The sequence below is a fragment of the Rhinoraja longicauda genome, chromosome 16, assembly GCF_053455715.1.
Source record: "Rhinoraja longicauda isolate Sanriku21f chromosome 16, sRhiLon1.1, whole genome shotgun sequence".
NCBI classification, from domain to species: Eukaryota; Metazoa; Chordata; class Chondrichthyes; order Rajiformes; family Arhynchobatidae; genus Rhinoraja; species Rhinoraja longicauda.
In genome coordinates this window covers 3,705,093-3,846,248 of record NC_135968.1, presented here as the reverse complement: position 1 = coordinate 3,846,248, position 141,156 = coordinate 3,705,093, and the positions used below count along the sequence as shown (strand labels likewise).

The following is a 141,156-nucleotide window of genomic DNA, read 5'->3' as shown; positions in this document are numbered from 1 at the left end:
AGAGAGCTGGATAGAGCTCTTAAGGATAGGGAGAAGGCAGGAACGGGGTACTGATTGAGAGTGATCAGCCATGATCGCATTGAATGGCGGTGCTGGCTCGAAGGGCTGAATGGCCTACTCCTGCACCTATTGTCTATTGTCTATTGGGAGTCACTCCAATGCCATCCCGCCCTTTTGAATGCATACAGATATTTTATTGAAATGTCGCGTGCACAGTATTCTAAATATTGTTCAATAATTGTTAATTTATTTAGTGGATGGATTGAAGCCTTGCCTACTACGAATAACACAGCAGAAACAACTGTTACACTGCTGCTAAAAGAAATCATACCTCACTTTGGTTTGCCAACCACTATCAGCTCCAACAATGGTCCTCACTTTATAGCCACTGTTAATAAGGAAATATGCCAGCATATTAAAATCAAGCAACAATTTCACTGTGTTCACCATCCACAGGCTTCTGGTATGGTCAAAAGGGCAAATGGGATACTCAAGACCAAATTGACTAAGTTAATGGGGGGAAATGGGGCAGAGTTGGATTAAGGTGCTTCCCCTCGCTCTGTTTGAGATGAGTTACTTCACACAGTATTACTAAACTAACACCTGCCGAGATCATATATGGGCGACCATTACGTACTCCTTGGAGTGCGTTTACCAGTACAGAAGTCAATTTTGATCTACATGCTCTTAATGACGAGTTAATTACATATGCACAGCAATTGACCCGAATCTTGTCAGTCTTGCATTCATAGGTATTGGAGACGCAGAGACCACTGTCAGCTGACCATAACGGCGAATCCATACAACCAGGAGACTACGTACTAATAAGAAATTGGGATCGGAAGAAACTAGGAGAACAGTGGAACGGGCCCTGCCAAGTACTACTGACTACATCTTCAGCAGTGAAAGTCGAAGATCACCCATGCTGGATATACCTGGGTGACTGCAAGTGCATCGGGAAAGCCAAAAGATAACAACGGAGATTGTATGGTCTGTAAAGATGGGACTTATTTGGTGTGTGGTTCGTGGGCCTACGATTGGTTACCACGAATACCTGGTGACATGGGATTGTGGAAAAGGTCCAAGCCATGGTGTGGCTGTTGTTATCAGGCCTACGTAGTCCCCCACGTGCGCATGGTGCCACAGCTGACTGAGTTATCCTTTCCCTTACGGGCTAAGTGTGGCATATCTAAATCAGAGCAATTCTGGATGATTGCCTACCCGTCCTAGGGGACAGGTGCCTCCCGTGAATTGATATCTTTGGCCTCGGTAATGGGGAAATTGGCCAATGACACTGCAGAACCCTTAGACAATACACAGACGGCTCTCTTATCCATAACAGCTGAAATGGTTGCATTCCGTGCTGTGGCCCAGCAAAATCGTATGGCACTGGATTTTATTCTGGCCAAGTAAGGAGGGGCCTGTGCTATAATAAGACAGGAAAGTTGTACTTATGTTCCCAATGAGTCCTCTAATGTTACCAACTTAGCTGCCCACATATTTCAGGAGGTCAATAAAACCAAGAAGATTGGAAGACACATGCATAGCTATTATAGTGAGGGCAACTTGTGGCCATACAGCTCGTTAGGAGGTCTTTGGGGGTCCATAGTGCACTACGGTTTGATTTTTCTACTAATACTTGCTTTGATATTTGTAATACTGTGTGTCCGACTAACCTGTGTTTTGTGGAGACTTTAATTGTTATCATGTTATGATAAAGGGAGGGAATGAAAGTTTAAAAAGAAACAGGTCACTAAATGGCTGCCTGCTTCTTCTTGCACATTGTAAATTGCTTAGCTAAGCAGAAAGAGGTAAGCTGTATGTGTGTGTCTAACCTTGAGAAGTACAACATTTACTACAAAAAAACCAACTGACCTTTAGTTGGCTTTGCTAAAAAAAAAAAGAATAAGCTGAGATTGCTTTATTTCGAGAAAAAAAACCTGACCTACTCATGACTTCTTAATACCTTATATGGACATGGCCTTATTTCTTTCACTACCTTGTATGGGCATGATGTGAGTGGTGCCATCTCATTCACTGATAAGAAAAATATATAACTATACTGTTTTGTCCTTTGTTTCGGTGAGTGGGACACGAGGTGAGCTTGGGTATCTGAAGACATCCGGTGCTGATCTCCCCACTCCCGCCTGGCGTAATAAAAACTTTACTGTTTTACCACTAACTTTGTTGCATTGTTGTCTGTCTAGAGAAAACGAAGGAATTGGGAGTAGGGGATAGACTTTTTGCAGGAGACAGGGTGGGAGGAAGTGTAGACACACTATCTGGTTACTACAAACCCACTGACTCCCACAGCTATCTAGATACTACAAACCCACTGACTCCCACAGCTATCTGGACTACATTTCCTCCCACCCTGTCTCCTGCAAAAAGTCTATCCCCTACTCCCAATTCCTCCGTCTACACTGCATCTGCGCCCAGGACAGCTCCGCTCTTGCTCCCCCTCCCCCCATTCGTAACAAGGACAGAATCCCCCTTGTCCTCACCTTCCATCCAACAAATCATCCTCCAACATTTCCATCACCTCCAACGGGATCCCACTACTGGCCACATCTTCCCATCTCCTCCCCTTTGTGTATTCCGCAGAGACCGTTCCCTCCGTAACTCCCTGGTCCACTCAATCCTTCCTACGCAAACCAACCCCTCCCCAGGCACTTTCCCTTGCAACACCTGTCCCTCTACCTCCCCCCTCAACTCCATCCAAAGACCCAAACAGTCTTTCCAGGTGAGATAGAGGTTCACCTGCACCTCCTCCAACCTCATCTATTATATCTGCTGCTCTAGATGTCAACTTCTCTACATCGGCGAGACCAAACGCAGGCTCGACGATCATTTAGCTCAACACCTTCGCTCAGTCCGCCTTAACCAACCTGATCTCCCGGTGGCTGAGCACTTCAACTCCCCCTCCCACTCCCAGTCTGACCTTTCTGTCATGGGCCTCTTCCAGTGCCATAGTGAGGCCTACCGCAAATTGGAGGAACGGCACCTCATATTTCGCTTAGGCAGCTTACAGCCCAGCGGTATGAACATTGACATCTCTAACTTTATGTAGTTCCTCTGTCCCTCTCTTCCCCTCCCCTTCCCAGTTCTTCCACTGTCTTCCTGTCTCCACCTATATCCTTTCGTCGGTGCTGACTGACCCCGCGCCCGGCTCCCCGCTCCCACCTGCCGCCGATCCTCCGGAGTCTTTTGTCAACAGAAAGCATGCGCGCCGTGGCCGCACCACTTCCGGCGCTCTCTGCGCCTGGTGTCGCCTGCAACATAGGACGGGTTCTGGGGCGCGGTTTCTGGGTATCGAGGGCGCTATGGAAATGACCTCAAATCACCGGCTCAGCATTCCCAACTTTTATGTGGAGAGCCCGCAGTCAATTTAACACAGCAACCTCTCACAAACGGTGTGATCGATTACTTGTGAAAACCATTACACTCACAAGTGCCGCAGTAGATTAGAACTATCAGACTCGTGAGCCAATGGCTTTTTTCACCCTCCCTTCCCAGACTAAACAGAGGAAGAAGAATGACAAGAACACAGGATTTACAGAGAACTCATTTATTTGCCTCAAATCCAAGATATTAAATTCCAGCAGTTATAGGAATTACAAACAGCAGTGGAACAAACCCCAACTGTGCCGCATGACCAGTCTATTAGTGGATGTGACAAATTGGCAGTAACTTATGGACTTGCAACTGGATTCAGTAACTATAGTGGCAAAACACCGAACCAAAAACTTATCTCAACTTCCCCACCTCAGTGTGAACAAGCCAGCATGCCAATAGCTGACATAATTAAGTCATAGTCATAATGTCATAGTGAAGTGAATCCCATCTGAAAAAATACTGGTGAATGCCCTTTCCCCAGTATGAATTCTCTGGTTCGTTGCATATAACAGTGAAAGAGTTGGGTATCTACTCACAGTTTGGAGAGGCAAATGGTTTATCCAGTGTGAACCCGCTGGTGGGTCTTCAGGTGGGAAGACTGAGAGAATACCTTCCCACACTCAGAGCAGGCGAACGGCCTCTCCCCAGTGTGAATTCTCTGGTGTGTCAGCAATGCAGATGATTAAGTGAATCCCTTCCCACACTCACAACAGGTGAATGGCCTCTCCCCAGTGTGAACTCTCTGGTGTTCCACTAATGCATCTGAATGAAGGAATCCCTTGCTGCACACTGAGCAGGTGAATGGCCTCTCCCCAGTGTGAATACTCTGGTGTCTCAATAACGCAGATGAATGAATGAATCCTTTCCCACACTCAGAACAAGTGTATGGCCTCTCCCCAGTGTGAATTCTGTGGTGTCTCAGTAACGCAGATGATTGAATGAATCCCTTCCCACACTCAGAACAAGTGTACGGCCTCTCCCCAGTGTGAACTCGCTGATGTATTACCATGTTGGACAAACGAGCAAATTCCTTCCCACACTCAGAACATGTGTATGGCCTCTCCCCGGTGTGAACACGCTGGTGTGTTATCATGTTGGACAACCGAATGAATCCCTTCCCACACTCAGAGCAAGTGAATGGCCTCTGCCCGGTGTGAATTATCTGGTGCCTTTTCAGGTTGCATGCTTGAGTGAATACCTTCCCACAATCGGGACAGGCAAATGGTTTTTCCACAGCACGAACTTGCTGGTGGGTCACCAAGTGGGAAGATTGGATGAATCCCTGCTCACAGTCAGAGCTGGTGAATAATTTCTCCATGCTGTGAACTCTCTGTCGTCTTGTCGGTTCAGCTGACACAGTGAATCCCTCCCACACAGTTACTGGTGAAATGAAGTAGATTGAGATTCTGCTACACAAATCCTCTGCTTCCTCTACCCTGTAAAAAGAACTTACAATAAACATTAACAGGTAAAGATTAGCGTTTCAGGCAACAATTCAGGCAAGCAGGATGATATTAATTTCTCTATCTTTATAACCCTTGCATCCCCTCTCTCCATCCCTCCCCCACCCTAGTCATTGGACTAGTTTCATTGTCATCCCGTTGAGTACCACTGTCTGTATAACTCACTATTACCTATCCAACAGCCAAGAATGGACCATTGTGGGCTCCACATCCCCCCCCCCCTATGCTTTGTGCATATTTCCCATTCATTTGTTCCAAATGTGTCCCTTTCCTATGACTCTCAGTAGAAACATCATCCATTTCGTTTCTACAGAGTGAGAGATACTGCCTGTCCCGCTGAGTTACTCCGGGTTTTTGTGGCATCTGCAGTCCCACCGCTAAACACCAGCACCTTCAGTCACACCCCGGCCCGGGGTGCGGAAGGAGAGAGGGGGACCGGCACCGTCCGCAGGTAGCGGGCCACCGTGTCCCCGCAGCCGGGGGCCGCTCCTCAGGCCGGGCCTCGGTGCTGACTGATCCCGCGCCCGGCTCCCCGCTCCTACCTGCCGCCGATCTTCCGGAGTCTTTTGTCCGCGGACCGCATACGCGCCTTGGCAGCACCACTTCCGGGGCTCTCCGCGCATGCGCGCTTGGTATCGCCCGCAACATAGGGCGAATTCTGGGGCGCGGATGATCATCTAAAATCAGTACCCCGTTCCTGCTTTTTCCCCATATCCCTTGATTCATTTAGCCCCAAGAGCTAAATCTAACTCTCTCTTGAAAACATTCAGTGAATTTGGCCTCCACTGTCTTCTGTGGCGGAGAATTCCACAGATTCACAACTCTCCAGGTGAAAAAGTTTTTCCTTATCTCAGTCCTAAAGAGCCTACCCCTATTCTTAAAGGGTCACCCTTGGTGTCTCTCTCCCCCCCCCCTCCCCCCTCCGCACCCGCGCCCCGGGGATGAAGGTGCTGGTGTTTTGTGGTGGGACTGCAATATTCCATGGATTCACCACCCCCTGACTAAAGTGTAAGAAAATAACTGCAGATGCTGGTACAAATCGACGGTATTTATTCACAAAATGCTGGAGTAGCTCAGCAGGTCAGGCAGCATCTCAGGAGAGTAGGACGTTTCGGGTCGAGACCCTTCTTGATGCTGCCTGACCTGCTGAGCTACCCCCGACTAAAAATATTTCTCCTCATCTCCTTCCAAAAAGAACGTCCTTTAATTCTGAGGCTATGACCTAGACTCTCCCACTAGTGGAAACATCCTTTCCACAACCAAGCCTTTCACTATTTGTATGTTTCAATTAGTTCCCCCCCTCATTCTTCTAAACTCCTTTGTACAGGCCCAGTGCCTATAAACCTCCTCCAACCTCATCTACTGAATCCGCTGTTCTCCGTGTGGGCTCATATTTATTGGCGAGACCAAGCATTGACCAGGCAATCATTTCGCTGAACAATTACGCTCAGTCCACCTTGGCCTATGCGATCTACCGGTTGCCAAACATTTTAACTCCCCTTCCAATTTCCATAGTGACCTTTCTGTCCTGGGCCTCCTGAGTGAAAATTGCAGGAACAGCACCTCATATTTTGCTTGGGCAGATTACAACCCAGCCAGCCGTATGAACATTGATTCCTTTAATTTCAAGTAGCCCTTGCATTCTCTCTTCCCCCTGTCCCACACTAGATGTCCTACTAGTTCCACTGTTCGCATTCTCGGATCCCTTCATTATCACCTTTTGCCCAGCCAACAATGGGTCATTTTAGGTTCCAGCCTTCCTTGGTCATCTACTGCCGGCCCTGGTTTATCTGGCCCATTCCTACCTCTAGCTCTCCCCAATCTACATTTAGTCTGAAGAAGGATAACACAGCAAGTCTGGCAGCAATTCTGGAGAACATGGATTGGTGATGCCTCGACCGGGGAACCCTTTCTCTCACTGGATGCATTACTCCAGCACTTTGTGGGTTTTTTTGTAAACTAGCTCCCGCAGTTTCTCCTAGCTGCTTATCAGACTCCCTGGTGGACAAGGAATCCGTGTTTGCGATTCCAAACACGCTGTTTGTGGCAGCGAAGGGCCGGTGTGATACCCATGGCCGCCGCTTTACCCAGAACTCCCCGCGAGCCTGAAAGCAGTCAACCCGTCACTGCAATCATGCGCATGCGCTGCCTGGGACAGTTACAGCCACCAGCTTCTCAAGTCATTTATTTCACAAAATGCTGGAGTAACTCAGCAGGTCAGGCAGCATCTCAGGAGAGAAGGAATGGGTGATGTTTCGGGTCGAGACCCTTCCTGAGATGCTGCCTGACCTGTTGAGTTATTCCAGCATTTTGTGAAATAAATACCTTCGATTTGTACCAGCATCTGCAGTTATTTTCTTACAGCTTCTCAAGTCAAGTCAATTTTATTTGTATAGCACATTTAAACACAACCCACGTTGACCAAATGCAGGTACTAAAAAAGAACACACAATAACACACAAACCTAACAACACATACATAAACAGTTTACAGCTCAGTTCAGAGGGCCTCAAACGCTAAGAAATAAATAGAAGTAGGGTTTGAGCCTGGACTTAAAGGGAGTCGATGGAGGGGGCAGTTCCGATGGAGAGTGGGATGCTGTTCTGGTGGCGAACTCGACGATTTACAATTATACCGAGCCAATAAACCTACAAACTTGAGTGTAGGAAGGAACTGCAGGTGCTGGTTTAAACTGAAGACCGACACAAAAAAACTGGAGTAATTCAGCGGGGTCAGACAACATCTCTGGAGAAAAGGAACAGGTGACGTTTCTGGTCGAGACCTTTCTTCAGACCCGAAACGTCACCTATTCCTTTTCTGTAGAGATGCTGCCTGACCCGCTGAGTTATTCCAGCTCTTTGGCAAAAGACAATAGGTGCAGGAGTAGGCCATTCGGCCCTTCGAGCCAGCACCGCCATTCAGTGTGATCATGGCTGATCATTCTCAATCAGTACCCCGTTCCTGCTTTCTCCCCATACCCCCTGACTCCGCTATCCTTAAGAGCTCTATCTAGCTCTCTCTTGAATGTATTCAGAGAATTGGCCTCCACTGCCCTCTGAGGCAGAGAATTCCACAGATTCACAACTCTCTGACTGAAAAAGTTTTTCCTTAAGTTTTCCTCAAAGTTTGAGTCTAACTTCGAAGCTACAAGGTTTTGGAGAGTGGGTGGAAACAAGAGCTCCCGAAGAAACCCCGCACAGCTCACGGGGAGAATGTACAAATGCCGGACAGCACCCACGGTCAGGATCGAATCCGGGACCCTGGAGCTGTGAAGCAGCGACTCTCCCGGCTGGGCCACCGTGCGACCCGGAGGGGGAAGGACCGGCAATGCCCACGGTATCACTACAACATAGGGCGGGTTCTGGGGCGCGGAGGTTTCTGGGTAAAGAGGGCGCCATGGAAATGATGCGAGATCACCGGCTCAGCATTCCCAGATGGCGATCGGCGTTGAGAGTCTGCAATCAATGGAACACAGCAACCTGCCGCAAACGATGTGGTCGATTACTTGTGAAATTCCTTACGCTTACCAGTGCCAGAAATTTGAACTAACAGACTCATTAACCAAAGACAGTTTTCACCCACCCTTCCCGGACTAAACAAAGGAAGAAAAAACGCAAGAATAATCATTAGTGGGGAAAGACCGAATGGCCTCTCTATATACATTGCCATGCAGAAAGACACAGGGTTAACAACAGAACTCATTTATTTGTCACAGATCCAAGACATTAAATTCCACCAGCGAAAGGAATTACAAACAATTGAAGAACAAATCCCAACTGTGCCCCATGACCAGGGTCTAGAATCCAACACCAACAGTCACTTTGGCCTTGGAAAACTGTAATGGCTAAACTCCAAATCAAACTCTTATTTAAACTCCACTCCCCCCCCTCCACCGCCAATCGTGAACGAACTGGTGTGTGAACAGCTCAGATAATCAAGTGAATCTGTCCCCACACAGTAAACAGGTGAATGCCCTCTCCTTCGTGTAAATTCTCTGGTGGGAATTCTCTTACCACCGGTGCTTCTGTAGTATAGACAATTTAAATTTATCAGTGCAGCCCTACCCACAGTTGGGAGAGGTAAATGTCTTCTCCACAGCGTGAACTTGCTTGTGAATCTTCAGGGTGTGTGATCGTCTGAATCCTTTCCCACAATCAGAGCAGGTGTACGGCCTCTCCCCGGTGTGAGTTCTCTGGTGTCTCAATAACGCAGATGAATGAATGAAGCCCTTCCCACACTCAGAGCAGGTGAATGGCCTCTCTCCGGTGTGAATTCGCTGATGTATTATCATGCTGGTCAATTGAGTGAACCCCTTGCCACAATCAGAGCAGGTGAACGGCCTCTCCCCAGTGTGAGTTCTCTGGTGTCTCAATAACGCAGATGAATGAGTGAACCCCTTCTCGCACTCAGAGCAGGTGAACGGCTTCTCCCCGGTGTGAATTCGCTCGTGCCTCTTCAGGTTGCCTGCTTGAGTGAATCCCTTACCACACTCTGTGCAGGTGAACGGCCTCTCCCCCGTGTGAATCTTCAGGTGCCCCAGTAAAGTCGATGACTGAGTGAATCCCTTCCCACACTCAGAGCAGGTGAACGGTCTCTCCCCTGTATGAATTCTCTGGTGCATCTGCAAAGCAGGTGAGTCAATGAATCCCTTCCCACACTGAGAACAGGTGAATGGCTTCTCCCCAGTGTGGAGTCGCCGGTGCTTCTGTAGTATAGATAATTGAGTAAATCCCTTGCCACACTCAGAACAGGTGAATGGCCTCTCCCCGGTGTGAATCCGCTGGTGTTTCTGCAACCCAGATAATTGAGTAAAACCCTTCCCACATACAGAACAGGTGAAAGATTTCTCCCCAAAGTGAATTTGATGGTGCGTCCTGAGGTTGGACAACTGAAAAAAGCCCTTCCCGCACACAGAACAGACGAACGGCCTCTCCCCAGTATGAGTCCGGTAGTGTGAAGTGAGACTCGACAATTGAATGAACCCCTTCCCACACTCAGGACAGGTGAATGGCTTCTCCCCAGTGTGAAGTCGCTGGTGTAACTGCAGCGAACATAATCGTGTAAACCCCTTGCCACACTCAGAGCAAACAAACGGCCTCTCCCCAGTATGTATTTGATAGTGTGACCTGAGGTTTGACGATTGAATAAATCCCTTGCCGCACACAGAACAGATGAACGGCCTCTCCCCGGTGTGAATTTGGTAGTGTGACCGGAGAGTCGACAATTGAATAAATCCCTTGCCACACTCGGAACAAGTGTATGGTCTCTCCCCGGTGTGGATCCGCTGGTGGATCAGCAACCTGGACGAATGAGTGAATCCCTTCCCACACTCAGAGCAGGTGAACGCCCTCTCTCCAGTGTGAATCCGCTGGTGTGTCTGCAGCCCAGACAACTGAACAAATCCCTTCCCACAGTCAGAGCAGGTGAATGGCTTCTCCCCAGGGTGAACTTGTTGGTGGATCTCCAGGGAGTGCAAACGAATGAACCCCTTCCCACAGGTGGGACACACAAACGGTTTCTCCCCGGTGTGAATCCGCTGGTGGGCCACCAGGCTGGGAGAATTGGTGAATCCCTTCCCACACTCAGTGCAGGTGAATGGCCGCTCCCCGGTGTGAATTCGTCGGTGCATCTTCAGGTTGTACACTTGACTAAATCCTTTCCCACAATCGGGACAGGTAAATGGTTTCCCCACAGCCTGACCTCCCTCGCAGTTCACCACGTGGGAGGACTGGGTGAGTCCCTGCCCACACTCAGAGCTGGTGAATAATTTCTCCATGCTGTAATCCTCTGGCGACTCGTCGGCTCAACTGACCCCACAGTGAATCCGTCCCACCGGGTGCTGGTGAACTGAACAAGTTTAGATTCCTGCACACAAATCCTCTGTTTGTTCTACCCTGTAAAAAGAGGTCACAATTACAATTATAACACAAAGTTCAGTTAGGCCCACAATACCTTGGGAAGGCTCAACAGTTATCCTGGCATCCTAGGACCACCCATCTCAATACTTGTTGTCACCACCTCTGCCACCATTACCTACTAAATAAAGGAAACTAGATGATTAAATCACTCAAACAAATGCTAAACAATCTCACCCAGTCTTCCACTTAACCTAACCTATCATTATACTAGAGCGGCACGGTGGCGCAGCGGTAGAGTTGCTGCCTTACAGCGAATGCAGCACCAGAGATCCGGGTTCGATCCCGACTACGGGTGCTGTCTGTACGGAGTTTGTACGTTCTCCCCGTGACCTGCGTGGGTTTTCTCCGAGATCTTCGGTTTCCTCCCACACTCCAAAGACGTACAGGTATGTACGTTAATTGGCTTGGTAAATGTAAATATTGTCCCTTGTATAGGATATGGTGTTAATGTGTGGGGATCGCTGGTCGGCGTGGAAACGGTGAGCCAAAAGGGCATGTTTCCGTGCTGTCTCTAAACTAAATTCTTAACGCCACAAATATCAACCGCAAATAAAACTGGGATGCAGTTACAAAGAAATACACATCCCGCATGTTATACATTTCCTTTCTGTCCCCAACCGACACAATTTTTTCTCCACCAAATCCACCTACTGCCTTGCTCTGCTGCCTCTAACATCTCCTTTATGGCCTGATACAAACTCTGTCTGCGAGTTCCTTGCTCTCCAAATAGCGAGGTGGTCAATCTAGCTGTGAAACCTCTACAACCCACCTCTACTGGATGTACTCCTGCTCTCCATCCCCGCTGCTCAACTTTTGCTGCCAAATCCATACATCTAAGCTTTTTCCTTTCACAGTGAAGAAGGCACAGCAGAGACTCCACTTCCTGAGGATCCTCAGGAAAACCAACCTGCAGGAGAAGCTCATGATGTCCTTCTATCGCTGCTCCATCGAGAGTGTGCTGGCATACTGTATAACCACATGGTATGCCAGCTGCTCAGAAAAGGATAGGAAGGCCCTTCAGAGGGTCATCACGACGGCCCAGAAGATCATCGGCTGCTCACTGCCCTCCCTGGAGCACCTGTTCAGCCTACGCTGCCTCAGTAGAGCAGGCAAAATAATAAAAGATCCATCCCACCCCGGCCACCGTCTGTTTGTTCATCTGCCCTCTGGTCGACGTTTCAGGTCGATCAAATCCCGAACAAACAGACTTAAGAACAGTTTTTACCCCAGGGCCATACGAGAACTGAACACTACCTTCTGCACTAGGCAACACTGTTAAAAAATCTTTTGTACTTAATATAATTGTATTTATTTGTTTTTGCATTTATTGCATATATGTTTTTACGCACCGTCAGGATTGGCTATTTTTTAATTTCGTTGTACTCGTTGCAATGACAATAAATGAATATTATTATTATTATTATTATAAACCTAATCCCCTACGTTCTATAAAATACACTATCTGCTGACTAACTGACCATAACACTATATCAGGCCTCAAACTAATGCTAGTTATTTCTTCCAAAATCTACCTGCATCACCCAATAATTTGCTCCCCTTAACTGGCCTAACTAATACCTGTCTGGAAACTTTCCTCTTCTACCTTTCTCTCCCTCAGACAAAATGAATCGTTACTCTCAGTGCTGCCTACTGAATTCAGGTGCTCTTCTCCTCTCAATTGCTGCAGTGAAACACTTCAAGACCTGGAGTAACTCAGCAGGTCAGGCAGCATCTCAGGAGAGAAGGAATGGGTCTCGACCCGAAACGTCACCCATTCCTTCTCTCCTGAGATGCTGCCTGACTTGCTGAGTTACTCCAGCATTTTGTGAAATAAATACCTTCGATTTGTACCAGCATCTGCAGTTATTTTCTTACACTTCAAGACCTGGTTATGCCGACCATGAGAAAGACCCGTCTTACATCTTGACAAATATGCTTCAACATCGCCACCTCTCAACACAAGGGACATGCCGGGTCCATTTTTTGAGGTTCTGCGATAATGGCAGCACATCATAACTAGCCCCTATAAGGAAACTTACATGACCCGCCTCCATACACCACAGGTTCCTCCAGCTAAACCTCCTCTTTCTACACTTTCCCAATTCTTCCATTATCCCTGCTTAACCTGAGCTACAGTCCTTCTACACCGATCATCCAAAACATTATGACCACTCACAAGTGAAGTGAATAACATTGGTTATCTTGTTACAATGGCACCTGTCAAGGGGTGGGAAATATCAGGCAGCAAGTGAACAGTCAGTTCTTGAAGTTGATGTGTTGGATGCAGGAGAAATGTGCAGGAGTAAAGACATAAGCAACTTTGACAAGGGTCAAATTGTTATGGCTAAACAACTGGGTCAGAGCATCTCTGAAACGGCAAGGCTTGTGGGGTGCTCCTGGTCAGCAGTGGTGAGTACCTACCGACAGTGGTCCGAGGAGGGACAAACCAGCAACAGGGTCTTGGGCGCCCAAGGCTCATCGATGCGCGAGGGCAATGAAGACTATTCCATCTGGTCCGAACCGACAGAAGGTCTACTGTGACACAATACACAGTGCATCACACCCTGCTGCATATGGGGCTGCACATGGAGGACCAACAGCATATTAGGCAGGTGGTCATAATGTTTTGGCTCATCAGGTCATAATGTTTTGGTGGATCGGTATACATCTCACTGCTTCCTCCTGAATATGTACCTGAACTACAATTTCCTCCTTTCTGTTGGACCTGCATTATTCTACACTGGTTTCCCTGTGCTGAGCCCTTGTTGCACCCGACCAACAATGTCTGTATGCCTCAGAGCTGCCTGTGCTTCTAGTACTGCCTGCTTTGATTTCCACTTCCTCCGTCTAATTACACTTGGCACTAGATTACTAACCATTAATAGGTAAAGATCAGTGTTTCAGGCAAGGCAATTTTTGTATCTCTGGTGAAATATGACATCACACTGTAACAGCCAGGCTGAAAGTAAGCTGGGGGAACAAGCCATCTTCTGTCAGGGCTCAACATCAAATCCATTGACTGAGGCGGGTCCAGTAGACAGTCCCTGGTGACTCCCAGGTGTTAGATGTTGCTATACCCGACCATAGTAAGGCCATTCGACGCTATGGGTAGATGATCCGGCTTCTCTAATAAAAGACACAAACTGCTGGTCTATCACAGCGGGTCAGGCAGCATCTCTGGAGAACATTGTGATACTTTCGGTAGGTGCCCTTCTTCTGACCAGCTACGTTACTCTGATATTTTAGTCCTTTTTAGTCATAGAGTGAAAACAGGCCCTTTGGCCCAACTTGCCCACACCAGCCAACATGTCCCAGCTACACTACTCCCACCTGCCAGCATTTGGTCCACATCCCTCCAAATCTGTCCAATCTATGTATCTGTTTAACTGCTTCTAAAATTTTGGGTTAGTCTCAGCATCAACTACATCCTCTGGCAGCTTGTTCCATTAACCCACTGCCCTTTGTATGAAAAAGTTACCCCCTCAGATTCCTATTAAATCTTTTCCCCTTCACCTTGAACCTATGTCCTCTGGTCCTCGATTCCCAATATCTGGGCAAGAGATTCTGTGCATCTACACGATTTATTCCTCTCATGATTTTACACACCTCTATAAGATCAACCCTCATCCTCCTGCGCTCCAAGGAATAGAGACCCAGCCTACTCAACCTCGCCCTTTAGCTCCGACCCTCTAGTCCTGGCAACATCCTGGTAAATGTTCACTGAACCCCTTCAAGCTTGACAATATCTTTCCTATAACATGGTGCCCTGAACTGAACATTGTACTCTAAATGCGGTCTCACCAACGCTTGTACAACTGCAACATGACCTCCCTACTTCTATACTCAGCTTTTAGTAAACCAGTATCAGCACTTCCTCGCGTGCACTGATCACGCTCTGGTGGAAAAGGAATCCATGTTTACGTTTCCAAAAGCCCTCTCTGGATACGCAGTGATGCGCCGATATGCTATCCATGGCCGCTATTTTACCCAGCGTCCCCAGCGAGCCAGAAACCTGTCTATCCGGCACGGTGCCGTCGAAGCACTAGGGGCCCGGATGCGGAGGGAGAGGACCGGCACCATCCTCAGGTGGCGGGACACCCTGTCCCCGAGGGCCGCACTGAATCTCCCCTGGCAGACGGGGGCCGCTCCTCAGGGCGGTCCTCGTTGCTGACTGATCCCGTGCCCGGCTCCCCACTCCCCCCGGCCGCCGATGTTCCTTGCAAGCAACAAGGAACTGCAGATGTTGGGTTTATAACCAGAGAAAGTCACAGAAAGTGCCTGAGTAAGGCAGCGGCTCAGGCAGCATCTCTGGATGGAGAACACGGATCAGTGATTTCGGGCAGGTGTCCTTCTTCTGGCCGGCTGCGTTACTCCAGCACTTTGTGTGTGTGTGTGTGTGTTTTTTTTTTTTGTTGAAGCTCAGCATCTGCAGTTCCTTGCGTCTGCTGATCAGACTCTCCAGAGGGCAGCGAAGCGCCGGCGTGTTACCCGTGGCCGCCGGGCCTCGGTGCTGACTGACACGGCTCCCCGCTCCTACCTGCCGCCGATCCTCCGGAGTCTTTGTCCGCGGACCGCATGCGCGCCTTGGCCGCACCACTTCCGGGGCTCTGCGCGCCTGCGCGCTTGCAACATAGGGCGAGTTCTGGGACGCGGAGGTTTCTGGGTAAAGAGGGCGCCATGGACATGATCTGAAATCACCGGCTCAGCGTTCCTCAATGGGCAGCAGCCACTTGGTCCTTGCACGTGGAGAACAGTGATCTCTGGTTTCTGGATAAGAAGGACGCCATGGAAATGGTCTGAAATCGCTGGCTACAATTCCCCAAATGGCTAACAGCCAGTCAGTGTTTTCATGAAGATAGTCAAAATAAGCTGGAGTAACTCAGCGGGACAGGCAGCATCGTTGGAGAGAAGGAAAAGGTGAGACACTTCTTCATGAAAAAGCTCAGGAGACAATTTAACACAGGAATCTCCAACGAGATATATATTTAATTATATATGAACATCAATACACTTAAAGGGATTGGAAATTTGAAATTAAATATTGTAGTCCCTAAGGCAACCCTTCTGTCAATGGATCACCAACTTCCTGACAGACAGGAGGCTGGGAAAGTACATCTCGGACCCGCTGACTCTCAGCATAGGGGCACCGCACGTCTGTGTACTCTCCCCTCTCCTTTACTCTCTCTATACCAATGACTGCACCTCCACAGGCTCAAGTTTCTCAAGTTTGCAGATGACAGAATCCTGATTTGACTGATCCAGGATGGAGAGGAATCCGCCTCCAGACAGGAAGTGACACAGCTGGCATCCTTGCAACAACCTGGAGCTCAATGCTCTTAAGACTGTGGAATTCATTGTACACTTAGGAGAGCCCCCCCTCCCCTCCCCCCAATTCATCAACAACACTACAGTCACAACTGTGGAGTCATTTAAGTTCCTCAGAACCATCATCTCCAGGGAGGCCACCATCGACTCTACAGTCAAAAAGGCACAACAGAGGATGTACTTCCTGCGGCAGCTGAGAAAACACAACCTGCCACAGGGAAAGATGCAACACTTGTCCCTTTACCCCACCCACCCTCGACTCCATCCAAGTATCCAAACACCTTCCAGATGAGGCAGTGGTTCAATTGCACCTCCTCCAACGTCATCTACTGCATCCATTGTTCCAAGTGTCAACTTCTCCACATCGGAGAGACCAAGCACAGGCTCAGCGATCGTTTCATTAAGTCTGTCAACCTACTTGATCTCCCAGTGCCTCAGCACTTCAACTCCCCCTCCCATTCCCAATCTGACCTTTCTGTCCCGGGCCTCCTCCATTATCAGTGAGGCCCAGAGGAAATTGGAGGAACAGCACCTCATATTTCGCTTTGGTAGTTTACACCCTAGTGGTATGAATATTGACTTCTCTAACTTCAGAGAGCCCTTGGTTTCCCTTGCTAGCCCCTCCCCTTCCCAGTTCTCCCACTAGTCTTACTGTCTCCGACTACATTCTATCTTTCTCCCGTCCCCTCTCCTGACATCAGTCTGAAGAAGGGTTTCCACCCAAAACGTCGCCCATTCCTTCTTGACCCGCCGAGTTATTCAAGCATTTTGTGTTTACCTGCCACAGGCAATGATGGTCCAGTTTTACACTACCATCATGGATTCTGTCCTCACCTTCTCCATCATGGTCTGGTTTGGCTCAGCCACCAAGCCTGTCATCCGGAGGCTGCAGCGCCTCGTTCGATCAGTCGAGAGTTGTTGGCTTCAACCTTCCCACCATTGACAAACTTTACACTGCAAGGGCCAGGAAGTGAGCGGGTAAGACTCTGACCCCTCTCACCCTGGCCACAGACTGTTTGAAGTACTTCCCTCTGGGAGGCGTCTCCGGACTCTCAAAGTTGACACAGACAGACATAAAACAGTTTTTTTCCACGAGCAGTAGCTCTACTCAACATCCAAAAGTCTGTGGTCTCTTTTTCTCTGGTACTTTATCTGGTACATGTTTAATTATAATGTTTTATTTTTAATTGTCTGTACTGTATATCGTGTTTTTATCCTTTTGAGAGCAAAGCACCAAGGCAAATTCTTTGTATGTAAACTTTCAACGTTGTTTTGCCCACAGGCCATAAAATCACAATCAATATCACAATCATACTTTATTAGCCAAGTATGTTTTGCAACATACGAGGAATGTCATTTGCCATATAGTCATAACAATAATAAGCAACAGGACATTCAGAATACATTTTAACATAAACATCCACCAGCGACTCCTCCACATTCCTCACTGTGATGGAAGGCGAAAAAAAGTTCAATCTCTCCCTTCTTTGTCCTCCAGCGGTCGGAGGCCTCTAACCTTCCGTTGACGGTACAATCTTGACTCCCGTAGCCGGCAGCGAGCCTTCCTCATCGGGGTGATTAAGCTCCTGCATAGGGGGGAGATCTCAGCTTCCTCGCGCCGGGCGATTGAATCCCGGGTCGGGGCTAGTCGAACCTTGTGCAGCTTTTGGAGCTCCCGACCAGTCTCAACCCAAGACTGCGAGCTCCTCGATGTTAAAGTCCACCATGTTAAAATAAAGATCTTTTTAACTAGTAATGCTTTGAACAAACCCCAAATGTGCCCAGTGATCTTGTGCTGATGTGTCGATTGCTCAGATAATTCAGTGAATTTCCACATACTAACCAGGTGAATGCCCTCTCCCCTGTGTGGATTCTCTCATTGGTCATCAGGTTAAATTTATCAGTGAGCCCTATCCTCCTACCCACAGTTGGCTGAGGCCCCTGGTTACTTCACAGCATGGACATGCTGGTGGGTCACCAGGTGGGAAAATTGTGTGAATCCCTTCCCACACTCAGAACAGATGAACAGTCTCTCCCCGGTGTGAATTCTCTGGTGCATTATCATGTTGGACAAACGAGTGAATTCTTTCCCACACTCAGAACAGGGGAATGGCCTGTCCCCAGTGTGAACCTGCTGGTGTCTCAGTAGCTCAGATGATTGAATGAATCCCTTCCCACAATCAGAACAGATGAACGGCCTCTCTCCGGTATGGATTTGCTGGTGCCTCTTCAGCTGGCATGCACGGGAGAATCCCTTCCCACAATCAGGACAGGCAAATGGCTTCTCCAGAGTGTGAATTCGTTGATGTGTCACCAAGTGGGGAGATTGACTGAATCCTTGCCCACACACAGAGCAGGTGAACGGTCTCTCCCCAGTGTGAATTCGCTGGTGTGTTATCATGTTGGCTAACTGAGTGAATCCTTGCCCACACTCAGAACAAGTGAACGGTTTCTCCCCGGTATGAACTCTCTTATGTGTTATCATATTGGACATACGAGTGAATCCCTTCCCACACTCAGAACAGATGAAAGGCCTCTCCCCAGTGTGAATTTGCTGGTGCCTCTTCAGGTTGCTTGCTTGAGTAAATCCTTTCCCACAATCAGGACAGACAAATGGTTTCTCCGCAGTGAGAACTTGCTGATGGGCCATCAGGTGAGAAGGTTGAGTGAATCGCATTCAGGTATTGATGAACTGAACCAGTTTGAGAATCCCTTTCACAAATCCACAGCTTGTTCCTGTATAAAGAGTTTACAATAAACATTGTGTATTACCCATGGCCGCCGCTTTACCCACAACCCCTCGTGAGACAGAAACCGGTCTATCCATCACCGTGCAATCGATGCACATGCGCTGCCTGGTCCGGCAGCCGCCACCAGCGTCACTGACGGGCGGGAACTCTGCGGGGCCCATGTGTGGAGGGAGCAGGTGCAAAGGACCGGCACCGCCCTCAGGTGGCAGGCCACCGCGTCTCCGAGGGCCGCACCGATTGTTCCGGGAGCCGCTTCTCAGGCCGGGCCTCGGTGCTGACTGATCCCGCGCCCGGCTACCCGCACCTACCTGCCGCCGATCCTCCGGAGTCTTTTGTTCGCGGACCGCATGCGCGCCTTGGCAACACCGCTTCCGGGGGCTCTCCGCGCCTGCGCGCTTGGTAACGCCTGCAACATCGGGCGAGTTCTGGGGCGTGGGCGTTTCTGGGTAAAGAGGGCGCCATCGACATGACCTGAAATCACCGGTCACTCGATTCTCTTTTGTGGAGTCTCAGCATATAATTTTACACAGAATGCTCCCTCAAGCGATATGTTAAATAATTGGTGAAAATTAAACATTTTCATGACGTGGGAAATTTCAATAAAAACTGCTGTGGTTCTACAACAGTTGTAATCCTAAGAAAACGGGAGAAATCCTAAGAAAGACCTGGATAACATTATTGTGTCGAAGGAAAGGTAGTTAAGGGACCATTCAATCATGGCTGATCTATCTCTCCCATCTGACCCCATTATGCTGCCTTCTCCCCATAACCCATGTGCAATACCAATCCTTCCCAGAGCTTTTTTAAAGTCGATGTAATAGCTACAAGTTTATTTTTGTTACAACAAGCTAAAAATATTAAAGGTTACATATTACCTTAGCTATCCTTGTAAAAGTGTCAAAAGGAACCATTCTTATAATTTCAATGGTCTCCCACAGAAATACTGACAGTACACACACAGACATTTTGCTGCTACAACTCAGAACTTCATTGTTACTTTTCTGGAAACATGACTTACTTTAGTTTAGTTTAGTTTAGAGATACACACAAACACTATCCTACACACACCAGGGACAATTTACAATCTTTACCGAAACCAATTAACCTACAATCCTGCACATCTTAGGAGTGTGGGAGGAAACCGGAGCATCCAGAGAAAACCCACGCAGGTCACAGGGAGAACGTACAAACTCCACACAGGCAGGACCCATGGTCAGGATCGAACCCGGGTCTCCGGCGCTGTGAGGCAAGAACTCTACTGCGGCGCCACTGTGCTGCCACCTGAGGGGACATGAGGTGAGGCTGGTGTGGAGCAAAAAGTGGCAGGGAGCAGCTGCACTGAACAGCCTCTCCATGTGTTTTGCAGAGACACATGGTCCACAACATAACTCATTTATTTGTCACAGACCCAGAATATTTAACTCCAGCTTAGCTACAGCAATTACTAACATCAGCAAAACAGCCCCTAACTGTGCCCTGGATGTGATGAGCAGCAGCAGAAACCAGAGAGTCCAACACCAACAGACAATTGTGGTGTTGCAATTGGATTTAGCAACTGTGATGGTTAAACAGTGAGTGAACAGACAGCTTATTTCTCCACTTTCTCCACAGTGTGAACCCGTTGATGTTTTACTAAGGAGTGTAACTGAGTGAATCCCTTTTCACAGGTAGGACAGATGAACGGTTTCTCCCCAGTGTGAACCCGCTGGTGGGCCACCAAATTGGTAGAGTTAGTGAAACCCTTCCCACACACAGAACAAGTGAACGGCCTCTCCCCAGTGTGAATTCGCTGGTGTGCTTGCAGCCCATGTAATTGAGTAAATCTCTTCCAACACACAGAGCAAGTAAATGGCCTCTCCCCAGTGCGAGTTCACTGGTGTGATTGTAGCCGAGATACATCTATAAATCCCTTCCCACACGCAGAACAAGTGAACGGCCTCTCCCCGGTGTGAACTCGCTCATGTCTTTTAAGGTAGGACAACCCAGTGAATCCCTTCCCACACACAGAACAAGTGAACGGCCTCTCCCCAGTATGAATTCGCTGGTGTGACTGTAGTTGAGATAAACGTATAAATCCCTTCCCACACGCAGAACAAGTGAACGGCCTCTCCCCAGTGTGAATTCTCTGGTGTAACTGTAGCTGAGATAATTGTACAAATCCCATTCCACACACACAACAAATGAATGGCCTCTGCCCAGTGTGAAGTCGCTGGTGGATCAGCAGGCTGGAAGATTGAGTGAATCCCTTCCCACATTCGCAGAAGGTGAATGGTCTCACCCCAGTGTGAATTACCTGGTGTCTCTGTAAATCAGATAATCCAGCAAATCCCTTCCCACACTCAAAACAGGTAAACGGCCTCTCCCCGGTGTGCGTTCTCTGGTGTCTCACTAACATAGACGATTGAGTGAACCCCTTCCTGCATTCAGAGCAGGTGAATGGCCTCTCCCCTTTGTGAATTTTCTGGTGTCTCATTATCGCAGCGGCACGAATGAAACCCTTTCCACACTCAGAGCAGGTGAATGGCCTCTCGCCGCTGTGACTTTGCTGATGTGTTATCATGTTGGACAAGTGAGTAAAACCCTTCCCACACTCAGAGCAGGTGTACGGCCTCTCCCCGGTATGAATTTGCCGATGTGATATCAAGTTCGACAACTGAGTGAATTCTTTCCCACACTCAGAGCAGTGAACTCGCTGGTGTATCAGTAACTCAGATGATACAATGAATCCCTTCCCACACACAGAACAGGTGAACGGCCTCTCCCCGGTGTGAATTAGCTGATGCCTCTTGAGGTTGCTTGCTTGAGTGAATGCCTTCCCACAATCAGGACAGGCAAATGGTTTCTCTCCGGTGTGAATCCGTTGGTGGGCCACCAGACTGGAAGAATTAGTGAATCTCTTCCCACACTCAGAGCAGGTGAACGGCTTCTCCCCAGTGTGAATATGCTGGTGTCTCTTCAGATGGCTTCTTTGAGTGAATCCCTTCCCACAATCGGGACAGGCCATGGGTTTCACCAGTTTGATCTTGCTGGTGGGCTACCTGGTGAAAAGATTGAATGAAACCCTGCCCACACTGGGAGCTGGTGAATAATTTCTCCATGCTGTGAATTGTCTGGCATTTGGTCGGCTCAGTTGAGTTTGAGATTCCCGTAAACAAATGCTCTGCCTGTCCTATCCTGTAAAAAGAGGTTACAATAAAATTAATAGGTAAAGATCAGTTTTTCAGACAAGGTGATTTTTGTCTCTAAGGTGAAATATGTCACCACGCCCCCATGACAGTGAGGCTGAAAGTAAGCTGGGTGAACAAGCCCTCATCTTCTGCCTGGGCTCAACAACAATTTTGCTGACTTTCTGTCTTCATTGCAGTGAGCCATTTCTACAAATCATCTATCTGTGATTTAGACCAGGTGTTTCTCCTCACCTGTTGGGTAAGTAGAGTTTAGCTTGTTGTCATGTGTATCGAGGTACAGTGAAAAAGGTTTATCGCCACTATGAGCAACATGGCATTTCCGGGGCTGGTCCAGCGGACATTCTGGCCATTACTGACTCCCAGGTGGGCGGCGCAGTGGTAGAGTTGCTGCCTTACAGTGAGCAGCGCTGGAGACCCGGGCTCGATCCCGACTACGGATGCTGTCTGTATGGAGTTTGTACTTTCTCCCTGTGACCTGCGTGGGTTTTCTCCGAGATCTTCGGTTTCCTCCCACACTCCGAAGACATACACGTTTGTAGGTTAATTGGCTTGGTAAATGTAAAAATTGTCCCCAGTGGTTGTAGGAGTGTTAATATGCAGGGATCGCTGGTCGGCATGGACCCAGTGGGCCGAAAGGGCCTGTTTCCGCGCTGTATCTCCATACTAAACTAAAGGCAATAAACTCAACCATGGTAAAGCCAATCGACGGTACGGATGGATGATCCAGTGAATTGGCCTCCACTGCCTTCTGTGGCAAAGAATTCCACAAATTCACAACTCTCTGGGTGAAAGTTTTTTTCTCATTACTGTTTTAAATGGCCTCCCCTTTATTCTTAGACTGTGGCCCCTGGTTCTGGACTCCCACAACATTGGGAACATTTTCCCTCCATCTAGCTTGTCCAGTCCTTTTATTATTATTATAATTTTTTGTCTTTTTCCCTTAAACCGCATTCGCAGTTCCTTGTATCGACTGGTCAGACCCTTTGGGGCCAGTGAATCTATGTTTGCGCTGCCGAACACCCTCTGTGGATTGATTTATTCACAAAATGCTGGAGTAACTCAGCAGGTCAGGCAGCATCTCGGGAGAGAAGGAATGGGTGACGTTTCGGGTCGAGACCCTTCTTCAGACTGATGTCGGGGGTGGGTCAAAGGAAGGATATAGGTGGAGACAGGAAGATAGAGGGAAATCTGGGAAGGAGGAGGGGAAGGGAGGGACAGAGGAGCTATCTGAAGTTGGAGAAGTCGACGTTCATACCACCGGGCCGCAAACTGCCCAGGCGAAATATGAGGTGCTGCTCCTCCAATTTCCGGCGGGCCTCACTATGGCACTGGAGGAGGCCCATGACAGAGAGGTCAGACTGGGAATGGGAGGGGGAGTTAAAGTGCTGGGCCACCGGGAGATCAGTCTGAAGAAGGGTCTCGACCCGAAACGTCACCCATTCCTTCTCTCCCGAGATGCTGCCTGACCTGCTGAGTTACTCCAGCATTTTGTGAATAAATCAATTTGGACCAGCATCTGCAGTTATTTTCTTATACCCTCTGTGGATTGGCAGTGAAGTGCCGGTGTTATCCATGGTCGTGCTTTTTCCCAGAACACCCCGCGAGCCAGAAACAGGTCTATCCATCGCCGTACAAACGTTGCGCATGCGCCCACCCGCCGCCAGCATCGTCACTGAGGGGCGGTAAACTCCCCGGGATCCGGAGAGGTGAATGGCCAGCACCGTCCCCAGGTGGCGGGCCACCGTGTCCCTGAGGGCCGCACCGAGAGCCGCTCCTCAGGCCGGGTCTCGGTGCTGACTGATCCCGCGCCCGGCTCCCCGCTCCTACCTGCCGCCGATCCTCCGGAGTCTTTTGTCCGCGGACCGCATGCGCGCCTTGGCCGCACCACTTCCGGGCTCTCCGCACCTGCGCGCTTGGTATCGCCCGCAACATAGGGCGAGTTCTGAGGCGCGGAGGTTTCTGGGTAAAGAGGGTGCCATGGAAATAACCTGAAATCACCGGTTCAGCGTTTCCCAAACAGTCACTTGTTCTTATTGTGAGGAGTCTCAGCAGACAATTTTACACGGTAAGCTCTCTCAAGCGATATCCGTCACCGTGCAATCGTTGCGCATGCGCTGCCTGGGATTGCTACCCCCTGCCCCTGGTTAATGGTGGCTGGATGATGGCAATGCCATTTAACGCTCAGGACAGATGATCATACTCTCTTTTAAAAAACGGGTGCAGAAGGACTAGCATTAGAAACATAGAAAATAGGTGCAGGAGGAGGCCATTCGGCCCTTTGAGCCAGCATCGCCATTCATTGTGATCATGACTGATCGTCCCCAATCAATATCCCATGCCTGCCTTCTCCCCATATCCCTCAATTCCACTAGCCCCTAGAGCTCTATCTAACTCTCTCTTAAATTCATCCAGTGATTTGACTTCCACTGCCCTCTGTGGCAGAGAATTCCACAAATTCACAACTCTCTGGGTGAAAACGTTTTTTCTCACCTCAGTTTTAAATGGCCTCCCCTTTATTCTAAGACTGTGGCTCCTGGTTCTGGTCTCGCCCAACATTGGGAACATTTTTCCTGCATCTAGCTGGTCCAGTCCTTTTATAATTTTTTATGTTTCTATAAGATCCCCTCTCATCCTTCTGAACTCCAGTGAATACAAGCCTAACTCCAGTGAATACCAGCCATTGTCCAACATTGGACGAGTTCTGAGATCTGGAGTCTCCTTGTTAAGGAGGGGCCCCATGAAAATGATTTCAAAACATCGGCTGTGTTCCCTAATAACTAACGGCCACTTTGTCCTTTTGCGCGGAGAGCAATAGACAATTCGTGCAGGAGTAGGCCATTCGAGCCAGCACCGCCATTCAATGTGATCATGGCTAATCATCCACAATCAGTACCCCCTGCCTTCTCCCCATACCCCATGAAGAGCTCTATCTATCATGCAGACAATGTAACACAGCAACTTCTCAAAAACGATGTGGTCAATAACTTGTGAAAATCATTACATTTTTCAAACTCGTGAACCAATGACAGTTTTCACCCTCCCTTCCCGGAGGACGAAGAAATATAAGGACATTTTAAACACAAGACGGGTCATCGGAGTAGAAAGACCAGCAGTGACCAGATGAAACAAATGGCCTCTCTGTGTACATTGCATGCAGAGAAATACAGATTTCACAACATAACTAATTTATTTGTCACAGATCCAAGATATTAAATTACAGCAGTTAAAGGAATTATTAACAACAGTAGAACATACCCCAAATGTGCCCAATGACCAGGATTTAGTCCTGGATGTGATGAGTATCAGCAGTAACCTCAGTCCAACACCAGCAATCATTTGTGTACTTACAGTTGGATTCAGCAACTGCGAAGGTTAAACCCAAACCAAAAACTTATTTAAACTGCCCTTCCATGTATAAAATCATGAGAGGAATAGATCGGGTAGATGCAGAGTCTCTTGCCCAGTTTAGGTGAATCGAGGACCAGAGGACATAGGTATACGGTGAAGGGGAAAATGTTTAACAGGAATCTGAGGGATAACCTTTTCACACAGAGGGTGGTGGGTGTATGGAACAAGCTGCCAGGGGAGGTAGTTGAGGCTGGAACTATCCCAACATTGTTAGAAACAGTTAGACAGATACATGGATAGGAGAGGTTTAGTTTAGTTTAGAGATACTGCGTGGAAACAGGCCCTTCCGGCCCACCGGGTCCGCGCCAACCAGCGACCCCCGCACATTAACACCATCCTATGCCCACGAGGGACAATTTCTTTTTACATTTACCAAGCCAATTAACCTCCAAACCTGTACGTCTTTGGAGTGCGGGACGAAACAGATCTCGGAGAAAACACACGCAGGTCACGGGGAGAACGTACAAACTCTGTACAGAGCACCCGTACTCAGGGTCGAACCCGGGTCTCCGGCGCTGCATTCGCTGTGAGGCAGCAACTCTACCGCTGCGCCACCGTGCCGCCCAGGTTGGGAGAACTATCGACCAAACGCAGGCAGGTGGGACTAGAGCAGCTGGGACATGTTCTCTGGTGAGGGCAAGTCAGGCTAAAGAGCCTGTTTCCACACTGTATCACTCTATGACTCCCCCCCCCCCCCCCACCGTGTGCAAACGAGTTGGTGTGTCAATATCTCAAATATTCAAGTGGAACCCTTTGCACACACGAAACAGGTGAATGCCCTCGCCCCATTGTTGAATATCTGGTGCATCACCAGTTTACATTCATCAGTGAAAAGCTATACACAGTTGGGAGAGGCAAATGGTTTCTCCACATTGTGAACTCGCTGATGGGTCTTCAGGGTGTAAGATCGTCCGAATCCTTTCCCACACTCAGAGCAGGTGAACGGCTTCTCTCCGGTGTGAATTCGCTGATGTGTTATCATGCTGGTCGATTGAGTGAATCTCTTGCCACAATAAGAGCAGGTGAATGGCCTCTCCCCGGTGTGAGTTCGCTGGTGGTTCACTAATGCAACTGAATGAAAGAATCCCTTGCTACACACAGAGCAGGTGTACGGCCTCTCCCCGGTGTGAACCATCTGGTGTCTCAGCAACGCAGATGAGTGAGTGAATCCCTTCCCACACTGAGAACAGGTGAATGGCCTTTCCCCGGTATGAATTAGCAGGTGCCTCTTCAGGTTACTTGCTTGAATGAATCCTTTCCCACACACAGAACAGGTGAATGGCCTCTCGCCAGTGTGAATCTTCCGGTGTGCCATTAATGCAGTTGATTGAGTGAATCCCTTCCCACAGTCGGAACAGGTGAACGGCCTCTCCCCAGTGTGAATTCGCTGGTGGTTCACTAATGCCACTGAATGAAGGAATCCCTTGCTACACACAGAGCAGGTGTACGGCCTATCCCCTGTGTGAATCATCTGGTGTCTCAACAATGCAGATGAATTAGTGAATCCCTTCCCGCACTCGGAACAGGTGAATGGTCTCTCTCCGGTGTGAAGCTGCTGGTGTCTCTTCAGGTGCCAAGCTTGTGTGAATGCCTTCCCGCAATCGGGACAGGTAAATGGTTTCTCCACAGTGTGATCTTGCTGGAGAGTCACCAGGTGGGGAGATTGGATGAATCCCTGCCCTGCCTCAGAGGTGGTGAATAATTTCTCCATGCTGGTGTCTCGTTGGCTCAGCTGACACAGTGAATCCCTCCAATGCATTCAGGTGCTGTTGAGCTGAACAAGTTTGTGATTTTGGTACACCAATACTCTGCTTGTCCTATCCTGTACAATAAAATTAATCGTTAAAGATCAGTTTTTCAGACATGGTGATCATTGTCTCTGTGGTGAAATATGACGCCACACTGACAGCGAGGCTGAAAGTAAACTGGGGGACCAAGCCCTCGTCTTCTTTCTGGGCTCAACATCAAATTCGCCGACTTTCTCCCTATCTGTATTAGAGTGGGCCGTCTCTACCTGTGATCTCCTAAACCTGTTCGGCAAGAACCACATCCCCACCATGAGCCAGTGCTGAGGTGTTGTCTAAGGTAGCTATTTTACCCAGCGAGCCAGAAACCGGCCAATCCAGCATGGTGCCATCGATGCACCGGCACCTTTGCTGAGGGGCGGTAAACTACTCTGGGACCGGGTGCGGAGGGAGAGGAGGAGGGTGAGATACTGTCCCATGTTCACCGTGGGCGGCACGGTGGCGCAGCGCTGGGGTTGCAGCCTTACAGCCAATGCAGCGCCGGAGACCCGGGTTCAATGTCTGTACGGGCGCTGTCTGTACGGAGTATGTCCGTTCTCCCCGTGACCTGCGTGAGTTTTCTCCGAGATCTTCGGTTTCCTCCCACACTCCAAAGACGTACAGGTATGTAAGTTAATTGGCTTGGTAAATGTAAGAATTGTCCCTAGTGGGTATAGAATAGTGTTAATGTGCTAGTCGGCGCGGACCCTCTGGGCCGAAAGGCCCTGTTTCCACGCTGTGTCTCTAAACTAAACTAAACGAAACGAGGGCAGCACTCATTCTCCCCGCAGCGGCGCATGGGGGGTGGGGGTAGGTTCTGACTGGTAACGCGCTCATACGTACCGCCGATCCCCCGGAGTCTTTTGTGAACTGCAGATGCTTGTTGACCAAACAAAGTCACAAAGGGCATGATTAACGCAACGGGTCAGGCAGCATTCTCTGGAGAACATGAACATGTTTTGGGTCGGACCCTTTTTGTAAATCAGCAACTGCAGTTTGTTACGTCTACTGATCAGAGTCTCCAGTGGGCAGGGAGATCCAAGTTTGCGCTCCCAAAAACGCTTTGCGGATCGGCAGGAAGCGCCGGCGTGGTACCCATGGACGCCTCTTTGCCCACAAGCCCCCGGGAGCGAGAAACCGGTCTATCCGTCACCGTGGTTTCGATGCGCTCACGCTGCCAGGGGCCGCACCGATTGTCCCGGCAGCCGGGGGCCGCTCCTCAGGCCGGGCCTCGGTGCTGACTGATCCCGCGCCCGGCTCCCCGCTCCTACCTGCCGCCGATCCTCCGGAGTCTTTTGTCCACGGACCGCATGCGCGCCTTGGTCGTACCACTTCCTGCTCTCCGCGACTGCGCGCTTGGTATCGCCTGCAACATAGTGCGAATTCTGGGGCGTAGAGGTTTCTGGGTAAAGAGGGTGCCATGGACATGACCTGAAATCCACGGCTCAGCGTTCCCCAATGGACAGTAGCCAATTGGTCCTTTTACATCGGAACGAAAGAATCATAAACCAAGGCATGGATACAAGTTGTCACAGTGGTACAGCTGCATCACAGAGCCAAGTTTTAATACTCTCTCTGTGACCTTGCGGGTTTCATAAGATCAGAAGTCATAGGAGCAGAATTTGGCCTATCAAGGCAACTCCGTCATTCAATCATGTCTGATCGATCTCTCCCTCCTAACCCCATTCTCCTGCCTTCTCCCCACAACCTCTGACACCAGAACTAATCAAGAATCTATCCATTGACAGAATTCTCCCCATAACTCCCGGTCATAGGTTCTTGGAGCGGAAATCGGCCCATCGAGTCCGCTCCATTAATCAATTACAGCTGATCTACCTTTCCCTCTCAACCCCATTCTCCTGCCTTCTGCCCACAACCTGTGACACCCATACTAATCAACAATTTAGGTTCTCGACCGAAACGTCACCCATTCCTTCTCTCCAGAGATGCTGCCTGACCCGCTGAGGTACTCCAGCATTTTGTGATACCTTCGATTTGTACTGGCATCTGCAGTTATTTTCCTAAACAATTTATCTAAGACAGACACAAAAAGCTGGAGTAACTCAGCGGGACAGGCAGCATCTCTGGATAGAAGGAATGGGTGACATTTCGGTTCGAGACCCTTCAATCTATCAATCTCTACCTTAAATATATCCACTGACTTGGCCTCAATTGCCTTTGGTGGCAAAGAATTCCACAGATTCACCACCTCCTCACCTATTTCCTAAAATAATTTCCTTTAATTCTGAGGCAATGACCTCCAGGCCAGGCCTGGACTCTCCCACTTGTGGAAACATCCTCTCCACATCCACTTCTTTCACTTTCCAAGCCTTTCACTATTCTGTACGTTTCAATGAGATCCCCCTCATTCCTCTAAACTTCAGCGCGTACACGCCCAGGGCCGTCAAATACTCCTCTGGGTGCGCCGGTTCCCTTCCACATCCCAAAGAAGTTAGGGTTTAAAGATTAATTGGTCTCTGTAAATTCCCTTTGTATGTAGGGAGTGGAAGCAAAAGAGAGATAATATGGAACTAGTGTTTATGCGTGATCTATAGTTGGCATGAATCGGTGGGCCAAAGAGCTTCTTTCCAAGTTTTGTCTTTCAGTCAAGTTGAGATGAGTAACAGACAGTTAATGGGAAGGTAAGTAAACAGAGGAAAAGGAAATACAAGAATATTCCAACAGAGTGGTGGAAGATAAAATACTGGCAAGGCCGAACAATCTCTCCATGCACATTGCAGGCAAAACGACACAGGGTTTACAATAGAACACATTTATTTGTCACAGACCCAAGATATTGACCCAGTCCAGTTAATCGAGTTACTAACATCAGCAGTGCAAACCCTAACTTTGCCCAGTGACTAGGGTTCAATCCTATGTGTTACGAACATCAGCACTAATATCACAATCATAATCACAATAATACTTTATTAGCCAAGTATGTCTTGCAACATATGAGGAACTTCATTTGCCATACAGTCATAACAATAAAAAGCAATAGGACACACAAAATATATTTTAACATGAACATCCACCACAGTGACTCCTCCACATTCTTCACTGTGATGGAAGGCGAACAAAAAGTTCAATCTCTCCCTTCTTTGTCCTCCAGCAGTCGGGGGCCTCTAACCTTCCGTTGACGGGATGATCTTGACTCCCATAGCCGGCAGTGGGCCTTCCTTGTCAAGGCGATCCAGCTCCTGCATCGAGGGGGGGGGGGGATTTCAGCTTCCCTGTGCCAGGCGTTCGGACCCCAGGTCGGGACTATCGAGCCTCTTGCGGCTTTTGGAGCTCCAGACCGGTACCAACCCGAGACTGCGATCTCCGCGATGTTAAAGTCCGCAGGCCGCGGTTGGAGCGTCGATCCCAGGCAAGGGATCGCACGCTCAGATGGTAAATCCGTGCCCCGCGGGGGCTTAAAGTCAGTCCCAGGCAAGGCCTCTAGCTCCACGATGTTAGACCGCAGAGCGACCGGAGATATGATCTGGAAAACGATCGCATCTCCGGCAAGGTAAGAGATGGAAAAAATGTTTCCCCCTCCCCCACATAAAACAAACCAGAGAACTTTTACACAAACTTTTAAAACTTACCAAAAATAAGAAAAAGAGCTTGAAAATGACAGACTGTAGGCAAGGCTGCCATCGTGCAGCGCCCCCAAGTGGTATATCAAAACAAAAAAATGTATTTAAACCTTCCACTCAGTGTGAATGAGCTGGTGTGCCAATAGCCCAGATATTCGAATGAATCCCTTCCCATGCACTAAACAGGTGAATGGCTCCTCCCCAGCATGAAATCTCTGGTGGGTCACCAGGTTAGATTTACGAATGAAATCTTACCCACAATTGGAAGAGGCAAATGGTTTATCCACGGCGTGAAGCCGCTGGTGGGTCATCAGGTGGGAAGATCGAGTGAATCCCTTCCCACACTCAGAGCAGGTGAACGGCCTCTGCCCGGTGTGAGTTAGCTGGTGCCTCCTCAGGTTGCCTGCCACACTGAATTCCTTCCCACACTCATGACAGGTGAATGATGGCTTGTCCTCGGTGTGAATTCTGTAGTGCTTCTGTAACGCAGATGAATGAATGAATTTCTTCCCACACTCAGAGCAGGTGAACGGCCTCTCCCCAGTATGAATCCGCTGGTGTTTCTGCAGCCCAGATGATTCAGTAAATCCCTTCCCACACTCCGAACAGGTGAACGGCCTCTCCCCAGTATGAGTCCGCTGGTGTTTCTGCAGCCCAGATAAATCAGCAAATCCCTTCCCGCAGTCAGAACAGGTGAATGGCTTCTCCCCGGTGTGAGTTAGCAGGTGCCTCTTCAGGTTGCTTGTTTGAGTGAATCCTTTCCCACACTCTGAGCAGGTAAATGGCTTCTCCCCAGTGTGAATTTGATAGTGTGCCCTGAGGTTCGATGATTGAGTAAACGCCTTCCCACACTCATAACAGGTGAATGGCCTCTCCCCAGTGTGAACCTGCTGGTGTAACTGAAGCCGAATAAATCGTGTAAATCCCTTGCCACACTCAGAACAAATAAATGGCCTCTCCCCAGTGTGAATCCGCTGATGTGTCCGTAGACTAGATGATTGAGTGAAACCCTTGCCACAGTCAGAACAGGCGAACGGCCTCTCCCCAGTGTGAATCCGCTGGTGTGTCCGTAGACCAGACAAGTAGTGGAATCCCTTCCCACAGTCGGAGCAGGTAAATGGCTTATCCCCAGGGGGACCTCGTTGGTGGACCACCAGGGAGCGTAACCAAGTGAATCCCCTTCCACAGGTCGGACAGATGTACGGTTTCTCCCCAGTGTGAACCCGCTGGTGGGACATAAGATGGGAAGAAGTAGTGAATCCCTTCCCACACTCAGAGCAGGTGAATGACCTTTCCCGGGTATGAATTTGCTGGTGTCTCTTCATGTTCCGTGCTTGAGTGAATTCCTTTCCACAATCAGGACACGGAAACGGTCTCTCCATAGCCTGATCTTGCTGGAGAGTTGCCAGTTGGGGAGATTGAGTGAATCCCTGCCCACACTGGGAGCTGGTGGATGATGTCTCCATGCTGTGAACTCCCTGGCGTCTCGTCGGCTCAGCTGACACAGCGAATCCGTCCCACGTGTTCAGATGCTGGTGAGCTGAACACGTTTGAGATTCCGGTACACAAATGCTCTATCCTGTAAAAAGAGGTTACAATAAAATTAATAGTCAGACATTGTTGTTTCAGACAAGGTAAGAAAAACCTCTCTATCCCTGCTTTCGATGCGCTCACGCCGCCAGCGTCCTCTCCGATTGTCCCCGCAGCCGGGGGCCGCTCCTCACGCCGGGCCTCGGGGCTGACTGATCCCGTGCCCGGCTCCCCGCTCCTACCTGCCGCCGATCCTCAGCCGCCTTGGCCGCGCCGCTTCCGTGGCTCTCCGCGCCTGCGCGCTTTCTATCGCCTGCAACATAGGGCGAGTTCTGGGGCGCGGAGGTGTCTGGGTAAAGAGGGCGCCATGGGCATTATCTGAAATCACCGTCTCAGCCTTCCCCAATGGACAACAGGCAGAACGATTCGACTGCCGGATCTACTGATTCCTAACCACTTGAACTCCCCTCCTGGGACTCCCCACAGCCAACGCAAATTGGGAGGTACAACACATCATAGTTTCCATTGGACAGCTTACAACCAGTGGTAGACACAAAATGCTAGAGTAACTCAGCGAGTCAGGCAGCATCTCTGGAGAGGAGGAATGGATGATGTTTCGGGTCGAGACCCTTCTTCAGACTGATGTCAGGGGAGGGGGGCACAAAGAGTTTTCCCACCCCCTCCCCTGACATCAGTCTGAAGAGGAGTCTCGACCCGAAACGTCACCCATTCCTTCTCTCCAGTGATGCTGCCTGTCCCGCTGAGTTGCTCCAGCTTTTTGTGTCTATCTTTGGCAGATGAGAATAGTGGAAGGCGGAGTTGGGAACCCAGTGGAAGGAGTGTGGGGGTGAAACGTAGGTGGAACTGGATGGGGAGCAGAAAGAATAGGGGCCAAAGGACATATTTGCATGCTGAGATGAATAACAGGCATGCTTACAATGGAAAGCTCAGTGAACAAGGGAAAAATAAATACAAATATATAAACAGTGATGGGAGGATAGAAACATAGAAAATAGGTGCAGGAGTATGCCGTTCGTCCCTTTTGGATTAACACCGCCAATCAATATGACCATGGCTGATCATCCAAAATAAATATCCCTTCCTGCTTTCTCCTCATATCCCTTGATTCCATTAGCCCTATGAGCTATATCTAACTCTCCCTTGAAAACACCCAGTAAATTGGCCCCCACTGCCTTCTGTGGTAGATAATTCCACAGATTCACAACTCTCTGTGTGAAAATGTTTTTCCTGATCTCAGTCCTAAATGGCTTACCCCTTATTTCTTTGACTCTTGGTTCTAAGGTAGACACAAAATGCTGGAGTAACTCAGCAGGACAGGCAGCATCTCTGGAGAGAAGGAATGGGTGACTTTTTGGGTCGAGACCCATCTTCAGCCTGTCCAATCCCTTAAGAATTTCCTGTTTCTATAAGATCCCCTCTCATCCTTCTTAATTCCAGTGAATGTAAGCCTGGTTGGCCATAGATATTGGCTGGGACAGCGACTTCAGAAGGGAGCAAGCCAAAAGACAGGATGCTGCCTCTTCCGTCGCCCTCCACCAGCTCAGCCCGTGAACCAACGTCCATCTCCCCACCTAACTGCCTTTGCATCCTGCGGATACCCACCGCAGCCGACCTTGAAGGCACTGGATGCAATACCCGGGAGAACTCGACTGACAAATCTGTTGGAATTTTTTGAGGAGGTAACAAGCAGAATAGAGAAAGAAGAGACATTGGATGTTGTTTATTTGGATTTTTGGAAAGCCAATAGGGGCCTCATTGAAACACTTAAAGGTGTGGGAAATTTGGACTGAAAAACTGTGTTTCTGCCACAGTTGCGATTGTTAGATACCTTGTGCTAAAAAATATTGTGTTGATAAGAAAAGGGGTTAAGGGGCGGGAGAGTTTACCACCGGCAATAACAAGCTTCCCTGGGACATTTTGAAAGATAAAGTCTTTGTAATAGCTACAAGTTTATTTTTGTTACAAGCTGAAAATATTAAAGGCTGCACATTACCTTGGCTGTCCTTGCAAAATTGTCAACAGAAAATATTCTCATAATATTAATGGCCTCCCACCGTGATACTGACAGTATTCTCAGAGACATTGTGCGAATGCTGCAGCACAAGGGCGGTCACAGTGGCGCAGCGGTAGAGTTGCTGCCTGACAGCGAATGCAGCGCCGGAGACTCGACTTCGATCCCGATCCCGACCAGTGCTATTTTTTTAGGTGTCGGAGCTGTCACTGGTGCCGGAGCGGCCGCTGTTAAATTCTCCGCTGTTTATTTGCGTTTTTGTTTACAGAGGTACCGGAGCTCCGGCAGCAATGCACCCCTGACACGAGTGCGGGAATCGCTGGTCAGCGCGGACCCGGTGGGCCGAAAGGGCCTGTTCTCGCTCTGTATCTCTAAACTAAACTAAAATGAGGTGAGGAAGGTGAGGAGCAGAAACAGTGGCAGGGAGCCCGCCAGAAGTTGTGTAGTACCCTCTTCCATTATCACAGTACAAATTGAAAGAGTTGTAAATCTGTGGAATTATCTGCCTCAGAAGGCAGTGGAGGCCAATTCTCTGAATGCTTTCAAGAGAGAGCTCAGGGTGTATGGGGAGAAGGCAGGAACGGGGTACTGATTGAGAATGGTCAGCCATGATCACATTGAATGGTGGTGCTGGCTCGAAGGGCCGAATGGCCTACTCCTGCACCTATTTTCCTATGATTTCAGACCATTTCAGATCCTTTTTACCCAGAAACTTTGGCGCCCAGAACTCGCCCTATGTTGCAGGCGATACCAAGTGCGCAGGCGCGGGGAGCCCCGGAAGTGATGCGGCCAAGACGCGGATGCGGTCCGTGGACAAAAGACTCCGGAGGATCGGCGGCAGGTAGGAGCGGGGAGCCGGGCGCGGGGTCAGTCAGCACCGAGGCCCGGCCTGAGGACCGGCCCCCGGCTGCGGGGAGAATCGGTGCGGCCCTCGGGGATACGATGGCCCGCCACCTGGGGACGGTGCCGGTCCTTCGCCCACACCCGAGCCCCGGGGAATTTCCGCCCGCCTGGACGGTGATGGCGGCGACCGGACCAGGCGGCGCATGCGCATCGATTGCACGGTGACGGATAGACCCGTTTCTGGATCGCGGGGGGATTGTGGGTAAAGATGTAGCCATGGGCAACTCACCGGCGATTTCCTGTCCAGCAGAAAGTAGATACAGGGAACCGCAGGTGCTGCTGAACAAAAAAGGACACAAAATACTGGGGTAATGCAGCCGGTCAGCAGAAGGGTCCCGACCCAAAACATCACCCATCCATGTTCCCCAGAAATGCTGCCTGACCTTCAATAATCCAATACTTTGCGTCTTGTTGAAAGGACTCATCGTCTACCCGCAAGGTCACCTGGATGTGGATCACCAGTGACTAATATTGTCCCATCTTTTAACAGGGTAGAACAAGTAGAAGATTTGAACACAGGATCCTCAAACTCAACCTCAGATCTGCAGTGTCGCCAGTTCACCAGGACCTGGGAGGGCTTCACTGTGTCAGTCCATGAGATGCCAGAGATTTCACAGCATGGCGAAATTATCCACCAGTGTGGGCAGGGTTTCACTTGATCATCCCACCTAGCGGGCCACCAGCAAGTTGACGCAATGGAGAAACCATTTGCATGTCCTGATTGTGGGAAGGGATTCACTCAAGCATGCAGCCTGAAGAGACACCAGAAAATTCACACGGGGGAGAGGCCATTCACCTGTTCTGAGTGTGGGAAGGCATTTGCTCGTTTGTCCAACATGGTAACGCATCAACGAGTTCACACTGGGGAGAGGCCGTTCACCTGTGCTGTATGTGGGCAAGGATTCACTCAATCTTCCCACCTTGTTACACATCAACGGGTTCACACTCTGGAGAAACCATTTGCCTGTTTAGATTGTGGGAAGGGATTCTCTCGAGCCTGCCAGCTGAAGAGGCACCAGCTAATTCACACTGGGAAGAGGCCGTTCACCTGCTCTGAGTGTGGGAAAGGATTCATTCAACCATATGAGCTACTGAGGCACCAGCGAGTTCACACTGGGGACAGGCCGTTCACCTGTTCTGAGTGTGGGAAAGAATTCACTCGGTTGTCGAACATGATAACACATCAACAAATTCACTCTGGGGAGAGGCCGTTCTCCTGCTCTGAGTGTGGGAAGGAATTCACTCAGTTGTCCAACATGATAACTCATCAGCAAATTCACACCGGAGAGAAGCCTTTCACGTGCTCTGAGTGTGGGAAGGAATTTACTCAGTTGTCTAACATGATAAGACATCAACGTGTTCACACTGGGGAGAGGCCGTTCATGTGTTCTGAGTGTGGGAAGGAATTCACTCAGTTAGCCAACATGATAACACATCAGCGAGTTCACACTGGGGAGAGGCCATTCATCTGTTCTGTGTGTGGCCAAGGATTCACTCAATCTTCTCACCTGGTGACACACCAACGGGTTCACACTCTGGAAACACCATTTGCTTGTCCTGATTGTGGAAAGGGATTCACTCGAGCATGTAACCTCAAGAGGCACCAGCAGATTCACAGCGGAGAGAGGCCGTTCACGTGTTATGAGTGTGGGAAGGGATTCATTCAATCATCTGAGCTACTGACACACCAGCGAGTTCACACCGGGGAGAGGCCGTTCACCTGCTCTGAGTGTGGGCAGAGATTTACGAAGTTGTCCAGCATGACAACACATCAGAGAATTCACACCGGCCTGAGGCCGATCATTTGCTCTGAGTGTGGGAAGGGATTCACACAATTTTCCCAACTGATGACCCACCAGCAGGTTCACGCTGTGGAGTAACCATTTGCCTCTCCCAAATCTGGGTAGGGTTTCACTGATAAATCTAATCAGATGGCCCACCAGCGTGTTCAATCTGGGGAAAGGCCAATCTCCTCTTTAGTGCGTGGGAAGGGATTCACTTGATTATCTGAGCTACTGGCACCCCCACCAGTGCATCCACACTGTGGGGGAAAGTTTAAATAGGTTTCTGGTTTGGTGTTTAACTGCTGCAGTCACTGAATCCAGTTGCAAGTCCCACACGTGACTGCTGCTGTTGGATTCTGCAGTTACTGCTGATGTTCATCACATCCGGGAGTGAACACTGGGCACAGTTGGGGTCTGTATGCTGATGTTAATAAGTTTTATAACTGGGTTGGAGTTTAATAATGTGAGAATAAATGTGTTCTGTTGTAAATACTGTGTCTCTGAGTGAAATGTACATAGAAATACCATTCGGCCCATCTGGTCGCTGTATTTATCCTCCGATCACTCCGTTGGAATATTCTTGTATTTTTTTCTTTTGTTTACTGAATATCCCATTAAATGCATGCCTGTTATTCATCTCAAGTTGATTGAAAAATACAGCATGGTCAGCCCATGGTGTCCACGCTAACCATCGATCGCCATTGTTCTGTGTTATCTCACTTTGGCATTCACTCCCTATGTACAAGGGGAATTTACTGAGACCAATTAATCTGCAACCCGCTTGTCTTTGGGATGTGGGAGAAATCGCAGTGCCCAGTGAGAACCCATGTGGTCACAGGATGAACGACCAAACTCCAAACATACAGCACCCGAGGTTAGGATCAAACTTGAGTCCCTGGCCCTATAAGGCAGCAGCTCTACCAGCTGCGCTACTGTGACACCTTATCTCCATCTCTGGACACATTTACAATGATTATTACTCCGTTTGTGAAGAGGATTTGCCTGGAGTCCAGCGGGCCTTCCTTCGGTTCGAAGAAGGGTTGGGAACCATGTTGAGTATGGATGTTGGGAGCAGTTTGAAAGACCACATTTAGAGCATTGTGTTCAGTTTTGGTCACCATGCTATAGAAAATATGTTGCCCAGCTGTGAAAGGAGCAGAGAAGATTCATGAGGATGTTGCCAGGGCTCGAGAGCCTGAGCTAGAGGGAGAGATTGAGCAGGCTAGGACTATTCCTAGGAGGGCAGGAGAATGAGGGATGATCTTGTCGAGGTGCACAAAATCATGAGAGGAATTGATTGGGTAAAGGGACAGAATCTTTTACCCAGAGTAGGGGAATCAGGAACCAGAGGACATGGATCCAAGATGAGGTGGGGAAAGATTTAATAGGAACCTGGGGGATATGAAGTAGCATAATTAACAATAACCAAATAAGATAGAGTTAGGAGGACGTGATAGTGCCGGTGGGGAGTGTGAAAAGGGTCGTTGGTTCCTCAGTCTGATCGACAGATATTGTGCAACTTGTAGGTGTAAAGATGTTCACAAATAATCGTCAATTTTGTTCGTGGGAGCTTGCATCGTTAAATTGTCTGCTGAATCTCTAAATGAGCCGGTGATTTCATATCATGTCCATGGCGCCCTATTCACCCAGAAACCTCCGCGCCCAAGAAATCGCCCTATGTTGCAGGCGATGCCAAGCGCGCAGGCGCGGACAGCCGGAAGTGGTGCGGCCAAGGCGCGCATGCGGTCGATGGACAAAAGACTCCGGAGGATCGGCGGCAGGTAGGAGCGAGGAGCTGGGCGCGGAGTCAGTCAGCATCGAGGCCCGGCCTGAGGAGCGTCCCCCCGGCTGCGGGGAGAATCGGTGCGGCCCTCGGGGACAGGGTGGCCCGCCACCTGGGGGCGGTGCCGGTCCTCCCTCCGCACCCGGGCCCCGGGGAGTTTCCCGCCCGTCAGTGACGGTGCTGACGGCGGGCGGACCTAGCTGCGCATGCGCAACTATAGCACGGTGACGAATAGATCGGTTTCTGGCTCGCGTGGGGTTGTGGGTATAGAGTCGGCCATGGGCAACACACCGGCGATTTACTGCCGAGACGCAGAGCATCTCTAGAAGCGCAAGCATAGATTCCGCGCCTACCAGAATTACCATTACCTCTTAATGTTTACACTGACCATTACCTCTTAATGTTTAGGAAAAAAATTACAGGTGGTGGTTTAAATCGAAGGTAGACACAAAATGCAGGAGTATCTCAGCGACAGCATCTCGGGTGGGAATGAATGGGTGACGTTTTGGGACTGAAGAAGGGTCTTAACCCGAAACGTCACCCATTCTCCCGAGATGCTGCCTGACCCGCTGAGTTACTCCAGCATTTTGTGTCTACCTCTTAATGTTTGTCGTAATCTCTTTTTTACAGGGTGGCGCAAGCGGGGGATTTGTGTCCATTCAGTTCACCAGCACCTGAATTGCATGAGAGGAATTCAAAGCATGGAGAAATTATTCCCCAGCTCTGTGGTGTGTGGGCAGGAATTCACTGAGCCTTCCCACCTAGTGCCCCACCAGCAGGTTCATCCTGTGGAAAAACCGTTTGCCTGCCCCGATTGCGGGAAGGGGTTCACTCAAACGTATAACCTGAAACGACACCGGCAAACTCACACCGGAGAGAGGCCGTTCACCTGTTCCGAGTGCGGGAAGCAGTTCGCTCAGTTGATCCACATGAAAAGGCATCAGCGAATTCACACCGGGGGAAGGCCGTTCACCTGCTCCGGGTGTGGGAAGGGATTCATCGGATCGTCTGAGCTACTGAGGCACCAGCGAGTTCACACTGGGGAGAGGCCGTTCACCTGCTCCGTGTGCGGGCAGGGGTTCACCGACACCTCCCAGCTGGTGACCCACCAACGGGTCCACACCAAGGAGAAACCCTTTGCCTGTCCCGATTGTGGGAAGGGATTCACTCAAGCGTGCCATCTGAAGAGGCACCAGCAGATTCACACCGGGGAGAGGCCGTTCACCTGCTCCGAGTGCGGGAAGGGGTTCATTCAATCTTCGGAGCTGCTGATACACCAGCGGGTTCACACGGGGGAGAGGCCGTACACCTGCTCTGTGTGTGGGAAGGGGTTCATTGGTTCATCTGACCTGCTGACACACCAGCGGGTCCACACCGGGGAGAGGCCGTTCACCTGCTCCGACTGCGGGAAGGGATTCACCAAGTTCTCCAGCATGAAAACCCACCAGCGGGTTCACACTGGGGAGAGGCCGTTCACCTGCTCCGAGTGTGGCAAGGGATTCACTCGGTCGACCATCTTGATAAAACACCAGCAGATTCACACTGGGGAACGGTCGTTCACCTGCTCCGAGTGTGGGAAGGGATTCATTCATTCGTCCACATTACTCAGGCACCAGAGGGTTCACACTGGGGAGAGGCCATTCATCTGCACCGGGTGTGGGAAGGGATTCACACGATTTTCCCACCTGATGACCCACCAACGAGTTCACACTGGGGAGAAAACATTTGCCTCTCCCAGTTCACATTCACAATTTTAATAAGTTTTTGGTTCTGTGTTTAACCATCACAGGCGTTGAATCCAGTTGCAAGCCCACAAGTTGGGGGCGGCACGGTGGCGCAACGGTAGAGTTCCTGCCTTACAGCGAATGCAGAGCCAGGGACCCGGGTTCGAACCCGACTACGGGTGCTGTCTGTACGGAGTTTGTACGTTCTCCCCGAGACCTGCGTAGGTTTTCTCCGAGATCTTCGGTTTCCTCCCACACTCCAAAGACGTACAGGTATGTAGTTTAATTGGCTTGGAAAATTGTCCCTAGTGGGTGTAGGGACAGTGTTAATGTGCGGGGATCGCTGGTCGGTGTGGACCCGGGCTGAAAGGACCTGTTTCCGCGCTGTATCTCTAAACTAAACTAAAGTGACTGCTGGTGTTGGACTCTGTGGTTACTGCTGATTTTCAGCACACCCAGGACTGAGTTTGTCCTGTCGTCGTTTCTACTTCTATTACCGTGCTGTTAATAACAAGGCTAGAGTTTAATATTCTAGGTTTATGACTAATAAATGTTTTCTGTTGTAAATGTGTCTGTGAAATGTACACAGGGAGCCATTTGGCCCCTTCCAGGATTTTTATCCTCCCATCAATATGTTGCAAGATTTTTGTATTTCCTTTTCCTCGGTTTGCACAGCTTCCCATGAAATGTGTGCCTGTGATTCGTCTCAACGGTTGAAAGATACTGCATGGAAACAGGCCTGTCCCCCCACCGATTCCACACCTAACATCAATCTTTTGTATAAGATGTTGGTGAGACCGCATTTCCAATATTGTATTCAATTCTGGGCATCATGTTATATGAAAGATATTGTCAAGCTTGAAAGGGTTCCGAAACGATTTACGAGCATGTTGCCAGGACTAGAGGATGTGAGCTATAGGGAGAGGTTGAGTCGGCTGGGTCTCTATTCCATGAAGCGCAGGAGGATGAGGGGAGATCTTATAGAGGTATACAAAATCATGAGAGGAATACATTGGGTAGATGCACAGAGTCTTTTACCCAGGGTAGGGGAATCGAGGACCGGCGGAGTTAGGTTCAAGGTGAAGGGTAAAAGATTTAATAGGAATCCGAGGGGTAACTTTTTCACACAGAGGGTGGTGGGTGTGTGGAACAAGCTGCCAGAGAAGGTAGTTGAGGCAGAGACTATCCCATCGTTTAAGAAACAGTTGGACAGGTACATGGATAGGACAGGTTTGGAGTGTTATGGACCAAGCACAGGCAAGTGGGACTAGGGTAGCTGGCCGGTGTGGGTGAGTTGGGCTGAAGGGCCTTTTTCCACACTGTATGACTCTGACCTATTTACACTACAAAATTATCTCAAAGAAGGACACAAAGTGCTGGAGTAAAACTCAGATGGAAAGGCCCACCTCAGGATAGTGTGACTGGGTGGCGTTTCGGATTGGGTCCATTCTGCACACCGATTGTGGGGGGAGGGGGGAGAGAGCTGGGAGGGAGGAGAGGCAGGGCAAAGCTTGGAAGGTAATCGCAGGTGAGGGGCAGATGATTCAAACACAGGTCAGAGATTTAACCAGAAGGTGCCAATTGTGAAGCCAGAGGAAGGAATGTGGGTGGAGGGGCAGGAGAGAAATTGGTGTGAATCTAGGTGGGCCATAGGTCAGAGAGGGTCATAAGGTCATGTGATAGGAGCAGAATTAGGCCATTCGGCCCATCAAGTCGACTCCGCCATTCGATCATGACAAACATTTTTCAATGTTTTACCTTGCTGGAGACGCGATTGTTTTGCAGGTTGCATCTCCGGTCGCTCTGCGGCCTAACATCATGGAGCTGGAGGCCTTGCCTGGGACTGACTTTGAGCCCCTGCGGGGTGTGGACTTACCATCTGAGCATGCAATCCCTTACCTGGGATCAACGCTCCAACTGCGGCCAGTGGACTTTACTATCGCAGAGCTCGCAGTCTCGGTTAAGACCGGTCGGGAGCTCCAAAAGCCGCATGGCGTTCGACTAGTCCCGACCCGAGGTAGATCGCCCGGCACGGGGGAGCTGAAATCGTCCCCCAATGCAGGAGCTGGATCGCCCCGACAAGGAAGGCCCGCTGCCAGCTAAGGGAGTCAAGATCGTTCCGTCAATGGAAGGTTCGAGGCCCCCGACCACTGGAGGACAAAGAAGGGAGAGATTGAACTTTTTTTTGCCTTCCATCACAGTGAGGAATGTGGAGGAGTCACTGTGTTGGATGTTCATGTTAAAATGTATTTTGTGTGTCCTGTTCCTTTTTATTGTTATGAATGTATGGCAAATGAAGTTCCTCGTATGTTGCAAATCATACTTGGCTAATAAAGTATTATTGTGATTGTGATCTATCTGTCCCTCTTAACTGCCTTCTCCCCATAACTCCTGACACCCGTATTAATCAAGAATCTATCTCTGCCGTAAAATTATCCACTGAGTTGGCCTCCATTGCTTTCTGTAGCAAGGAATTCCACAGATTCACCATCCTCTGACAAAATAAATTCTTAAAGGAACGTCCTTTAATTCTGAGGCTATGTTCTCTGGTCCTAGACTCCCACTAGTGGAAACAAGCTCTCCATGTCCACTCTATCCAAGCATTTCACTATTCTGTATGTTTCAATGAGGTCCCCCCTCAACCATCTAAACTCCAGCGAGTACAGGGTCAGTGTCGTCAAACGCTCGTCATGTTCTGTGCCATCAAACGCTTGTAAACCTCATCTGGACCCTCTCCAGAGCCAGCACATCCTTTCTCAGATATGTTGTCCAAAATTCCTCACCAAATGCAACCTGACCAGCGCCTTATAGCGCCTCCCTTATACCTCCCTGTTTTTGTATTCCCGCCCTCTTGAAACAAATGCTAGCATATGTCTGACTTCTTTTCTACCGATTCCCCATTTAGAAAATTAGCTACGCCTTTATTCCTATTACCAAAGTGCATGACTCCACACTTTCCTGCACTATATTCCATCTGCCACTTCTCAGCCCACTCCCCCAACCTGTCCAAGTCCTGCAGAGTCCCTGCTTCCTCTATGCTGCCTGCCCCTCCACCTATTTTCGTTATCATCTGCAAACTTGGCCACAAAGCCTTCAATCCCCTCGCCCAAATCATCAATATACAACGTGAAGAGCAGCGGCCTTAGCACCGACCCCTATAGAACTCTTCTAGTCACGCAGCCATCCAGAAAAAGTCCCCTTTATTGCCACTCTTTGCCTTCTGCCATCCAGCCAACCTGCTATCCATGCTGGTATCTGCCATTTGATACTGTGGGCTCTCATCTTCCTTAGCAGTCTCACCTGTAGCACTTTATCAAAGGCTTTCTGAAAATCTAGGTAAACATCCACTGGCTCTTCTTTGTCCTGCTATTTACTTCCTCATAGAATTCCAGTAGGTTCGTCAGGCAAGATCTCCCCCTCACAAAACCATGCTGACTTTGGCCTAAAACAGAAGGTGCCAATGGTGAAGCCAGAGAGCCAATTGGCCATGGGTCATGGCCATGGGAAAATGGGTTGTGACCTGACATTGGAGAATTCAATGTTCATACTGAAGATAGACACAAAATGCTGGAGTAACTCAGCGGGTGCAGCAGCATCTATGGAGAGAAGGAATGGTGATGTTTCGGGTCGGAACGCTTTTTCCTTACCTTGCTGCAGCTTTGAAATTTGCGACGGATGCACCTCGACTTACAATGCTTTGACTTACGGTGGTGCAAAAGCGATACACATTCAGTAGAAACCGTACTTTGAATTTTGATCTTTTCCCGGGCTATTGATATGCATTTTCGATACGATATTTACGATGGGATTATCAGAGCGTAACCCTCTTAGGAGCACCTGTATGGGGTATGCACTTAGCAACGTTTCTTCCCATTTGCTTCACAATTCGCAACTGTTTATTCTGTTGGGCTCACACCTGTTTTTCATCAAGCCCCCGTCCATCTGCCAATACATCCCCTTCCCTTGTCCCCTGTGTTCACCGATTACCGGCCATGCTTTGTCCTGTCCTCTTCTTGCTCCCTTGCCACCCCTGCAGTCAGTCTGAAGAAGGTTTCCGACCCGAAACGTCCACGATCTCCAGAGTTGCTGCCTGACTTACTGAGTTAGTCCAATAATAATAATAATATAATAATATTCATTTATTGTCATTGCAACGAGTACAACGAAATTAAAAAACAGCCAATCCTGACGGTGCGTACAAACATATATGCAATAAATGCAAAAACAAATAAATACATAAATACAATTAAATTAAGTACAAGATTTTTTAACGGTGTTGCCTAGTGCACAGGTAGTGTTCAGTTCTCGTATGGCCCTGGGGTAAAAACTGTTCTTAAGTCTGTTTGTTCGGGATTTGATTGACCTGAAACGTCGACCAGAGGGCAGATGAACAAACAGACGGTGGCCGGGGTGGGATGGATCTTTTATTATTTTGCCTGCTCTACTGAGGCAGCGCAGGCTGAACAGGTGCTCCAGGGAGGGCAGTGAGCAGCCGATGATTTTCTGGGCCGTCGTGATGACCCTCTGAAGGGCCTTCCTGTCCTTTTCTGAGCAGCTGGCATACCATGTGGTTATACAGTATGCCAGCACACTCTCGATGGAGCAGCGATAGAAGGACAACATGAGCTTCTCCTGCAGGTTGGTTTTCCTGAGGATCCTCAGGAAGTGGAGTCTCTGCTGTGCCTTCTTTACTGTGGTGATGGTGTTGGTAGACCAGGTGAGATCCTCTGCGATGTGCGTACCCAGGAACCTGAAAGCTGGTACCCTTTCCACGCAGACCCCATTGATGTAGAGTGGGTCGTAATCTCCACTGGTTTTTCTAAAGTCAATTATAAGTTCCTTTGTTTTGGAGGAGTTCAGGACCAGATTGTTCACTGAACACCATGCTGCCAGCCTTTGGATTTCATCCCTATAGGCTGTCTCATCTCCTTCTGAGATAAGTCCAACCACAGTCGTGTCATCCGCGAACTTGATGATGGTGTTGGTGGGATGGGTGGGGGCGCAGTCGTGAGTGTAGAGGGAGTAAAGGATGGGGCTCAACACACAGCCCTGTGGTGAGCCGGTGCTCAGTGTAATGGTGGAGGAGAGGTGAGGGCCTATTTTGACTGTCTGGGGGCGGTTGGTCAGGAAGTCCTTGATCCATTTGCAGATGGTTAGGGAAAATCCAAGGTCGGAAAGTTTGGTGACCAGTCTGCTCGGGATGACCGTGTTAAAGGCAGAGCTGAAGTCGAGAAAGAGCATCCTCACATAGCTCCCCTGGTGTTCAAGGTGGGTCAGTGCAGTGTGAAGAGCAGTGTCGATGGCATCCCCTGTAGACCTATTTGCTCTGTAGGCAAACTGGTATGGGTCGAAGGTGGGTGGGAGGCTGGCTTTGATGTGCTGCAGGACCAGTCTCTCGAAGCACTCGGATTTCTTTGGTGAAGCAGCATCAGCAGTCTGAAGAAGGGTCTCGACCCGAAATGCCGCTCATTCCTTCTCTCCAGAGATGCTGCCTGTCCCAGGGCCGTCTTAACGCATGGGCCTGATGGGCACTTGCCCGGGGGCCCACGAGCATAGGGGCACCATGTTGATCTGTGTATGTTAAGTGACTTGCAATAAATAAATACTACTTTAAAAATGTAGGTTCAATAAGTGCTTTTTTCGCAACATTTTCAGTCCCTAAGTGCTTCTCATAGCGATCTGCAAGTGCTTTTCGCAACAATGTAGCACCCTAAGTCCATCGCTAAGTGCTTTTTGGTAAGTGCTTTTCGCCGGCACGGTAGGGAAAGGGGGGTGGGGGAGAGTAACGGTAGGGGCCCCAGTACATTGCTTTGCCCGGGGGCCCATAATGCTGTAAAAACAGCTCTGGCCTGTCCCGCTGAGTTGCTGCAACTTTTTGTGTCTGTCTGCAGTTCCTTGTTACTTCACAAGACTGCGGATGATCGGCGGCGGATAAGAGCGGGGAGCCGGGCGCGGGATCAGTGAGCACCGAGGCCCGGCCTGAGGAGCGGCCCCCGGCCGCGGGGAGAATCGGTGCAGCCCTCGGACACACGGTGGCTCACCCCCTGGGGACGATGCCGGTCCTTCCCGCTCTCCCTCCGGGCCCCGGGGAATTTCCTGTCCGTCAGTGAAGACCCTTCTTCAGACTGATTTTAGTGGGGCCAGTGGAGAAGGCCAATGCCTGGCAATTCATATATGGCAGAAGCAAAGTGCCGGAATAACTCAACAGATCGGGCAGCGTCTCTGGAGAATGGGTGAAAGGGCGGGGGGAGGAGATGTGCTTAACAGCTGGTAAGGAACCCCACTCTCTTTCATTCCCTCTATCCTTTACACACTCCTTCCCATCCACCTTGGTTCTTTCCCTCACACTTTTGTTGCAAACACATTGCAAACCCTTGTTACACGTTTTTTTATTCCGCTTCCGCACCCCTGGTTCCATTTGCTTTTCACCATCATGCTCGCTCCGCTCCTCTCCTCCAACTGAGTCTCCGATCCCCTCCTTCCGCTATTCCCATCTGCCCACCAAATTGAAGATAGAGGAAAAATCATTCTCTACGATAATCCTCAACACTGGTGCTCCTCAAGGATGCGTTATCAGCCCCAATCTTCTCAGGTGCTCCTCGACTTACGATGGGGTTACGTTCCGATAAACCCAACGTAAATCGAAATAATCGGACATTGAAAATGCAGTTAATACACCTGATCACATTGCTGACTGAGAGTAGCGGCTCTCTGCCGTTGCCTAGCTTTTGCATAGTCCGTAAAGTCAAAATATCGTTAGTCGAAGCATCGTAAGTCGAAGAGCATTTGTATTCCTCAATTTACCAATTTATGAATGACACCACCATTGTGAGCAGTTGTGAGACGGAGTAGAGGAAGGTGATTGAAGTGTAATTGTCATTGTTAAGTGTAATTGTCAGTGTATACAGTGTAAAATTGTCCCTGGAGTGTGCAGGATTATGTTAGTGTGTGGGGATCGCTGGACTCAGTGGGCCGAAGGGCTTGTTTCTACACTGTATCGTTGCACTAAACTAAACCTCGTGACCTGGTGTCAAGATCCCAACCTGTCTCAATGTCAGCAAGACACGGTGAATAACTTCAGGAAGGGAAGTGGTACACATACCGCAGTCTGCATTGACTGTGCCAAAGTAGAGATGATTAAAAGCTTCAAGGTCCGAGGAGTAAATATTACCAGCACTTATTTGGAAGTCTTAGGAAGAAAGGTATGTCCCCCAATAATTCTCACCAACTTCTACAGAGAAGCATTTTATCAAGATGCATCACAGCATGGTTTGGGAACAGCTCTCTCCAGAACTGCAAGAAATTGCAGAGAATTGTGGATTCAACCCAGACCATCACATAAACCAACGTCCCTTCCTTTGGCTCAATTTACACTTCACGCTGCCTCAGCAACACCACCAACATAATCAAGGACGTGTCTCATGCCGGTCACTCCCTCTTCTCCCCAAGAGGTACAGAAGTATGAAAACGCACATCTATATATTTAGGGACAGTTTCTTCCTGCTGTTATTTGGCAACTGAACCATTTTATCAACAACGAGAGAATGGTCCTAAGCTACCATCCACTTCATTGAAGACCCTCGGACAATCTTTAATCCGTATTTACTAGACTTTATCTTGAACTAAACGTTATTCCCATTATCATATATCTGTATATTGTGGGTTGCTCGATTGTGATCATGTAGTCTTTCAGCCGACTGGTTAACAACAAAAAGCATGGATGGTGTGAACGTGAAGAAGATGTTTCCACGAGTGGAAAGCCTCAGGTTAAAAGGACCTACCTTTAGAAAGGAGATGAGGAGGTATTTATTTAGTCGGAGGGTGGTGAATCTGTGGAATTCATTATGTGGCTGTTAAATCAATTCACGGCAGTGAAATCAATTGATATTTTAAGGCGGAGATTGACAGATTGTTGATTAGTACAGATGTCAGGCATTATGGGGAGAAGGCAGGAGAATGTGGTTGAAAGGGAAAGATAGATCAGCCATGATTGAATGGTGGAGTAGACTTGACGGGCCGAATGGCTTAATACTGCACTAATAACTTATGAACATGGATTTATGGACTTCACTGTAACTCGGTACACGTAAACTAATCTAAACTAAACTAATCTAACAGTAAACTAATCTAAACGAAACCATTTTCCATAGGGTTCCAACAATCTTCCTCGTTAGATTCCATCCCTATTAGTCGTTTGTCTGCAGTATCACCGCCAAGCCGAGCATGTGGCTTCTGCGAGTTTGTCTGTTGCGCCTCGACATAACACGGACTGTTGTCCATTGGGGAACGTTGAGACGGTGATTTCATGTCATGTCCATGGCGCTCTCTTTGCCCAGAAACCTTCGCGCCCCAGAACTCGCCCTATGTTGCATGCGATACCAAGCGCGCAGGCGCGGGGAGTCCCGGAAGTGGTGCTGCCAAGGTGCGCATGCGGTCCGTGGACAAAAGACTCCGGAGGATCGGCGGCAGGTAGGAGCGGGGAGCCGGGCGCGGGGTCAGTCAGCACCGAGGCCCGGCCTGAGGAGCGGCCCCCGGCTGCGGGGAGAATCGGTACGGCCCTCGGGCACACGGTGGCCCGCCACCTGGGGACGGTGCCGGTCCTTCCCCCGCTCCCTCCGCATCCGGGCCCCGGGGAGTTTCCCGCCCGTCAGCGACCCAGCAGTGGCAGCGGTCGGAACATGCGGCACATGCGCACCGGTTGCACAGTGATACATAGGTCGGTTTCTGGATCGGAGGCGGTTGTGGGTAAAGAGACGGCCATGGGTAACAGCGGCGCTTCCTTGCCACAAACACAGCGTGTTTGGAAGTTCAAACATGGATTCCTTGGCCAAAGGGGAAGTCTGATCAGCAGACTTGCAGTTGCTTTTAACAAAAGAAAACGCACATGGTGCTGGTGTAACATCGCTGGTCAGAAGAAGGGTCAATTATCCTTGTTTCCAGAAATGCTGCCTGACTTGCTGAGTTTCTCCAGCACTTCGTGTCTTTTTTTAGAGAGTATGAATACGACCTGTGGCATCGAATGGCATTGACATTGTTGAATTCAACGCCATCGATCACCTGGAGTTCACCAGTGATCAGTATGTCCACTGTACCAATCACGGAAATACCATGTTGCTCAAGGTAAGGACGTGGGACTTGCCCAGCAGGTGAGGCTACCCCCAGTGATGGATTGAAAACCTGAGCCAAATCACCGGTAAGTCAGCAAATTTGCTGTTGAGCCCATACAGAAGATGACGGCTTGTTCCCCCAGCTTATTTTCAGCCAACCTGTCACAGTGCGATATCACAACTTGCCATGGACACTAAAATTATTGTGTTTGAAATATTGATCTTTACCTGTTAATATTTATTGTAAACTCTTTCTACAGGATAAAACACGCAGAGGATTTGTGTACAGTAATCTCAAACTAAGCCCATCATACCAACAGTGTCATTCAGTTCACCAGCACCTGAACACGTGGGAGGGATTCACTGTGTTAGCTGAGCCGACCAGACGCCAGAGAGTTCACAGCATGGAGAAATTATTCATCAGCTCTGAGTGTGGGCAGGGGTTCACAAAATCTTCCCACGTGTTGACCCACCATCAAGTTCTCACTGTGGAGAAACCATTTGTCTGTCCTGATTGTGGGAAGGGATTCACTCAAGCATGCAACCTGAAGAGGCACCAGCATATTCACACCGGAGAGAGGCCGTTCACCTGTTCTGAGTGTGGGCAAGGATTCACTCATTTGTCCAACTTGATAACACATCAGCGTGTTCACACTGGGGAGAGGCCGTTCACCTGCTCTGTGTGTGGGCAAGGATTCACTCAATCTTGCCACCTGGTAACACACCAAAGGGTTCACACATTGGAGAAGCCTTTTGCCTGTCCTGATTGTGGGAAGGGATTCTCTCAAGCCTGTCACCTCAAAAGGCACCAGCAGATTCACACTGGGGAGAGGCCGTTCACTTGTTCTGAGTGTGGGAAGGGTTTCATTCAATCTTCAGAGCTACTGACACACCAGCGGGTTCACACCGGGGAGAGACCGTTCACCTGTTCCGAGTGCGGGCAGAGATTTACGAAGTTCTCCAGCATGATAACGCATCAGCGTGTTCACACCGGCGAGAGGCCGTTCACCTGCTCCGTGTGTGGGAAGGGATTCACTCGGTTGTCCATCATGATAACGCATCAGCGGGTTCACACTCGGGAGAGGCCGTTCACCTGCTCTGAATGTGGGAAGGGATTCATTCAATCCTCTGCGTTACTGACACACCAAAGAATTCACACCGGGGAGAGGCCATTCATCTGCTCCGAGTGTGGGAAGGGATTCTCACAATTTTCTCACCTGATGGCCCACCAGCGAATTCACGCTGTGGAGAAACCATTTACCTCTTCTGACTGTGGGTAGCATTTCACTGGTAATTCAAACTAGCGAATACACTCTGTGGAAAGGACATCCTCCTGTTTACAATGTGGGAAGGGATTCACTCGATTCTCTGAGTGAGTTGTACACCAGTGTGTTCACACTGGGGGGAAAGTTTAAATAAGTGTTTGGTTTGATGTTCCTGCTGATGTTCATCACACCGAGGGCTAAACACTGGTCATTGGGCACAGTTGGGGTTTGTTCTGCGGATGTTAATAATTCCTATAAGTGGCCAAGTGTTTAATATTCTGGGCCTGTGACTAATAAATGAGTTTTGTAAAACCTGTGTCTCAGGTCCTTGTATCTGTCACTCAACACACTCAATCTTTGGATATTGGCAAACAAAAAGAAACATTTGCCAGTTGGCTGAGCAAAATAAGAAGATAGCGTGAGTCGTTAATGATACTGGCTACCCTTTTGAGGCAGTGCCGTGTGTAGATCCCTTCAATGGTGGGGATGCTAGGACCCGTGATGGACCATGCAGTGTTGCCCATTGAATGTCATTTCTCCATAGCAGCCATACTGAGGGTGGCAGGCATTGTTAGTAAGATTCTGATGGAAGGATCTGACAATAGACAATAGGTGCAGGAGGAGGCCATTCGGCCCTTCGAGCCAGCACCGCCATTCATAGAAACATAGAAAATAGGTGCAGGAGTAGGCCATTCGGCCCTTCGAGCCTGCACCGCCATTCAATATTATCATGGCTGATCATCCAGCTCAGTAGCCTGTACCTGCCTTCTCTCCATACCCCCTGATCCCTTTAGAAAAAAGGGCCACATCTAACTCCCTCTTAAATATAGCCAATGAACTGGCCTCAACTACCTTCTGTGGCAGAGAATTCCATAGACTCACCACTCTCTGTGTGAAGAAATGTTTTCTCATCTCGGTCCTAAAAGACTTCCCCCTTATCCTTAAGCTGTGACCCCTCGATTCAATGTGATCATGGCTGATCATTCTCAATCAGTACCCCGTTCCTGCATTCTCCCCATACCCCCTGACTCCGCTATGTTTAAGAGCTCTATCTAGCTCTCTCTTGAATGCATTCAGAGAATTGGCCTCCACTGCCTTCTGAGGTAGAGAATTCCACAGATTTACAACTCTCTGACTGAAAAGGTTTGCCCTCATCTCAGTTCTAAATGGCCTACCCCTTATTCTTAAACTGTTGCCGCTTGTTCTGGACTCCCCCAACATTGGGAACATGTTTCCTGCCTCTAACGTGTCCAACCCCTTAATAATCTTATACGTTTCGATAAGATCTCCTCTCATCCTTCTAAATTCCAGTGCATACAAGCCTAGTCAATCCAGTCTTTCAACATACGACAGTCCCGCCATTCCTGGAATTAACCTAGTAAATCTACGCTGCACGCCCTCAATAGCAAGAATATCCTTCCTCAAATTTGGAGACCAAAACTGCACACAGTACTCCAGGTGCGGTCACACTAGGGCCCTGTACAACTGCAGATGGACCTCTGCTCCTATACTCAACTCCTCTTGTTATGAAGGCCAACTGACTTGGAGGGCTCCTGTCACCGCCAGGTCTTGGTACTTGCTTGCTTGACTCCAGACTTGACTCAAGGCGGTGGCTCAGCGGTAGGGTTGCTGCCTTACAGCGCTTGCAGCGCCGGAGACCCGGGTTTGATCCCAACTACAGGTGTTGTTTGTATGTTCTCCCCATGGCCTGCATGGGTTTTCACCAAGATCTTCAGTTTCCTCCCACACTCCAAAGACATGCAGGTATGTAGGTTAATTGGTTTGGTAAATGTAAAAATTGTCCCTAGTGTGGGTAGGATAGTGTTAATATGCGGGAATTGCTGGTTGGTGTGGACCAGGTGGGGCGAAGGCCCTGTTGTATCCACTTCCTGTTTCCCTCATCAAAGCCCATTTTTGAGAGCACATCCTTCATGTACATGTGCGATATTCCGTTGAAGGCCCTCTCCTGGTCCTTTTTTTCAAAATTAAACTTTATTCAGCATAATAATATATATATACAAAACAAGATGTGTGCAAAAACCTCCGACATTCTCAGCGGCTGTACATACACTCACTAGTGTCATGTTTGGTAGTGTTCACAAAACATACTATATGCGGCACCCTTGCCATTCATGTGGCTCCCTGGGGCAATATCCCTTCCCTTGTTTGAGGGGTGTCTCCACAAGTCCCTGTCCTCCCCCATGTCCCACAGTGGATGTGCCCGAGACTGTGTTCCTCCCCGACAGAGCCTGGGTGTTGGCCTCAGCATGTACTCCTGCAGTCTGGAATGGGCCAGTCGGCATGTTTCCCAGTTCTGGTCTAAGCTTAGATGGAAACCAAGCATACCCCATTGATTTATTGTGGCGGGCAGCGATTCGTGCAAGACCCAGTATCTTGCAAAGCGAGAATTTGATATGCGCGATAATGAACCTATGAAAGAAGACATTGAAAAGGACCAGAGCCGCTTATATTTATAGTTTTGCAACAATACACAATTAAACAGCACAGTGGCGCAGTACTAGAGTTGCTGCCTCACAGCGAATGCAGCGCCGGAGACCCGGGTTTGATCCCGACTATGGGTGCTGTCTGTACGGAGTTTGTACGTTCTCCCGGTGACCTGCGTGGGTTTTCTCCGAGATCTTCGGTTTCCTCCCACACTCCAAAGACGTACAGGTATGTAGGTAAATTGACTTGGTAAATATACGAGTGTGTGTAGGATTCATGTGGGGGGATTGCTGGTCGGCGCAGACCCGGTGGGCCGAAAGGGCCTGTTTCCGCCTTATATCTCTAAACTAAACCATACACACTGATGAACCAAAACATTATGACCATTGACAGGTGAAGTGAATAATATTGATTATCTTGTTAATATGGCACCTGTCAAGGGTTGGGATATATTAGGCAGCAAGTGAACCTTCAGTTCTTGAAGTTGATATTTTGGATGCAGGAGAAACGGGCAGGAGTAAAGACCTGAGCGACTTTGACAAGGGCCAAATTGTTATGGCCATACGTCTGGGTCAGAGCATCTATGAAACGGCAAGGCTTGTGGGGTCCTCCCGGTCAGCAGTGGTGAGTACCTACCGAAAGTGGTCTGAGGAGGGACAAACCACCAACAGGCGACAGGATGTTGGGTGCCCAAGACTCATCGATACGCAAGGGCAACGAAGACTATCCTGTTTGGTCCAAACCAACAGGTCTACTGCAGCACAAGTCACAGAAAATTTTAATGGTGGTCACGGGAGGAATATGTCACAATACACAGTGCATCGCACACGGCTGCGTATGGGGCTACATAACTGCCATAATGACCCCTGTCCACTGTTGAAACCACCTACATTGGACATGTAAGCGTTGGAACTGGACCTTGGAGCAGTGGAAGCAGGTCGCCTAGTCCGATGAGTCCCGTTTTCTTTTATAAGAAAATAACTGCAGATGCTGGTACAAATCGAAAGTATTTATTCACAAAATGCTGGAGTAACTCAGCAGGTCAGGCAGCATCTCGGGAGAGAAGGAATGGGTGACGTTTCGGGTCGAGACCCTTCTTCAGACTGATGTCAGGGGGGCGGGACAAAGGAAGGATATAGGTGGAGACAGGAAGATAGAGGGAGATCTGGGAAGGAGGAGGGGAAGAGAGGGATAGAGGAACTATCTAAAGTTGGAGAGGTCAATGTTCATACCACTGGGCTGCAAGCTGCCCAGGCGAAATATGAGGTGCTGTTCCTCCAATTTCCGGTGGGCCTCACTATGGCACTGGAGGAGGCCCATGACAGAAAGGTCAGACTGGGAATGGGAGGGGGAGTTGAAGTGCTCGGCCACCGGGAGATCAGCTTTTAGATCACCTGGATGGCCATGTACGTGTGCGCCGTTTACCTGGGGAAGTGATGGCATCAGGATGCACTGTGGGAAGACGATAAGCTGGTGGAGGAAGTGTGATGCTCTGGGCAATGTTCTGCTGTGAAACCTTGGGTCCGGCTATTCACGTGAACGTCAATTTGACATGTGTCGCTTACCTAAACATCGTTGCAGACCAGGTATACCCCTTCATGGCAATGGTATTCCCTGATGGCCGTGGCCTCTTTCAGCAGGATAATGCGCCCTGCCACACTGCACACATTGTTCGTGAATGGTTTGAGGAACATGATGAAGTGTTCACGGTGTTGCCCTGACCTTAATTCTTCAGATCTCAATCTGAATGAGTATCCGTGGGATGTGCTGGATCGAGATGTCCAATCCACGGCGGCTCCACCTCACAACTTACAGGACTTGAAGGAACTGCTGCTAATGTTTTGGTGCCAGATACTACAGGACACCTTCAGGGGTCTTGTAGAGTCCATGCCTCAGTAGGTCAACACTGTTTTAGCGGCACACGGAGGGCCAACAGCATATTAGGCATGTGGTCATAATGTTTTGGCTCATCAGTGTACACGTAGCCTTTCGTATTTTTAGATTCCAGTCACTAAAGTAAAACTATTAGTTATAAAAAAGACTATTATTTTTTAATGTCTTGTGAGGAAAAAAATGAATGAAATTGCGATTTGTGAATTCTTTGGTCTCTGAAACCTCATGGCAATCTAACACGATTTTCCACAAGCACAACTTTTCTGAGCAACACAACTTGTTGCAGAACGGCAGTATTTTCTTTCAAAGTTTCAACCCCTTTAAAGTTTAGATTTTCACAAATAATCGAACATATTTCTTATGGGAGCTCGCCCTGTTAAATTGTCCGCTGTGTCTCCACGTGAAAACATGGTTTTGCTGTTGTCCATTGGGGAATGCTGAGTCGCTGATTTTAGATTATTTCCATGGCGCCCTTTTAACCCAGAAACCTCCGCGCCCCAGAACCCGCCCTATGTTGCAGGCGATACCAAGCGTGCAGGGCCGGAGTGCCCCGGAAGTGGTGAGGCCAAGGCGGTCAGTGGACAGCTGAAGGCATCCTAACACATTCACTCAGGAGAGATGCCGTTCATCTGTTTTGATTATGGGAAGGGATTCATTAAGTTATCTGAGTTACAGAGACACCAGCAAGTTCACACTGGAGAGGCCGTTCACCTGCTCTGAGTGTGGGAAGCGATTCACACAATTTTCACACCTGATGAGTGATGTGCCACCCGCGAATTCATGCTGTGCAGAAACCAATTGCCACTCCCAACCTTGGGTAGGGTTTCACTAGTATATCTAACCTGGTGACTCATCAGAGAATTTACATTGGGGAGAAGGCATTCACCTCTTCAGTGTGTGTAGCAAGGGATTCACTCCATTATTGACGCACCAACGCGATTAAACTGGGGGTAAAGTTTAAATTCGTTTTTGTTTCTGTGTTTAACCATCACAGTTAAATCCAGTTGCAAGTCCACAAGTGACCGCCGGTTTACTGCTAATGTTCATCACACCCAGGACTAAACCCTGGTTACTGGACACAGTTGGGGTTTGTTCTGATGTTAGCAGTTCTCTATTCTGGGTCTGTGACTAATAAATGAGTTCAGAGATAACTTCGCATTCTCGGGTCCTTGTCTCCATCCCTGCAACACTCTTAATGCACGCTGACAGAACTGGTTATAAATCAATTTCTGTTGCATTGAATTGAGTAAGTTTATTGGCCATGTATGTACACATACAAGGAATGTGCCTTGGTACTCCGCTCGCAAGTACCAACACGAACACAGTAAACAATTAAGAATAAAGCATAAAATATGAAAACATTAAGAATAAAACATTATAGTTTAAACATGTGAATGAAATAAACCAGAGCCAAAAGAGACTACAGACTTTTGGTTATTGAGTAGAGCTACTACTCGCGGAACAAAGCTGCACAATCCGGAGTAACCTTCCAGAGCGACGTGCTTCAAATAGTTTGTGGCCAGGGTGAGAATGGTCAGAGATGATCTTGCCCGTTCGCTACCTGGTCCACCCCAGATCTAGAAATTCCCAGTGTTTCGAAATCCCCAAAGTGCCTTTGGAAATTGGCAAGCGGAAAAAAACCTCCCGAAGGCAGGATAGAAATGAGTACTTGGCCAGGATGGTGTGGGTCATTAATGATGCTGGCTGCCCTTTAATTGCAGTACTTCTTCTAGATCCCATTCAATGGTGGGGAGGTGAGTTCCTGTGATGGACCAGGCAGTGTCCAGCACTTTCTGTAATCTTAGATCCTGTGTGTTTAGGTTGCTGAACCAGACTGTAATGTAACAAGTCAATTTGCTCTCCACCATACAGCAGTAGAGGATCAAGGAAGTTTTTCAGCAATCCTTCCATATCTTCTCAATCTTCCAAGCAAGTAGATGCCTTGATAGTTTTTTTTTTAAAATTGCATTAATGTCCTGGGCCCAGAACAGATATTTAAAGATATGCATGCCCTGGGATTCAAAGTTTTTGACTTTTTCCACCACTGACCTGTTGAAGAAGACAGATATGCAGTTCCTTCCCTCTTCTGAAGTCAACAATCAGCAAGGTTGGGGCTCTGGGACCAATGTTGGGGCTTCAATGTCGGGAGCCACGACCGCCCCGACGTGCAGCAACAGCGGCAGCAGCGTGTTCGCCCGCCCCGGATCGGACTTATCATCGGCGGAGCCGGCCGTCTTCGGACGCTGCGGGAGCGGCTGCGACGCGACGCGCCTTGGGCTCGGCCCGCTGTGGACCGTCCGGCGCGGCCTGCAACCACAACAACCTGACCGCGGGCGAGGACAGCAGGAGAAGGGAAAGACATTGTGGCCTTCCATCACAGTGAGGAGAGGACTGGAGGAGACTCACTGTGATGGATATTTCTTTGATGGATGTTTCTTTTTTGTGTGTTTTTGGGGTTGGGTAATTTGAATGCCTATTTAATGCTTTTATTGTTGGACTGTGTTTTTGGGGGTTTTGGGGTTGTGTAATTTGAATGCCTATTTAATGCTTTTATTGTTGGACTGTGTTTTGGGGGTTTTTGGGGTTGTGTAATTTGAATGCCTATTTAATGCTTTTATTGTTGGACTGTGTTTTGGGGGTTTTTTGGGGTTGTGTAATTTTAATGCTTATTTAATGCTTTTATTGTTGGACTGTGGGTGACTGAATTTCGTCCAATATTGGATGACAAATAAAGCTATCTCTCTTCTCAATCAGATTCTCAATCTTCCGCCCGTAGGCTTACTAACTAGCACACATAATTCATCCTACAACTATGGAACCATCACCAAATTTAAAGGTAGCGCTCTAACTGTTGACCGTGTTGAACGCAGAATTGATTATTTTTCCCCAAAATAAAACTTTAGTCAGAATTTTAAAAATATACACAGCAAAAACTCATCACATCTTCTCAGCATCTTAACATTTGTCAAACTCAGTATAATTCGCACCTATCTTTAAATAAAAGGTGCGGCACAGTAGAGCAGCGGTGGAGTTACTGTCTCACATGCCGGAGACCCAGGTTCAATCCGTTGTCCGTTGATTTCGGGTCATTTCCATGGCGCCCTCTTGACCCAGAAACCTTCGCGCTCCAGAACTCGCCCTATGTTGCGGGCGATACCAAGCGCGCAGGCGCGGAGAACCCCGGAAGTGGTGCGGCCAAGGCGCGCATGCGGTCCGTGGACAAAAGACTCCGGAGGATCAACGGCAGGTAGGAGCGGAGAGTCGGGCGCAGGATCAGTCAGCACCGAGGCCCGGCCTGAGGAGCGGCCCCCGGCTGCGGGGAGAATTGGTGTGGCCCTCGGGGACACAGTGGCCCGCCGCAACTCAGAAACTATCTATGGCGGGCTAGATAGGGCTCGTCGGGCCAGATAGGCTGGTGCCGATCCTTCCCCCTCTCCATCTGCACCTGGGCCCCGGGGAGTTTCCCACCCGTCAGTGACGGTGCTGGCAGCGGCCGTACCGGGCGGCGCATGCGCATCTATTGCACGGTGACGGATAGACCTGTTTCTGGCTCCCGAGCGGTTATGGGTAAAGAGGCGGCCATTGTTCACACACCGGCGCTTCGCTGCTAACCCACAGAGCGTGTTTGGAAGTGCAAACATGGATTCCCTGTCCAATAGACAGTGTGATCAGCAGATGAAGGAACTGCAGATGCTGATGTACCAAAAGATGACACAAGTGCTGGAGCAACATAGCTGGTTAGAAGGGTCACGACAAAAAACATCACATGTCCCATGTGTAAGAAGAAACTAGATGCTGGTTTAAATCGAAGATAGACACAAAAAGCTGAAGTAACTCAGCAGGACAGGCAGCATCTCGAGAGGTCGAGACCCTAGCTGTAGGATGGTCTCGACCTGAAACATCACCCATTCCTTGTCTACAGAGATGCTGCCTGTCCCGCTGAGTTACTCTAGCTTTTTGTGTTTGTCACGTGTTCCATGTTCTCCTGTGCTTTGCGTCTTTTCTTGGAATATGATTACCTACCTGTCGCGTTCAATGGCATTGTCATCGTTGAGTTCACCGACACCGATCACCAGGATGTCACCGGTGAGCAGAATGTACACTGGACCAGCCACGGAAATACCGCTTTGCTCATAGTGGGGATGTGGGACTTGCCCAAGAAGTGATGCCCTCCATGTTGGAGTGGAACCCTGGACCGAATCACTGATAGATGATTCGCAAAAAATAGCCCACTCCGATGTGGACAGAAATAAAGTCAGTATATTTGATGTTGAGCTCAGATAGAAGATGAAGGCTTGTCCCCCCCAGCTTGCTTTCAGCCAAGCCGTCACAGCACATGATGGAGACTAAACGTGCCACATGGTGGCGCCGGCGAACCGGGTTCGATCCCAACTACGGGTGCTGTCTGTACGGAGTTTGTACATTCTCCCCGTGACCTGTGTGGGTTTTCTCTGAGATCTTTGGTTTTCTCCCACACTCCAAAGACGTACAGGTTTATAGGTTAATTGGTTTGGTAAATGTAAAAATTGTCCCGAGTGGGTATAGGATATTGTTAATGTGCGGGGATCGCTGGTTGGCACGGATCTGGTGGACCAAATGGGCCTGTTCTGCACTGTATCTCTAAACTAAACTAAACTAAAATCTGACAGCATTCTTTATTGTTACTTATTAATGTTTATTGTAAACTCTTTCTGCAGGGTAGAAAGAGAAGAGGATTTGTGTACATGAATATCAAACTCAACCCATCAGATTTGCAGTGACGCTCAGTTCGCCAGCACCTGAATGCGTTGGAGGGATTCACTGTGTCAGCTAAGTCAACGTGACGCCAGAGAGTTTAAGGCATGGAGAAACTATCCACCTGCTCTGAGGGTGGGCAGGGATTCAGTCAATCTTCCCACCTGGTGACATGCCAGCAAGTTCACGCTGTGGAAAAAACATTTGCCTGTCCTGATTGTGGGAAGGGATTCGCTCACGCGTGCCGCCTGAAAAGACACCAGCTAATTCATACCGGGGAGAGGCCGTTTACCTGTCCCGAATGCGGGAAGGGATTTACTCAGCTGGCCAACATGATGACACATCAGCGGGTTCACACTGGGGAGAGGCCTTTCACCTGCTCTGAATGTGGGCAGCGATTCACTAAGTTGTCGAACATGATGACACATCAGAGAATTCACACCGGGGAGAGGCCATTCACCTGCTCTGAGTGTGGGCTGGGATTCACTCAGATGTCCAACATGATAACCCATCAGCGAATTCACACTGGGGAGAGGCCGTTCATTTGCTCTGTGTGTGGGCAGGAATTCACTCAGTCATCCAATCTGGTGTCCCATCAGCGAGTTCACGCTGTGGAGAAACCATTTGCATGTCCCGATTGTGGGAAGGGATTCACTTATCAGTGCCGCTTGAGGAGGCACCAACGAGTTCACACCGGGGAGAGGCCGTTCCCCTGCACCGAGTGTGGAAAAGGGTTCACTCAGTCATCTGCGTTACTAAGGCACCAGAGAATTCACACTGGAGAGAAGCCGTTCACCTGCTCTGAGTGTGGGAAGGGATTCACACAATCATCTTTCCTGATGACCCACCTGCGAGTTCACGCCGTGGAGAAACGATTTGCCTCTCCCAAATGTGCGGAGGGTATTACTGGTAAATCTAAACTTGTGATGCACCAGAGAATTTGCACTGGGGGGAATTCATTCTCCTGTCAATCTCGTAGGAAGGGTTTCACTTGATTATCTGAGCTATTGACACACCAGCACATTAACACTGGGGGGGGGGGCATCAGAGGAAAGTTTATTTAAGTTATTGATTTGCTGTTTAACCATCACAGTTGCTGAATCCAGTTGCAAGTCGACAAGTGACTGCTGTTGATGGGCTCCACACTTACGCTTACACCCAGGACTGAACCTTGGTCATCGGGCATAGTTGGGATTTGTTCTGCTGATGTTCGTAACTCGTGTGACTGGCCCTTTGTTTAATATCTTCGATTTGTGGCAAATAGCAGAGTTCTGTTGTAAACCATGTGTCTCCCTCTGCATGCAACGGAGATAGAGAGGCCATTCTGCCCATCTGGTCCCTACCATCCTCCCCTCATGGTTGTAATCTTCTTGTATTTATTTGTCCTCTGTTCATTCAGCTTCTCATTAAATATATGACAGTTATTTATCTCAACTTGGAAGAAGGAAAAAGCATGCAAATGGGCCCTTTCTTACCCATTCACACTAGTTCTATATTATGCCAAAGAAGGACCTAAACTACTGGATTAACTTACCGGGTCAGGCAATATCTCTGAAAAACATGGACAGTTGACATTTTGGGTTGGGACCCTTCTGATCGATTTTAGGGGGGTTGGTTGGGGGTGAAAGAAAGAGGAGAAGCAGGGGAAAAAGAGTGGCAGTTAATAGGTGAACAAGCTGGGTGGTTTTGATAGGCTGATGGTTGGAACAAAAGCCAGAGATTAAAACATGTCTGAGACAAAACGATTGAAGAGTTGTGAATTGTAAAGCCCGAGGGAAGAATGTGGGTCGAGGAGAGGAGACCCCAAAGATGTGCCACTTTGCAAGTTAATTTGCTTCTGTAAATTGTCCGTAATGTATAGGATAGCACTATTGTATGGGGTGATTGTGGTCAGCTGGACTCAGTGGGCAGAAGGGTCTGTTTCCATGCAGCATCTCTGAAAGGGAAGAGTAGTTGTAACGGTTTGCAACCGGGTGTTCCAATAGGCGTAAGTGTTCAGCAAAGTGGTCACCGGAGATGTCAGCCATGTCCATGGCGTCATATTTACCCAGATGCCTCTACGGCCCAGAACTCTCCCTATGTTGCAGGCGATACCAGGCGCGGAGAGCCCCCGGAAGTGGTGCGCCCAAGATGTGCATGCGGTCCGCGGACAAAAGACTCCGGAGGATCGGCGGCCGGTAGGAGCGGGGAGCCGGGTCAGATAACACCGAGGCACGGCCTAAGGAGCGGGCCCCCGGCTGCGGGGAGAATCGGTTCGGTCCTCGGACACACGGTGACCTGTCACCTGGGGACGGTGCGGGCATAGGTAATACACCTGAGAGTTACTTCCGATCCGCAGAGCGCGTTTGGAAGCGCAAACGTGGATTCCCTGCCCCCGAAAGAGTCTGGTCAGTAGACACAGGGAACTGCGGATGCGGCTTCACAAAAAAGGACACAAAGCGCTGGAGTAACGCAGCCGGTCAGAGAAAAAGGGTCCCGGCTCAAAAGATCGCCTATACATGTTCTCCAGAGATAGACACAAACATCTGGAGTAACTCAGAGAGTCTGAGTCATAGAGTGATACAGTGTGGAAACAGGTCCTTCGGCCCAACTTGCCCACTCCTGAGCATCTCTGGAGAAAAGAAATAGGCGACGTTTCGGGTCGAGTCAGGGGAAAGGGTGTTAAAGTTCAATCCGCGCTTTGAGACAACAAACTACATTAGACACCTTAAGAATGAGATGATGCCTTTTTAATAATAATATTAATAATATATTCCTTTACTTGTCCCACACCGGGGAAATTTACAATTTAAATTTAAATTAAATTTGTATTCACGCATGCGGGTGTGGAAGAGCAACCCAAGTATATGGCAACGGATGGTTCGCACAGCTGAGAAGGTTGTTTGCTGCAACTTTCCCCCCATTGACGAACTGTACAATGCAAGGGCCAGGAAGCGAGCGGGCAAGATCATCTCTGACCCCTCTCACCCTAGCCACAAACTCTTCTAAGCACTTCCCTCTGGAAGGCGACTCCGGACTGTCAAAGCAGCCACAGCCAGACATAAAAACAGCTTTTTTTTCCACGAGTGATAGTTCTACTCAATATCCAAAGTCTGTAGTCTCTTTTTTGCTCTGGTTTATTTTCACTCACAAGTTTAGACCGTAATGTTGTATCCTTATTGTTTTGATGTGGTTATGCTTTATTCTTAATTGTTAATGGTATGTGTGTATTGTCATTTGTGAGCGGAGCACCAAGGCACATTCCTTGTGTATGCATACTTGGCCAATAAACTTATTCATTCATTCATTCACATACTCACCCCACATGGTTCTTATGCTTTGCCCAAAGCTCAGAGGGTACTTGGCCCAGAGCCATTGGTAACCTTGACAGACCCTCAGTACTTTTCAAAAATAGTGTCCCACTCCTTTCTGACCCATGTGATCTTCCTTCTCTGTCATTAAGGAAGTCAAGGATTTCTCCTTCTGTCATTGGTAACTTTATAACATGAAATTACCATTTGTCCTTCAGCCTTTTTATCATTTCTCCTATTTCCTTCGCTGTTGCTGGAGGTCTAGTAGCTACGGTCATGTGTGACTCAGAAGTGTCTCCCATGTCAAATCGATCCCTTTGGTTTTGAGAGAGGTGGACGATTATTCCTAATCCTGGGACCCCAAAAAACAAGTAAGGGGTCACTGCTAATTGTTCGATTATATTCAACCAGGGGGAGACTCTTTTCTGGCCCCCGGGATTAGAGAGGTGCGTATATAATGCAGTACAATGTGCTCGCTTATGCTCTTGGCTGGTTTCGACAAGATACTGTAAATACTGGCCTTTTGAATCCTGCACTCTTTGCAGAGCACAATGGTTTTGATTAATTAATTAACTGAACAGATTTCTACTCAATTGCCAACAATCTAGGATGGGCATCTTTTGCCCTTGTTCTTCCTCCTTAATTAAATTTAGCAATTGATGTGTCTGCATTTGGGGGAGTTCCATAAATATGCCATCTGCAGTACAGTGTAAGACTAGCTCCCAGTTTGCACAGAGACCGTCTTCCCAGTAACGGGAGTGGGGCTGTTCTAGAGATTATAAAAGTATCAGTAAGTGGCTTGCCATTTACCTGAACACGAGTGGGTTCTGATAAAGGTTCTATCATGGGGACACCGGCAACCCCAATCGTATTAATATTTGACTGATTTACGGGGATGACACAGTGGCCAATTCATAAGCTTGAGCCTGTCGGGGCAGCAAACAATTTACTAATGTTTGAACAGCTGAAGGCCCATTTTCAGCGAGGGGCACTCCGGCATGTTCCTCCCACTTACTCTTAAATCGGGCTATAACCGGGGTTGTTTCATCTTTGTTTTGCAAATATCTCACCACCTCCCCTATATCATGTGTATTCTTGCTCCCCTCTTTATAGACAATAGGTGCAGGAGTAGGCCATTCAGCCCTTCGAGCCAGCACCGCCATTCAATGCGATCATGGCTGATCACTCTCAATCAGTACCCCGTTCCTGCCTTCTCCCCATACCCCCTCACTCCGCTATCCTCCTTTCCTCTCTGGGCCAACCAGTGAGTGAGGGACTCATTTCCCTGCTTTAGTATCATGGGCCCCTCTTTCTGCTTAACACCTTTCTCCTCCTCTAGGGGCTGGTGTCTTCTCCATCCCCGCCCATTTCCATCAATTTATGGACAGCACTCCAACTATCACTGATAACACTGCCATGGCAAATATTAATTGTGCTCCCATCTCACCAAACCATTTCTTTTTTAGAGATGAGTAGGACAGAGATAGCTTATAACTTTCCCCACCCTGCCATTCTCCATTTGATTGATCAGCTAGATTACCATAAAAAATTACAGGACATTGGTCTTCTCCGTTCTTTTTTTATTACCACATCTGCTGGCGATCCCGGTGGAAGAATGAAACCTCCGACCTTTTTCCGGTGTCTTTTGGTCTTTTTTTATCACCTTGGCAATGTTCTTTCTTATCTGCATTTTTCCCTCCTGGACCACCTGTTTCGCATTCTCAGATCTCTATCGGTCAGATCAGATTTCACCGATCGACTACTGTTTCCTCTCGTATTCTTTGCACAAGTCTAGGTTTCCGCAGACAATCTATATACATTACTAAAACTCTCATCTTGTTTGTTTGTATATTTGTTCATTCGTAAATATATGTATACACGAAATACAGCCAAAATAGTACACAATAGGGCAGAAATTTATTCACCATTGGCCTGCGGTTCAAATGGTTCTTATATTTTAAAAGCTATACACTTTTTAAACTTTAATAAATGCCTTTCCCACTTGCTCTGCCTGTCAGCTGCGCCTGTGCAATAATACCTCCGTGTTCAACGTCACAATGGTAACCCAACGAGTCCACGCTTACGCAGTTGGGGCCCCTTGATCTAATACAGATGTTCCCCGACTTACGATGCTTCGACTTACGATATTTTGACTTTGCGATGGTGCAAACGGTGGTGGTGGGGGGGGGGGGGGGGGGTGGAGGGGAAGAGGGGGGTTTGGAGTGGGTGTGTTGGGGAGGGGGGTGAGGGGAGGATAAAGGGGGTTGATGGGGGATGGAGTGTGGGGGGGAAGGGGAGGAGTGAGGGGAGGGTGCTTGACCATTGCAGGAGAGGTTTGGGCTCAACGGGACCACCCTTTTCTCGTGTCTTATAATATTCTATTCATAGTTTGCGCGCACTGGTTTTACTCCATCCGCAAACCTCACAGTCACCTTTCACTTTTTTATAGCTAGCTATGGCACCTGCTTCAATTTATCTTGCATCCAGCATGAGTAAATTATCTTCACTATTCGCCTCACCCCACAGCTCTTGGCTCAGTGTGAGTCACCAGCCAGTGAAGCTAGGTTGCTTGGGACTATTTTATCATTCCCTTTTCGTTCCCCTTGTATTCGTTGAATCCCATTACAATTGGGATCCTGCCGACTACGCCAAATTCTGTGGAAGAAATTAATTTAGAGGGAAATTAATGGAAAATTAAAACGGAGACTTTACAGATTTGCTTCAAGATTTTATTGCATGATATCATGGAGAGATGGCGGCAGTAAACTGCCCACCAGTTCTCTGACCTCACAGCAGAGTTAAGCGCCAGTTATACTACTCTACGAAAATATTCCATCAACTACATGGGTACCAATTATTTCATTAGTCATAACATACTTTTTGTTTATGTTAATCTTATTCAACAACAAATGGTTAATACAAGTCAAACACAATACAAGGGCATCTTGATATTATTCTATCTCACCTTTTAGGCGGCCCACGCCACCATCCCATCTCCTAGCCAATCGTAAGTCCCCCATTCACATAAACATTTCTATGCCACTCGTGGTAGAGGGAGTGGGTGGTCTACTGTAACTTCTCAGGAAGGGAAAACAAGCTTCCTTATCTCCTCCACTATTTCTTGTTTACATTTACCATCCACCCTTCAACACATTCCCACACAAGAGATGACACATCTAATCTTACTTTGCCTATTCCCACGAATCTCTTCTGCACCTGGTCACCGAGGGATGCCAATTGTAATATCCTAACACCCTTTCAAAATTAAGTAAGGAAGGTTATTAATTTTTCTTCTATTGCACTTTAACCACGTGATTTTTTTCATTACAAATCTCAAATTGTGGAGTACAGTGGCAAATAAATAAATGATGGATGTTTGTCCCAAACATTATGGAGGGCACTGTAATACAATATAATAAAAAGGAAGTACAGATGCAGGTTTATTGCAAAGATCGACGCAAGAGTGGAGTAACTCAGTGGGTCGGGGAGCATGTTTTGGGTTGGGACTGATTCTGATGGGGGGGGATGTTGCCGGTCCTTCCCCCTCTCCCTCCTGGCGGCAGGCGGTGCATGCGCATTGTTTGCACCGTGATATGGGCCTCCTCCAGTGCCATAGTGAGGCCCACCGGAAATTGGAGGAACAGCACCTCATATTTCGCCTGGGCAGTTTGCAGCCCAGTGGTATGAACGTCGACTTCTCCAACTTTAGATAGTTCCTCTGTCCCTCCCTTCCCCTCCTCCTTCCCAGATCTCCCTCTATCTTCCTGTCTCCACCTATATCCTTCCTTTGTCCCGCCCCCTGACATCAGTCTGAAGAAGGCTCTCGACCCGAAACGTTACCCATTCCTTCTCTCCCAAGATGCTGCCTGACCTGCTGAGTTACTCCAGCATTTTGTGAATAAATGGATAGACCTGTTTCTGGCTCGCGGGGGGTTGTGGGTAAAAGGGCAGCCATGGGGAACACACGAGCGCTTTGCTGCTGAACCACTGAGCGGGTTTGGAAACACAAGCATGAGTCCCTGCCAAGGAGTCTGATCAGTAGATGTGAGAAACTACAGGTGCTGTTTTAAAAAATGATTCACTTTGTAGTTATCGTAACCATCAGATCAGAAGAAGGGCCCTGAATCAAAGTATCACCTATCCACGTTTCTGAGAGATGCTGCCTGACCCACTGAATTATTTCAGCACTTGGCCGGATTACTTTCAGCCTTGTTGTCACAGTTTCATGTCTCAGCTCACCATCTATATAGTAAAACTCTCGTTTGTTTGTTTGTTTGTTTGTTCCTGAATTATAGGCAAAACGGTACACGATAGCTCAACAATTTTAGGCCCACCTTACTCACCGTCATCCCTTTGGTGCTAATGGAAGAAGTTTAATTGAAATCGGTGTTATGTTTTAAAGTTATTCACATTTTTAAGTTTAAATCTATCTCCTAGGGAGGGAGGGGGTGGAGGGAGGGAGGGAGGGGGGGAGGAGGGAGGATAAGGGGGTTGAGTGGGGGGGAGTGGATGGGGGAGGAAGGAGGGAGGGGAGTGCGGGGGAGGGGGGAAGGACAGGTTGCTGCACCAATGAAGGAGAGGTTTAGGCCCAACGGGTCAACTTGGTCTAGTGGAGACTAAAATCACCTTGTCTGAAACACTGATCTTTGCCTGTTAATTTAGTGTAAACCTTTTTTTACAGGATAGAACAAGCAGAGGATTGATGCTCGGGAATCTCAAACTCCTTCAGTTAACCAGCACCTGAACGCGTGGGAGGGATTCACTGCGTCAGCTGAGCCGACGAGGCACATGAAATTCGGCAGCATGGAGACATTATTCATTAGCTCTGAGAGTGAGCTGGGATTCACTCAAACTCCCCACCAACAAGATCACGCTGTGGAGAAACTATTTGCCTGTTCCGATTGTGGGAAGGGATTCCCTCAAGCCTGCAACCTGAAGAAACAACAGAGAATTCACACCAAGGAGAAGCCATTCGCCTACTCTGAGTGTGCAAAGGGATTTATGCAGTCATCTCACCTACAGTCACACCAGCGGATCCACACTGGAGAGAGGCCGTTCACTTATTCTGCGTGTGGAAAATAATTTATTGACATATCTGCGCTGCGGAGTCACCAGCAGATGCACAGCGGGGAGAGGCCGTTCACCTGCTCTGAGTGTGGGAAACGATTTATCCAGTCATCTCACCTACTGTCACACCGGCTGATTCACAATGGAGAGAGGCCATTCACCTGCTCTGAATGTGGGCAGGGATTTATGCAGTCATCTCACCTGCAGTCACACCAGCGGATTCACACTGGGGAGAGACCGTTCACCTGCCCTGAGTGTGGGAAGAGATTCATTCAGTCTTCCCAGCTAAAGACCCACCAGCGAGTTCACGCTGTGAGGTAACTATTTGCCTCTCCCAACTGTGGGAAGGTCAACATTGATGACCTCCTGACCAACCAGCAAATTTACACTGACTAGAAGCTGTTCACCTATTCTGTGTGTGAGAAGGGTTTCACTCAGTCTTCCAACCGAGTGACCTATGAGTGAGTTCACACGGGGCGGTTAACCATCGCAGTTGCTGAATCCGTTTACTGTTTAAGTAAGCTCTGTTCACAGTTGCTTAATCTGGTTGCAAGTCCACAAGTGGCTGCTGGTGTTGGAGACTGCGATGTGTACTGCTCTCATCACATCTAGGACTGAATACTGTTCACTGGGCACGGTTGGGGGTTTAAGTTTGGGTGGAGTTTGACTAAGAATTCACTCAGTCATCTGCGTTCATGGCACACCAGAGAATTTGCACCAGGGAGAGGCCGCTCATCTGTTCTTAGTGAGAGAAGAGATTCACACAACTTGCTCAGCTGAAGATCCAACAGCGAGTTCATGCTGCATAGAAAATATTTGCCTCTCCCAGCTGAGGGTCGGGTTTCACTGGTATATCTAACCTAGTGACTCACCAGAGAATTCACATCAGGGAGAGGGCATTCACCTGTTTAGTGTGTGGGAAGGGTTTCACTTGATTATCTGAGGTAATGGCAAACCAGTTCGTTAACACTCGGAGAAGGTTTACATAAGATTTTGGTTCGGTGTTTAACATCTATCGCAAGTCCACCAGCGTCTGCATTCATGTGACTGCGGTTAATCCTGATGTTCATCACAACCAGGGCTAATTTGGGTTTTGTGCTTATGTTGTTTGCACTTCATATAACTGGGCTGGTCTTTAATATCTTGGATAGGTAACAAATAAAATTCTGTTGTAAAACCCCTGTGACTCTCTCTGCATACAATATACCTAGGCAGGCTTTGGCGCATCAGGTCACTGCCAGTCTTTCTCCTCTTGATTTCTTTAGAAGTAACACCTGGTACGGTCCCTTCCAGCGCTTTTCAGACCCTCAGTACTTTTCAAAAATAGCGTCCCAATTTCTTCCGATCCCAGTTTCTAACCAGTACGTATTCTCCTGGTAGTATGGACTTGTCCCCGTGTTTAACTGGTAGTGGCTTCTGTGCCTCTTGTACCTGGGAATGCAGGACTGATAAAGCTGTGGGTTAATTTCTGTGCATATGTAATTAATTCATCATTGAGGGCATGTATCGCTGGCACATTGTTGCTGTGAGATTGCACAACCAGCACTGCTCCCAGCAGACGAGTCAACAGTAACAGTTAAGGAATACACAGTAAACTGATGACAATTTATCCTTGTCTTTAACTTTTATTTATAATGAATGATTTCTTGCTATCCACTTTGCTGCTGTAACACAGTAAATTTCCCTGGTGTGGGACGAATAAAAGAATATATTAATATTAATGTAGGTCTAAACTAACTTCCACATTCTTAGTCACACCCCAGGGGTACGTAGCGGCCGACCATACATTATAGACAATAGACAATAGGTGCAGGAGTAGGCCATTCAGCCCTTCGAGCCAGCACCGCCATTCAATGCGATCATGGCTGATCACTCTCAATCAGTACCCCGTTCCTGCCTTCTCCCCATACCCCCTCACTCCGCTATCCTTAAGAGCTCTATCTAGCTCTCTCTTGAATGCTTTCAGCCGGTGTTAGTTTAGTGACTCTGTGTAGGGTCATCCTCATTTCAAAGAGGGCCAAGGGAAGGACCTTAACCCAACTCTGTCCTGTTTCCTCCATTAGTTTGACCAATGCAGTCTTTAGGGTTCCATTTGTCCTCGACCACTCTGGTGGCCTGTGGGTGGTGAACACAGTGGAATTGCTGTTTAAAGTTACTGACACCATTCTTCAATAATCTTTGCGATAAAGTGGGATTGGCAGAAAAGGAGTATTACACGGACTTTGCGTTTTCACTACTACTCCTTGTTGTAATAAAGATATGATGGCTGTAGCTATCCCTTCTTCAGCTTCCGGGGTCAGTTGATACTGTTTTAAACATGGCAAGGCAGCACCCTTTTTTAAAGTCACTTTATGTTCAGGGGCTGAACACACTCACCCCACATGGTTCTTATGCTTTGCCCATAGCTCAGAGGGTACTTGGTCCAGAGCCATTGGTAACCTTGATAGACCCTCAGTACTTTTCAAAAATAGTGTCCCTCTCCTTTCTGACCCATGTGATCGTTCCTTCTATGTCATTAAAGAAGTCAATCTGGATTTCTGCTTCTGTAATTGGTAACTTTAAAACATGAAATGACCGTTTGTCCTTCAGCCTTTTTATCATTTCTCCTATTTCCTTCGCTGTTGCTGAAGGTCTAGTAGTTACGGTCTGGTGTGACTCAGAAGTGTCTCCCATGTACACGATAGAGCAACAATTTTAGGCCCACCTTACTCACCGTTGTCCCTTTGGTGCTAATGGAAGAGGTTTCATTGAAATCGGTGTTATAATTTTGTTATTCACATTTTAAGGTTTAAATCTATCTCCTAGGGAGGGAGGGGGGATGGAGGGAGGGAGGGGGATGGAGGGAGGGAGGGGAGTATGGGGGAGGGGGGGAAGGGGGAAGGAGAGGGTGCTGCACCAATGCAGGAGAGGTATGGTCTAGTGGAGACTAAGATTACCTCGTCTGAAACACTGATCTTTGCCTGTTAATTTAGTGTAAACCTTTTTTTACAGGATAGAACAAGCAGAGGATTGATGCTCGGGAATCTCATATTCCTTCAGTTAACCAGCATCTGAACGTGGGGGAGGGATTCACTGCGTCAGCTGAGCCGACGAGGCACAGCATGGAGACATTATTCACTAGCTCTGAGAGTGAGCTGGGATTCACTCAATCTTCCCACCAACAAGATCACGCTGAGGAGAAACCATTTGCCTGTTCCGATTGTGGGAAGGGATTCCCTCAAGCAAACAATCTGAAGAGACACCAAAAGCGAATTCACGCTGAGGAGAAACCAATTCCCTGTCCCGATTGTGGGAAGGGATTCTCTCAGGCCTGTAGCCTGAAGAGACACCAACAGCAAATTCACGCTGAAGAGAAACTATTTCTCTGTCCTGGTTGTGGGAAGGGATTCGCACAGGCCTGCAACCTGAAGACACACCAGAGAATTCACACAGGGGAGAAGCCATTCACCTGGTCTGAGTGTGAGAAGGGATTTAGGCAGTCATCTAACTTTAAGTCAGACCAGCGGATTCACACTGGGGAGAGGCCGTTCACCTGTTCTGAGTGTGGGAAGGGGTTTGATCAACTGGCAGGCCTCAAGACACACTATCAAATGCTTACTGGGGCCAAGTCGTTCATTTGCTCTGAGTGTGGGAAGGGATTTATGCAGTCATCTCACCTACAGTCACACCAGCGGATTCACACTGGAGAGAGGCCGTTCATTTGTTCTGTGTGTGGGAAGGGGTTTACTAACTTATCTGCTTACAGAGACATCAGAGAATTCACACTGGAGAGAGGCCGTACACTTGTTCTGAGTGTGGGAAGCGGTTTGATCGACTGGCAGGCCGCAAGACACACAATCAAATGCATACTGGGGCGAAGTCGTTCACTTGTTCTGTGTATGACAAGGGGTTTGGGACACAAGTACACCAGCGAATTGACACAGGGGAGAGGCCGTTCATTTGTTCTGTGTGTGGAAAGAGATTTACTCAGATATCTGCTTCAGAGACATCAGAGAATTCACACCGGGGATAGGCCGTACACCTGCTTTCAGTGTGGGAGGGGATTTACTCAATTATCTGGGCTACAAACACACCAGAGAATTCACACTGAGTATAGGCTGTTCACCTGTTCAGTGTGTGGGAAGGGATTTACTCAGTCTTCCAACCTAGTGACCCATGAGTTAGTTCACACTGGGAGGGTTAACCATCACAGCTGCTGGATCAGTCTGCTGTTTAAATAAGCTCTGTTCACAGTTGCTGAATCTGGTTGCAAGTCCACAAGTGTCTGCTGGTGTTGGTGTCTGCGGTGTCTGCTGCTGCTCAACACATCTAGGACTGAATACTGTGCACTGGGCACGTTTGGGGGTTTGAGTTTGGGTGGAGTTTGACTCCACACGAGGTGTGGAGCAAGCAGCCAACTAGGATGCATCACCCATGGTCAGCCATGACCGAGGGGGCCGAAGAAGAGGAGTTTGACTGAGAATTCACTCCGTCATCTGCATTACTGGCACAACAGAGAATTTGCACTGGGGAGAGGCCGCACATCTGCTCTATGTGCGAGAAGAGATTCACACAACTTGCTCAGCTGACCAGCAAGTTCATTCTGTGTGGAAAACATTTGCCTCTCCCAGCTGAGGGTCGGGTTTCACTGGTCAATCTAACCCGGTTTCACTGGTCAATCAACTGTTTAGTGTGTGGGAAGGGTTTTACTTTATTATTTGAGTTAATGGTACTTCAGCTCGTTCGCACTTGGACAAGGTTTAAATTAGATCTTGGTTCGGTGTTTAACATCTCTCGCAAGCCCACAGGCGACTGCATTTTTGTGACTTTGTGGTTAATCCTGATGTTCATCACAACCAGGGCTAATTTGGGTTACATTTAGGGTTTGTTCTTATATTGTTCGTACTTCATATAACTGGGCTGGTCTTTAATATCTTGGATATGTAACAAATAAAGTTCTGTTGTAAGATCTCTGTGATTCTTTGCAAACAATATACCTAGGCAGGCCATTTGGCGCATCTGGTCACTGCCAGTCTTTCTTCTCTGATGATTTCTTTGGAATGTTCTTGTTAGTCTTTTCCCCATTTATTCTGGGATGGTAAAGCGTTTATTGGTTCCTAAGTCTGAATTTCGACACTTGTAAATCTAATGATGTTCACAACTAAACGACTGAAGAAGGGTCTCGACCCGAAACGTCACCCATTCCTTCTCTCCTGAGATGCTGCCTGACCCGCTGAGTTAATCCAGCTTTTTGTGATACCTTCGCTTTGTACCAGCATCTGCAGTTATTTTCCTACTAAACGGCTCCGTCGGTTGTGAGAGATCACCGTTGTTCTCCACATACAAGGATCAAATGGCTGCTGTCCATTGGGGAACGCGGAGCCGGTGATTTCACGGTCATGTCCATGGCGTCTTCTTTACCCAGGAATCTCCGCGCTCCAGAACTCGCCCTAAGTTGCGGGCGATACCAAGCGCGCAGGCGCGGAGAGTCCCGGAAGTGGTGCTGCCAAGGCGCGCATGTGGTCCGTGGACAAAAGACTCCGGAGGATCGGCGGCAGGTAGGAGCGGGGAGCCGGGATCAGTCAGCACCGAGGCCCGGGCTGAGGAGCGGCCCCCGGCTGCGGGGGAAATCGGTGCGGCCCCCGGCTGCGGGGAGAATCGGTGCGGCCCTCGGGGACACGGTGGCCCGCCACCTGGGGACGATGCGGCCATGCGTAGCACACCGGTGAGCGCGTTTGGAAGCGCAAACACGGATCCCCTGCCCCCTAGTCTGGTCAGTAGATACAGAATAGAATAGAATAGCCTTTATTGTCATCCAAAAAAAACAAGTCTTTTGGATGAGATTCCATTACCCACAGTCCAACAATAAGAGCAATAAAAATAAGCAATTTCACACACAATCACAAACCAACACAAAATAAAACAAAAACATCCATCACAGTGAGTCTCCTCCAGTCACCTCCTCATTGTGATGGAAGGCCAGAATGTCTTTTCTCTTCCCCTGCCGTCTTCTCCTGTGGTCAGGCTGTTGAAGTTGCCGCGCTGGACGGTGAAAGGTCTGCAGCAGGTCGACCCAAGTTGCACGTCGGGGCGGTCGTGGCTGCTGATGCGGCTTCCACAGCAAGTATGTCTGTGGTTAGATCTGATGATCAGTCACCACTTTGTAGTGGCGATATCAGAAAAGATTCTGAAAAGGAAAGGAGGATTATCAATTTCACTGCCAAGGGCTTGGAATCGCTCATTGAGAAGCACCAGAAGAGGGAAAAACTCAAGATATAAACAAGCTATCAAGTTAATGGAAATGATGAAAGAGCTCCTGAAATCAAGTGAAAATGTAAATGAAGTACAATCTAACTTGATTCAATTAAGCCAGCTCTGATGAAATCAAAGAAGATTACGAGGCATTGGTAATCTTCACTGCCTGAAGATTAACTCGAAAAGCAAAATCAGTGGATTCACCAAACAGTGGAAACTTTTATTGAGTTTACATAACTCAATGGTGGTTATCTAACGTTGGTCAGCAAGCTACACCATTGCTGAGTGCCACACAACAGAGTGATTGATCAAGTCAAGTCAAATTTATTTGTCACATACACATTCACGATGTGCAGTGAAATGAAAGTGGCAATGCCTGCGGATTGTGCACAAAAAAGAATTACAGTTACAGCATAAAAATAAAGTTAATAAGTTACTATAGTGTAGACAAAAATTTAGTCTCTGGGGTTATAAAAGTTGACAGTCCTGATGGCCTGTGGGAAGAAACTCCGTCTCATCCTCTCCGTTTTCACAGCGTGACAGTGGAGGCGTTTGCCTGATCGTAGCATCTGGAACAGTCCGTTACTGGGGTGGCAGGGGTCCCTCATGATTTTGCTTGCTCTGGATCTGCACCTCCTGATGTATAGGTCCTGCAGGGGGATGAGTGTAGTTCCCATGGTGCGTTCTACCGAACGCACTACTCTCTGCAGGGCCATCCTGTCCTGGGCAGAGCTGTTCTCAAACTAGACTGTAATATTGCCGGACAGGATGCTCTCTACAGCCCCAGAGTAGAAGCAATGAAGGATCCTCAGAGACACTCTTGAATTTCCTCAGTTGTCTAAGGTGGTAAAGGCGCTGCTTTGCCTTACCCACCAGTGCGGCAATGTGCGTTGCCCACGTCAGATCCTCTGTGATGCGGACTCCCAAGTATTTAAACCTGCTCACCCTATCCACAATAGACCCATTTATCTCCAGTGGCGTGTACGTCCTTGGATGTTTAGCCCTTCTGAAGTCCACAATCAGCTCCTTCGTTTTAGTGACATTCAAGAGGAGGCTATTGTCCTGACACCAGAGTGCCAGATCAGCCACCTCCTCCCGGTAGGCCTTCTCATCGTTGTTGGAGATCCGGCCCACAGTCATGTGTGTACAGGGAGTACAGTAGGGGGCTAAGGACGCAGCCCTGGGGGGATCCTATGTTCAGGGTGAGGGAGCTAGATGTGTGTTCCCCCATCCTGACCACTTGGGGCCTGGCGGTGAGAAAGTCCAGGACCCAGGCACACAGAGGGGTGCTGATGTAAACTCAGATGACATTGGACCTGATGACAGTGTTTCAAATGTCTTAAAACCTGAATTGAGCCACAAATCTCGTTCTTCATCATATGCATCTTCAATGGTCGCTTGAAAGCTGAGGCCGAGAAGGCTGTTCTCACAGAACTGGTTGCCGCCATGAAAGGCAGGCATGAGATTGAGGCATAAGAGGAACAATTGGAGAAAGAACAGAAGAGAAGACAATTGGAAATGGAGGAAGAACAGAAGAGATGACAATTGGAAATGGAGGGAGAACAGAAGAGACAAAAGGAACAGCTGAAAGAAAGAAAGAACAACTGGAACAAGATGCTGAACTGGCAGCAGCCAATGCAAGAATCAATGTACTTCAGGCCATGAGATCAAAGAGCGGTCTAGAGTATCTGATGCGATGAACTCTTATTTGAGAAGAGAAACTGCTCAAAAGGAAACATCAACTAAATTAGAGCCACATGCAGCTGAATACTTGCCTGATCAAGTGCAGCAGGTTGTTAGACCAAAACAAACAATTCTGGGACCATCTGCTAGAGCTCATGATAGGACCCATCTAACTCAACACCCTCTTCAAAGGCAAAAGGCAAAGACTCATGAGCAAAAGGGTGTGCAGGGGCATGTTCGTATTACACCTCCTGTACCGTATGATGGAAACCAAGGTGTTATCTATAACCTAATTCAGAAGTAAAATTATATCAGTGTTCTTCTGGCCCAACAAAACCTTTCTTCTACTCTACCACCAAGAGACATTCCTGTTTGTGATGGTGATCCTTTGCGGAATGAAATTTTCATCATGGCATTTGAGAGAGGAGTGGAAAGAAAAACCGCTTACATTTTCTAGAGGAGTGGATAATAGTGACCGCTTACATTTTCTAGAGCAATACACAAGAGGTCAAGCAAAAGACTTAGTCCGCATCTGTCAACACTTACCTCCAGCCCAGGGCTATCCAAAGGCGAAGAATCTGCTTAAAGAGCATTTCGGTAATGAACATAAGATTGCCACTGCATATATGGTCAAGGCATTTGCCTGGTCAATGATCAGATCAGAAGATGTGAAAGCATCGCAAGCATTTTCACTATTCCTTCGAGGTTGTTGCAATGCAATGGAACATCTCACCAATACGGAAGAAATGAACGTCGCTTCCAATTTGAAGACTATCCTTCTAAAACTGCCTTACAAGCTCAGAGACAAGTGGAGGGATAAGGCATGCAAGCTACAGCGAAAGCTTGGAAAACGAGCTAGATTTTCTGACCTCGTAGGCTTCATAGAGAAACAAGTGAAGACGTACAGGTATGTAGGTTAATTGGCTGGGTAAATGTGAAGGTTGTCCCTAGTGGGTGTGGGATAGTGTTAGTGTGCGGGGATCGCTGGGCGGCATGGACTTGGTGGGCCGAAAAGGCCTGTTTCCGGCTGTATAGATATGATATGATATGATATGATACTATCAGATCCATGTTTTGGGAATATCCAGGAAGCCAAGCCAGTTGCAACTGTCAAAAGCTCTACTTTTGCTAAGGCAAGAGAAAGGCAGCAACTAAGAGGAAACAGTTTCGCAACAACTGTAATACCTGTAGAAGCACAGGTGCAAGAGAATCGGACAACAAAGGCAATGAAAAGAGACGTATCTACCACCAAGCCACAAGGTTCTTGTTTGTTCTGTAACAAAAGTGGTCACACATTGGGCAATTTAAAAAGAAAACGTTAAAAGGACCCGAACGCAGTTGGGCGAGGGTTGCCGCTCGGAGGGGGCTGGACCCACCCGAGTGACAGGAGTGCCAGCCAATGAGGGGGGAGGGGATGGAGTGGGTGAGGGGGTGCGTGTAGTGGGAAGGGGGGAGGGAGGGGGATGGAATGGGTGAGTGGGAGGGAGTGCCGGAAAGCCCATGAGAGTGGAGGGGGGTGACGGGAGGAGGGGGGGATTGATGGAGGAAGGGGTGAAAAGCGGTGTCGTGGAGGAGGGGAAGGGGGGAGTGGGGGATGGAAGGGTGCTACACCAATGCAGGAGAGCTTTGGGCCCAACGGAGGAGGGTTGCCATTTTGTGTTCAGCTCCAATGCGTGCTCAGTTGGGGAGGGTTGCCATGTTGTCTTCAGCTCCTACGCATGTGCGGTTGGAGGAGGGTTGCCATTTTGTATTCAGCTCCGACCACACGCTTGACGCCCGAGTGGTCCGGGTCCCGCTCCCCGCTCTGATTGGTCGCCGGCACGTCCTGATTTGCTCCGGCCACTCACCCCCACGGTGGAGTCCATTGATTGGCCTCAACCTCCCGCTCGCCGCCCGATTAGCCCATGTCATGTCGAATGATTGGCTCCGACCTCCTGCTCGGTGCCCGATTGGTCTGGGACCCACGTGGGGGGAAGGGTTTCTTCCCGCTCAAAGCAACTGCCGGCGCAGTCGAGCTGACGCTGCTGCTGAATGAGAGTACAGTCTCGAGAATCTCCAAGAGAGGAATTTAACCATAAAAAACAAAAACATTCCAGATAAGATTTATTTTATTTTTAAGAAAAGAACGCCATTTATTTTAAAGAACAAACACGATTTTCCCATGTCACGATGTGAACCCAATGAGGAATGGGCCCAACGGATCCACTTGGTCCAGTGGATACTACATTACCTTGTTTGAAACACTGATCTTTGCCTGGTCATTTAGTGTAAACCTTTTCTTTACAGGATAGAACAAGCAGAGGATTGATGCTCGGGAATATCAAATTCCTTCAGATAACCAGCACCTGAACGCATGGGAGGGATTCATCGTGTCAGCGGAGTCAATGAGGCGCCATAAATTCCGCAGCATGGAGAGTGAGCTGGAATTCACCCAGTCTTCCCACCAGCAAGATCACGCTGTGGAGAAACCATTTGCCTGTCACGATTGTGGGAAGGCATTCTCTCAAGTAAACAAACTGAAGAGACACCAACAACACATTCACGCTGAAGAGAAACTATTTCCCTGTCCCGATTGTGGGAAGGGATTCTCTCAGGCCAGCAACCTGACGACACACCAGAGAATTCACACAGGGAAGAAGCCATTCACCTGCTCTGAGTGTGGGAAGGGATTTAAGCAGAAATCTCACCTACAGTCACACCAGCGGATTCATACTGGGGAGAGGCCGTTCACTTGCTCTGAGTGTGGGAAGGGATTTTTGCAGTCATCTCACCTACAGAATCACCAGAGGATTCACACTGGAGAGAGGCCGTTCACCTGTTCTGAATGTGGGAAGGGATTTGTTCAATTGACAAACCTCAGGACACACTATCAAATTCACACCGGGCAGAGACCGTTCATCTGCTTTGAGTGTGGGAAGGGATATAAGCAGTTATCTCAACTACAGTCACACCAGCGGATTCACACCGGAGAGAGACCGTTCACCTGCTCTGAGTGTGGGGAGGGATTTATTGACATATCTACACTGCGGAGACACCAGCTGATGCACAGCGAGGTGAGGCCATTCACCTGCTCTGAGTGTGGGAAGAGATTTATGCAGTCATCTCACCTCCAGTTACACCAGCGGATTCACACTGGAGAGAGGCCATATGCCTGCCCTGAGTGTGGGAAGCGATTTATGCAGTCATCTAACCTACGGTCACACCAGCGGATTCACACTGGAGAGAGGCCGTTCACCTGCTCTGTGTGTGGGAAGAGATTCATCCAGTCTTCCCAGCTGAAGACCCACCAGCGACTTCACGCTTTGAGGAAACCATTTGCCTCTCCCAACTGTGGCCAGGAATTCCCTCAAGCAAACAACCTGAAGAGACACCAACAGCGAGTTCAATCTGCGAAGAAAGCAATTCCCTGTCCCGATTGTGGGAAGGGATTCTCTCAGGCCTGCAACCTTACGACACACCAGAGAATTCATACAGGGGAGAGGCCATTTAGCTGCTCTGAGTGTGGGAAGGGATTTATGCAGAAATCTCACGTACAGGCACACCAGCGGATTCACACTGGGGAGAGGCCGTTCATCTGCTCTGAGTGTGGGAAGAGATTCATTCAGTCTTCCCAGCTGAAGACCCACCAGCGACTTCACGCTGTGAGGAAACCATTTGCCTCTCCCAACTGTGGGCAGGCATTCCCTCAAGCAAACAACCTGAAAAGATACCAACAGCAAGCTGATGCTGAGGAGAAACCAATTTCCTGTCTCGATTGTGGAAAGGGACTCTCGGTCTTGCAATCTGAAGAGACACCATGTTCACGCTGAAGGGAAACTATTTCTCTGTCCTGATTGTGGGATGGAATTCTCTCAGGCTTGCAACCTGAAGAAGCACCGGAGAATTCACACCGGGGAGAGGCCATTTACCTGCTCTGAGTGTGGGAAGGGATTTACGCAGAAATCTCACGTACAGGCACACCAGCGGATTCACACTGGGGAGAGGCCGTTCACCTGCCCTAAGTGTGGGAAGAGATTCATTCAGTCTTCCCAGCTAAAGACCCACCAGAGAGTTCACGCTGTGAGGTAACTATTTGCCTCTCCCAACTGTGGGAAGGTCAACATTGATGACCTCCTGACCAACCAGCAAATTTATACTGACTAGAAGCTGTTCACCTATTCTGTGTGTGAGAAGGGTTTCACTCAGTCTTCCAACCAAATGACCTATGAGTGAGTTCACACTGGGGGGTTAACCATCGCAGTTGCTGAATCCGTTTGCTGTTTAAGTAAGTTCTGTTCACAGTTGCTTAATCCGGTTGCAAGTCCACAAGTGGCTGCTGGTGTTGGAGTCTGCGATGTGTACTGCTCTCATCACATCTAGAACTGAATACTGTTCACTGGGCACGGTTGGGGGTTTAAGTTTGGGTGGAGTTTGACTAAGAATTCACTCAGTCATCTGCGTTCATGGTACACCAGAGAATTTGCACCAGGGAGAGGGCGCTCATCTGTTCCTAGTGAGAGAAGAGATTCACACAACTTGCTCAGCTGAAGATCCAACAGCGAGTTCATGCTGTGTAGAAAATATTTGCCTCTCCCAGCTGAGGGTCGGGATTCACTGGTAAATCTAACCTAGTGACCCACCAGAGAATTCACATCAGGGAGAGGGCATTCACCTGTTTAGTGTGTGGCAAGGGTTTCACTTGATTATCTGAGGTAATGGCAAGCCAGTTTGTTAACACTCGGAGAAAGTTTACATAAGATTTTGGTTCGGTGTTTAACATCTATCGCAAGTCCACCAGCGTCTGCATTCATGTGACTCTGGTTAATCCTGATGTTCATCATAACCAGGGCTAATTTTGGTTTTGTGCTTATGTTGTTTGCACTTCATATAACTGGGCTGGTCTTTAATATCTTGGATAGGTAACAAATAAAGTTCTGTTGTAAAACTCCAGTGACTCTCTCTGCATACAATATACCTAGGCAGGCTTTGGCGCATCTGGTCACTACCAGTCTTTCTCCTCTTGACGTCTTTGGAATGTTCTTGTTCGTCTTTTACCTGTTTATTCCGGGAGGGTGTCTGAATTTATGTAATGGTGTAAATGTAATGGTGTTCACAACTGATCGAACACATCGGTTACGAGAGGTCATTGTTCTCCACATACAAGGACCAAGTGGCTGCTGTCCATTGGGGAACGCAGAGCCGGTGATTTCAAGTCACTTCCATGGTGCCCTCTTTGCCCAGAAACCTCCGCGCCGCAGAACTCGCCCTATGTTGCAGGAGATACCAAGCGCGCAGGCGCGGAGAGCCCCGGAAGTGGGTGTTGCCAAGGCGCGCATGCGGTCCGCGGACAAAAGACTCCGGAGGATTGGCGGCAGGTAGGAGCGGGTGCCGGGCGCGTGATCAGTCAGCACTGAGGAGCATCCCCCGGTTGCGGGGAGAATCGGTGCGGTCCTCGGACACACGGTGGCCCGCCACCTGGGGACGGTGCGGCCATGGGTAATACACCGGAGAGTTACTTCCGATCCGCAGAGCGCGTTTGGAAGCGCAAACATGGATTCCCTGCCCCCTAGATAGTCTGGTCAGTAGACACAAGGAACTGCGGATGCGGCTTCACAAAAAAAGACACAAAGCGCTGGAGTAACGCAGCCGTTCAGAAACATAGAAGTGTAGGAAAATAACTGCAGATGCTGGTACAAATCGAAGGTATCACAAAATGCTGGAATAACTCAGCAGGTCAGGCAGCATCTGGGAGAGAGGGAATGGGTGACGTTTCGAGTCGACACCCTTATTCAGAATCTTTCTTGAAACATAGAAAATAAGTGCAGAAGGAGGCCATTCGGCCCTTCGAGCCAGCACCGCCATTATGATCACGGCTGATCATCCACAATCAGTAACCCGTGCCTGCCTTCTCCCCGTATCCTTTGATTCCACTAGCCTCTGGAGCTCTATCTAACTCTTAAATCCATCCAGTGATTTGGCCTCCACTGCCCTCTGGCAGAGAATTCCACAAACTCACAACTCTCTGGGTGGAAAAAGTTCATTCTCACCTCAATTTTAAATGGCCTCCCCTTTATTCTAAGACTGTGGCCCCTGGTTCTGGACTCCCGCAACATTGAGAACATTTTTCCTGCACCAAGGTTGTCCAGTCCTTTTATAATTTTATACGTTTCTATAAGATCCCCTCTCATCCTTCTAAACTCCAGTGAATACAAGCTTAGTCTTTTCAGTCTTTCCTCATATGACAGTCCCGCCATCCCAGGAATCAATCTCGTGAACCTACGCTGCACTGCCTCAATTACAAGGATGTCCTTCCCCAAATTAGGAGACCAAAACTGTACACAATACTCCAGATGTGGTCTTACCAGGGACCGATACGACTGCAGAAGAACCTCTTTACTCCTATACTGAAATCCTGTCGTTATCCTGCACGCCAACTTTCAGTGACTGGTGTACAAGGACATCCAGGTCTCGCTGCACTTCCCCCTTACCTAACCTGACACCATTGAGATAATAATCTGTCTCCTTGGTTTTGCCGCCAAAGTGGACAACCTCACATTTATCTACATTATACTGCATCTGCCATACATTTATCTACATTATACTGCATCTGCCATGCTGAGATCAGTATCAAATCAGTAGAAGGTCCCTGAATCAAAGTATCACCTATCCACGTTCCCAAGTGATGCTGCTGACTCTGGATTATTTCAGCTCTGGACCACTTTGCTTTCAGCCTCGCTGTCATGGTTTGATCTCACAGCTCACCATGGAGACTAAACTTACCTCATCTGAAACACTAGGTAGACACAAAATGGGTCAGGCAGCATCTCTGGGGAGAAGGATTGCGTGATGTTTTGAGACGATACCCTTTTTCAGACTGAAACACTGTGAAACTTTGGCTGAAACACTAATCTTAGCCTGTTAATTTAGTGTAAATCTTTTTTTACAGGATAGAACAAGCAGGGGATTGATGCTTGGGAGTTTCAAACTTCTTCAGTTAAACAGCACCTGAACGTATGGGAGGGATTCATTGTGTCAGCTAAGCCAATGAGGTGCCATAAATTTCGCGGCATGGAGACATTATTCATTAGTTCTGAGAGTGCGCTGGGATTCATTCAATCTTCCCAGCAGCAAGTTCACGCTGTGGAGAAACCATTTGCCTGTCCCGATTGTGGGAAGGCATTCCCTCAAGCAAACAAACTGAAGAGACACCATCAACAAGTTCATGCTGAAGAGAAACTATTTCCCTGTCCCGATTGTGGGAAGGGATTTTCTCAGGCCTGCAACCTGAAGAGACACCAGAGAATTCACACAGGGGAGAAGCCGTTCACCTGCTCTGAGTGTGGGAAGGGATTTATGCAGTCATCTGACCTACAGTCACACCAGCGGATTCACACTGGGGAGAGGCCGTTCACGTGTTCTGAGTGTGGGAAGGGATTTGTTCGATTGGCAAACCTCAGGACACATTATCAAATTCACACCGGGGAGAAACCATTCATCTGCTCTGAGTGTGGGAAGGGATATATGCAGCCATCTCACCTACAGTCACACCGGCGGATTCACACTGGAGAGAGACCGTTCATTTGTTCTGAGTGTGGGGAGGGATTTATTGACGTATCTGCGCTGCGGAGACACCAGCAGGTGCACAGCGGGGAGAGGCCCTTCACCTGCTCCGAGTGTGGGAAGCAATTTATGCAGTCATATCACCTACAGTTACACCAGCGAATTCACACTGGAGAGAGGCCGTTCACCTGCTCTGAGTGTGGGCAGGGATTTATGCAGTCATCTCACCTACAGTCACATCAGCGGATTCACACTGGGGAGAAGCCGTTCATTTGTTCTGAGTGTGGAAAGGGATTTATTGACGTATCCGGGATACAGAGACACCAGCAGATGCACAGCGGGGAGCGGCCGTTCACCTGCTCTGAGTGTGGGAAGAGATTTATACAGCCATCTCACTTACAGTCACACCAGCGGATTCACACTGGGGAGAAGCCGTTCATTTGTTCTGCGTGTAACAAGGGGTTTGGGACTTTACCCGGGCTTCAGGTACACCTGAGAACTCACACTGGGGAGAGGCCGTTCATTTGTTCTGTGTGTGGGAAAGGGTTTACTAACTTAGCTGGATTACAGAGACATCAGAGAATTCACACCGGGGAAAGGCCGTACACATGTTCTGTTTGTGGGAAGAGATTTACCCAAATATCTGGGCTTAAGAGACATCAGAGAATTCACACCGGGAGGCGGCCGTTCACCTGCTCTGAGTGTGGGAAGAGATTCATTCAGTCTTCTCAGCTGAAGACCCACCAACGAGTTCATGCTATGAGGAAACCATTTGCCTCTCCGAACTGTGGGCAGGTCAACACTGATGACCGACAGAGTGGCCAACCAGCAAATTCACACTGAGTAGAGGCCACTGTAGGTCTCACCTACAGTCACATTGAGTAGTTCACCTGTTCTGTATGTGGAAAGAGTTTCACTCGGTCTTCCAACCTAGTGACCCATGAATGAGTTCACACTGGGGGGGTTAACCATCGCAGGTTGCTAAATCCGTATGCTGTTTAACTAAGTCCTGTTCACAGTTGCTGAATCTGGTTGCAAGTCCACAAGTGTCTGCTGGTGTTGGAGTCTGTGGTGTCTGCTGCTGCTCATCACTTCGAGGACTGAATACTGTTCACTGGGCACGGTTGGGGGCTTGAGTTTGGGTGGAGTTTGACTGAGAATTCACTCAGTCGTATGCATTAATGGCACACCAGCGAATTTGCACCGGGGAGAGGCTGCTCATCTGCTCTATGTGCGAGAAGAGATTCACACAACTTGCTCAGCTGACCAGCAAGTTCATGGTGTGTGGAAAACATTTGCCTCTCCCAGCTGAGGTTCTGGTTTCACTGGTAAATCTAACCTGGTGACCCACCAGAGAATTAACATCAGGGAGAGGGCATTCACCTGTTTAGTGTGTCAGAAGTGTTTCACTGAGGTAATGGCACACCAGCTCATTCACTCTCGGACAAGGTTTAAATAAGATTTTGGTTCATAGTTTAACATCTCTCGCAAGTCTCAAGCAACTGCATTTTTGTGACTGGTTAATCCTGATGTTCATCACAACCAGAGCTAATTTGGGGTACATTTGGGATTTGTTCATATGTGGTTAGCACTTCATATAACTGGGCTGGACTTTAATATCTTGGATATGTGACAAATAAAGTTCTGTTGTAAAACCTCTGTGATTCTCTCTGCATACAATATGGGCGTTTTGGCGCATCTGGTCACTGCCAGTCTTTTTCCACTTGACTCCTTTGGAATGTTCCTGTCAGTCTTTACCTATTCCGGGTGGGTAAAACGGTTATTGGTTCATAAGTCTGAATTTCGACACTTGTAAATGTCATGATGTTCCGAGCTAAACGAACACATCGGTTGTCAACACACAAGGACAAAGTGGCTGCTGTCCATTGGGGAATGTTGAGTCGGTGATTTCACGTCATGTCCATGGCGCCCTCTTTACCCAGAAACCACCGCGCCCCAGAACTCGCCCTATGTTGCGGGCGATACCAAGCGCGGAGAGCACCGGAAGTGGTGCGGGCAAGGCGCGCATACGGTCCGCACACAAAAGACTCCGGAGGATCGGCGGCAGGTAGGAGCCGGGAGCGGGTAGGATCAGTCAGCACCGAGGCCCGGCCTGGAGTAACGCAGCCGGTCAGAAAAAAGGGCCCCGACTCGAAAGATCCCCGCACGTTAACACTATCCGACACAAACACAATTGGGACAGTTTTTGTACATTTACACCAAGCCAATTAACCTACAAACCTGTACGTCTTTGATCTGTGGGAAGAAACCCTTAGTCGGGGTGCAACCCGAGGCTCCGGCGCTGCAAGTGGTGTAAGGTAGCAACTCTCCCGCTGTAAGGGAGTAGCTCTACCGTTGCGCCACCGCGATTTGATATAATACATATGATATAATACATACAATATAAAGGAAGGGCAGATACAAGTTTATTCCAAAGATCAACGCACCTCAGTGGGTCTGGGAGCATGTTTCGTGTTGGGGCCCTTCAGAGTTTACAACAATATTCACATCGTGTAATCGTAACGCATCCGATCAGAAGAAGGGCCCTGAATCAAAGTATCACCTATACACGTTCCCGAGAGATGCTGCCTGATCCGCTGAATTATTTCAGAACTTGGCCGGTTTACTTTCAACCTCGCTGTCACGGTTTGATGTCACAACTCATCATGGAGACTACAATTACCTCGTCAGAAAAACTGATCTTTGTCTGTTAATTTAGTCTAAACCTTTTTTTACAGGTTAGGCCTAGGACAGGATTGATGCTCGGGAATTTCAAACTGCTTCAGTTAACCAGCACCTGAACGCATGGGAGGGATTCACTGTGTCAGCTGAGCCGACGAGGCACCATAAATCCCGCAGCATGGAGACATTATTCACCAGCTCTGAGAGTGAGCTGGGATTCACTCAATCTTCCCAGCAGCAAGATCACGCTGTGGAGAAACCATTTCCCTGTCCCGATTGTGGGAAGAGATTCACTCAAGCAAGTAACCTGAAGAGACACCAACAGCATGTTCACGCTGGAGAGAAACCATTTGCATGTCCCGATTGTGGGAAGGGATTCTCTCAGGCATACAGCCTGAAGACACACCAGAGAATTCACACAGGGGAGAAGCCATTCACCTGCTCTGCGTGTGGGAAGGGATTTACTGCATTATCTACACTACAGTCACACCAGAGAATTCACACCGGGGAGAAGCCATTCATCTGCTCTGAGTGTGGGAAGGGATTCACTCAAGCAAACGCCCTGAAGACACACCAACAGCACGTTCACGCTAACGTGACACCAATTCCCTGTCCCGATTGTGGGAAGGGATTCTCTCAGGCCTGCAACCTGAAGAGACACCAACAGCAATTTCACGCTGAAGAGAAACTATTTCACTGTCTCAATTGTGGGAAGGGATTCTCTCAGGCCTGCAACCTGAAGAGACACCAGAGAATTCACACAGGGGAGAACCCGTTCACCTGCTCTGAGTGTGGGAAGGGATTTATGCAGAAATCTCAGCTACGGTCACACCAGCGGATTCACGCTGGAGAGAGGCCATTCCCCTGCTCTAAGTGTGGGAAGCTCCTTTTTGACGCATTGGCGCTGCAGAGACACCAGCAGAAGCACGGCGGGAAGAGGCCGTTCACTTGCTCTGAGTGTGGGCAGCGATTTATGCAGTCATCTCACCTCCAGTTACACCAGCGGATTCACACTGGAGAGAGGCCGTTCACCTGCCCGGAGTGTGGGAAGGGATTTATGCAGTCATCTCACCTACAGTTACACCATCGGATTCACACTGGAGAGAGGCCTTTCACCTGCTCTGAGTGTGGGAAGGGATTTATGCAGTCATCTAGCCTACAGTCACACCAGCGGATCCACACTGGAGAGAGGCCGTTCACCTGCTCTGAGTGTGGGAAGGCATTTATTCAGCTATCTCACCTACAGTCACACCAGCAGATTCACACTGGAGAGAAGCCGTTCACTTGTTCTGTGTGTGACAAGGGGTTTGGCAAATTATACGGGCTACAAGTACACCAGCGAATTCACACTGGGGAGAGGCCTTTCATTTGTTCTGTGTGTGGGAAGGGGTATGCTAATTTAGCTGGATTACAGAGACATCAGAGAATTCACACTGAGTAGAGGCCGTTCACCTATTCTGTGTGTGGAAAGGATTTCACTCAGTCTTCCAACCAAATGACCCATGAGTGAGTTCACACTGGGGGGTTAACCATAGCAGTTGCTGAATCCGTTTGCTGTTTAAATAAGCTCTGTTCACAGTTGCTGAATCTGGTTGCAAGTTCGCAAGTATCTGCTGGTGTTGGAGTCTGCGGTGTCAGCTGCTGCTCATCCCATCTAGGACTGAATACTGTTCACTGGGCACGGTTGGAGGTTTACGTTTGGGTGGAGTTTGCCTGAGAAGTCACTCGGTCATGTGCGTTACTGGCTCACCAGAGAATTCGCACTGGGGAGAGGCCGCTCATCTGCTCTTAGTGTGAGAAGAGGTTCACACAACTTGCTCAGCTGAAGACTCAACAGCGAGTTCATGCTGTGCAAAAAACATTTGCCTCTCCCTGTTGAGGTTCGGGTTTCACTTGTAAATCTAACTTGGTGACCCACCAGAGAATTTACATCAGGGAGAGGGCATTCACCTGTTTAGTGTGTCAGAAGTGTTTCACTGAGGTAATGGCACACCAGCTCATTCACACTCGGAGAAGGTTTAAATTAGATTTTGGTTTGGTGTTTAACATCTCTCGCAAGACTAAAAGCAACTGCATTTTTGTGAGTCTAGTTAAGAGTGATGTTTATCACAACCGGGGCTAATTTGGTGTACATTTGGGGTTTGTTCTTAGACGATAGACAATAATGCAGGAGTAGGCCATTTGGCCCTTCGAGCCGGCACCGCCATTCAATGTGATCATGGCTGTTCATTCACAATCAGTACCCCGTTCCTGCCTTCTCCCCATATCCCCTGACTCCGCTTTTGTTAGCACTTCATATAACCAGGCTTATGGGGGCATTTGTGTTTCTGCTAGCTGTTTTAGCATATTATATTATTTTGTATCTTGCTGCATTATTTTTGGACACTTGGGGGTTGTTGTGAGATGAATACATATATGGGCATAATGGGCTGGGAGGAGCCAGAATTAGGAGTGTAACTGGATATGCTGAAACGGGAGGGGCAGACACAGGGAGTGTGGCGAGATACAGTTCTTACCAGACCTGCGACAAGAGAAAGGTTTGGAGAGACACAGATCTGTTTGCATGACTACTTCAATAAACAACGAATGACACTGAAAAGTCTTTAGGATCTCTCTGTTGGGTATCTGTGTCAAGATCGTTCACTCCTACTCCTACTCTATGAAGTGAGGCAATCGGAAGGGACTTTATTGGAAAAGGACTGAAGTTGCCATTACAGGGCTGGAATCTAATATCTTGGATATGTGGCAAATAAAGTTTTGTTGTAAAATCTCTGTGACTCTCCGCAAACAATATACCTAGTTGGGCCTTTTGGCGCATCTGGTCACTGCCATTCCTTCTCCTCTGTTGACTTCTTTGGAATTCTGTTTATTCCGGGATGGTAAAATGGTTATTGGTTCATAAGTCTGAATTTCGAACTTGTAAATGTAATGATGTTCACAGGTAAACGACCACAACGGTTGCGAGGAATCGCTGTTCTCCACATACAAGAACAAAACCGATCTGTCCATGATTTCAGGTCATGTCCATGGCGCCCTCTTTACCCAGAAACCTCCGTGCCCCTGAACTCGCCCTATGTTGCAGGCGATACCAAGCGCGCAGGCGCAGAGAGCCCGGGAAGTGACGCGCATGCGGTACGCGGACAAAAGACTCCGGAGGATCGGCGGCAGGTAGGAGCGGGGAGCCAGGGTGCGGGGTTAGTCAGCACCGAGGCCCGGCCTGAGGAGCGGCCCCCGGCTGTGGGGAGAATCGGTGCGGCCCTCGGGGACGGTGCGGCCATGGGTAACACACCGGAGAGTTACTTCCGATCCGCAGAGCGCGTTTGGAAGCGCAAACATGGATTCCCTGCCCCCTAGATAGTCTGGTCAGTAGACACAGGGAACTGCGGATGCGGCTTCACAAAAAAGGACACAAAGCGCTGGAGTAACGCAGCCGGTCATTAAAAAAAGGGCCGCGACTCGAAAGATCCCCGCACGTTAACACGACCCTACACACACGAGGGACAGTTTATGTACATTTACACCAAGCCAATTAACCTACAAACCTGTACGTCTTTGATGTGATACGTCGAAAGAAACCCTTGGTCGGGTTCGAACCCGAGTCTCCGGCGCTGAATGCGGTGTAAGGTAGCAACTCTACCGCTGGAAGGCAGTAGCTCTACCGCTGCGCCACCGGGATTTGATATAATAAATATAATACAAAGGAAGTGCAGATGCAAGTTTATTCGAAAGATCAACGCAACTCAGTGGGTCGGGGAGCATTTTTCGAGTTGGGACTGATTCTGATGGGGGGACGGTGCCGGTCCTTTACCCTCTCCCTCCGGTCAGTGAAGGTGCTGTCGGCGCATGCGCATCGATTGCACCATGATGGATAGACTTGTTTCTGGCTCGCGTGGCATTGTGGGTAAAAGGCGGCCATGGATAACACACCAGCGCTTTGCTGCTGCATCGCTGAGCGTGTTTGGAAACACAAGCATGGGTCCCTCCTGCCCACCAAGGAGTCTGATCAGTAGATGCAAGAAACTGCGGGTGCTGGTTAACAAAAGGAGTCCTGACTCGAAAGGTCACCTCTCCATGTTCTCCAGAGATAGACAAAATAACCTGGAGTAACTCAGAGGGTGGGGCAGCATGAAGTCATCGAGTGACAGTGTGGGAACAGGCCCTTTGGCCCAATTTTCCCACACCTGAGCATCTGGAGAAAACAAATAGGTAACATTCCTGGTCGAGAAACGTCTTCAGACTCAGAGTCAGGGGAAAGGAGCTAGAGATATAGACGGTACTTGGGAAAAATGAATGGAACGATAATCAAGGAAACGTGGGGCACACAAGATGCCATTGTTAGATGTGTGATGGGTGACAATGAGCATACAGACAGGATTTAAACAGGGCGACAATAAAACGAGTACGACTAAGGTGGGGGAGGGATGGAGAGAGAGGGAATGCAGGGGTTACTTGATGTTACAGAAATCAATATTCATACCGCTGGGTTATGGAGGAAGCCTAGTTGAAGTGTTTGGCAACCAGGAGATGCTGCCTGATCAGCTGCGATACTCCAGCAGTATGTGTCTTTTTTTTAAAAGCAGAGCCCGATCATCTACCTGTAATGTCGAATGGCAATTACAGCAGTGTTTATACATAGTCCCTGCATTTCAGTGCACCATAATGTTTGGAATACAGCAATGCCATGTAAATGAAAGTAGTCATGTTTTGTATTTTGTTGCATATCCTTTGCATGCAATGACTGCTTGAAGTCTGTGATTCATGGACATCACCAGTTGCTGGGTGTCTTCTCTGGTGATGCTCTGCCAGGCCTGTATGGCAGCCATCTTTAGCTTATGCTTGTTTTGGGGGCCAGTCCCCTTCAGTTTTCTCTCCAGTATATAAAAGGCATGCTCAATTGGGTGCAGGTCAGATGATTGACTTGGCCACTCAAGAATTGGCCATTTTTTAGCTTTGAAAAACTCCTTTGTTGCTTTAGCAGTATGTTTGGGATCATTGTCTTGCTGCAGAATGAACTGCCGGCCAACGTGTTTTGAGGCATTTATTTGAACTTGAGCAGATAGGATGTGTCTATACACTTCAGAGTTCATTATGCTACTACCATCAGCAGTTGTATCATCAATGAAGATAAGTGAGCCAGTACCTTCAGCAGCCATACATGCCCAAGCCATAACACCCCCGCCACTGTGTTTCACAGATGAGGTGGTATGCTTTGGATCTCGGGCAGTTCCTTCTCTCCTCCATACTTTGCTCTTGCCATCACTCTGATATAAGTTAATCTTCATCTTTTCTGTCCACAAGACCTTTTTCCATAACTGGTTGCTCTTTTAAGTACTTCTTGGCAAACTAACCTGGCCGTGTATTTTTGCGGCTAACCAGTGGTTTGCATCTTGCAGTGTAGCCTCTGTATTTCTGTTTATGATGTCATCTGCGGACAGTGGTCATTGACAAATTCCCACCTGACTCCTGAAGAGTGTTTCTGATCTGTCGGACAGATGTTTGGGGAATTTTCTTTATTATAGTGAGAATTCTTTTGTAATCAGCTGTGGAGGTCTTCCTTGGCCTGCCAGTCCCTTTGCGATTAGTAAGCTCATGAGTGCTCCCTTTCTTCTTAATGGTGATCTAAACAGTTGATTTTGGTAAGCCTAAGGTTTGGCTGATGTCTCTAACAGTTTTATTCTTGTTTCTCAGTCTCATAATGGCTTTTTTAACTTTCATTGGCACAATTCTGGTCCTCATGTTGATAAACAGCAATAAAGGTTTCCAAAGGTGATGGAAAGACTAGGTGCTGAGAACTTTCTTTTACCTGCATTAAGGAGATAATTAAACACATCGGAGCAATTAGAAATGAATGAATGAATGAATGAATGAATAAGTTGATTGGCCAAGTATGTGCATGTACAAGGAATGTTCCTTGGTGTTCCGCTCACAAATGACAACACAAACATACAGTTAACAATTAAGAATAAAGCATAAACACATCAAAACAATAAGGATACAAAAGTACGGTCTAAACATGTCGGTGAAAATAATCCAGAGCAAAAAAGAAACTACAGACTTTGGTTATTGAGGAGAACTACCACTCGTGAAAAAAACAACTATTTTTATGTCTGGCTGTGGCTGCTTTGACAGTCCGGAGTCGCCTTCGAGAGGGAAGTGCTTCAAAGAGTTTGTGGCCAGAATGAGAGGGGTCAGAGATGATCTTTCCCGCTTGCTTCCTGGCCATTGCAGTGTACAGTTCGTCAATGGGGGGAAGGTTGCAGTTGCAGTTCGTCATAGAAACATAGGAAATAGGTGCAGGAGTAGGCCATTCGGCCCTTCGAGCCTGCACCGCCAATCAATATGATCATGGCTGATCATCCAACTCAGTATCCCGTACTGAGGCTGGGATCTGATCCAGCGTTCCTGGGGAGAGCGAGCCAATGGGGGGAAGGTTGCAACAACCTTCTCAGCTGATCGAACAATCCATTGCAGCCTCCATGAGAATCTATGCTATTAGTTGATATAGTCAATTAGAGATATTGATATTTTGTTGTAGTTGAGATGGTTTCTTTTGTTGTTTTAGCTAATATAAAATGAATGCTTATTTTCAGTGGAAAGCAGTAAGATGGATGCTTGTGGCAGAAATGTTATCCTTGGGAACAGAATGTGTTTGTCCCTTTACGAATGATAAGGAGTATACAGAATAGGGGCTCTTGTCCTCTCCCACTATTCTGTCTGACTGTGTGAGTGCTGTGTATTGAAACAGTAAGCAAGGTCATGCAGCTGCGAGATTGCTCTTAATAACAACTCCTTATATGGGTGCGTGTGAAAGTAGGAAAAGTTTTGAATCCACTCTAGGTAAATTGATGCGTTTCCCCAAAAGCATGTGACTTATATTAATGGTTTGGTTTCTGAGCATGTGACCTGTATCAATGATTTTGTTTTCTCTGTAACCATGGGAATTATAGACAATAGACAATAGGTGCAGGAGTAGGCCATTCAGCCCTTCGAGCCAGCACCGCCATTCAATGCGATCATGGCTGATCACTCTCAATCAGTACCCCGTTCCTGCCTTCTCCCCATACCCCCTCACTCCGCTATCCTTAAGAGCTCTATCCAGCTCTCTCTTGAAAGCATCCAACGAACTGGCCTCCACTGCCTTCTGAGGCAGAGAATTCCACACCTTCACCACCCTCTGACTGAAAAAGTTCTTCCTCATCTCCGTTCTAAATGGCCTACCCCTTATTCTCAAACTGTGGCCCCTTGTTCTGGACTCCCCCAACATTGGGAACATGTTATCTGCCTCTAATGTGTCCAATCCCCTAATTATCTTATATGTTTCAATAAGATCCCCCCTCATCCTTCTAAATTCCAGTGTATACAAGCCCAATCGCTCCAGCCTTTCAACATACGACAGTCCCGCCATTCCGGGAATTAACCTAGTGAACCTACGCTGCACGCCCTCCATAGCAAGAATATCCTTCCTCAAATTTGGAGACCAAAACTGCACACAGTACTCCAGGTGCGGTCTCACCAGGGCCCGGTACAACTGTAGAAGGACCTCTTTGCTCCTATACTCAACTCCTCTTGTTACGAAGGCCAACATTCCATTGGCTTTCTTCACTGCCTGCTGAACCTGCATGCTTCCTTTCATTGACTGATGCACTAGGACACCCAGATCTCGTTGAACTCCCCCTCCTCCTAACTTGACACCATTCAGATAATAATCTGCCTTTCTATTCTTACTTCCAAAGTGAATAACCTCACACTTACCTACATTAAACTGCATCTGCCATGTATCCGCCCACTCACACAACCTTTCCAAGTCACCCTGCAGCCTTATTGCATCTTCCTCACAATTCACACTACCCCCCAACTTAGTATCATCTGCAAATTTGTATTAGATTTGTAATTGGTCCTTGATTTCTTTTTGTCACACCTCTCTTTTTCTGTATAAAAAGTAAACAATCGTGGAGAAGTTGTTCTTCCCCTCCCCTGAGTTGAGATCTCTTCAGACACTAGTATTGTGTCTGGAGATCCTCACGGGAAGAACCCCATGGTGGAATAAATCTGATGTGCTCACCCAGTATTACGTGTGATTATTCAGACTGAAGGTAAAGAACTTGATTTAACATCCAGATGTCGTGCTTGGTGGCTGAACCAAACCAGACCATGATGGAGAAGGTGAGGATGGACTCAATTATAGCAGTATAGAATTGGACCATCATTGCCTGTGGCAGATTGTGTTTTCTCAGGTGCCGCAGGAAGTACATCCTGTGTTGGGCCTTTTTGACTGTGGAGTTGATGGTGGTCTCCCATTTAAGGTCCCTGGAGATGATGGTTCCAAGGAACTTAAATGACTCCACAGATGTGACTATGCTGTTGTTGATATAACAAAATAACTGCAGATGCTGGTACAAATCGAAGGTATTTATTCACAAAATGCTGGAGTAACTCAGCAGGTCAGGCAGCATCTCAGGAGAGAAGGAATAGGTGACGTTTCGGGTCGAGACCCTTCTTCAGACTCGTTCAGGTGTTGTTGATGGTGAGTGGGGCAGCTCTTCGATAATCTACAATTAGTTCCACTGTCTAAAGAGCATTGAGCTCCAGATTATTGCGATGGCACCAGGATGCCAGCTGTGCCACTTCCCGTTTTGTGGGCAGATTCCTCCCCATTCTGGATCAGTCCAATCAGGGTTGTGTCATCCGCAAACATGAGGAGCTTTACAGAGGAGTCTGTGGAGGTGCAGTCGTTGGTGTAGAGAGAGTACGCAGCCTTGCGGTGCTCCTATGCTGAGGGTCTGTGGGTCCGAGATGTGCTTTCCCAGCCTCACGTGCTCCTTCCTGTTTGTCAGGCAGTTGATGACCCATTGACAGAGGGGTTCAGGCACAGTCAACTGGGAGTGTTTGGAGTGTAGTAGCTCTGGCACAATGGTGTTAAATGCAGAGCTAAAGTCCACAAACAGAATCCTGGCATAGGTCCCCTTGCGGTTGAGGTGCTGGAGGATGTAGTGCAGGCCTAGGTTGACTGCGTCATCCACTAATCTATTGGCCCTGTATGCAAACTGCAGGGGGTCCAACAGGGGGTTTGTGATGTTTTTCAGCTGGGCCAGCACAAGTCTTTCAACGGTCTTCATGACTACAGAGGTCAGTGCGACAGGCCTTGATCCTTGTCTTTTTAGGTACAGGGACAATAGTGGAGACCTTGAAGCAGGCAGGGGCAGGGGCAGTGCAGGTTTGCGGGTACCGGTTGAAAATGTCTGTGAAGCCATGTGTCCCAAACATTATGGTGCCCTGAAATGGGGTGACTATGTAAAAAGACAGCTGTAATTTCGACATGGTGCAACCAAACTGTATACAAAATACCCTTTAATAAAATCTGACAATGTGCACTTGTGGAGGAAATTAATTTAGAGGGAAATTAATGGAAAATGAAAAGAGGAGACTTCATAGATTTGCTTCGAGATTGTATTGCATGATATCATGGAGAGATGGCAGTAAACTGCCCACCAGTTCTCTGACTTCACAGCAGAATTAGCCAACAGTTATACTGTGCAGAAAACAACTTTTACATTTTGTTAGATACTACTCGACAAAAATATTCTATCAACTACATGGGTACCAATTATTTCAGTAATCATAACATACTTTTTGTTTATGTTAATCTTTTATTCAACAACAGATGGTTAATACAAGTCAAACACAATACAAGGGCATCTTGACATTATTCCACCTCACCTTTTAGGCAGCCCACACCACCATCCCCTCTCAGAGCCAATCAAAAGCCCCCTGTTTCCAGTAACATTTCTATGCCACTCGTGGTATGGGGCGTGCGTGGTCTACTGTAACTTCTCAGGAAGTGTAAACAAGCTTCCTTATCTCCTCCACTATTTCATGTTTACATTTAGCATCCCAGACAAGAGGTAATACGTCTAATCTTACTTTGCTGATTCCCACGAACCTCTTCTGCACCTGGTCAACGAGAGATGCCAATTGTCACATCCGAGCACCCTTTTGTTACCTTGTTCAATTCCAAATCAAAATGAAGTAAGGAGGGATATTAATATTTCTTCCACAGTTCCCTCCTTATTGATCAACACTTATAGTAAGAAAGGATTTTAATATTTTCTCTAATTAATCAGTTGCATATATGGAGGCATACGTGTCCGATTATAATTTTGGTTGGAACTCGTTCTTGAGCTCACAAAGGGACATGTCCTTCAACGTGCGTACGGATATGGGCACAAACCCAACATTCTAATCAGATAAGGAAGCTTGTTTTTCTTCAGTTGCGAGTGCACAGTGTTCTGTGTGAAAGTTGATTGTTGAATTTCATACTCCAACTTCTATTTTCTTCCTGTTTCTTGTGACTATCTAGATGCCTCACTTCACCCTCATATCCTCTCTGATTCCATATAATGTTAGTATATTCATTAGTGTTTAATACTACAAAGATAGTTTATAAGGAATATGTCTACATTTTGATACTTTTATGATCACCACAAAATTTTACGGTTCTTGTGTTTCCTTATCCTCGAGGGTTCTGTCTGAGTGATGCTGGTGGCATGTCCCCAATAGGGTTTTTCTTTTACTTTTACCGCTGTCCGTGCTGTTAGCAGCACCAAATATGGTCCTTTCCATCCAGGAGAGAAACAATCTTTGTTCATTGCTCGCACATAAACCTGGTCTCCTGGTTTAAAAGGGTGCATATTTCCTTCTGCCGGAGGGACCTGTGCCTGCTTAACTTTCCCATAGATTTTACCAACTGTTTCACACATGGCTTGAGCATATCTTAAGGATTTTTCATCATTCCAAATCAGAGCTACCTTCCCAGGAGTCATCGGGTTTCGGATTCCTGTTGTCATCGGTTGCTCCGTCAAATTCTCGTGGGGTGTTAGGTCCGTGTTTCTCTTTTTCTGATACAGGGCATACATCACTATCGGCATGGCATCTGGCCACAACAAACTATTTTGTTGGCATACTTTGGCCAAAGTAGCTTCTATCTCTCTATTTACTCTTTCTGCCATCTCTCAGGACTGTGGTTGGTAGGTGTAATTTCCACTGGAACCCAAGAGCCTTCGACAAGTTCTGAACTAATTTATTGTGAAATGAGTTCCTCTGTCACTGTTAAAGCCACAAAATTTTACGGTTCTTGTATTTCCTTCTCCTTGAGGGTTTGCTTTCAGCCTCGCTAACAAGGTTTGATGTCACAGCTCACCATGGAGGCTAAAATTACATTGTCTGAACCACTGATCTTTGCCTGTTAATTTAGTGTAAACCTCTTTTTACAGGACAGAAAAAGCAGAGGATTGATGCTCGGGAATCTCAAACGCCTTCAGTTAACCAGCACCTGAACACATGGGAGGGATTCACTGGATCAGCAGAGCCAACGAGGCACCATAGATTCCACAGCATGGAGACATTATTCACCAGCTCTGAGAGTGAGCTGGGATTCACTCAATCTTCCCACCAGCAAGATCACGCTGTGGAGAAACCATTTCCCTGCCCCGATTGTGGGAAGGGATTCACTCAAGCAAACAACCTGAAGAGACACCAACAGCAAGTTCACGCTGAAGAGAAACTATTTCCCTGTCCCGATTGTGGGAAGGGATTCTCTCGGGCCTGCAACCTGAAGACACACCAGAGAATTCACACAGGGGTGAAGCCGTTCACCTGCTCTGAGTGTGGGAAGGAATTTATGCAGAAATCTCACCTACAGTCACACCAGCGGATTCACACTGGGGAGAGGCCGTTCACGTGTTCTGAGTGTGGGAAGGGATTTGTTCGATTGGCACATCTCAGGACACACTATCAAATTCACACCGGGGAGAAACCGTTCTTCTGCTCTGAGTGTGGGAAAGGATTTGTGCAGTCATCTCACCTACAGTTACACCAGCGGATTCACACTGGAGAGAGGCCATTCACCTGTTCTGAGTGTGGGAAGGGATTTATTGACCTATCTGGGCTACGGAGACACCAGCAGATACCCGGCGGGGAGAGGCCGTTCTCCTGCTCTGTGTGTGGGAAGGGATATATGCAATCATCTCACCTACAGTTACACCAGCAGATACACACTGGAGAGAGGCCATTCACCTGCTCTGAGTGTGGGAAGACATTTATGCAGTCATCTCACCTCCAGTCACACCAGTGGATTCACACTGGAGAGAGGCCGTTCACCTGCTCTGAGTGTGGGAAGACATTTATGCAGTCATCTCGCCTACTGTTACACCAGCGGATACACACTGGAGAGAGGCCGTTCACCTGCTCTGAGTGTGGGAAGGGATTTATGCAGTCATCTCGCCTACTGTTACACCAGCGGATACACACTGGAGAGAGGCCATTCACCTGCTCTGAGTGTGGGAAGACATTTATGCAGTCATCTCACCTCCAGTCACACCAGCGGATTCACACTGGAGAGAGGCCGTTCACCTGCTCTGAGTGTGGGAAGGGATTTATGGAGTCATCTCGCCTACTGTTACACCAGCGGATTCACACTGGAGAGAGGCCGTTCATCTGCTCTGAGTGTGGGAAGGGATTTACGCAGCCAAATCACCTACAGTCACACCAGCAGATTCACACTGGGGCGAAGCCGTTCACTTGTTCTGTGTGTGACAAGGGGTTTTGGACATTACACGGGCTACAAGTACACCAGCGAATTCACACTGGGGAGAGGCCGTTCATTTGTTCTGTGTGTGGGAAAGGGTATACTAACCTAGCTGCATTACAGAGACATCAGAGAATTCACACTGGGGAGAGGTTGTCCATTTGTTCTGTGTGTGGGAAGGAGTGTACTCACTTAGCTGCATTACAGAGTCATCAGAGAATTCACACCGGGGAGAGGCCGTACACCTGCTCTGAGTGTGGAAAGGGATTTACTCAATTATCTGGGCTACATAGGCATCAGAGAATTCACACCGGGGAGAGACCGTTCACCTGCTCTGAGTGTGGGAAGGGATTCATTCAGTCTTTCCAGCTGAAGACCCACCTGCGAATTCACGCTGTGGGGAAACCATTTGCCTCTCCCAATTGTGGGCAGGTCAATACTGATGACCTAGTGAGCAACCAGTAAATTCACACTGAGTAGAGGCCGTTCACCTGTTTTGTGGTTGGGAAGGGTTTCACTCAGTTTCCCAACCTAGTGACCCATGGGTGAGTTCACACTGGGGGGTTAACCATCGCAGTTGCTGAATCTGCTTGCTGTTTAACTAAGCTCTGTTCACAGTTGCTGAATCTGGTTGCAAGTCCACAAGTGTCTGCGGTGTCTGCTGCTGCTCATCACATTGAGGACTGAATACTGTTCACTGGGCACGTTTGGGCGTTTGAGCTTGGGTGGAGTTTGACTGACAATTCACTCAATCATCTGCGTTAATGGCACACCAGAGAATTCCCACTGGGGAGAGGCCACTCATCTGCTTGTAGTGCGAGGGGAGATTCACACAACTTGCTCAGCTGAAGACCCAACAGCGAGTTCATGCTGTGTGGAAAACATGAGCCTCTCCCAGCGGAGGGTCGGGTTTCACTGGTAAATCTAACCTGGTGACCCACCATAGAATTCAGATCAGGGAGAGGGCATTCACCAGTTTAGTGTGTGGGAAGGGGTTCACTGAGGTAATGGGACACCAGCTCGTTCACACTCAGAGAAGGTTTAAATAAGATTTCAGTTCGTTTAACTTCTCTCGCAAGTTCATAGGTGACTGCATTTTTTGTGACACTGGTCAATCCTGATGATCAACAGAACCAGGGCTAATTTGAGGTACATTTGGGGTTTGTTCTTATGTTGCTAGCACATCATATAACTGGACTGAACATCAATATCTTCGATATGTCACAATTAAAGTTTTGTTGTAAAACCTCTGTGACTCTCTCTGTATACAATATACCTAGGTCGGCCTTTTGGCGCATCTGGTCACTGCCAGTCTATCTCCTCTTGACTCCTTTGGAATGTTCTTGTTAGTCTTTTACCTGCTTATTCTGGGAGAGTAAAACGGTTATTGGTTCATAAGTCTGAATTTCGACACTTGTAAATGTAATGATGTTCACAACTAAACGACTACGTCGGTTGCGAGAGGTCACTGTTGTTCTCCACGTCCATTGGGGAACGCTGAGCCGGTGATTTCAGGTCATTTCCATGACACCCTCTTTACCCAGAAACCTCCGCGCCCCAGAACTCGCCCTATGTTGCAGGCAATACCAGGCGCGCGGAGAGCCCGGAAGTGGTGCGGCCAAGGCGCGCATGCGGTCCATGGACAAAAGACTCCGGAGGATCGGCGGCAGATAGGAACGGGGAGCCGGGCGCGGGATCTATCAGCACCGAGGCCCGGCCTGAGGACACACGGTGACCCGCCACCTGGGGACGGTGCGGCCATGGGTAACACACCGGAGAGTTAGTTTCGATCCGCAGAGCGCGTTTGGAAGCGCAAACATGGATTCTCTGCCCCCTAGTCTGGTGAGTAGACACAGGGAACTGCGGATGCGGCTTCTCAAAAAAAGGACACAAAGCGCTGGAGTAACGCAGCCGGTCAGAAAAAAAGGGTCCCGACTCAAAAGATTCCCGCACGTTAACACGACCCTACACACACGAGGGACAGTTTTTGTACATTTGCACCAAGCCAATTAACCTACAGACCTGTACGTTTTTGGTGTGTGGGAAACCCTCAGTCGGGGTCGAACCCGAGTCTCCGGCGCTAAATGCGGTGTAAGGTAGCAACTCTACCGCTGGAAGGCAGTGGCTCTACCGCTGCGCCACCGGGATTTGATATAATAAATATAATACAAAAGGAAGCGCAGATGCAAGTTTATTCCAAAGATCGACGCAACTCAGTGGGTCGGGGAGCATGTTTCGGGTTGGGGCCCTTCTCCGGACTGATTCTGGTGGGGGGACGGTGTCGGTCCTTCCCCCTCTCCCTCCGGTCAGTGAAAGTGCTGGCGGCAATGGACGCATGCGCATTGATTGCGCCAGGATGGATAGACCTGTTTCTGGCTCGCGGGGGGTTGTGGGTTAAAGGGCGGCCATGGATAACACACAAGCGCTTTGCTGCTGAACCGTCGATCGTGTTTGGAAACACAAGCATAGGTCACTGCCCACCAAGGAGTCTGATCAGTTCCGGGGTTACGTCCGTGCCAGGGTGGTGTTGGAGAGGGACTACGCGCTGTCCACGGGCGCCCTGGAGGATTTCCGGGACCGCTGGGCACCGCGGGGGATTGGATGTATCCTGGATGGGGATTGTAATATAATTGTATAATAGTTTCAATAGGTATATTTGTTTGTATAATATTCTGGTGGTGGGTTCTGTTTTGGTTTTATTGTATTGTATATATTATTTTAATATTTGAATAAATATTTTTGATTAAAAAAAAAATTTTTTTTAAAAAGGAGTCTGATCAGTAGATGCAAGAAACTGCGGGTGCTGGTTTGTAAATATATTCACAGAATGTTATCGTAGCGCATCAGATCAGAAGAAGGGCCCTGAATCAAAGAATCACCTATCCATGTTCCCGAGAGATGCTGCCTGACCCACTGAATTATTTCAGCACTTGGCCGGTTTACTTTCAGCCTCGCTGTCACGGTTTCATGTCACAGCTTACCATGGAGACTAAAATGACCTCGTCTGAAACAGAGATCTTTGCCTGTTAATTTAGTGTAAACCTTTTTTTACAGGATAGAACAAGCAGAGGATTAATGGTCGGGTATCTCAAACTCCTTCAGTTAACCAGCTCCTGAAGGTGTGGGAGGGATTCACTGCGCTGACGAGGCACCATAAATTCCACAGCATGGAGAGATTATTCACCAGCTCTGAGAGTGAGCTGGGATCCACTCAATCTTCCCGGCAGCAAGATCACGCTGTGGAGAAACCATTTCCCTGTCCCGATTGTGGGAAGAGGTTCACTCAAGCAAGCAACCTGAAGAGACACCAACAGCATGTTCACGCTGGAGAGAAACCATTTGCCTGTCCCGATTGTGGGAAGGGATTCTCTCAGGTCTACAGCCTGAAGACACACCAGAGAATTCACACAGGGGAGAAGCCATTCAACTGCTCTGCGTGTGGGAAGCGATTTACTGCATTATCTACGCTACAGTCACACCAGAGAATTCACACTGGGGAGAAGCCATTCACTTGCTCTGAATGTGGGAATAGATTCACTCAATCAAACGCCCTGAAGAAACACCAACTGCACGTTCACGCTAAGGTGAAACGAATTCCCTGTCCCGATTGTGGAAAGGGATTCTCACAGGCCTGCAACCTTAAGAGACACCAACAGCAATTTCACGCTGAAGAGAAACTATTTCACTGTCCCAATTGTGGGAAGGGATTCTCTCAGGCCTGCAACCTGAAGAGACACCAGAGAATTCACACAGGGGAGAACCCATTCACCTGCTCTGAGTGTGGGAAGGAATTTATGCAGAAATCTCTGCTACGGTCACACCAGCGGATTCATGCAGGAGAGAGACCGTTCACCTGCTCTGAGTGTGGGAAGCAACTTTTTGACGCATTAGCGCTGCAGAGACACCAGCAGAAGCATGGCGGGAAGAGGCCGTTCACCTGCTCTGAGTGTGGGCAGCGATTTATGCAATCATCTCACCTCCAGTTACACCAGCGGATTCATACTGGAGAGAGGCCGTTCACCTGCCCTGAGTGTGGGAAGGGATTTATGCAGTCATCTAGCTTACAGTTGCACCATCGGATTCATACTGGGGAGAGGCCGTTCGCCTGCTCTGAGTGTGGGAAGGGATTTATGCAGTCATCTAGCCTACTGTCACACCAGCGGATTCACACTGGGGAGAGGCCGTTCACCTGCTCTGAGTGTGGGAGGGCATTTATGCAGCTATCTCACCTACAGACACACCAGCATATTCACGCTGGGGAGAAGCCGTTCACTTGTTCTGTGTGTGGCAAGGGGTTTGGTAAATTATATGGGCTACAAATACATCAACGAATTCACACTGGGGAGAGACCGTTCATTTGTTCTGTGTGTGGGAAGGGGTATGCTAACTTAGCTGCATTACAGAGACATCAGAAAATTCACACTGAGTAGAGGCCATTCACCTGTTATGTTTGTGGGAACAGTTTCACTCCGTCTTCCAACCGAGTAACCCATGAGTGAGTGTACACTGGGGGGAGGGGAGTGGTGGAGTTTAACCATCACAGTTGCTGAATCCGTTTGCTGTTTAACTAAGCTCGGTTCACAGTTGCTGAATCTGGTTGCAAGTCTACAAGTGTCCGCTGGTGTTGGAGTCTGCTGCTCATCACATTTACGACTGAATACCGTTCACTGGGGGGTTTGAGTTTGGTGGAGTTTGACTGAGAAGTCACTCGGTCATGTGCGTTACTGGCTCACCAGAGAATTCGCACCGGGGAGGGGCCGCTCATCTGCTCTTAGCGTAAGAAGAGATTCACACAACTTGCTCAGCTGAAGAATCAACAGCGAATTCATGCTGTGTGGAAAACATTTGCCTGACCCACCAGATAATTCACATTAGGGAGAGGGCATTCACCTGTTTAGTGTGTGGGGAGGGTTTCACTGAGGTAATGGCACACCAGCTCGTTCACACTCAGTGAAGGTTTAAATAAGATTTTGGTTTGTTGTTTAACGTCTCTTGCGACAAGTCCACAAGCGACTGCATTTTTGTGACTCTGGTTAGTCCTGATGTTCATCACAACCAGGGCTGATTTGGGGTTTGTTCTTATGTTTTTAGCACTTCATACAACCGGGCTTGTAGGAGCCATTTTTGTTTACGCTACCGGTTTTAGTATATTGTATTATGTTTGGACACTTGGGGTTGTCGTGAGATGAATACATATATGGGCATAATGGACTGGGAGGAGCCAGAATTAGGAGTATATCTGGATATGCAGAAACGGGTTGGGCTGACGCAGGGAGTGTGGTGAGATGTAGTTCTCAACAAACCTACGACAAGAGAAAAGTTTGGAGAGATACAGATCTGTTTGTATTACTACTTCAATAAATGCCGAATTAAACTGAAACGTCTAAGGTCTCTGTTGGGGCTCTTCGTCAAGTTCGCTCACTCCTATTCTGTGAAGTGAGGCAGTCGGAAAGGACTTTATTGGGAAAGGACTGAAGTTGCCATTACAGGGCTAGACTTTAATATCTTGGATATGTGACAAATAAAGTTTTGTTGTAAAATCTCTGTGACTCTCTCTGCATACAATATACCTAGGTAGGCCTTTTGGCGCATCTGGTCACTACCAGTCTTTCTCTGTTGACTTCTTTGGAATGTTCTTGTTAGTCTCTTACCTGTTTATTATGGGAGGGTAAAATGGTTATTGGTTCATTAGTCTGAATTTTGAACTTGTAAGTGTAATGATGTTCACAACTAAACGACCACATTGGTTGCAAGAGGTCACTGTTGTTCTCCACATACAAGGACAAAGTAGCTGCTGTCCATTGGGGAACTCCATTGATGCCACCTCCTTCTTTAGTCATCTGGGTAAGTGGGAACGTATAGATTCCTACCACTAGGTGTGTTTTATTGCATACTCCAAACTACTTGAAGTCCTGTGGCAAGGGGAACACAGGTATAGTGGTGACATTTACACTTCCCTTGGCCGTCTTTGACCTGGCAGGTCCTGTTATCACAGAATGACATCAAGCACTTTATGTTGGTTAGGTTCTTGACATTTACGCATCCCTCCCTTACTTTGACATACATAATCAAATTTGCACAGTCCAATAACAGGTAATATTTTATGATGGCCGTCCTTCAACAATAATGAAAAGTGAGGATGCCTCAAGAGTCCAATAAAGCCCTTCAGTTGGGTGACGATCCATTTTCCAAATCCTTCTGGGTTATCATTGCATTGGAGTACGTCTCTGTCCCCAAGACAGATGATCACCAGGTGCACTTACATTGTAAGTTAAGATGGCCCGTCTATTCTGATGAGAGATTTCAGCACGTAGTCTCCTGGTATTATGGACTCGTCCCCGTGTTTAACTGGTAGTGGTTTCTGTGTCTCTTGTACCTGGGAATGCAGGACTGATAAAGCATGCTGTGCATAGATAATTAATTCATCGCTGAGGGTGTGTAGATCAAAATAAGTTCCACACACTTAGTCGCATCCAAGGAGGAACAGAGACCATGGGCATTATTCTGGCCAGTGTTAGCTTAGTAGCTCTGTGTAGGGTCACCCCTCATTTCAAAGAGGGCCAAGGGAAGGACCTTAACCCAACTCTGCTCTGTTTCCTCCGTTAGTTAAGCCAGTTGAATGTTTTGGGCTCCATTTGCCCTCTCGACCACTTGGCGGAGACAAGGGGTGGCAGTAATTTCGTGTACACTGCCACGTCGGGGATCCACTGCCTTCAGAAATTAACCAAGCCCAGAAAAAAACCCTCATCTGTTTAGGGGTGGTCGGGCTGGTGTGGTCCCCAAAGGGTTTTCCACAGCGCCCCCTCGGTTGGATTTAGGAGAGTGGACGTTAGAGGGAACACATCTCCCGTGGCTGCTTTGCACATGGTTAACGTTGATCTTATACGTTTTACAAATCCAAGTGAGTCTTTAACGCGGTTCGTTTGCTCGTGTGTCAGACGATGTTCTGCCATCGCTTTGCCACAGCCAGTGCCACATCTGTGCCTCTGCGGAGATCGTCCGCAGTGCATGCCTCTCCACCGCAAGTCAGTAGGTGGCCCATTGTCTGTACCTCTTCACAGTTGCATTTGTCAAGCAGCCCCACTTCTTCAGGCTGAGTCCACAACGCCCCACTCCAGTGCAGAGGCAGTTTAGGGCTTTCCAGGTATTAGGTTTTGGGTTTTCCAGGTATTAGGTTTAGGGCTTTCCAGGTCTGGGCCTTTTTAGGGATTATCATCATTTCCTGCGGTTTCCACGGGGTGTGTACACATATTACTGCCTGCACCCCATTCTGTCCGGCTAATGGATTTGGCATTGCTCTCAGTAGCATTATCGTTTGACATGTTGTCGACCTCCCCGTGTCAACTGACCTCAGTCAGGCGAACGACGACAAACAGAGACAGCAGAAGCAGCTTCATAACTTCTGCTGCCTCAAACGCAAGAAGAAGAAGAAGTCTTTTTACTTTTCTGCTGGTTCTCAGCCTCGCGTTTCCTTTGCGCTATTTCTTTCACTCTCTCACTGATGGATTCATTTCATGCTCCTCCTTCCTCTTCTCCCTCAGCCCTTTCCCCTCCTTTCCGTCCTCCTTTTCAGTTTCCCAGTCGCTATTGGTATCACCTTCTGGGGGTGCCCTTTCCTGTGGGATTGCCATAGCCCCCCGATGGGATCTTAATGGGGCAGTTCCTGCTCTTAGGGACAGGTGGCCAGAGGCATATGGGGGAGGTGGCCTACACCATTCCCGACTTTCCCGATTTTGTTCCTCATAAACAGGGTCGCCATGCCAGACAAGGGATCCCTGGGGGTTATTTCATTTAGGTTTCCGTTTTTACATTACCAATTGCTTATAATTCTGTTGGCCAACTGCATTTTTTTTTTTGGCCTCATCATTCCATTGGCACTCCGCCGGCAATACATCCCAACCTTTCAATTTGCCTTCCCTCATACGTAACTCTATCCCTCTACCACTTGCATTGTCCATCCATCTTGTATGCCGAAACTCATCCCACATCTTTTGCACGTCATCTTTCCATTCCTTAATTGTTTTCTTCCATTTCTTGCCTACCTCTCTTTCCCATAGCAGCTGCTCCGACTGCCTACTGACTTAAGTCAGCCTAATATCACCTTAAGAATATATCACAGGTTAAAGGACTTATGGCTCAGCAGGATTTGGAAAAACTTGTCCATGCATTTATCTTGGCTACCAAAATGCTGTCTTTACAGGTCTCCCTAAAAAATCGACTAGACAGCTGCAGCTGATTCAGAACATTGCTGCTCGAGTCCTCACTAAGACCAAGAAAGTGGATCACATCACTCCAGTTCTGAGGTCTTTACACTGGCTTCCAATCTGTGAAAGAATTGATTTCAAAATACTATTGTTGGTTTATAAAGCACTGAATGGTTTAGGGTCAAAATACATTTCTGATCTGCTGCATTATGAACCATCCAGACATCTCAGGTCACCTGGGACAGATCTGCTTTCTGTCCCTAGAGTCAGAACTAAACATGCTGAAGCAGCATGTAGGAGCCATTTATGCTTAATTCAGTTATTGTCATTGTGTTATGGCTATGTTTTAATATTTCTAGTTTATGTCTTTTTTTGCCTGCTTGTGGGTGTGACTTAATGCGTAATTGGGAGTGTCTAGATGGGAGGAGGCTAGTGTGTGTCGACAGAGGTTGTGGTTCAGTTTAGACTCGGAGGATGGTGAGCATACAGTTCTTTACCATGCGCTCGGACCGGTTATATTTGTAAGAACCATACAGTAATAGCTGCAAGAATTTCTAGATATTGTTTGAAGAAGAAACAGTTAATAAAGTACGGAAACTGATTAATTACTCTATGATTTGTGCTACTTTAATGTAACCAATTAATGAAGAAAAGGAGTTTGGAAGATTCGTTTTGTCATATCAGGGTGCGACGTGTGCGACGTTGGATGCTTTCAAGAGAGAGCTGGATAGAGCTCTTAAGGATAGCGGAGTGAGGGGGTATGGGGAGAAGGCAGGAACGGGGTACTGATTGAGAGTGATCAGCCATGATCGCATTGAATGGTGGTGCTGGCTCGAAGGGCTGAATGGCCTACTCCTGCACCTATTGTCTATTGTCTATTGTAAGCTATAACTACATTTCATCCCCGAGAAATAATGGCTATCGAAGTGGGATTTCGAGATGGTATAGAAACTGCCATTACACAGCGTTTAGTTTTTATGCACCACATATATGGAACAATCTCCCAAAAAACTGCAGATCCGCTGCAACTCTCAGTTTAAAAAAAAATCCAGGCTGAAGACTTTTCTGTTTGACGCTGCCTTTTATTAAATCAAATAATTATTCATTTCTTACACCACACTGCAACTTTTATTTTTGTATTTTATCTTATTCTATTTTAGCTTCCTGCTCTTTAATGTTTTATGTAAAGCACTTTAAATTGCCTTGTTGCTGGAATGTGCTATATAAATAAACTTGCCTTGCCTTGATGGTTTCTACATTCCATGCTCCCCCACCGGCCATGCTTCGTCTCCTAGTGTCTTGGTCAACAAAGCTGATAACTGTCTGTTATCTGTAGGTTTTCCCCAGACTAAGTAACACATGTACTGTACTGGAGCTGCACCATCACTCCTATCCAGGGCTTGTCCCATTTTCAGCCCTTTTTATTACTTCTAATTTTCCACATACCCCACTTTCTTCTCCGGGAAACTAGTTTACCATTGTCTACACTGACCAATTCACAAAACATTTCTACAGACCCCAACCTCCCTGAGACTGATTGCACAATTTAAACTCTCCAATTCATAAAACTCTTAAGAGCTCTCGCAAGTCCACAAGCGACTGCATTTTTGTGACTGGTTAATCCTGATGTTCACCAAACCTAAGACTAATTTGGGCTACATTTAGGGTTTGTTCTTATGTTGTTAGCACTTTATATAAACGGGTTGGACTTTAATATCTTGGATATGTAACAAGTAAAGTAAAACCTCTGTGACTCTCTCGGCATACAATATACCAAGGTAAGCCTTTTGGCGCATCTGGTCACTGCCAGTCTTTCTCCTCTGTTGACTTCTTTGGAATGTTCTTGTTAGTCTTTTACCTATTTATTCCAGGCGGGTCAAGTCTACTTTATTTGTCACATAAGTATACAAGATGTGCAGTGAAATGAAAGTGGCAACGCCTGCGGATTGTGCTAAAACTACAAAACAGAATAGAATTTTTTTTAACATATAAATTTATACAGTAAATTAGTCCCTGGTGATATCAGAGTTAACAGTCCTGATGGCCTGTGGGAAGAAACTCCGTCTCATCCTCTCTGTTTTCACAGCGTGACAGCGGAGGCGTTTACCTGACCGTAGCAGCTGGAACAGTCCGTTGCTGGGGTGGTAGGGGGTCCCCTATAATGTTGCTGGCTCTGGATCTGCACCTCCTGATGCATAGCTCAAATTGGTAAAACAGTTATTGGTTCACAAGTCTGAATTTCGACACTTGTAGATGTAACGATGTTCACAACTAAACGACCACGTCGGATGCGAGAGGTCACTGTTGCAAGGGTAGAGTGACTGCTGTCCATTGGGGAATGCTGAGCCGGTGATTTCAGGTCATGTCCATGGCGCCGTGTTTACCCAGAAATCTCCGCGCCCCAGAACTCGCCCTATGTTGCAGGCGATACCAAATGCGCAGGCGGGGAGAGCCCCGGAAGTGGTGCGGCCAAGGCGCGCATGTGGTCCGTGGACAAAGACTCCGGAGGATCGGCGGCAGGTAGGAGCGGGGAGCCGGGCGCGGGCTCAGTCAGCACCGAGGCCCGGCCTGAGGAGCGGCCCCCGGAATATTTAAAAAAACAATAATACTGCAAAGACAAAACCAATGCCCCCGAGATAGTCTGGTCAGGAGACACAGGGAACTGCAGATGCGGCTTCACAAAAGAAAGGCCACAAAGCGCTGGAGTAACGCAGACGGTCAGACAAAAAAGGGTCCCGACTAGAAAGATCCCCGCACGTTAACACGACCCTACACACACGAGGGACAATATTTGTACATTTGCACCAAGCCAATTAACCTGCGAACCTGTACGTTTTTGATGTGATACGTGGGAAGAAACCCCCAGTCGGGGTCGAACCCGAGTCTCCGGCGCTGAATGTGGTGTAAGGTAGCAACTCTACCCGTGGAAGACAGTAGCTCTACCGCTGCGCCACCGGGATTTGACATAATAAATATAATACAAAGGAAGCGTAATGCAACTTTATTCCAAAAATCGACGCAACTCAGTGGGTCGGGGAGCATGTTACGGGTTGGGGCCCTTCTCCGGACTGATTCTGATGGGAGGACGGTGCCGGTCCTTCCCCCTCTTCCTCCGGTCAGTGAAGGTGCTAGCGGCAGTCGGCGCATGCGCATCGATTGCACCGTGACGGATAGACCTGTTTCTGGCTCGCGGAGGGTTGTGGGTAAAAAGGGCGGCCATGGATAACACACCAGCGCTTTGCTTCCGAACCGCTGAGCGTGTTTGGAAACACAAGCATGGGCCCCTGCCCACCAAGGAGTCCGATCAGTGTCCTGGTTGGGTTGTTCCTGGGCCTGGCCAAGCAGGCCATCCGCGACTCAATAGACAATAGACAATAGGTGCAGGAGTAGGCCATTCAGCCCTTCGAGCCAGCACCGCCATTCAATGCGATCATGGCTGATCACTCTCAATCAGTACCCCGTTCCTGCCTTCTCCCCATACCCCCTCACTCCGCTATCCTTAAGAGCTCTATCCAGCTCTCTCTTGAAAGCATCCAACGAACTGGCCTCCACTGCCTTCTGAGGCAGAGAATTCCACACCTTCACCACCCTCTGACTGAAAAAGTTCTTCCTCATCTCCGTTCTAAATGGCCTACCCCTTATTCTTAAACTGTGGCCCCTTGTTCTGGACTCCCCCAACATTGGGAACATGTTATCTGCCTCTAATGTGTCCAATCCCCTAATTATCTTATATGTTTCAATAAGATCCCCCCTCATCCTTCTAAATTCCAGTGTATACAAGCCCAATCGCTCCAGCCTTTCAACATACGACAGTCCCGCCATTCCGGGAATTAACCTAGTGAACCTACGCTGCACGCCCTCCATAGCAAGAATATCCTTCCTCAAATTTGACGACCGAAACTGCACACAGTACTCCAGGTGCGGTCTCACCAGGGCCCGGTACAACTGTAGAAGGACCTCTTTGCTCCTATACTCACGGCGCCATGCGGAAGAGGGCTCTGCCCGAGCCAGCTGCCTTATCCCTTTTCCGGGGTTACATCCGCGCCCGGGTGGTGTTGGAGAGGGACTATGCGCTGTCCACGGGCACCCTGGAGGATTTCTGGGACCGCTGGGCACCGCGGGGGATTGGATGTATCCAGGATGGGGATTGTAATATAATTGTATAATAGTTTCTTTTGGTATATTTGTTTGTATAGTATTCTGGTGGTAGGTTATGTTTTGTCTTATTGTATTGTAAATACTGTTTTAAAATAATTTAGTATAATTTTTGATAATAAAAAAAAAAGGAGTCTGAGTAGGGAGATGCCAGAAACTACGGGTGCTGGTTTACAAAAATATTCACATGGTGTTATAGTAATGCATTCGATCAGAAGAAGGGCCTTGAATCAAAGAATCACCTATCCACGTTTCTGAGAGATGCTGCCTGACCCAATGAATTATTTCAGCACTTGGCCGGTTTACTTTAAGCCTCGCTGTCACGGTTTGATGTCACAGCTCATCATGGAGACTGAAATTACCTCGTCTGAAACACTGATCTTTGCCTGTTAATTTAGTGTTAATCTTTTTTTACAGGATAGAACAGGCAGAGGATTGATGCTCGGGAATCTCAAACTCCTTCAGTTAACCAGCACCTGAGCGCATGGGAGGGATTCACTGTGTCAGTCGAGCTGACGAGGCACCATAAATTCCGCAGCATGGAGACATTATTCACTAGCCCTGAGAGTGAGCTGATATTCACTCAATCTTCCCAGCAGCAAGACTACGCTGTGGAGAAACCATTTGCCTGTCCTGATTGTGGGAAGGGATTCACTCAACCAAGCAACCTGAAGAGACACCAAAAGCAAATACACGCTGAGGAGAAACCAATTCCCTGTCCAGATTGTGGGAAGGGATTCTCTCAAGCCTGCAACCTGAAGAGACACCAACAGCAAGTTCACGCTGAAGAGAAACCATTTCCCTGTCCCGATTGTGGGAAGGGATTCTCTCAGGCCTGCAATCTGAAGAGACACCAGAGAATTCACACAGGGGAGAAACCATTCACCTGTTCTGTGTGTGGGAAGGGATTTACTGCATCATCTGGGCTACAGACACACCAGCAGATTCACACTGGGGAGAGGCCGTTCACCTGTTCTGAGTGTGGGAAGGGATTTGTTCAATTGGCAAACCTTAGGACACACTATCAAATTCACACTGGTGAGAGACCGTTCATCTGCTCTGAGTGTGGCAAGGGATTTACACAATTATGTGGGCTCCAGCAACACCAGCGGATTCACATCAGGGATAGGCCATTCACCTGCTCGATGTGTGGGAAGGGATTTATGCAATCATCTCACCTACAGTCACACCAGCGAATACACATGGGAGAGAGGCCATTCACATGCTCTGTGTGTGGGAAGGGATTTACTGATTTCTCTGGACTACAGAGGCACCAGCAGATTCACTGCGGGGAGAAGCCTTTCATCTGCTCTGAGTGTGGCAAAGGATTCACTGATTCTTCTGGCTTGCTGACCCACCGGCGAATTCACACTGGGGAGAGGCCGTTCACTTGTTCCGTGTGTGGGATGGGATTTGTACAGTTATCTCAGCTACAGACACACCAGCCTATTCACACCGGGGAGAGGCCATTCACTTGTTCTGTGTGTGGGAAGGGATTTATACATTCATATCGGCTACGGTCACACCAGCGACTTCACACTGGAGAGAGGCCGTTTGCCTGTTCTGAGTGTGGGAAGGGATTCACTGGTTTGAACTACCTGAAAAAGCATGTGCGAGTTCACACCACGGAGAGACCGTTCCCTTGTTCTGTATGCGGGAAAGTATTCATAGATACATCTCGGCTGCAATTACACCAGCGAACACACACTGGGGAGAGGCTGTTCACTTGTTCTGTGTGTGGGAAGGGGTTCAATGGGTCGAACTGCCTGAAAAGACATGAGCGAGTTCACACCGGGGAGAGACCGTTCACTTGTTTTGTGTGTGAGAAGGCATTTATGGATGCATCTCAGCTAAAATCACACCTGCGGACTCACACGGGAGAGAAGCCGTTCACTTGTTCTGTGTGTGACAAGGGGTTTGGTAAATTACATGGGCTACAAGTACACCAGCGAATTCACACTGGGGAGAGGCCGTTCACTTGTTCTGTGTGTGGGAAGGGATTTACTAACTTAGCTGCATTACAGAGACACCAGAGAATTCACACTGGAGAGAGGCCGTACACCTGCTCTGAGTGTGGGAAGGGATTCATTCAGTCTTCCCACCTGAAGACCCACCAGCGAGTTCACGCTGCGGGGAAACCATTTGCCGCTCCCAACTGTCATGATGATGACCTAGTGACCAACCAGGAAATTCACACTGAGTAGAAGCTGTTTACCTGTTCTGTGTTTGGGAACGGATTCACTCAGTCTCCTAACCTGATGACGAATGTGTGAGTTCACACTGGGAGGGGAGTTTAAAATAAGCTGTCTGTTCTGTGTTTAACCGTCACAGTTGCTGAATCCTGTTTCAAGTCCACAAGTGTCTGCTGCTGTTGGACTCTAGTTACTGCTCATCACATCTAGGACTGAATCCTGGTCACTGGGCACAGTTGGGGTTCATTCCACTGAAGATAGTTTGCATTTATTTTATTGTTTATTGCCATGTGTACTGAGGTACAGTGAAAAGGATTTGTTGCGTGCGGTGGAGCCGATGTGGGGGCTGGGGCGGGGCACTGAAAAACAATGGAAGACCCAGTGTGTGTGAACAGTCGGTGGGGGGGGGGGGGGGTTTTGAGGGAGAGAACAAAGGAGAACCCGTTGTGAGGGAACAGTCATTGGGGGGGGGGGGGGGTGGAGAACAAAGGAGGACCCGTTGTGACGGAAGTCATTATGGGGGGGGGAGAAGAGAACAACTGAGGACCCTTGGGTTTGAAAGCAATGTATTTTACTTTGACTTGTCATGTGACAAATAAACATTCATTCAATGGAAAGATAATACATGATTATAATTGATATTCCCATTGCTATATCTGAGTTGGGATTTAATATTCTGGGTTTGTGATAAATTAGTTCTGTTGTAAACCCGGTGTCACAAGTCCTTGTTCCTGTCTGCAACACACTCCTTCGATGAACCAGGAGGTCCACATTCTTCTGAGTTCATGAGTTACAGGAGCAGGTCAGTCAGGCCAGAGAATTCTCTTTGGGGAGAGGGCATTCACCTGTTTAGTGTGCGGGAATGATTTCACTTGTTTATCTAAGGTATTGGCACACCAGCTCGATCACGCTTGGGAGAAAGTTTAATAGGGAGTCTAAGAAGATAACTGCAGATGCTGGTACAAATCGAAGGTATTTATTCACAAAATGCTGGAGTAACTCAGCAGGTCAGGCAGCATCTCGGGAGAGAAGGAATGGGTGACGTTTCTGGGGTCGACACCCTTCTTCAGACTGATGTCAGGGGGGCGAGACAAAGGAAGGATATACGTGGAGACAGGAAAATAGAGGGAGATCTGGGAAGGAGGAGGGGACGGGAGGGACAGAGGAACTACCTAAAATTGGAGAAGTCGATGTTCATACCACTGGGCTGCAAACTGCCCAGGCAAAATACGAGGTGCTGTTCCTCCAATTTCCGGTAGGCCTCACTATGGCACTGGAGGAGGCCCATGACAGAAAGGTCAGACTGGGAATGGGAGGGGGAGTTGAAGTGTTCGGCCACCGGGAAATCAGTTTGGTTAATGCGGACCGAGCGATTTTGGTTCGGTGTTTAACATCTCCCGCAAGTGCACAAGTGACTAGTTTTCTGACTATGTGGTTAAACTTGATGTTCATCACAACCAGGGCTAAACCCTGCTCATTGGGAGCATTTGGGGGTTGTTCTTATGTTGTTAGTACTTCCTATAACTGGGCTGTAGTTTCATATCTTGGATATGTGACAAATAAAGGAGTTCTGTTGTAAAAACTCTGCTCTCTCTGCCAAGGTAGGCCATTCGGCGTATCTTTCTCCTCTTGACTTATGAATGTTCTTGTTAGTCCTTTACCTGTTTATTCTGGGAGGGTAAAACGGTTATTGGTTCATAAGTCCGAATTTCGACACTTGTAAATGTAATGATGTTCACAACTAAACGACCACATCAGTTGCGAGAGGTCACTGTTCTCCACACACAAGGACAAAGTGCCTGCTGTCCATTGGGGAACGCTTAGCCTGTGATTTCAGGTCATGTCCATGGCGCCTTTTTTTACCCAGAAGCCTCCGCGCCCCAGAACTCCCCCAATGTTGCAGGCTGTACCAAGTGCGCAGGCGCAGAGCGCCCGTAAGTGGTGCGTCCAAGGCGCGCATGCGGTCCGTGGACAAAAGACTCCGGAGGATCGGGATCAGTCAGCACCGAGGCCCGGCCTGAGGAGCGGCCCCAGGCTGCGGGGAGAATCGGGCGGCGTGAGCGCATCGAATGCACGGTCAGAGCTGTGAGAGAAAACGAGGGCTTCTTCCATGTAATATGTGTGATGTAATATTTCACCGTGGAGGCAAAAATCACCTTGTCTGAAACACTGATCTTTACCTGTTAATTTATTGTAAACTACGGAATAGAACAAGCAGAGGATTGATGTACAGGAATCTCAAACTTATTCATTCCACCAGCACCTGAAGGCGTGGGAGGGAATCACTGTCTTATCTGAGCCGACGAGACGCCAGAGAATTCGCAGCATGGAGAAATTATCCACCAGCTCTGAGTGTGGGCAGGATTTCACTCAATCTCCTCACCTGGTGACCCAGCAGCAAGTTCACGCTTTGGAAAAACCAATTCCCTGTCCAGATTGTGGGAAGGGATTCTCTCAAGCCTGCAACCTGAAGAGACACCAACAGCAAGTTCACGCTGAAGAGAAACCATTTCCCTGTCCCGATTGTGCGAAGGGATTCTCTCAGGCCTGCAATCTGAAGAGACACCAGAGAATTCACACAGGGGAGAAACCATTCACCTGTTCAGTGTGTGGGAAGGGATTTACTGCATCATCTGGGCTACAGACACACCAGCAGATTCACACTGGGGAGAGGCCGTTCACCTGTTCTGAGTGTGGGAAGGGATTTGTTCAATTGGCAAACCTTAGGACACACTATCAAATTCACACTGGTGAGAGACCGTTCATCTGCTCTGAGTGTGGCAAGGGATTTACACAATTATGTGGGCTCCAGCAACACCAGCGGATTCACATCAGGGATAGGCCGTTCACCTGCTCGATGTGTGGGAAGGGATTTATGCAATCATCTCACCTACAGTCACACCAGCGAATACACATGGGAGAGAGGCCGTTCACATGTTCTGTATGTGAGAAGGGATTTACTGATTTCTCTGGGCTACAGATGCACCAGCAGATTCACTGCGGGGAGAAGCCTTTCATCTGCTCTGAGTGTGGCAAGGGATTCACTGATTCTTCTGGCTTGCTGACCCACCGGCGAATTCACACTGGGGAGAGGCCGTTCACTTGTTCCGTGTGTGGGATGGGATTTGTACAGTTATCTCAGCTACAGACACACCAGCCTATTCACACCGGGGAGAGGCCATTCACTTGTTCTGTGTGTGGGAAGGGATTTATACATTCATATCGGCTACGGTCACACCAGCGACTTCACACTGGAGAGAGGCCGTTTGCCTGTTCTGAGTGTGGGAAGGGATTCACTGGTTTGAACTACCTGAAAAAGCATGTGCGAGTTCACACCACGGAGAGACCGTTCCCTTGTTCTGTATGCGGGAAAGTATTCATAGATACATCTCGGCTGCAATTACACCAGCGAACACACACTGGGGAGAGGCTGTTCACTTGTTCTGTGTGTGGGAAGGGGTTCAATGGGTCGAACTGCCTGAAAAGACATGAGCGAGTTCACACCGGGGAGAGACCGTTCACTTGTTATGTGTGTGAGAAGGCATTTATGGATGCATCTCAGCTAAAATCACACCTGCGGACTCACACGGGAGAGAAGCCGTTCACTTGTTCTGTGTGTGACAAGGGGTTTGGTAAATTACATGGGCTACAAGTACACCAGCGAATTCACACTGGGGAGAGGCCGTTCACTTGTTCTGTGTGTGGGAAGGGATTTACTAACTTAGCTGCATTACAGAGACACCGGAGAATTCACACTGGAGAGAGGCCGTACACCTGCTCTGAGTGTGGGAAGGGATTCATTCAGTCTTCCCACCTGAAGACCCACCAGCGAGTTCACGCTGCGGGGAAACCATTTGCCGCTCCCAACTGTCATGATGATGACCTAGTGACCAACCAGGAAATTCACACTGAGTAGAAGCTGTTTACCTGTTCTGTGTTTGGGAACGGATTCACTCAGTCTCCTAACCTGATGACGTATGTGTGAGTTCACACTGGGAGGGGAGTTTAAAAGAAGCTGTCTGTTCTGTGTTTAACCGTCACAGTTGCTGAATCCTGTTTCAAGTCCACAAGTGTCTGCTGCTGTTGGACTCTAGTTACTGCTCATCATATCTAGGACTGAATCCTGGTCACTGGGCACAGTTGGGGTTCATTCCACTGAAGATAGTTTGCATTTATTTTATTGTTTATTGCCATGTGTACTGAGGTACAGTGAAAAGGATTTGTTGCGTGCGGTGGAGCCGATGTGGGGGCTGGGGCGGGGCACTGAAAAACAATGGAAGACCCAGTGTGTGTGAACAGTCGTTGGCGGGGGGTGGGGGGGGGGTTTTGAGGGAGAGAACAAAGGAGAGCCCGTTGTGAGGGAACAGTCATTGGGGGGGGGGGGAGAACAAAGGAGGACCCGTTGTGACGGAAGTCATTATGGGGGGGGAGAAGAGAACAACTGAGGACCCTTGGGTTTGAAAGCAATGTATTTTACTTTGACTTGTCATGTGACAAATAAACATTCATTCAATGGAAAGATAATACATGATTATAATTGATATTCCCATTGCTATATCTGAGTTGGGATTTAATATTCTGGGTTTGTGATAAATTAGTTCTGTTGTAAACCCGGTGTCACAAGTCCTTGTTCCTGTCTGCAACACACTCCTTCGATGAACCAGGAGGTCCACATTCTTCTGAGTTCATGAGTTACAGGAGCAGGTCAGTCAGGCCAGAGAATTCTCTTTGGGGAGAGGGCATTCACCTGTTTAGTGTGCGGGAATGATTTCACTTGTTTATCAAAGGTATTGGCACACCAGCTCGATCACGCTTGGGAGAAAGTTTAATAGGGAGTCTAAGAAGATAACTGCAGATGCTGGTACAAATCGAAGGAATTTATTCACAAAATGCTGGAGTAACTCAGCAGGTCAGGCAGCATCTCGGGAGAGAAGGAATGGGTGACGTTTCTGGGGTCGACACCCTTCTTCAGACTGATGTCAGGGGGGCGAGACAAAGGAAGGATATACGTGGAGACAGGAAAATAGAGGGAGATCTGGGAAGGAGGAGGGGACGGGAGGGACAGAGGAACTACCTAAAATTGGAGAAGTCGATGTTCATACCACTGGGCTGCAAACTGCCCAGGCAAAATATGAGGTGCTGTTCCTCCAATTTCCGGTAGGCCTCACTATGGCACTGGAGGAGGCCCATGACAGAAAGGTCAGACTGGGAATGGGAGGGGGAGTTGAAGTGTTCGGCCACCGGGAAATCAGTTTGGTTAATGCGGACCGAGCGATTTTGGTTCGGTGTTTAACATCTCCCGCAAGTGCACAAGTGACTAGTTTTCTGACTATGTGGTTAAACTTGATGTTCATCACAACCAGGGCTAAACCCTGCTCATTGGGAGCATTTGGGGGTTGTTCTTATGTTGTTAGTACTTCCTATAACTGGGCTGTAGTTTCATATCTTGGATATGTGACAAATAAAGGAGTTCTGTTGTAAAAACTCTGACTCTCTCTGCCTAGGTAGGCCATTCGGCGTATCTTTCTCCTCTTGACTTATGAATGTTCTTGTTAGTCCTTTACCTGTTTATTCTGGGAGGGTAAAACGGTTATTGGTTCATAAGTCCGAATTTCGACACTTGTAAATGTAATGATGTTCACAACTAAACGACCACATCAGTTGCGAGAGGTCACTGTTCTCCACACACAAGGACAAAGTGCCTGCTGTCCATTGGGGAACGCTTAGCCTGTGATTTCAGGTCATGTCCATGGCGCCTTCTTTACCCAGAAGCCTCCGCGCCCCAGAACTCCCCCAATGTTGCAGGCTGTACCAAGTGCGCAGGCGCAGAGCGCCCGTAAGTGGTGCGTCCAAGGCGCGCATGCGGTCCGTGGACAAAAGACTCCGGAGGATCGGGATCAGTCAGCACCGAGGCCCGGCCTGAGGAGCGGCCCCAGGCTGCGGGGAGAATCGGGAGGCGTGAGCGCATCGAATGCACGGTCAGAGCTGTGAGACAAAACGAGGGCTTCTTCCATGTAATATGTGTGATGTAATATTTCACCGTGGAGGCAAAAATCACCTTGTCTGAAACACTGATCTTTACCTGTTAATTTATTGTAAACTACGGAATAGAACAAGCAGAGGATTGATGTACAGGAATCTCAAACTTATTCATTCCACCAGCACCTGAAGGCGTGGGAGGGAATCACTGTCTTATCTGAGCCGACGAGACGCCAGAGAATTCGCAGCATGGAGAAATTATCCACCAGCTCTGAGTGTGGGCAGGATTTCACTCAATCTCCTCACCTGGTGACCCAGCAGCAAGTTCACGCTTTGGAAAAAACAATTCCCTGTCCAGATTGTGGGAAGGGATTCTCTCAAGCCTGCAACCTGAAGAGACACCAACAGCAAGTTCACGCTGAAGAGAAACCATTTCCCTGTCCCGATTGTGCGAAGGGATTCTCTCAGGCCTGCAATCTGAAGAGACACCAGAGAATTCACACAGGGGAGAAACCATTCACCTGTTCTGTGTGTGGGAAGGGATTTACTGCATCATCTGGGCTACAGACACACCAGCAGATTCACACTGGGGAGAGGCCGTTCACCTGTTCTGAGTGTGGGAAGGGATTTGTTCAATTGGCAAACCTTAGGACACACTATCAAATTCACACTGGTGAGAGACCGTTCATCTGCTCTGAGTGTGGCAAGGGATTTACACAATTATGTGGGCTCCAGCAACACCAGCGGATTCACATCAGGGATAGGCCGTTCACCTGCTCGATGTGTGGGAAGGGATTTATGCAATCATCTCACCTACAGTCACACCAGCGAATACACATGGGAGAGAGGCCGTTCACATGTTCTGTATGTGAGAAGGGATTTACTGATTTCTCTGGGCTACAGAGGCACCAGCAGATTCACTGCGGGGAGAAGCCTTTCATCTGCTCTGAGTGTGGCAAGGGATTCACTGATTCTTCTGGCTTGCTGACCCACCGGCAAATTCACACTGGGGAGAGGCCGTTCACTTGTTCCGTGTGTGGGATGGGATTTGTACAGTTATCTCAGCTACAGACACACCAGCCTATTCACACCGGGGAGAGGCCATTCACTTGTTCTGTGTGTGGGAAGGGATTTATACATTCATATCGGCTACGGTCACACCAGCGACTTCACACTGGAGAGAGGCCGTTTGCCTGTTCTGAGTGTGGGAAGGGATTCACTGGTTTGAACTACCTGAAAAAGCATGTGCGAGTTCACACCACGGAGAGACCGTTCCCTTGTTCTGTATGCGGGAAAGTATTCATAGATACATCTCAGCTGCAATTACACCAGCGAACACACACTGGGGAGAGGCTGTTCACTTGTTCTGTGTGTGGGAAGGGGTTCAATGGGTCGAACTGCCTGAAAAGACATGAGCGAGTTCACACCGGGGAGAGACCATTCACTTGTTATGTGTGTGAGAAGGCATTTATGGATGCATCTCAGCTAAAATCACACCTGCGGACTCACACGGGAGAGAAGCCGTTCACTTGTTCTGTGTGTGACAAGGGGTTTGGTAAATTACATGGGCTACAAGTACACCAGCGAATTCACACTGGGGAGAGGCCGTTCACTTGTTCTGTGTGTGGGAAGGGATTTACTAACTTAGCTGCATTACAGAGACACCAGAGAATTCACACTGGAGAGAGGCCGTACACCTGCTCTGAGTGTGGGAAGGGATTCATTCAGTCTTCCCACCTGAAGACCCACCAGCGAGTTCACGCTGCGGGGAAACCATTTGCCGCTCCCAACTGTCATGATGATGACCTAGTGACCAACCAGGAAATTCACACTGAGTAGAAGCTGTTTACCTGTTCTGTGTTTGGGAACGGATTCACTCAGTCTCCTAACCTGATGACGTATGTGTGAGTTCACACTGGGAGGGGAGTTTAAAATAAGCTGTCTGTTCTGTGTTTAACCGTCACAGTTGCTGAATCCTGTTTCAAGTCCACAAGTGTCTGCTGCTGTTGGACTCTAGTTACTGCTCATCACATCTAGGACTGAATCCTGGTCACTGGGCACAGTTGGGGTTCATTCCACTGAAGATAGTTTGCATTTATTTTATTGTTTATTGCCATGTGTACTGAGGTACAGTGAAAAGGATTTGTTGCGTGCGGTGGAGCCGATGTGGGGGCTGGGGCGGGGCACTGAAAAACAATGGAAGACCCAGTGTGTGTGAACAGTCGGGGGTGGGGGGGGGGTTTTGAGGGAGAGAACAAAGGAGAACCCGTTGTGAGGGAACAGTCATTGGGGGGGGGGGGAGAACAAAGGAGGACCCGTTGTGACGGAAGTCATTATGGGGGGGGAGAAGAGAACAACTGAGGACCCTTGGGTTTGAAAGCAATGTATTTTACTTTGACTTGTCATGTGACAAATAAACATTCATTCAATGGAAAGATAATACATGATTATAATTGATATTCCCATTGCTATATCTGAGTTGGGATTTAATATTCTGGGTTTGTGATAAATTAGTTCTGTTGTAAACCCGGTGTCACAAGTCCTTGTTCCTGTCTGCAACACACTCCTTCGATGAACCAGGAGGTCCACATTCTTCTGAGTTCATGAGTTACAGGAGCAGGTCAGTCAGGCCAGAGAATTCTCTTTGGGGAGAGGGCATTCACCTGTTTAGTGTGCGGGAATGATTTCACTTGTTTATCTAAGGTATTGGCACACCAGCTCGATCACGCTTGGGAGAAAGTTTAATAGGGAGTCTAAGAAGATAACTGCAGATGCTGGTACAAATCGAAGGTATTTATTCACAAAATGCTGGAGTAACTCAGCAGGTCAGGCAGCATCTCGGGAGAGAAGGAATGGGTGACGTTTCTGAGGTCGAGACCCTTCTTCAGACTGATGTCAGGGGGGCGAGACAAAGGAAGGATATACGTGGAGACAGGAAAATAGAGGGAGATCTGGGAAGGAGGAGGGGACGGGAGGGACAGAGGAACTACCTAAAATTGGAGAAGTCGATGTTCATACCACTGGGCTGCAAACTGCCCAGGCAAAATATGAGGTGCTGTTCCTCCAATTTCCGGTGGGCCTCACTATGGCACTGGAGGAGGCCCATGACAGAAAGGTCAGACTGGGAATGGGAGGGGGAGTTGAAGTGTTCGGCCACCGGGAAATCAGTTTGGTTAATGCGGACCGAGCGATTTTGGTTCGGTGTTTAACATCTCCCGCAAGTGCACAAGTGACTATAACATATATAACATATATAACATATAACATCTACAGCATGGAAACAGGCCTGTCCGGCCCTACCAGTCCACGCCGACCATTCTCCCTGACCTAGTCTCATCTACCTGCACTCAGACCATAACCCTCCAATCCCCTCCTATCCATATACCTATCCAATTTGCTCTTAAATAATAAAATCGAGCCAGCCTCCACCACTTCCACCGGAAGCCCATTCCATACAGCCACACCCCTCTGAGGAAAGAAGTTCCCCCTCATGTTACCCCTAAACCTTTGTCCCTCAATTCTGAAGCTATGTCCCCTTGTTGGAATCTTCCCCACTCTCAAAGGGAAAAGCCTACCCACGTCAACTCTGTCCGTCCCTCTCAAAATTTTAAAAACCTCTATCAAGTCCCCCCTCAACCTTCTCCGCTCCAAAGAATAAAGACCCAACCTGTTCAACCTCTCTCTGTAGCCTAAGTGCTGAAACCCAGGCAACATTCTAGTAAATCTCCTCTGTACCCTCTCCATTTTGTCGACATCCTTCCTATAATTTGGCGACCAGAACTGCACACCATACTCCAGATTCGGCCTCACCAATGCCCTGTACAATTTCAACATTACATCCCAACTTCTATACTCGATGCTCTAATTTATAAAGGCAAGCATACCAAACGCCTTCTTCACCACCCTATCCACATGAGATTCCACCTTCAGGGAACAATGCACAGTTATTCCCAGATCCCTCTGTTCCACTGCATTCCTCAATTCCCTACCATTTACCCTATTTTGATTTGTCCTACCAAAATGCAGCACCTCACACTTATCAGCATTAAACTCCATCTGCCATCTTTCAGCCCACCCTTCCAAAAGGCCCAAGTCTCTCTGTAGACTTTGAAAATCTACCTCACTATCAACTACTCCACCTATCTTAGTATCATCTGCATATTTACTAATCCAATTTGCCACACCATCATCCAGATCATTAATGTAAATGACAAACAACAGTGGACCCAACACAGATCCTTGGGGCACTCCACTAGACACTGGCCTCCAACCTGACATACAATTGTCAACCGTTACCCTCTGGTATCTCCCATTCAGCCATTGTTGAATCCATCTTGCAACCTCACTATTAATACCCAACGATTTAACCTTCTTAATCAACCTTCCACGTGGAACCTTGTCAAATGCCTTACTGAAGTCCATATAGACAACATCCACAGCCTTGCCCTTATCAATTTCCCTGGTAACCTCTTCAAAAAATTCAAGAAGATTAGTCAAACATGACCTTCCAGGCACAAATCCATGTTGACTGTTTCTAATCAGGCCTTGATTATCCAAATAATTATATATATTGTCCCTAAGTATCTTTTCCATTAATTTTCCCACCACAGACGTCAAACTAATAGGTCTATAATTGCTAGGTTTACTTTTAGAACCTTTTTTAAACAAAGGCACAACATGCGCAATGCGCCAATCTTCCGGCACCATCCCTGTTTCTAATGACGTTTGAAATATTTCCGTCATAGCCCCTGCTATTTCTGCACTAACTTCCCTCAATGTCCTAGGGAATATCCTATCAGGACCTGGAGACTTATCCACTTTTATATTTTTCAAAAGTGTCCGTACCTCCTCTTCTTTAATCCTCCTAATTTCCATCACTACTCTACTTGTTTCGCTTACCTCACATAATTCAATATCCTTCTCCTCGGTAAATACTGAAGAAAAGAAATTGTTTAATATCTCCCCCATTTCTTCCGGCTCAGCACATAGCTGTCCACTCTGACTCTCTAATGGACCAATTTTATCCCTCACTATCCTTTTGCTATTGACATATCTGTAGAACCCCTTGGGGTTTACTTTTACATTATTTGCCAAAGCAGCCTCATATCTTTTTTTCGCTTTTCTAATTTCCTTTTTAAGATTCCTTTTACATTCTTTATATTCCTCAAGAACCTCATTTACTCCCTGCCGCTTATATTTATTGTACATCTCCCTCTTTTTCCGAACCAAGTGTCCAATTTCCCTGGAAAACCACGGCTCTTTCAAATTATTATTCTTTCCTTTCCACCGAACAGGGACATAAAGACTCTGTACTCTCAAAATTTCACCTTTAAATATCCTCCATTTCTCTATTATATCCTTTTCATAAAACAACAATATCCATTTCACTCCTTTTAAATCCTTTCTCATCTCCTCAAAATTAGCCTTTCTCCAATCCAAAATCTCAACCCTTGGTCCAGATTTGACCTTCTCCATAATGATATTGAAACTAATGGCATTATGATCACTAGACCCAAAGTGCTCCTCAACACATACCTCCGTCACCTGACCCATCTCATTTCCTAACAGGAGGTCCAACACTGCCCCTTCTCTGGTAGGCACCTCTACGTATTGCTGCAAAAAACTATCCTGCACACATTTTACAAACTCCAAACCATCCAGCCCTTTAACAGAATGTGATTCCCAGTCTATATACGGAAAATTGAAATCACCCACAATCACCACTCTGTGCTTACTACTAATATCTGCTATCTCCTTACATATTTGCTCTTCCAATTCTCGTTCCCTATTTGGCGGTCTATAATACACCCCTATAAGTGTTGCTAAACCTTTCTCATTTCTGAGTTCCACCCAAACAGCCTCCTTAATCGAGCCTTCTAGTCTGTCCTGCCAAAGCACTGCTGTGATATCCTCCCTGACAAGCAATGCAACACCCCCACCTCTTGCCCCTCCGATTCTATCACATCTGAAACAATGAAATCCTGGAATATTTAATTGCCAATCGCAACCCTCCTGCAACCATGTTTCACTGATCGCCACAACATCATACTTCCAGATGTCAATCCAGGCTCTAAGCTCATCCACCTTTCTTACAATGCTCCTAGCATTAAAATATACACATTTAAGGGACCCATCATTTCTTATTCTCAGTTTATTTCTTTTCCCTTCTTTCTCTCCTACATATTGGGTCTGAGTGTTTCCCTTTTCTGCCTCCTGCCTCACACACTGCCTATTAGCTATCTGTGTTTGAGTCCCTCCCCCCAACCGTACTAGTTTAAAGTCTCCGCAGTTATTTTAGCAAATCTCCCCGCCAGGATATTGGTTCCCCTCGGGTTCAGTTGCAACCCGTCCTTTTTGTGCAGGTCATACTTCCCCCAGAAGAGGTCCCAATGATCCAGAAACTTGAAACCCTGCTCCCTGCACCAGACTAGTTTTCTGACTATGTGGTTAAACTTGATGTTCATCACAACCAGGGCTAAACCCTGCTCATTGGGAGCATTTGGGGGTTGTTCTTATGTTGTTAGTATTTCCTATAACTGGGCTGTCGTTTCATATCTTGGATATGTGACAAATAAAGGAGTTCTGTTGTAAAAACTCTGACTCTCTCTGCCTAGGTAGGCCATTCGGCGTATCTTTCTCCTCTTGACTTATGAATGTTCTTGTTAGTCCTTTACCTGTTTATTCTGGGAGGGTAAAACGGTTATTGGTTCATAAGTCCGAATTTCGACACTTGTAAATGTAATGATGTTCACAACTAAACGACCACATCGGTTGCGAGAGGTCACTGTTCTCCACACACAAGGACAAAGTGCCTGCTGTCCATTGGGGAACGCTTAGCCTGTGATTTCAGGTCATGTCCATGGCGCCTTCTTTACCCAGAAGCCTCCGCGCCCCAGAACTCCCCCAATGTTGCAGGCTGTACCAAGTGCGCAGGCGCAGAGCGCCCGGAAGTGGTGCGTCCAAGCGCGCATGCGGTCCGTGGACAAAAGACTCCGGAGGATCGGGATCAGTCAGCACCGAGGCCCGGCCTGAGGAGCGGCCCCAGGCTGCGGGGAGAATCGGGCGGCGTGAGCGCATCGAATGCACGGTCAGAGCTGTGAGAGAAAACGAGGGCTTCTTCCATGTAATATGTGTGATGTAATATTTCACCGTGGAGGCAAAAATCACCTTGTCTGAAACACTAATCTTTACCTGTTAATTTATTGTAAACTACGGAATAGAACAAGCAGAGGATTGATGTACAGGAATCTCAAACTTATTCATTCCACCAGCACCTGAAGGCGTGGGAGGGAATCACTGTCTTATCTGAGCCGACGAGACGCCAGAGAATTCGCAGCATGGAGAAATTATCCACCAGCTCTGAGTGTGGGCAGGATTTCACTCAATCTCCTCACCTGGTGACCCAGCAGCAAGTTCACGCTTTGGAAAAAACAATTCCCTGTCCAGATTGTGGGAAGGGATTCTCTCAAGCCTGCAACCTGAAGAGACACCAACAGCAAGTTCACGCTGAAGAGAAACCATTTCCCTGTCCCGATTGTGCGAAGGGATTCTCTCAGGCCTGCAATCTGAAGAGACACCAGAGAATTCACACAGGGGAGAAACCATTCATCTGTTCTGTGTGTGGGAAGGGATTTACTGCATCATCTGGGCTACAGACACACCAGCAGATTCACACTGGGGAGAGGCCGTTCACCTGTTCTGAGTGTGGGAAGGGATTTGTTCAATTGGCAAACCTTAGGACACACTATCAAATTCACACTGGTGAGAGACCGTTCATCTGCTCTGAGTGTGGCAAGGGATTTACACAATTATGTGGGCTCCAGCAACACCAGCGGATTCACATCAGGGATAGGCCGTTCACCTGCTCGATGTGTGGGAAGGGATTTATGCAATCATCTCACCTACAGTCACACCAGCGAATACACATGGGAGAGAGGCCGTTCACATGTTCTGTATGTGAGAAGGGATTTACTGATTTCTCTGGGCTACAGAGGCACCAGCAGATTCACTGCGGGGAGAAGCCTTTCATCTGCTCTGAGTGTGGCAAGGGATTCACTGATTCTTCTGGCTTGCTGACCCACCGGCAAATTCACACTGGGGAGAGGCCGTTCACTTGTTCCGTGTGTGGGATGGGATTTGTACAGTTATCTCAGCTACAGACACACCAGCCTATTCACACCGGGGAGAGGCCATTCACTTGTTCTGTGTGTGGGAAGGGATTTATACATTCATATCGGCTACGGTCACACCAGCGACTTCACACTGGAGAGAGGCCGTTTGCCTGTTCTGAGTGTGGGAAGGGATTCACTGGTTTGAACTACCTGAAAAAGCATGTGCGAGTTCACACCACGGAGAGACCGTTCCCTTGTTCTGTATGCGGGAAAGTATTCATAGATACATCTCGGCTGCAATTACACCAGCGAACACACACTGGGGAGAGGCTGTTCACTTGTTCTGTGTGTGGGAAGGGGTTCAATGGGTCGAACTGCCTGAAAAGACATGAGCGAGTTCACACCGGGGAGAGACCGTTCACTTGTTATGTGTGTGAGAAGGCATTTATGGATGCATCTCAGCTAAAATCACACCTGCGGACTCACACGGGAGAGAAGCCGTTCACTTGTTCTGTGTGTGACAAGGGGTTTGGTAAATTACATGGGCTACAAGTACACCAGCGAATTCACACTGGGGAGAGGCCGTTCACTTGTTCTGTGTGTGGGAAGGGATTTACTAACTTAGCTGCATTACAGAGACACCGGAGAATTCACACTGGAGAGAGGCCGTACACCTGCTCTGAGTGTGGGAAGGGATTCATTCAGTCTTCCCACCTGAAGACCCACCAGCGAGTTCACGCTGCGGGGAAACCATTTGCCGCTCCCAACTGTCATGATGATGACCTAGTGACCAACCAGGAAATTCACACTGAGTAGAAGCTGTTTACCTGTTCTGTGTTTGGGAACGGATTCACTCAGTCTCCTAACCTGATGACGTATGTGTGAGTTCACACTGGGAGGGGAGTTTAAAATAAGCTGTCTGTTCTGTGTTTAACCGTCACAGTTGCTGAATCCTGTTTCAAGTCCGCAAGTGTCTGCTGCTGTTGGACTCTAGTTACTGCTCATCACATCTAGGACTGAATCCTGGTCACTGGGCACAGTTGGGGTTCATTCCACTGAAGATAGTTTGCATTTATTTTATTGTTTATTGCCATGTGTACTGAGGTACAGTGAAAAGGATTTGTTGCGTGCGGTGGAGCCGATGTGGGGGCTGGGGCGGGGCACTGAAAAACAATGGAAGACCCAGTGTGTGTGAACAGTCGTTGGCGGGGGGTGGGGGGGGGGTTTTGAGGGAGAGAACAAAGGAGAACCCGTTGTGAGGGAACAGTCATTGGGGGGGGGGGGGGAGAACAAAGGAGGACCCGTTGTGACGGAAGTCATTATGGGGGGGGAGAAGAGAACAACTGAGGACCCTTGGGTTTGAAAGCAATGTATTTTACTTTGACTTGTCATGTGACAAATAAACATTCATTCAATGGAAAGATAATACATGATTATAATTGATATTCCCATTGCTATATCTGAGTTGGGATTTAATATTCTGGGTTTGTGATAAATTAGTTCTGTTGTAAACCCGGTGTCACAAGTCCTTGTTCCTGTCTGCAACACACTCCTTCGATGAACAAGGAGGTCCACATTCTTCTGAGTTCATGAGTTACAGGAGCAGGTCAGTCAGGCCAGAGAATTCTCTTTGGGGAGAGGGCATTCACCTGTTTAGTGTGCGGGAATGATTTCACTTGTTTATCTAAGGTATTGGCACACCAGCTCGATCACGCTTGGGAGAAAGTTTAATAGGGAGTCTAAGAAGATAACTGCAGATGCTGGTACAAATCGAAGGTATTTATTCACAAAATGCTGGAGTAACTCAGCAGGTCAGGCAGCATCTCGGGAGAGAAGGAATGGGTGACGTTTCTGGGGTCGAGACCCTTCTTCAGGCTGATGTCAGGGGGGCAAGACAATGGAAGGATATACGTGGCGACAGGAAAATAGAGGGAGATCTGGGAAGGAGGAGGGGACGGGAGGGACAGAGGAACTACCTAAAATTGGAGAAGTCGATGTTCATACCACTGGGCTGCTAACTGCCCAGGCAAAATATGAGGTGCTGTTCCTCCAATTTCCGGTAGGCCTCACTATGGCACTGGAGGAGGCCCATGACAGAAAGGTCAGACTGGGAATGGGAGGGGGAGTTGAAGTGTTCGGCCACCGGGAAATCAGTTTGGTTAATGCGGACCGAGCGATTTTGGTTCGGTGTTTAACATCTCCCACAAGTGCACAAGTGACTAGTTTTCTGACTATGTGGTTAAACTTGATGTTCATCACAACCAGGGCTAAACCCTGCTCATTGGGAGCATTTGGGGGTTGTTCTTATGTTGTTAGTACTTCTGTGATGGATGTTTCTTTGATGGATGTTTCTTTTTTTGTGTGTTTTTGGGGTTGGGTAATTTTAATGCCTATTTAATGCTTTTATTGTTGGACTGTGTTTTGGGGGTTTTGGGGTTGTGTAAATTGAATGCCTATTTAATGCTTTTATTGTTGGACTGTGTTTTGGGGGTTTTGGGGTTGTGTAAATTGAATGCCTATTTAATGCTTTTATTGTTGGACTGTGGGTGACCGAATTTCGTCCAATATTGGATGACAAATAAAGCTATCTATCTATCTATCTATCTATCTATCTATAACTGGGCTGTAGTTTCATATCTTGGATATGTGACAAATAAAGGAGTTCTGTTGTAAAAACTCTGACTCTCTCTGCCTAGGTAGGCCATTCGGCGTATCTTTCTCCTCTTGACTTATGAATGTTCTTGTTAGTCCTTTACCTATTTATTCTGGGAGGGTAAAACGGTTATTGGTTCATAAGTCCGAATTTCGACACTTGTAAATGTAATGATGTTCACAACTAAACGACCACATCAGTTGCGAGAGGTCACTGTTCTCCACACACAAGGACAAAGTGCCTGCTGTCCATTGGGGAACGCTTAGCCTGTGATTTCAGGTCGTGTCCATGGCGCCTTCTTTACCCAGAAGCCTCCGCGCCCCAGAACTCCCCTAATGTTGCAGGCGCATGCGCAGAGCGCCCGGAAGTGGTGCGTCCAAGGCGCGCATGCGGTCCGTGGACAAAAGACTCCGGAGGATCGGGATCAGTCAGCACCGAGGCCCGGCCTGAGGAGCGGCCCCAGGCTGCGGGGAGAATCGGGCGGCGTGAGCGCATCGAATGCACGGTCAGAGCTGTGAGAGAAAACGAGGGCTTCTTCCATGTAATATGTGTGATGTAATATTTTACCGTGGAGGCAAAAATCACCTTGTCTGAAACACTGATCTTTACCTGTTAATTTATTGTAAACTACGGAATAGAACAAGCAGAGGATTGATGTACAGGAATCTCAAACTTATTCATTCCACCAGCACCTGAAGGCGTGGGAGGGAATCACTGTCTTATCTGAGCCGACGAGACGCCAGAGAATTCGCAGCATGGAGAAATTAGCCACCAGCTCTGAGTGTGGGCAGAATTTCACTCAATCTCCTCACCTGGTGACCCAGCAGCAAGTTCAAGCTGTGGAAAAACCATTTGCCTGTTCCCATTGTGGGAATGGATTTACTCGAGCTAGCCAGCTGAAGGGGCACCAGAGAATTCACACCGGGCAGAGGCGACCGACACGTACGCGAGTTGAGACTGGCGGCAGGCCGTTTACCTGCTCTGAGTGTGGGAAGGGATTCACGCATTCTCACAACCTGAAGATTCACAAGCAAGTTCACGCCGTGGAGAAGACATTTACTTGTCCAGATTGTGGGAAGGGATTCACTCAATCGTGCCAACTGAAGAAGCACCATCGAATTCACACCGGGGAGAAGCCATTCAACTGTTCTGAGTGTGGGAAAAAATTCAATGTTTTATCTGTGTTAATGATACACCAGCGGATTCACACTGGAGAGAGGCCGTTCATCTGCTCTGAGTGTGGGAAGGGATTCATTGCATCATCTCAGCTGCTGACACACCAGAGAATTCACACCGAGGAAAAGTCATTCATCTGCTCTGAATGTGGGAAGGGGTTCTTTCATTCATCTGCATTACAGATCCACCGGAGAACTCACACCGGGGAGAGGCCCTTCGTCTGCTCCGAGTGTGGGAAGGGATTCAGCCAATCTTCTAACCTGAAGAGACACCAGCAGGTTCACGCTGTGGAGAAACCGTTTGCCTGTCCCGATTGCGGGAAAGGATTCTCTCGAGCGAGTCGGCTAAAGTGGCACCAGCAAATTCACACCGAGGAGAGGCTGCCAACACGTCAGCGACCTCAGACCGGCGAGAGGCCGTTCAGCTGCTCTGAGTGCGGGAAGGGATTCATTGCATCATCTGAGCTCCTGAAACACCAGAGAATTCACACCGGGGAGAAGCCGTTCATCTGCTCTGAGTGTGGGAAGGGATTCATTGAATCATCTGCGTTACAGATACACCAGTGGGTTCACACTGAAGAGAGGCCGTTCACCTGCTCTGAGTGTGGGAAGGGGTTTGTTCGTTCATCTGCATTACAGGTGCACTGGAGAACTCACACCGGGGAGAGGCCCTTCTTCTGCTCAGAGTGTGGGAAGAGTTTCACTGGTTCATTTTCATTGCTGATGCACCAGAGAATTCACACCGGCGAGAGGCCGTTCATCTGCTCTGAATGTGGGAGGGGGTTCATTGAATCATCTGCATTACAGGTACACCAGAGAATTCACACTGGGGAGAGGCCGTTCATCTGCTCTGAGTGTGGGAGGGGGTTTAACCGAGCTTCCCAACTGGTGACCCACCAGCAAGTTCATGCTGTGAAAAAAAAAATTCCCTGTCCTGATTGTGGGAAGGGATTCACTCAGGCAGACAGCCTGAAGAAGCACCAGCTTATTCACACGAACGAGAGGCCACTCACCTGCTCTGAGTGCGGGAAGGGATTCATTCATTCATCCGCGTTATTGAGGCACCAGAGACTTCACACCGGGGAGAGGCCGTTCATCTGCTCTGAGTGTGGGAAAGGGTTCACTCATTCATCTGCATTACAGGTACACTGGAGAATTCACACTGGGGAGAGGCCGTTTGTCTGTTCGGAATGTGGGAAGAGGTTCAACCAGTCTTCTCACCTGAACAGACACCAGCAAGTTCACGCTGTGAAGAAACGATTTGCCTGTTCCGATTGTGGGAAGGAATTCAGTCAGGCAGGCAGCCTGAAGAGGCACCAGCGAATTCACACCAGGGAGAGGGCTGTTCACCTGTTCTGAGTGCGTAAAGGGGTTCGTTGGATCGTGTGAGATGCTGACACATCAGAGAATTCGCACTGGGTAGAAGCCATCCGTCTGCTCTGAATGTGGGACAAGATCACGTGGTAATTACGAGTCGTAAACTCTCAACCCTAAAACCCCTTTTTTCGCATCAGCACAATTTGTGTTATTACAGTATTTCTTCTTCTTGCGTATGAGGCAGCAGAAGTTATGAAGCTGCTTCTGCTTCTGCTGTCTCTGTTTGTTGTCGTTCGCCTGGCTGAGGTCAGTTGACAGGGCTCACCACGGGGAGGTCGACAACATGAGCCCCACGGTATTTCTGAAACACAGGATTCCCGAGGAATGCAAGTGGTGCAGAACTATTTGTATTTCATTTTAAATTTCAGGCACCTTTAAGTGTTTTGATTTCAATACTCGATCGCTTCTGCGCGTTGCTGAGACTCTCTACACAACAACACGGACTGCCGACTGTCCATTGGGGAACGCTGAGCCGGTGATTTCAGGTCATGTCCAATGGCGCTCTCTTTACCCAGAAACTTCCGCGCCCCAGAACTCGCCCAATGTTGCAGGTGTCGCCAAGCGCGCAGGCGCGGAGAGCCCCGGAAGTGGTGCGGCCAAGGCGTGCATGCGGTCCGCGGACAAAAGGCTCCGGAGGATCGGCGGCAGGTAGGAGCGGGGAGCCGGGCCGCGGGGTCAGTCAGCACCGTCCACATCACCGTCTCCAACGCTCGTTTTCCTTTTCCCTAACCAGTCTGAAGAAGGGTCTCGAGGAACTGGCCTGGATCCAAGCATGGATTTTCCGCCACCAGGGAAGGTGATCAGAACAAGCAAGCGATTCGTTTTTTTAAAGAAGTGCACGATCATCTAACTGTGGCACTTAATGGCACATTGCCACCGTCACCGTAAAGCTTCACCGCCGATCCACAGAGGGTGCTCGGCCGCGCAAACATGGATTCCATGTCCACCAGAAAGTGATCATCAGACATCCACAGAAAGCGGACGAAGCGATTAAAGGTACCATTACCAAATTTGCAGATGATACAAAGCTGGGTGGTAGTGTGAACTGTGAGGAAGGTGCTATGAGGTTGCAGGGTGACTTGGACAGGTTGTGTGAGTGGGCGGATGCATGGCAGATGCAGTTTAATGTGGGTAAGTGTGAGGTTATTCACTTTGGTGGTAAGAATAGGAAGGCAGAGTACTATCTGAATGGTGTCAAGTTAGGAAAAGGGGACGTACAACGAGATCTGGGTGTCCTAGTGCATCAGTCACTGAAAGGAAGCATGCAGGTACAGCAGGCAGTGAAGAAAGCCAATGGAATGTTGGCCTTCATAACAAGAGGAGTTCAGTATAGGAGCAAAGAGGTCCTTCTGCCGTTGTAGAGGGCCCTAGAGAGACCGCACTTGGAGTACTGTGTGCAGTTTTGGTCTCCAAATTTGAGGAAGGATAGTCTTGCTATTGAGGGCGTGCAGCATGTGTGTCCCGCTGCGTTACTCCAACTAGGTTAATTCCCAGAATGGCGGGACTGTCATATGTTGAAAGACTGGAGCGACTAGGCTTGTATACACTGAAATTTAGAAGGATGAGAGGGGATATTATCGAAACGTATAAGATTATTAAGGGGTTGGACACGTTAGAGGCAGGAAACATGTTCCCAATGTTGGGAGAGCCCAGAACCAGGGGCCACAGTTTAAGAATAAGGGGTAGGCCATTTAAAATGAATATGAGGAAAAACGTTTTCAGTCAGAGAGTTGTGAATCTGTGGAATTCTCAGCTTCAGAAGGCAGTGGAGGCCAATTCTCTGAATGCATTCAAGAGAGAGCTAGATAGAGCTCTTAAGGATAGCGGAGTCAGGGGATATGGGGAGAAGGTAGGAACGGGGTACTGATTGAGAATGATCAGCCATAATCACATTGAATGGCTCGAAGGGCCGAATGGCCTACACCTGCACCTATTGTCTATTAATCAGTAGATACCAGGAAGTGCAGATTCTGGTTTGCAAAAAAACCCCCACAAAATGCCAGAGTAACACAGCTGGTCAGAGTAAGGGTCCCTACCCGATGAATCACGTATCTATGTTTTTTTAGATGCTGAGGTCACCTATTCATTCTCTCCAGAGATGTTGCCTGTCCCGCTGCGTTACTCCAACGCTTCTGTCGATGCTGCCTGACCTCTGTGGCTCTCTAGCACTTTGTTTGTGGAGTCCAATGTCATTTTCAAGTTCACCGCCATTCATCGTCTACAGATGAGCCACCAGTGAGCAGAAAGAAAGTCAGTGAATTTGATGTTGAGCCCAGACAAAAGATTCCCCCAACTTACTGAAGATGGACACAAAAAGCTGGAGTAACTCCAGCTGGAGGTGCAGGACAGGCAGCATCTCTGGAGAGAAGAAATGGGCGAGTTTCAGGTTGAGACCCTTCTTCAGACTGGTTAGCAAAGATAATAGAGGAGCAAGATAGACCACTCGACCCTAAAAGCCGTCGTAGGTCATGGGTAAATTTCAGCGCCATTTTAGTAAGCAGATTCTGTGTGCTGGACTGGGTAGTATTCACAACTATGTGATGTCTTCGTATATAAAATGTTTGCAACCAATTATTTTTGTTCAACTTCTTGGATAAGTTGATAGTTGACTATTTCTTGAAGAGTTGCTGCTTCGTGATCTTTAAACTTTGGATGTTATTGATTGAATATTTGCACTCGAGATCCACTCTGTCTGCATCAGGCCAATTGATCATATTTAATAGACATTAGACAATAGGTGCAGGAGGAGGCCATTTGGCCCTTCGAGCCAGCACCACCATTCAACGTGATCATGGCTGATCATTCTCAATCAGTACCCCATTCCTGCCTTCTCCCCATACCCCTGACTCCGCTATCCTTAAGAGCTCTATCTAGCTCTATCTTGAATGAACTGTTCTTCTTTACTTTCTCTGTTAATTTCAATTTCACCTCCACGAGCTGTATCTCTTTTTGTTTTATTGTAAAAAGTCATGGAAGCAGAGATTAGGCATTTGCAAACAATAGAACTCTACTGTATCCACAATATAATTGAAAAGACATTTAACTTTATTCTTAGAGCCAAGAAAATTTGAATTGGTGAATTGATTAGTTAAAAACCCTTGACAGCCACTAAAATGACCAATGCTACCTGACGTGGTTCAGAAGCATGAATCCAATTCAAATACACACAGTGGTGGAGTAAATCACCGGGTCAGGCAGCATCTCTGGAGAAAAATGATGGATGATGTTTCAGGTTGGGACCCTTCTTCAGACAAGGGGGGGGGGGGGGGGGAAGGTGAAGAGCTCGTATAAATCAGGACCTGATCTTTTAATTGGTTAGCTGATATACGAAACAGTGCAACCCTGTATATCTCACACACAAAATGATATAAATCTTACCATGAATGACAGAAAGAAAAAATGTTATTCTTGTTTATGAAGTTCATTTTTGAATGATTTAAAATTGAGGGGGTTGGTGCAATATACTGCTAACCCAGAAATGTGGCGTTATGGTTGAATTTAAATATAAAATTTTATTCACAATATTAGAATTTCTGGAAATAAGTTTGATGTCTGATTGCGAATATGTATGGGTGGGCCCTAATGAAATGTATGTGAGAGAACAGTGATCATGATAGGGAGAACCATGTGCTGAGAAGTGTATGCATGGTTGATTATTTATTTATATATATATATAGAGAGCGAGAGAGAGAGAGCGAGATATTGAAAGAAAAAGATTGCTAAACAAATAATTAGAAATCACAAGAAAGAAACTAGATATATATGCGTGTGTGTATATATACACACGGCCAAAACGGTAAACGATAGCGCCACAATTTTAGCACCACCCTAACCACCATTGTCCGGATGACGCTTTACAACAACTTTCATTCAGATTATTATATTTTTAAAACTAGAGAGATTTTAAAGTAAAAAAAATCACCTTTTAAACCGATTTCATTACGATCTTCAGCCTGTGACGTCACAATGGGACCCACGCGAGTGGCAGCCAGTGAGGGAGTCAGTAAACTGACTTTAACAAATGCGCTCCCCCCACGTGGGCGTCCATTGATTGGTTACGAGCTCCCGCTCGACGCCCGATTGGCCCGCATATTCCACGTCGGGTCGAATGATTGGCTCCGACCTCCCGCTCGACGCTCGATACCTTCCCTGTCCCTCCTCGCCCGCCCACGACACTCCCCGCCCAGCCGCCCATTTTTGGAAAAGACGTCGGATCCATCTCTGCATTTTAAAGGTATCATCACACATACTGTTCCCCCACGACACTGATTACACAGTGAGAGGCATAACGAACCGCGGGTTTTGCTTACTAAAATGGCGGGCGTTCTGGTCCGTTGTCTACTACACTTCAGTATACGCGATTTCAACGGAGTGGTCCATCTTCTCTATTATCTTTGCTGGTTAGAGAAAAGGGAAACGAGAGATATAGACGATGATGTGGAGAGATAAAGAACAGTGAATAGAAGATATGTAAAAAAGTAACGATGATAAAGGAAACAGGCCATTGTTAGCTGTTTATTGTGCTGACTGTGTGATTAACTACCCATGAATGCTCAGGTATATATGCACTGTCTGCACAATTCAATTGAGTGGGACCACGAGTGACAGCGAGTATGTAGCCTTATTCGGGGTTGCTCTCCCACTCCCACATGCGTGAATAAAAAGGTATTGTTCCATTCTTATAGACAATAGGTGCAGGAGTAGGCCATTCGGCCCTTCGAGCCAGCACCACCATTCAATGTGATCATGGCTGATCATTCTCAATCAGCACCCCGTTCCTGCCTTCTCCCCATACCCACTGACTCCACTTTCCTTAAGAGCTCTATCTAGCTCTCTCATGAATGCATCCAGAGAATTGGCCTCCACTGCCTTCTGAGGTAGCGAATTCCACAGATTTACAACTCTGACAGAAAAAGTTTTTCCTCATCTCCGTTCTAAATGACCTACCCCTTATTCTTAAACTGTGGCCCCTGGTTCTGGACCCCCCCCCCCCCCCCCCAACATTGGGAACACTTTTCCTGCCTCTAATGAGTCCAATCCCTTAATAATGTATGTTTCGATAAGGTGACTAATGTGGTTTGTTGCTTGATAGCGCAGAACTTTAACATGCAGGATGGAAATTGGTGGTACAATGGATGAAGTCCATGAGTTCTGCATGAGTGCAGGAGGTAGCACCGATGCAGTCAACAATGTAACAGAGACAGAGTTCGGGGATAAGGCCAGTGTTTGCCTGAAACAGGGATTGTTCAATGTACCCCACACAGAGGCAAGCATAGCTGGGGCCCATGCGGGTGCCCATAGCTATGCCTTGGACTTGGAGGAAGTGGGGGGAGTCAAAGGAGAAGTTGTTGAGGGTGAGGACCAGCGAAGTAGAGTGTTAGTAGAGGGAAATTGGATGGTTCTACGGTCGAGGAAGAAAAGGAGGGCTTTTATGCCTTCCTGATGGGGGAGGGAGGTGTAGAGTGACTGAACGTCCACAGTAAAGATGAGGGAGTGGGGGCTCGGAAAGCGGACGTCATTAAAGGGACAATCCATAGTAAACCCCCAACTTACTGTCAGCCTTGCTGCCACAACTCACCATAGAGACCATAATTACCTTGTCTGAAACACTTCATCCTCCAACACTTCCGTCACCTACAACAGGATCCCACTACTGGCCACATCTTTTCCCCTTTCTGCATTCCGCAGAGACTGTTCCCTCCGTAACTCCCTGGTCCACTCATCCCTACCTACCCAAACCACCCCATCCCCAGGCACTTTCCCCTGCAACCGTAGGAGATGCAACACCTGTCCCTTTACCTCCCCCCTCAACTCCGTCCAAACAGTCTTTCCCAGTGAGACAGAGGTTCACCTGCACCTCCTCCAACCTCATCTATTGTATCCGCTGCTCTAGACATCAACTTCTATACATTGGCGAAACCAAACGCAGGCTCGGCGATTGTTTCGCTCAAAGCCTTCGCTCACTCCGCCTTAACCAACCTGATCTCCCGGTGGCTGAGCACTTCAACTCCGATTCCCAGTCTGACCTTTCTGTCATGGGCCTCCTCCAGTGCCATAGTGAGGCCCACCGGAAATTGGAGGAACAGCACCACATATTTCGCTTGGGCAGCTTGCAGCCCAGCGGTATGAACATTGACTTCTCCAACTTTAGATAGTTCCTCTGTCCCTCTCTTCCCCTTCCCAGTTCTCCCTCTATCTTCCTGTTTCCACCTATATCCTTCCTTTGTCCCTCCCCCCTGACATCAGTCTGAAGAAGGGTCTCGACCTGAAACATCACCCATTCCTTCTCTCCTGAGATGCTGCCTGACCTGCTGAGTTGCTCCAGCATTTTGTGAAATAAATACCTTCGATTTGTACCAGCACCTGCAGTTATTTTCTTACATTGTCTGCAACATTGATCATTACCTGTTAATGTTCATTGTAAACTCTTTTTGCAGGGTAGGACCAGGAGAGGATTTGTGCATTGGAATCTCAAACTCAGTTTCCCAGTACCAGTGTGGAATAGATTCGCAGTGTCAGCTCCGTCAGCACGCCGCCAGGGATTTCGTAGCATGGAGAAATTATCCACCAGCTCTGAGGAGTGTGGGCAGGGATTCAGCCAACCTCCCCACCAGCAGCTTCTCGCTGTGGAGAAACCATTTGCATGTCCAGATTGTGGGAAGGGTTTCACTCAAGCATGGAGCCTGAAGAGACACCAGCAAATCCACACCGGGGAGAAGCCGTTCACCTGCTCTGAGTGTGGGAAGGGATTCATTGCATCGTCCGACCTACTGAGACACCATCATGTTCACACCGGCGAGAAACCTTTTATCTGTTCTGAGTGTGGAATGGGATTCGTTGGTGCGTCTCCATTGCAGATACACCAGAGAATTCACACCGGAGAGTGGCCGTTCGCCTGCTCTGAGTGCGGGAAGAGATTCAGTCTATCATCCGCATTACTGAGGCACCGGAGAATTCACACCGGGGAGAGACCGTTCATCTGCACCGCGTGTGGGAAGGGATTCACTCATTCATACGCGTTACTGAAACACCGCAGAATTCACACCGGGGAGTTTCCGTTCACCTGCTCTGAGTGTGGGAGGAGATTTGCTAGTTTGTCCATCATGATGATACACCAGCGAATACACACCGGGGAGATGCCGTTCACCTGCTCTGAGTGCGGGAAGGGATTCGCTCATTTGTCCGTCATGGTAACACATCAGCAGGTTCACACCGGGGAGAGGCCGTTCACCTGCTCTGACTGTGGGCTGGGGTTCACACAATCTTCCCACCTGATGACCCACCGGCGAGTTCACGATGTGAAGGAGGAATTTAGATAAGTGTTTAACCGTCGCATTTGCTGAATCCATTTGTAAGTCCACACGTGACTGCTGATGATCATCACACCCAGGATTGGTCATTGGGTGCAGTTAGGTTTTGCTTTTCGGTTAAAATAAACGAGATATGTTGCAAACCCAGTGTCTCTCTGCATGTTATGTCCATAGAGAGGCCAATCGGCCCATCTGACCACTGCCAGTCTTTCTCCCTTGATGACTCCTGTGGAATGTTCTTGTATTTCCCCTTCCTCTGTTACCTCCAGACAGGGTGGGTGAAGCATGTTTATTCCAGGAAGGGAGAGTGGAAACATTCATTGATTCATGAGTAAGAAGGAACTACAGGTGCTGGTTCAAATCAAAGGTAGACACAAAATGCTGGAGTAACTCAGCGGGGACATGCAGCATCTCCGGAGAGATGGAATGGTTGACGTTTCGGGTCGAGACCCTTCTTCAGACTTCTTCAGTCTCGACCTGAAACGTCAACCATTCCTTCTCTCCAGAGATACTGCCTGTCCCACTGAGTTACTCCAGCATTTTGTGCCTATCATTGGTTCACAAGTAAACCTGTCACAAACATCACCCAGCAAGCCCTGAAATGGAACCCCCAAGGAAAAAGGAAAAGAGGTCGCCCCAGGAGAAGAGGTGTCCAGGCAGAAATGTCTGGGAGTGGGCTCAACTGGGGAGATCTCGAAAGAACCGCCAACAACCGAGTGAGGTGAAGGACATTTGTCAATGGCCTATGCTCCCCATAGGAGCCATGGGCTGAAGAAGAAGAAAGATTGGTTCACAAGTCTGATTTAGTGCAAACACGGAGCATTCTGCCAACAGCACCTTCGCTGATGGGTGGGAGAGGTGGATGATCGACAGTTCCCCCACCATAATCTGATGAGGGTGCTGATCCGA

General features: G+C 48.2%; 13 protein-coding genes and 3 pseudogenes across 16 annotated transcripts; 12 read left to right on the top strand and 4 right to left on the bottom strand.

Annotated features, from left to right (window-relative positions):
* Positions 1-3,632: 3,632 nt before the first annotated feature.
* On the bottom strand, positions 3,633-5,479 carry LOC144601132 (uncharacterized). Its single transcript, XM_078413084.1, has 2 exons — positions 5,251-5,479; positions 3,633-4,832 (listed from the first exon to the last, which is right to left on the bottom strand). The coding sequence occupies exon 2, from the start codon at positions 4,712-4,714 to the stop codon at positions 4,079-4,081; it is 636 nt and encodes a 211-aa protein (XP_078269210.1). The 5' UTR covers positions 4,715-4,832; positions 5,251-5,479; the 3' UTR covers positions 3,633-4,078.
* A 3,102-nt stretch (positions 5,480-8,581) lies between these two features.
* LOC144601094 (uncharacterized) lies at positions 8,582-13,818 on the bottom strand. 2 transcript variants are annotated; one of them, XM_078413030.1, is made up of 2 exons: positions 13,654-13,818; positions 8,582-10,753 (listed from the first exon to the last, which is right to left on the bottom strand). In XM_078413030.1, the coding sequence occupies exon 2, from the start codon at positions 10,633-10,635 to the stop codon at positions 8,920-8,922; it is 1,716 nt and encodes a 571-aa protein (XP_078269156.1). In that variant the 5' UTR covers positions 10,636-10,753; positions 13,654-13,818; the 3' UTR covers positions 8,582-8,919. The 2 variants fall into 2 exon arrangements, with proteins under 2 accessions (XP_078269156.1, XP_078269157.1); XM_078413031.1 differs by having other exon boundaries at positions 8,582-10,748.
* A 3,709-nt stretch (positions 13,819-17,527) lies between these two features.
* Positions 17,528-21,950, bottom strand: LOC144601154 (uncharacterized; annotated as a pseudogene).
* A 4,188-nt stretch (positions 21,951-26,138) lies between these two features.
* Positions 26,139-35,113, bottom strand: LOC144601148 (uncharacterized). The gene is given in 4 exon segments (XM_078413103.1): positions 26,139-26,377; positions 26,380-27,087; positions 31,101-32,392; positions 34,358-35,113. Coding segments are annotated over 3 exon segments (1,992 nt in total). The 5' UTR covers positions 32,280-32,392; positions 34,358-35,113; the 3' UTR covers positions 26,139-26,272.
* On the top strand, positions 34,528-37,680 carry LOC144601109 (uncharacterized). The gene is made up of 2 exons (XM_078413054.1): positions 34,528-35,216; positions 35,769-37,680. The coding sequence occupies exon 2, from the start codon at positions 35,974-35,976 to the stop codon at positions 37,156-37,158; it is 1,185 nt and encodes a 394-aa protein (XP_078269180.1). The 5' UTR covers positions 34,528-35,216; positions 35,769-35,973; the 3' UTR covers positions 37,159-37,680.
* A 1,116-nt stretch (positions 37,681-38,796) lies between these two features.
* LOC144601108 (uncharacterized) lies at positions 38,797-42,855 on the top strand. Of its 2 annotated transcripts, none has more exons than XM_078413053.1 (2): positions 38,797-38,843; positions 39,476-42,855. In XM_078413053.1, the coding sequence occupies exon 2, from the start codon at positions 39,529-39,531 to the stop codon at positions 40,600-40,602; it is 1,074 nt and encodes a 357-aa protein (XP_078269179.1). In that variant the 5' UTR covers positions 38,797-38,843; positions 39,476-39,528; the 3' UTR covers positions 40,603-42,855. The 2 variants fall into 2 exon arrangements, 1 of the variants encoding a protein (XP_078269179.1); XR_013548240.1 differs by having other exon boundaries at positions 38,843-40,842; positions 42,355-42,855.
* A 6,244-nt stretch (positions 42,856-49,099) lies between these two features.
* On the top strand, positions 49,100-71,478 carry LOC144601145 (uncharacterized; annotated as a pseudogene). The gene is made up of 6 exons (XR_013548247.1): positions 49,100-49,285; positions 49,937-51,055; positions 55,871-55,981; positions 60,127-61,046; positions 68,181-68,687; positions 71,367-71,478. The product of XR_013548247.1 is annotated as an uncharacterized LOC144601145 (transcript).
* Positions 71,472-73,264, top strand: LOC144601122 (uncharacterized; annotated as a pseudogene).
* Positions 73,265-73,921: 657 nt separating this feature from the next.
* Positions 73,922-80,272, top strand: LOC144601100 (uncharacterized). Its single transcript, XM_078413039.1, has 2 exons — positions 73,922-74,074; positions 78,574-80,272. Exon 2 carries the CDS (start codon positions 78,672-78,674, stop codon positions 80,094-80,096), a length of 1,425 nt encoding a protein of 474 aa, XP_078269165.1. The 5' UTR covers positions 73,922-74,074; positions 78,574-78,671; the 3' UTR covers positions 80,097-80,272.
* Positions 80,273-80,491: 219 nt separating this feature from the next.
* On the top strand, positions 80,492-85,428 carry LOC144601434 (uncharacterized). Its single transcript, XM_078413546.1, is given in 4 exon segments — positions 80,492-80,495; positions 81,508-81,641; positions 83,218-84,627; positions 84,629-85,428. Coding segments are annotated over 4 exon segments (1,593 nt in total). The 3' UTR covers positions 84,674-85,428.
* A 409-nt stretch (positions 85,429-85,837) lies between these two features.
* Positions 85,838-89,222, top strand: LOC144601101 (uncharacterized). Its single transcript, XM_078413040.1, has 2 exons — positions 85,838-85,894; positions 86,565-89,222. Exon 2 carries the CDS (start codon positions 86,687-86,689, stop codon positions 87,947-87,949), a length of 1,263 nt encoding a protein of 420 aa, XP_078269166.1. The 5' UTR covers positions 85,838-85,894; positions 86,565-86,686; the 3' UTR covers positions 87,950-89,222.
* Positions 87,969-100,261, top strand: LOC144601091 (uncharacterized). The gene is made up of 2 exons (XM_078413026.1): positions 87,969-88,014; positions 97,779-100,261. Exons 1-2 carry the CDS (start codon positions 88,011-88,013, stop codon positions 99,554-99,556), a joined length of 1,782 nt encoding a protein of 593 aa, XP_078269152.1. The 5' UTR covers positions 87,969-88,010; the 3' UTR covers positions 99,557-100,261.
* A 499-nt stretch (positions 100,262-100,760) lies between these two features.
* Positions 100,761-114,018, top strand: LOC144601433 (uncharacterized). The gene is made up of 5 exons (XM_078413545.1): positions 100,761-100,933; positions 102,146-103,520; positions 104,805-104,935; positions 109,684-109,844; positions 111,873-114,018. Exons 2-5 carry the CDS (start codon positions 102,259-102,261, stop codon positions 113,652-113,654), a joined length of 3,336 nt encoding a protein of 1,111 aa, XP_078269671.1. The 5' UTR covers positions 100,761-100,933; positions 102,146-102,258; the 3' UTR covers positions 113,655-114,018.
* A 1,622-nt stretch (positions 114,019-115,640) lies between these two features.
* On the top strand, positions 115,641-121,824 carry LOC144601152 (uncharacterized). Its single transcript, XM_078413105.1, has 2 exons — positions 115,641-117,474; positions 120,030-121,824. Exons 1-2 carry the CDS (start codon positions 115,969-115,971, stop codon positions 121,458-121,460), a joined length of 2,937 nt encoding a protein of 978 aa, XP_078269231.1. The 5' UTR covers positions 115,641-115,968; the 3' UTR covers positions 121,461-121,824.
* Positions 121,825-126,630: 4,806 nt separating this feature from the next.
* On the top strand, positions 126,631-132,941 carry LOC144601429 (uncharacterized). Its single transcript, XM_078413535.1, has 3 exons — positions 126,631-128,546; positions 130,665-130,870; positions 131,024-132,941. Exons 1-3 carry the CDS (start codon positions 126,959-126,961, stop codon positions 132,917-132,919), a joined length of 3,690 nt encoding a protein of 1,229 aa, XP_078269661.1. The 5' UTR covers positions 126,631-126,958; the 3' UTR covers positions 132,920-132,941.
* A 547-nt stretch (positions 132,942-133,488) lies between these two features.
* On the top strand, positions 133,489-140,385 carry LOC144601126 (uncharacterized). Its single transcript, XM_078413081.1, has 2 exons — positions 133,489-133,933; positions 139,375-140,385. The coding sequence occupies exon 2, from the start codon at positions 139,489-139,491 to the stop codon at positions 140,254-140,256; it is 768 nt and encodes a 255-aa protein (XP_078269207.1). The 5' UTR covers positions 133,489-133,933; positions 139,375-139,488; the 3' UTR covers positions 140,257-140,385.
* The last annotated feature ends 771 nt before the right edge of the window (positions 140,386-141,156 follow it).

What these genes read in the sequence shown, in the direction of transcription:
- LOC144601100 (XM_078413039.1), top strand. Translation starts at nt 78,672, where the DNA reads ATGAGGCGCCATAAATTCCGCAGCATGGAGAGTGAGCTGGAATTCACC.
- LOC144601126 (XM_078413081.1), top strand. Translation starts at nt 139,489, where the DNA reads ATGGAGAAATTATCCACCAGCTCTGAGGAGTGTGGGCAGGGATTCAGC.
- LOC144601152 (XM_078413105.1), top strand. Translation starts at nt 115,969, where the DNA reads ATGGAGAAATTATCCACCAGCTCTGAGTGTGGGCAGGATTTCACTCAA. An exon ending in ACCTGAAGACCCACCAGCGA is followed by an intron (nt 117,475 to 120,029) that starts GTTCACGCTGCG and finishes AGACACCAACAG; the next exon opens with CAAGTTCACGCTGAAGAGAA.
- LOC144601132 (XM_078413084.1), bottom strand. Translation starts at nt 4,714, where the DNA reads ATGGAGAAATTATTCACCAGCTCTGACTGTGAGCAGGGATTCATCCAA.
- LOC144601429 (XM_078413535.1), top strand. Translation starts at nt 126,959, where the DNA reads ATGGAGAAATTATCCACCAGCTCTGAGTGTGGGCAGGATTTCACTCAA. An exon ending in CCAGGAAATTCACACTGAGT is followed by an intron (nt 128,547 to 130,664) that starts AGAAGCTGTTTA and finishes CTGTGATTTCAG; the next exon opens with GTCGTGTCCATGGCGCCTTC. An exon ending in TGCGGGGAGAATCGGGCGGC is followed by an intron (nt 130,871 to 131,023) that starts GTGAGCGCATCG and finishes ACTACGGAATAG; the next exon opens with AACAAGCAGAGGATTGATGT.
- LOC144601094 (XM_078413030.1), bottom strand. Translation starts at nt 10,635, where the DNA reads ATGGAGAAATTATTCACCAGCTCTGAGTGTGGGCAGGGACTCACCCAG.
- LOC144601433 (XM_078413545.1), top strand. Translation starts at nt 102,259, where the DNA reads ATGGAGAGATTATTCACCAGCTCTGAGAGTGAGCTGGGATCCACTCAA. An exon ending in CTCCTTCTTTAGTCATCTGG is followed by an intron (nt 104,936 to 109,683) that starts GTAAGTGGGAAC and finishes GTGTTTACCCAG; the next exon opens with AAATCTCCGCGCCCCAGAAC. An exon ending in GGGAGCCGGGCGCGGGCTCA is followed by an intron (nt 109,845 to 111,872) that starts GTCAGCACCGAG and finishes TTTACAGGATAG; the next exon opens with AACAGGCAGAGGATTGATGC.
- LOC144601101 (XM_078413040.1), top strand. Translation starts at nt 86,687, where the DNA reads ATGGAGACATTATTCACCAGCTCTGAGAGTGAGCTGGGATTCACTCAA.
- LOC144601109 (XM_078413054.1), top strand. Translation starts at nt 35,974, where the DNA reads ATGGAGAAACCATTTGCATGTCCTGATTGTGGGAAGGGATTCACTCAA.
- LOC144601108 (XM_078413053.1), top strand. Translation starts at nt 39,529, where the DNA reads ATGAGAGGAATTCAAAGCATGGAGAAATTATTCCCCAGCTCTGTGGTG.